This window comes from Tetrao urogallus, assembly GCF_951394365.1.
Source record: "Tetrao urogallus genome assembly, chromosome: 6".
In the NCBI taxonomy this organism is placed as follows: Eukaryota; Metazoa; Chordata; class Aves; order Galliformes; family Phasianidae; genus Tetrao; species Tetrao urogallus.
In genome coordinates, this window is record NC_136819.1 from 43050987 (window position 1) to 43195165 (window position 144179).

A 144179-nucleotide genomic window follows, 5' to 3' on the forward strand; every position below is an offset into this window, starting at 1 on the left:
AATGAGAAAAATAATCTTTCCTTTGAAATTCGAATTGTTTTTGTTATGTTTTATGTTGTGAATTAGTTATCTATTTCTAACAATTCTTACCAAGACAGTAAAGGTACACTCAGTGTTTACTGTTTAAAAGGAATAGGTGAAGTATGTAAGAGATCATTTATGCAAAATATTGGCAAAAATACAAATTACAAGTTCAGCCACATTTGAAGGCAGATATTCTATTGGTTTTTCAAAAGAAGGAATTATGTACCTGTTTACAGAGAGCAATACATTTCTTTCTAAAAAACAAAGTAATTTCTGAGCTCTTCAGTATAAGAATTATGCTTAATTCATGATTAAAGTGACAGCACCAATAGTAACATTTAATGTTCCCAATATTGTCATGTTACAATAAATCAAACTCTTAGAAGCTGTAAGAGTCTACTTTTCTTTCTGAAAAGAGTTGGAGTGCTTTAATTTGAATGAAAGGTAGCTCATGATTAAGAAGCAGCTTACTGATAGCAAATTGTATGAATTTGTGTCTCTTCTCTCGCAGAGAACTGCATGCATATTTTATAAAACATGCAATGCATTTATCTGCCAGTGCGCCGGTTACATTCTGGAACTTATTATTATGATAGAAGATAGGCTAAGTTTACAGGTAGAAATAATGATTTAATGATTGTTTGGAATATGTCTGCTATCTTGCTTCAAAGTGGTATATTTTTTCTTGTTAGTGCATGGAGCTTTCAATTATAAAGGTAAAGAAAGAATTTAAAATCAAAAGATAACATACCTGGCAGTACTCACTCTGCATGTAACTGCTTTTTTGCACCTGCACCTGCAAAGTGTTGAAAAGGAAACATTGAAGGTCCCTTCCTATGACTCCCACCGCTGAAGAATTCATAAGTAAAGACATAATGCTTTTGATAACAGTGTTTATATTTCATATAATGGTATTTAAAAGCAGGACTAGCATTATTCAAGAATAATTTGGAGCATAAAACTAGAATTTGTTTCCAAAGGAATGGATGGATGGATGTGCTTCTGTGTACACATCTTGGTGTATGCATTGAATACTAGTGAAATTATGAAATCATGTCGTTTATTTAAGATTAGTTACAAATGAAGCTTCCCTCATGCTGAATACTTTGCAAGTATTAAATAATAGTTATCATTTGCTAAAGAGGAAGTAGTCCTTCTGAAATAAACAGGTCAAGGATAAGAGAAAGAGATAAAATAGAATAAGACTTTGGCAATAAATAATTTTAAAAAAAATTGAGTGCAGTTCTGAGGAGAAGTATTTGGGGGTGTTGATTGATGAAAGAGTCAACATGAGCCAGCATTGTGCACTTGCAGCCCAGAAGGCCAGTTGTATCATGTGCTGCATCAAGAGTGTGACAGCAGGTCAAGGGAGGTGACTCTGCCCCTCCATTCTGCTCTCATGAGATCCACCTGAAGTACTGCACGCAGTTTTGGAGCCCCCCCACACAAGAAGTACATGGAGTTATAGAAACTGGTCCAGAGGAAGGCCACAAAGATTATCAGAGGGCTGGAGAAATATACCTTGGATTAATATCTCAAGTCTCAGGTTGGCCTCCGTCAATCTTTCCTGTCCCACTAGGTACTTCATTATTCATTGAAATATAGGAAAGGGAAATACAGGTTCTGAAATCCAAAGATTAAGGTGATAAATGGAAAGAATGAAACTCATTTGGTCTTTTTTGGGGAAAGAATTTACCTACCCAAGATTTTAATAAATATTTTCCATCTTCGAGCAACTTCGTGAGGCAGGGACTCTCTCTTAAGACTTTCTTAATAGTACTTACATTCCTGTATGATTTGTGAGTCTTGTTCGTAGGTGCTTTCCTCTCCCTGTGCAACAGGTTGGAATACTAGACTTCTGACTGAACACTGAATATTCTGCCAGTTGATGGCATGGTGGACAAATGAAGTGCAGCTGATGTTGCACTTTGGGTTGGGGCAATCCCAGATATGTATAAAAACTGGGAGAAGAACTCATTGAGCCCTGCAGAACAGGATTTGGGGATCTTGGTGGATTAAAAGCTTGTTGTAGCCAGTAGTGTGTGCTTCTGGCTCAGATGGTCAACAGTATCCTGGGCTGCATCAAAAGAAGTGTGGCCAGCAGGGAGAGGGAAGTAATTATTACCCTCTTCTCTGCCCTCATGAGGCCCCATTTGGAATACTATGTTCAGTCTGGGGACACCCAGTACAAGAAGGATGTAAAGTTAATTAAACAGGTCTAGAGGACATGAAAATGTCTGGAAAACCTCTCTTACGAAGAAAGGTTGAAGAAGATGGGCTTGTTTATCTTGGAAAAAAGAAGGCTGAAATGAGACCTCATTGTGGTCTTGCAGTGCTTGAGAGGAGTTTATAATCAGTAGGAAAACAGACTTTTTACCCAAGTTGATAGTGATAGGACAAGGAGGCAGAGTTTTAAACTAAAAGAGGGAGATTCAGATTAAATATTAGGAGGAAAGTTTTTACTCAGAGGGTGGTGAGGTTCTGGCACTGCCTGCCCACAGAAGCTGTGGATGTCCCATCCCTGGAGGCATCCAAGGCCATGTTGGCTGTGGCTCTGGACAGTGTGATCAGGTGGAGGTGGCAACCAACCCACAGCAGGTAGCTGAAAGTAGATGATCTTTAAGATCCCTTCCAATCTAAGCCATTCTGTGATGCTATGTAGGACAAGATCCATTTAAGGATTTAGCTACTATAAAAAGGAGAATCAGATAACCTCTGACAGAGACAGGAATTCATACCGGCCATTATTCATGAGCATTTCATCTTGAGAAGCTGAATTATAGTGGAGCACCCTACAACTCATGACCACACAAGATTATGACATTTATCCCTGTACTCCTTCCTCCTCCTTAGGAGTATAGTGATTTTAGATATTTGTGATCTTAGGTAGCTTTAGAAAGGAGGTCCCACAACCTGACTAATTTAATCTGATGTTTGCAGGGACTGTTCTCCAGTTTTGCAACACTGTATTATGTCTAAATTGCCATGTCCTCTCCTCTTTTTTACTTCAATATTTTTCAATTTTTTAACAGTCAAGATCAAAAGATTACTTAATAATATCTGTCTAAATGAAGGAAAACAGATTGAGAGCAAGAGAAAATGGAAGAAAAGCCAATGAATCACAGAATCACAGAATCACAGAATCACCCGGGTTGGAAGGGACCTCAAGGATCATGTAGTTCCAACCCCCCTGCCTAGCAGGGCCACCAAACATACACATTTAGATCAGGTTGCCCAGGACCCCGTCCAACCTGGCCTTGAACACGTCCAAGGACGGGGCATCCACAACCTCCCTGGGCAGCCCGTTCCAGGGCCTAACCACTCTCCTCGTAAAGAACTTCCCCCTAACATCCAACCTAAATCTTCCCTCCTTCAACTTGGATCCATTTCCCCTAGTCCTGCTATTGTCAGCCCTTATGAAGAGTTTACTCCCCTCCTGGGTGTAGGTTCCCTTCAGGTATTGATAGGCTGCAATGAGGTCGCCCCGCAGCCTTCTCTTCTCCAGGCTGAACAAGCCCAACTCCCTCAGCCTGTCCTCATAGGGGAGGTGCTCTAGCCCCCTGATCATCTTAGTCGCCCTCCTCTGGACCCTTTCCAAAATCTCCATGTCTTTCTTGTACTGAGGGCTCCACACCTGGACACAGTACTCCAGATGGGGCCTCACAAGAGCCGAGTAGAGAGGGACAATCACTTCCCTGTCCCTGCTGACCACCCCTCTCCTGATGGAGCCCAGGATCCCATTTGCCTTTCGAGCTGCCAGAGCGCACTGCTGGCTCATGTTGAGTCTCTCGTCCATCAGGACCCCCAGGTCCTTCTCTGCCGAGCTGCTCTCAAGGACCACTCCTCCCAGCTTGTACGGGTGCCTGGGGTTCTTCCAGCCCAAATGCAAAACCTTGCACTTTGCCGTGTTGAACCTCATTAGGTTCACCCGAGCCCAGCTTTCCAGCCTGTCGAGGTCCCTCTGAATGGCATCCCTTCCTTCCACCGTATCAACCGCACCACTCAGCTTGGTGTCGTCAGCAAACTTGCTGAGGGTGCACTCAATTCCCTCATCGATGTCATTGATAAAGATGTTAAAGAGCACCGGTCCCAAGACAGACCCTTGGGGGACACCACTTGTTACCGGCCTCCACCTGGACATAGAGCCATTGACCATCACCCTCTGTCTGCGGCCTTTCAACCAATTGCTTATCCATCGGGTCGTCCACCCATCAAATCCACTTCCCTCCAATTTGGAGATGAGGATGTGGTGGGGGACCATGTCAAAGGCCTTGCTCAGGTCCAGGAAAATGACATCGGTCGCCTTCCCTTCGTCCACCAATGCCGTCACTCCATCATAGAAGGCCACAAGATTAGTTAGGCATGACCTTCCTTTGGTGAAGCCGTGCTGGCTGTCTCGGATCACATGCTCATTCTTTATGTGATCGAGCATGTTGTCCAGGAGGATCTGTTCCATGATTTTCCCAGGCACGGAGGTGAGACTCACCGGCCTGTAGTTATGAATGTAGCAGTTGCTAGTATTTCTTAATCTCAGATCAACCCATTTCTGTCTTCAACAGATCTTTTAACAACCATGGTGTTCCACATCCATTTGTCAAGTTCCAAAATATAGTTTGATTCATTTTTGCAGCCCCACACCACTTCTGCCAGGTAGTATTATCACACTATCTTATACAAGCAGATGTCAAGTATAAAGAGGCCTAATGCTTTGTGCCTGGTCACACTGAATAATCAGGAAATGTTTTAGAATTAAGGTCAGCTCTTCATACTTTCTGTCCTCTGCATTAAGATTTATCAATGCAGATGGGAAAAAAATGTAGAAAAGGCTGTTGTGCATATCAATTTGCATATTTTCTATATGATTTTATACCATTAAATACCTGTTTGATATCTTATATTAGAAGCTCTTTGTGTTGGAATGGGAAGAAGAACTTCTAATGAGAAAATTTTCTGCCAGCCTAACCTACTCATAACTTCCAAAGCAACATTTTGGCTACATGTGAGACTAGATTTTGTCAATTATGCACATGTAAATTTTTATTTAAAAAAATCCTTCTTTCCTCTTAACTTCACCTTCCCCATGCTCACAACCTAACTATGATTTACAGAGCACCAAAATATTTTATCAAACCTGAACTGGAATACAGCAGCTTTGCCACATGAACAAACTTGTTAGCAAAGAATAAATCAACATGTCAGAGAGAAATACAGTGGAGATAACATAAATGGTAAATGTGGAAGGCCTCTCAAATGAGAGGGGCTGGTTTTTGTAGGGGGACATTGATGATCCATCATGTAAAAAAGAAAAAGTTTCCTTTGTGATGATGTTACATTGTCTTTAAATATAGTAGGGTGAGGGAAGAAGGAAGAGAGAAGCAAGGGGAAAAAAAAAGTGATTTAGTTCTAAGACACACGATATACAAAGTTGTGCTTTTTGAACTGCTTTGCCACTAGGATTTTATTCAGATAAATATTTTTCACTGATGTTTATGCAGGCAAAGGAATAGTCTGAAGAACTTTCTAACATGTTTATGAATTGCTAGTATGCTTGAAATAGGAAGGCTAGATCACAGCATTTGTTAATGAAAATTGGACTATTCACATACTAAGACAACTACTAGCAGGCAATTGAATTAAGGAAGTCAGAAGTGCAAACCAAACCTAAAACTCTTTAAGAAAATACTTTCAGCTTAAGGTAGGCATGAACTAGGTATTTTACATATCCAAATAACTACAAGCACAGCAACTGCTACTTAATGCTCAGCAATAGATTAGAGAATCCAAAATTGAGAATAGTTTCTGCCATGCTCTCAGACCTTTGAACTCCTGCAGATGGATCAGCTACTGATACAGGAGTATGATACCATCAAGTCCAGGTCATGAACTAAAGTCACAGGTATTGATGAAACTACACTCTTCCCAGGTTGTCTTCTGTTTCTTAATCCATAATTACCACGAGATTGTTACTTTGCTTTAATTTCACGGTGTATGCGGAGTACTCAAAGTAAGGCAGTGCCCCAATATTGTCAACACAATCAAAAGAGTGTTGACAATAAATGCCTTTACTGGAGGGACAGTCTACACTTCTTGTATCTAATTAAAATGTTTGAATTAGTACGTGGCCTTCATACAGGCTACATACATGATAATCTGCGATGCTTCAGATATTCCACTAAGACTCAGCTCATAATACAGAGAGGTGAAATTCCTAGTGTGAGCATCTTCTTTAAATGTGCAACCTACCTCACAGGCTCTTTACTGTGAACAGGAGCTAGGAGGAAAATTCAAGTGTTTTGCTTTTCCACAGCAAAGACAATTCCCGTAAGTTTATTCTGGGAGCATAACAGTGACTGCACTGAGCCAGACCAAAACTTCATTAAACTATTACTCTTAGGGAAAAGTGACAGACACCCAGAGAGTTCTTAGTATATAGCATATACTTAGTATATAGCATAACAAGATGATGAGAAGACTGTGATAAACCCCATGCCTTCAATATATGCCCCCAGGTCCCCAGTATATTATTTTATTATGTTCTTGGGGGAGGGGAGAAGGAAAGCAAGAGAGTACTTCCTTTTAGCAGCAGCATTCCTGTCAGAATATTATGAAACAAGGATGAAAACACCTTTTTTTGTTTTAATTGTCTGGGCTTACTTACAAAAAATCTTCTATTTCAATCGCTTGTAATAAAATTATAGAGCAGGAGTTAAGGTGCAAAAATATTATTATTACTCCGATCAAATCACTCATCAGAGAATATCACTTTCTCTATAACACTGCTGCTGTTCTTAAAAAGAATGGACAGTATTTGAATGTATTTTTCAATCACTTTTCTCCCACTGGAGGAGCTACAAATATCCATTCCTATTATAAAAGGCAATTTAAAAAATGTGTTGCTCTCTTCCCCTCTACAATTACATGCCAAAAGACAGAGGGGGTAAAGGTAGTAAGTACTAAAGCGTGGATAATAACTAGGTAAGAATTAATAAAACTGTGCTAGAAAGTGTCAACAACTAAGTAAGAAAGACGTAATTTAAAGTTAGATTGAAACAAACAAACAAAAAAAACACACAAAGGAATGTTTGTGAGAAAGGATGATTGAATGCAGCAATAAAGAGAGAATAGAGACAATAACTAGAGCTGTATAGTTGGACACATTTAAAACAAAAATTGAGTCTTTCTCAGTATGAACATAAAAGTGGGAGTGGAGGGTGTGAGAGTCCATTGCAGCAAATGTCCAATATAAATTCTGTAATAAAAGAATGGCATCTGGATTTTACAGTGCAAACATCAAACTGTAAAGGTCTGACTGGGGCAGTCCTGGATTTCAATGCCAGCCTGATGTTTCAAAAACCATCTGCATATATGATACTTATAAAACCCAGAAAACATTGCTAAAAAACAAATGGGGAATAACTCAGATAAATGTAGCCCTAGATAAGTCATCTCAGGTTTTACGCAAATGGCCCAGTGAATACTGGGGCTTGTTTCCAGAAGTTGCAGTTCATTATTGATGGACATTAGGGTCGAATGAACAAGCCGTTATTTCCAGCAATTTCTGACTAATGGTAGGTTAACTTTTGATCTGTTTGGAGCAACTTCACTAATTTGAAGCTTTTGCTGTTTGGTTGCATCTTTGCAGTTTATGTGTTTACTTATTAAAAATGTAGCACAAGAATTCTGTGCTACAGAATCTTATCTATTTATCTAACAAGAAGATAAACATGTCACACTTCATATGGAATAGATTTAACTTTTTAAAACCAGTCTCCAGGTCAAAATTTGAATTTTACTTTTGCTTTTTTCACAGCATTTGTGAGAACAAACATCATTCTAAGAAATGCCTCTTATTAGGATTAGAGTATTATGGGTTATAAATTCTCAGGTGGTAGAAACAGAGTTGCAGCATGTTTAATAAAAACATATGAAATATTTAGAGAAAATAAGGGGAAGGATTTGCCTGCCTCTTTCACACATTCAGATGGATGGACTTGGTCCTTGAAAAATGCTCTGTTCTACTTCACATGTAAGTTCAATCCATCTTCCTTCACATTGTCTTTGACTAGCTTTCTCCTTGAGCATTTCTCATTTTGTTTTTTTGTACTTAGTATGTGGTGTCATGCGGACTTCCTTTTCTCCTCTCATGCCTCTTTCTATTTTGGAAAATTCTGTACACCCTTCATAAAGAAAGGCTTAACTATCTAAGAACACTACAAAACTTCACTACTGAAGTCTTCATTATTGTCTATAATCATCTGTGCTATCACATGGTAGCCTCTGATTAGAAAGATGAGAAATCCAGAAAATTAATGGTTCACAATGACCATTCAACAGAACTAATGAGGCACTGGAACAAAACTAAGGGATGTGGTAGATTCTCTGACTTGAATATTTAAATCAAGGTCAGCCACAACACATGATGTCAGTGCAAGGGTTACAGGGTCCTGTTCCATCCAGGATATAGGGTTATCTAGAGACAGATTCTTCTGCATTTAAAAAGTTTTCCAATCATAGAATCATAGGGTTTGAAAGGACCTCAAAGATCATCTAGTTTCAACCCCCCTGCCATGGGCAGGTTGCCAACCACTAGGGCAAGCTGCACAGATCCACATCCAGCCTTGAATGTCTCCAGGGATGGGGCATCCACAGCCTCTGTGGGCAACCTGTTCCAATGTGTCACCACCCTCTGTGTGAGAAACCTCCTCCTAATATCCAACCTAAATCTCCCCTGTCTTAGTTCAAAACCGTTCCCTCTTGTCCTGTCACTATCAAGCCATGTAAACAGTCGTTAAATCCTCCTCTTAATTAGGCTTATTTGCATTTAAATGGAAGAGTGAGCAGAAGCAGGTCAATCTGGATTACTGTGGTGGTGAGCTCAGCTTTAGAAGTTCTTCCTCTTCTAAATTCTTCCCTCTGTCCCCAGTTCTTTGATCATTTCAGTGATTAGGTATACAATATAGTTACCCTAGCACTGCAGACATGTCAGAGGCACATCCTAATGGCCCAGAGGGAAAGAACAAGCAAAATAGACTTCTTAAACAGCAGTACCAGCTTCATTACCCAAACTAGTAGGTAACACAACAAAATAAGAGAGAAAGAGAGGAAGAAGTGGTAATGGCATATACTCCCAAAAGTGGGGTGGTATCATGGTGTCTCTGTCAAAGATTTGACAGACAGATTTGACAGACGCAGCAGAGGGAGGTCTCTAGCAGATATGTCACTTGGAATGTTGGATTCTTTATAGGAAGATTAGAGGATTTGGGTGACAGATGCTGAAGCACACAGGAAGGTATCTCGCCATTAAGGATATGATTAATATGCTGAGTGATTTATTCCTTATATTCTTACTTTCATTTTTGCATATGATTTTATTTATTTGATCTTTTTGTTATTATGGCTCTCAGTTTTGTGGTGGGTTCAGGTACACGAAGTTAAGCTGATCTCCAAAAATAAAAAAATGAAGCAGCAGATATGATGAAATGTGAGGAATCAGCATCACCAACCCCATAATTTCTAATTGACTGTTGTATTTCTCAATAAAAGTAGCTGAACTTGATAGTTATTTTCATACTCCCTGAGCTCTTTACTGTGAGCTTTTCCTTCTGTATTACAAAATATATATTTGTCTAGTTAAATTCAAGTAAGATATATGTCTCGTTTGTTGATCCAGTTCGTTGTTAGGGAATGCTAGTCCTAAAGTTTCTAAAGAACGAGATTCATGTTATGATTCTTCATGAGGAAAAAGCAAGCAATATACTGTCTTTTGGCCTCCTGAGGTGTTGTAACAGGATTTTTGAATTTTACATTATTGACCCATCAATAACCATTCAATGCTAGCTCCAGCAGAAACATGCTGGAGAGAGAGATGACCGTGTCTGCTGCCATAAAGTTCCAGTTTGAGGCATGTTTGATTACTGTAGCATTAAAAATGAAAAAGGAGGTGTATAAAGAATACTTCCTTACCTTTTACGTCTTCCGTCAACAAGCAGTTCAAGATCATCAGCTGCTCAAATAAGGAAAACCACATCAAAAAGGACAAGTTAAAAAAAAAAAAAAAAAACACCTCAGCTTTCACTGTTGCTGTCAGCCTACAGCTATTATAAATGAGTCATTTATAACTATGTAATTTACCGAATGTGTATAGAAGCACATTTAATGCTGCTATAAAGGCAGCTTGGATGTTTAATGAGGTTTTTATAGCACACTGTGCTAAGTTTAATGCAGGTGTGTAGGTATAGCCTCCTCAGCAATCACTAAAGATTGGTTAAAGGTGTTTTCTTTCTTTTGATTGTATGTCTGAAAAAAGTGCATTTAAACAGGGCCCTGGGTACATTTACATAATTATTTCAAATCTGTCAATGTCTATTCTTTAGACATGATCATTTTATTAATTTTATTATTATATAGAAGCTACATTAGTTATGATGGGTTTTTAGAGTAGGTGGGTTTTTTTTTTCTTTTTCTTTTTCTTTTTCTTTCTTTCTTTTTTTTTTCTTTAAAGGTATGATGCTTCCAAGATGAATGAACAAATACTGTGGTTAATGCATTGCTACGTCTTTCAGGAAAATGGTGAGGGACATCCTAGGGAGAAGTATTTACTTGCCATAAAATACATTTTCAGTTTTGTTTATTTTAAAAGCACGTTTACGTGAAAACCATATCCCTGGCTAATGAAATCCATTCTCTGCAAACCTCCCCTCCCCACCACAACCACCTTGGTATTTTAAAATCCTCTTGTATTGACTAGGGTCCAAATCCTGTCAACACATAGACACATTCTTAATCTTTCAAACAAACACATTGATTTCTGTGAAGAAATCTGCTGCAGCATAGTGCAGCACATGCATAAGTGTTTGCAAGGCTGGGGCCCAGATGATCATTTCCAGATGAGTACGTACTGTAAAGAAAGTGGTGGAAGCAGGAGCTGGAACCCAAGGTTACATCATCAAGCAGTATCTTTTCCTGAGAGAGAGTACAAAACAACTTTTGCCACTGCATCTCAGGAAGAGCTACTGCTACAATGTATCAGAGGAACCTGAGAGATACAAGAGTAGCGGTTTTACCTAATGACCCTAAAAGGATGCTGCTGATCAAGATGAAAAAGCAGCAATAAATTATGCCCATCTGGTACCAGCTGTCAGTCCTATCTTTATTGAAGAGCTCATTTTTATCTGCATCCACACACTAGATTTTAGTACTGTGGGGGAAAGTGAAGACCACTATAGTTATTGGATCAAAATCATCAGCTTTTGAAGTGTGCTTTCTTCATAATCACAATAACAGAGGAAAGTGCAAGTGTAAAACCAAATGCTGTTAAGGAGCATTAAACGGATTAAATAGATTTTACATCTATTTCCTCTTCATTCAGAAGTAACTTTTGCTGATGATCCTGATCAAAATCACATATGTTCACATTTTATTATGAGTGAGGGGAGATAGGTGGTTGTTTTCACACACATCTGAGCAAGAATTCTAGAAATGGGCTGGCAGACACTCAATGCAGTTCCACATGGTGGTGTATTTTATCTTCTTAATTGAAGGTACCTAATCCTGGTGCAAATCTTCCTGTCTGGAATGGTCATAATCATTAAGAAAGCATTTCCTGGGTTACCAAGGACAACAGAAACATGGAAAAACAAAGAAAAGAAGGACCAGGCTTACATTACTGGAAAGAGAAAATAAAATATCAAGTTTGAAAAGGAGACAGTTGTATTCCTGTGAGATGTAGTTCTTGTTTGGAATTTTATCACCAAAAGAAGTAGCCATTTTTGGCCTTGGAACAGACATACAAATAATCCTGAGAGCCAGACTTTTCTCCAGATTATGCATAAATCTGGAAAGAATAACATGAAACCTGGCAGTTTTATTGCATAATGCTCACAAAGCTTTTTCTGAGTTCTAGCCTATCATTGAATGTCAAAAGAACTCAAAAGCTCCAAGTAAAATTTTCTTAAACTACTACGTTTTAAGTGGTTCTGAGTTTGCTTGTTCTCTCTTTTTTTTTTTTTAATACAGTTCCAAGCTAGATTCAGAAGTTAGATCATAATTTCTCAACTAAACTTTTTCCAAGGGCCCCAGAATCTCGGTGAATCTTTAAATAGACACTGACCTGCAATTCAGCCTTACTGTGCAATGTTGAATCAAATGAATTTCCATTGTGTGTTTTGGGCTTGTGTTGAGGATCCTTCACATCATGCTTCCTGCATGTGCATATCTTCCTAATTCTAGATATCTTCCTAATTGCAGAATTCTAGATAAAAGACAATAAATACAAAAATTATCTTATGAAAATTAGACAGTGCTGTCTTCCTTCATGTCCTTATTACTATCAGGTAGCATGCAGCCTGCTGTCAGACTGTTGCTGACCACTGCAAATAGAATTTACAGGAGCAATGCAGAAAAAAAAAGAAAAGCAAAATATGAGAAAGAATGGATTTTTATTGGATACTGAAACTAAGTAAACATGACATGTCATTTATCAAAAGCATAAATACAAGCAATGCCAACATGTCTTGTTCCTCTAGAATAATATATTTTACCAGAGGGATATTTTAGATTTTTCACTTTGTGCCAAGGTAAGTTTAATACCTCTCTAATCTACAACATATGGGTCTTATGACATTACACATTATTTGCATTACCAATAAAACAGCTCATTAATCAAACATGCCACCATAACCACCAACAAAATACACTGAAAAAATGTGGTTTTAAAAATATTTTTAAATGGGATTATTTGCTTGAAGTGCTCCCTTTTTGGTACAATAGCCCTCTGTTAATTTTAATACTGGTCAAGCATACCAAAGATTATCATAAGTTTCTGTTTAACTGAAGACTACACTGAAAGGAAAAAAAAGCACTCTGTGGATACATTTTCTTCACAATTCTCTAGTGTGTTTTTATTTATTTTTTCATCAGTGTGCAAGTTCAGAATAGAATTGCTATGAAGTAATAAATACATATTCTCTGTGTAATTATATGCTATTTTACTCGTTAGATCAGTCTATTAGAAATGAAAACTGAATTTGTACAAATAAAAATCATTTTCTTTCATATTCTGTAACAAAATATTTGTGAAACAGGAAAATATAGGCAGTGTTCAGAACTATCAGTTGAGCTTTTGGCTTGAAACAGTTTCAGAGTCAGAAAGAAAGCAGGAAAATATTTCAGGTAGCATTTATCAGCATTTCATCATAAAACACGTCAATATAAGACTATAGAAATGCCTTTCTCTTAAAAAAGATAAGCAATTTGAACTTCGCTTTTATTATTGTGCTACAGAAAATGAATATTTAAATAAGCATTTTACATGCATCAGTCTGTCTGCCAGGTGTCAGTGCTCAGATGAGAATGGATTTTGGTGGTCTCCATTGAAAAAATGAAGCCTATCCCTTTTTCTTCCACATTTCATCTCCATTATTCAAATAGAACCTGAATCAAAAAGCACTTAAACACAGGACTGGTTTTAGCACATATATTAAGTCCTGATTAGGACAATAAAAGCGAAACCGAATGAGCATTTTCTAACCAGAAATAGTTTGCAAAGTCAAAGGTTCTGCTATCTTCATGACACTAATTCTTATCAGCCATAAAAGTGCATCTAAAGGAAAATGGCTAAAAGTACACAAGAAGAGACTGTGTGTGTTGTGTGAATGAGTCTGTGAATAGCCATTAGCTCTGTAGACTCTAGATGGGATTCTCAATTTCACAGCTCATTCTCAGTTTTACCCCCCTCTCTGTAAAACAAGCACGATACCATTACACTTTGGGTGATGTGAGACTAAAACATTACTGAAGCACTTTCAGAGCCTACAATGAAAGGCACTATAAAAATCACAAAGCATTACTGCTCTATATTAGAAAACACATCCCATTAAAACTCCCTAACACCTTCCATTACAATTATTATTTTGAAAACAAAACATTGTTCTCATTAAAGAAGGCCAAGCTATATTCAGCTGAAATAAGAACTATGAAATTTCATCCAGTACTCACAGGGACTTTCAAAACTTCAGAAAAAAATGTTCAAGAAGATATTTTGCAGATTTAAGATGAGTCAGATATAACCAAATCAAGGGTTTATTCTGCAAATGGTTTTACGTGTACTCTGGTTTAAGAGGGTTTTCAGTGAGACTACTCACATGTATAAATTTAAACAAGTACATCATGGTTTGGAGACTCAAGAATCTAGGAAAAAATTTTTTTTACCATTGCTCTGAACCCGCTAATGATAACAAACTCACACTGACTTTAAAGTAAATATCTAATTTCCAGTACTGCAATTAATTATTTTCCTGCTGAAAAATACTTCAGAACTCCCTAAATATTTTAATTTCCTAAAAATACATTAAAAGATCATACTTCTTTTAAAAACATTAGAGCAAGTACACAGAGGCAGCCAAGAAAGAATTAAAAGGACTGAATAAGCATGACATTTACACTGGGTATCTGCTTAATGTAAATTTTCATTTTCATCCAATGGTATCCAATTATTGTGAAATAGTAAAGTATACTCAAGGAGTGCTATATTTTTACCTCTAGATTTTGATGACATGCACAAGTTGTTGGAGTAATATTGCCACCAGAAACCTTTGATAAAAAATAGCCACATTTAAAACAGTTGGGTGCAACTCCCTCTCTCTCAGTTGGAAATATAATGTGGAATATCACATCAGTCACTAAATTACATAACTGAACATGCAAACCTGTACAATACACATAATGGCCCCTAGTAAATCTGAAATATTTTACTATTTTCCCTCCTTCTTAAGTATCCAGACATGGGTGTATTTCTTATCAAATGCTTTATTTAGTTGTACCGATCTGTTGTCAGTCAAGTTACTGCTAGGGTAAAGGATCATAGAATCTTGGAATCATAGTATGGCTCAGGTTGAAAGGGACCTTAAAGATTATTGAGCTCCAATCTCCCTGCTGTGGGCAGGGAAACATTCATTGACAGTCACCATGCATAGCAGGAAAGCAAAGCATGCAGACAGTGCTTGCCATCAGCAAGAGGCAGAGTTGAGCTGCCTGCTTCTTAATCTAAATAAGGCAAAAAGGATCAAGCACAGTGTGAGAGAGAATCACTCTGTGGTAGCTTGGATTTAAACACAAAGTGTGGGAAGCCAGAACTCTCAATAGAAAACATTCAAATTTTGCTAGTTCTAAGTAACAGAAAAACACAATAAAATCCCCACCATATATATATATATATATATATATATAAAAGTATTCTTCACAAGAGTTTATGGCACCTTAAAATTAATTATATTTTTCCCATCGTAAAATGCCAGTTGATCAAAACAATTCCAGAAATGTATCAATTTCCATGAACTTTGAGTAGAATGCACAGAAGGTTGCAGTGACTCAAAGGGAAGCAAAGGATGCTAAAGCTCCATTTTCTCACTATAGAAATGAATTATGCCACCTCTGTTTTAACCAAAGCAATATTTTTCTTAAATTGCCTTCTTTTCTGACTCTCCAGATCCCCAGTAGGCAGTGGAGGATGTCCATCAGGACCATGCTGCACTTGAATGGTTGCTTCATGATGAGTACGAGTCAGATATCTTCTGTGAGGAATGTGTGAAAAGCATGTCTTTACTCACCTGATCTATACAGTTTAGCCTATCAAATGTTATAAGTGGGGACCTGTTCTGTTCTTCAGGGATTTCTGTTCTCTGTTGTGCAGTTTGATGCACAGTTGCTCATGCAGATTCTAGCAAGTGACACTGGGACTTTGATAGAAGGACCTGGTGTTAACCGCCATTGCTTAACAGGTGATGAATTAGGTTGCAGCTGGTCAGACATTTGTCTACTAGTGTTTGCAACACTTATATCCATCTTATCTTTTGTTCAAAGTGTCTCAGTGAGACAAGCTTAGTTTTGAGTGTGTGCTCAAAATGAAGGGTCTGCTTAACCATTCCTTCTCTATTCATACGGATCATCCCTGGTCTCTCCCAGGGTATGTCCCCTGTGGAGAAAAAAACCAACACAACAATACATTAAGAATGAAATCTTGATCTCTTCTTCCTGACTTTCTGGCTCTCCTTTCCATCTATCACTTCAATCCTGATATTACACACTTGCTCTTTGACTTCTGTTTTAATAATCTGTCCAGATTCTCACCATGTCTTGACAGAGTGTACTTACATTTCCTTCCTGTTAAATCTCTTAAATTCAGAAACTATAGAGGAAAAAACATCTGTTGACATATCTCTAGCTCTACTTCACCACCACCTACTTCTTGCTTCACATCTCCCCAATTTTTTTTCAGGTTTAAGAAACATACCTTGTAACATACTTTTTTCTTCTTCACCATCTGTTATGTTTTCAGAGGTATATCATACAACACAGCTGAAACTACTGCAGCTAACTGCACATGTTTAGTGTTGGGAATTGCAAGCAGATAATAAAAACAAGCCAAAACAAGCTCCCCTAGTAACTGTATTGCCACCTTGTCAGCGCTGCCCCATATATGGGTGGCAATATTTTAACATATTTCATTATATATCTTTCACCACAAACTTGTATAAAATAGACCAGGAACTGTCTTCATGTAACCATCTAATTTTTACTGTGTCAATATCAACCATACCTAAACTTTTTGACTTCCTTAAATTGCAGTTTTACAAACTTTGCATCACCCTAAACACAAGTTGATAAGAAAGTACTTGTTTGTTAGGTTTTTCCCCTTTTTCTCTCTTGCTGTTAAAGAAAATGCACATCTGTTTGCTCTAAGTGTGGAGAAGTTTTAATATTCTAAGTGCATTTTCTACCACACTTTTGATGGCTAGGTAGAAGAAAGCTGAAGTGGCAGTTAAGAATCTTGTTTTTCTCTCTTCGTGGTTTTTTTTTGTTTGTTTGTTTGCTTGTTTTAAGACTAAAGAAAGTTAATGCTTTAGAAAACATCTTTAAGGTCTGAAAAAAGTCACACAACATGAATTTGCTGACACCTAGAAGAAGGAAGCCTGCATTTAAGCTGTGCAATCTAAGCGTGTCTGTATTTTGAAAGTGTTCAAAACTTACTAATTAAATCTCTTGATCTTACAGTGCTGATTAACATTTTTCCATCTTACGAAAATTATCTCTCTTCCCTCTTTATGTACAAAAATGTTACAGAGTCCTGTATTATTTCACTGCTTCCCAATTTATTCTGGCTCCATTTCAAAATTATCCTTTTATAATTTTGGGGAGAGAAAGAGAGGAAGTTTAGCAATATGTTCCGTGGATTCTTTCCAATCTCAGACATCACTGCTTTTTCTTACTGCCCCTTACCTTTATTCCGCTGCGATAAACTCTTCCAAAACCAAGCAGTTTTTACTTTCCTTCACCAAAATTCCCTTCTATTCCCAGCAACACTCTATGAAACAGTAGTCCTTTGTTTTCAGCCTTTACTGTTGCCTTCATTTCTTACATTTTATTTCTGCAAAACATTTTTCCCTTAAGGAGGATCCCACTTATAAATCTGCCCTTTTTCCTGCTCAGTTTCACATTCTGCCATCATTGTTGTCCTTTTATCCAGCAGTAATAGTTGTCTAGGAACTTGCAGCAGAAAATAGGTGGAGTCTGGAAACATTACTCAGCCTATCTGCTTTTGTTTATACATTAAATGAGGTAGTCACAGAACTTTTAAGCTCCTTATGAGTCTCAGCCCAGACTCATTCAGCACTGAGAGAGCACTTCTTCCTCAGCACTTGGCCTTTCGGAGATAAACTTTTATTCACCTTGCTAACATCCCCTCTTCCTGTACTTGCCTCACATCCAAAATCTGCTTCAATTAGGAAGCTTCATAGCTGATGGTAGAAAAGAAGTATCAATGGAAGAATTACACAAGCAAATCTGAGACAGTCCTAGCAAGCAAACTTGTAACTACTCCCAAGAAAGCCTTGGGAACATCATTTCAGTCACTGAACAACACAAGTTTGGTGAGCAGCTGGCTGCAGATTTGTTCTATGCCAAAGTAGATATATTTCTCTCCATGTTTGTTAGCTCTGCCTGTTTTTTCTGTGCCAGTTCAAGACCTATGAAAGTCATATATTTTAACAATGATGATTTTACAATCAAATATGCAATGCATGAATTCATGGTGGCCAAACCTAAATGCACTCTCAAAATGCTAACACTTAGGGAAATAGTCCAGAGGGGATTTTTGCCATAATATTTATTATGGGAATACCATAGATTCTATTAGCAAAACTGCTGCTGTGTCAGCATGTTCTGGAAAAAATAATAAAAGGAGCTATAAATAAAATGCATAAATTTAATTAAAGATGAAATCCTTAGGCAGAAACTCCTCCTTAAAAGGGACTATAAATATGTTTTTGTTGTTTTATCTTTGTGATGTATCTTGTTTTCCCGTCCAATTTGTATTTTATTAATCCTGCTGTGTAATTACAAACATAGTAATTATTCAAAAGATAAATGGGGTGGGTTTACAAAATCAGTGGATACAAAGCTATTCATCTAATAAGTAATCCAATCCTTGCTGTAATAATTCTACAAAAACATACCACAGAGGCAGTCACATTAAAAAAGTGAATCTCTGCTTCATTTTTTCTGCTCTACAATTTAATTATTTATTTATTTTTAAAGCAAGATAATTTGTTATGCTTGGCATACATAAAGAGGAATATTTAATAAACAAAAGAGAAACATTTAAAAACATTATTATTTTAATGTAATTGTTTATAGCTCTGAAATGTTCCCCGTTTCTCTGGGTTGTCTGTACAGAAACCTCACTTCATTGCCAATTTTTGTTTTAATTCAATTCTTTCCTGTAAGTTCTTATGAATGGCCCACATTTATGCTTAGGACAGAGACACATTGTTATATATGATCTAAGCTGCTATTCCTACAGATATATTTAGATGTCACTGTAGAGCATTTGGAAACAGGGCTGATAATTGTCATCCCCATTCAGGCAGCTGGACATAGAGAGCATTAGATGTCTCTGGCCAGCAGTAGAGCCAAAGATGATTGACAGTTAGGTTTCATACACAAGACAGGAAATACTTTTTTCCCTGCCAAGAGATGTCTCTTTCTAGTATTAAAGTTTGTAGAGGATGCAGAAGGCTGTGAGGAAGGTAAGTTTTGATTCATTTCAGGAATCAACTTTCCCTTAGGGCTCTTTCCATTAGGGCCATGAAGAAGATGAGGGAACTGGAGCAATTCCCCTATAAAGACAGGCTAAGGGAGCTGGGCTTGTTCAGCCTGGAGAAAAGAAGGCTGCGGGGTGACCTCATTGCAGACTTTCAATACCTAAAGGGAGCCTACAGAAGGGAGGGGAATCAACTCTTTGAAAGGGTTGATACGTGTAGGACGAGGGGAAATGGTTTTAAGTTGATGGAGGGGAGATTTAGGTTGGATGTCAGGGGGAAGTTCTTTACAGAGAGGTGGTGAGGTGTTGAAACAGGCTGCCCAGAGAGGCTGTGGATGCCCCGTCCCTGGAGGTGTTCAAGGCCAGATTGGATGGGGCCCTGGGCAGCCTGGTCTGGTATTAAATGTGGAGGTTGGTGGCCCTGCATGTGGCAGGGGGGTTGGAGCTTCATGATCCATGAGGTCCCTTCCAACCCTGGCCATTTTGTGGTTCAGTGATTCAGTGATTCAGCATTGCAAAGTACAAGAGCAGAGAATGCAGCAACATTGCTGATTAAGCCACCAAAATCTCTGCTTGTGTGGATGAACAGGTAGCATCCCTGGCTGCAGCACTCAGCTGACCCAGAGGTTCACTAAGAGGGTGAGGGATCAGAAACCAAGACAGTAACCTTAATTTTTAGTGAAAAATGAACAAAGGAAAAAGACAGAGTGTTTTATATTTTGATCCCACTAGCAATACAACAATTAAGAACAGCCTAAAAGAGATTTATGTCCTGCTTATTTGTGATACCACTTTAGTGCTGCATGATGATAATGCTGTGGGAAATCTGAACTTGAGATTATCATCTGAAAAGTAGCCTGCATTAAGTGATCTAGATTTATGTTCTGACAACCACAGAGAAGTTAATGAATTCTTGTCATCCTCTAAGAACCATCTGTAAAAGTATCACAGATTCAGGAAGGCATCAACGCGGAGGACAGGAGCTTGCAGCAGCAAGGGGGCCAGATCCTTAATTCGTTGCTAACCTGTAGGGAGATGATGCAGACAATGTCAAAGTTTTTTGAAGTCCTCTACTCTTCTATTACTCTTCCGTTGTACTGGTAGCTGGGATTCAGCATGACAACTGTGTGTCAGAGATTAGCACTTTATTGTCAAGGACGAAGATATGTTCCCACTTCCAGGTCATTGATTTAAATATGCCAGTTTGAGCTAGTAATGGTCTAGACATGGCTAAGCATAAGAGTACAATAGGTAACAATTTTGCTTGTGAGAACCACCTTGCAGTAAGGCTTGGGCGTGGATTCATGCTTAAACATCATGTACATGTGGGTGTGATGGGAAAGAAATCTATCAAAGTTTAGGAAGCTTTTCAAACCTAATGGGTGCAGACAGAAATTATGTGAAAAAAATGTTGAATCACTGACAGGCATTTGATTGCATAGAATCGTTTAAAATGTCTAAAATGGGAGATGAATTTCAGACCTGAAGTTTGGGGACATGAATCCCAATTCTACCACTGCAAGAGTAATTAGCTCCTGAAAGGCCTATCTTGTTAAGAGTTTTGTGGGTTTGTACAACAGAAATAAATGTAAAATTTAACATAAAAGAGGGCTTATAGCTTTATTAATGGGATAATAAAACAATAAAAGCAGTAATGTGTTAATATGTTAGTCTGAGGCATGTATGGAGAAGGTAATAAAATTGCTTAAGTATCCAGTGTGCTTAAAAGATATTACTGCAATCAGATTTTTGACATCATACATTTTGAGACAGAAGGTCAATTTGTTATGCTAATGCATTATGTTCATTTTAAAGTTAAATTTACCATATGACAGATAAAATAAGATGTCCTAAGCATATTATGGACTGCACAACCTTATGTTGCTAGGAAATGAGTAATAGCTCTGCGTGGCTTTAGGAGATAACATTGTGTGTTTGTAGGAGTGGGAAAGAACTGAGCACATTTTTCACAAAATAAAGCTGCTGATAACTCTAATTCTAGATCTTTCTATGTCAGGAAAATCTGAAGTGTGATAAGAAATCAGAAAGTTCAAATTATTGCCTGACGTTCTCAAACAAGTGGGAAATTACGTCTTGTTCAAGTACACACATGTTTCCTATAATAACTTCAGTAAGTATAATACTTTCCATTTGATTGTAGCAAACGCATGCAGGTATTTAATGGGTGAGCTGTTAATTTGTTTGCTTGTTTTCCACCAAGCAGCCAATTGATTCTGTTCTCATTCGATCAAGAATCATTAACATTACGTCACACTTCACCTTTAGGTCAAGAAAACTAAAATAAAGCATCATGAACAGAAGTTGCCCTGCAGTCATTTGCCACGCTAGTCATTGCACAATTTCCATTGCACAGCTGTATCTGAAGTGACTAAAGTAGTTAGTTCAGGAATTGGCAACCATTTACCAGCAGCATCATGGAGAACAGCACTAGCAAAAGCCCAGTCATTGCTCTGCAGGAAAGTTTTTCAGGTTAAATCCAGGTTACACAGCCCTAATTAGCTGAAAACAAATCACTGCAGCTCCACTGTGCTTATGCCATTAGGCACCTGTCCTGTTAGAAAATGGCCCTCTGATCCATTAGGTACACAAATAGTATTCCTTCTGTGAAGAACTTCCCATTGGGGAATGACATCTTAGTGTCATTCTGATGTACAAAAGAATCATCCTTAATGAGAAGATTTTCCAGACTGCCGATCTCTCTCATGCTTTATCTGGCATCAGCTTGACACGGCTTCTTTCAACTCCAAGGCAACAACACACCTTTCTCTCTGTCCAACTTTAAACAGAGAAAAATGTATCACCATACCCTGTGCATAGCCTGAACTGATATCACAGTATGAGAGTATCATTATGCATGTGAACAGGAGGACAACCCTGCATGTGGTACTCAGGTGCTCAGGGGCAAGTTAGCACATTCCACCCATGCAGAAAAGTGTCTGAGCATTCACAGCAGACAAAGCTGAGATGCTATTGCAGCTGTTAATATCATACACTTAGCCAAGCTACACAATCTACAGCTAGATTGCAGCTGAAACAGAGACTTGAGAACCATAATTTTGGTTTGCAGACCTAAACTCTTTCCAAGAGCTATATCAGATGCCTAGACCTATGCTTTAAAACACAGAACTTCCCCAGTTCTTTCCGATGACTTCATTCTGAGTGCACTAGGTTTTCTAGTTTGCATTTTGAGGCACCTTAAAGTTTGGAATAGCAGTGGTTACTATAGATCATGGAAGAATGTGGTTATATGAGCCCTCAAAAGGTCAGCTCTTCCCCTATCCACAGAGTGTTCACGTATACTTACTGACAAATGCCTAATTGAGGCCTCCAAGGAAGTAAGCACATCTTCAGACAATCCACCCCAGTACTTTACCATCTGTACAATGGTTTGTAGTTGTCTTTTAGTTTTTTCTTACCTAAATACCAAACTTGGATAGTTCTTGGTGAATTTTACTATTTATCTGATGTATGCTGAATTGTGTAGCTCTTTGGATCTGATTTTCTTTGATCTCTTTATCAGCTAAACCAAAGAAATACAATTTGTGCTTGTGAAAAGCTGCAAATGCTTTTACATAGACTGCTAATTGTATCTTTGGGGGAAAAAAAGAGTAATCTTTTGCATCATGTGCCTAAGTTTTTTAATTTTTTGTGATGTTTGTAGAGAAATGTGTTTTCAACCCTTCCATCTCCCATAAAATCCCAAATATACAATCTGCTCTGTAGAAGCTGAACAGCGAACAATCTCCACAGGTATATTTGCCTACTCTTTCTCACAGTCTTAAATGTTAGCAGAGAACAGACTGAAAATGGTTTTTCATATTTACAGTCTATAGCCTTGGAAAAAAAAGAAAAAAAAGCCATTGTACTGTTTTTAGTAAGCAAATAGAAATGCAAGATACCACAACTGCCTTATGTTCTTGTTTCTAGTCTAATGGGCTGCTGAAAAATCTGGATGTAAAAAAGAGGTAGTAGAAATAAGCAGTGTTGTTAAATCAGATGTTGATACACAGTAACTGAGAAAACATAGTTTTCAATTGTGCAGAACAAGCTGAAGAAATTCATTTAATGCTTATTAAAAAATATCTCCTTGAATTCACTGAATGGCAAGGAGCTTTTTAGCAGGTGCAAAATGGATGCCATTCACTATAATTAAATGTTTACCTTTCCCTTCACCCACATCACTACTATAACTCTCTGTCATGCTGAAATGGAAAGGTTTTAAACATGCAATGTTAAAGCATCGTGAGTTGCCTGGATCTAACACAGAAACAGCACGGCAAGTGAATGCAGAAACAGATATCTGCAAGAATACCAACACACTTGTGTCTGTTCTGTGACAAATTGTTTCAACACTATTGAAGTGTTCATTTTATTGCTTTTCCTCCTTCTGCTATAATACAAACACCTCTCATGAGACATTGTACATGTTTCACTTAAATATTAGGTTTTGTATCTAGAGGACAATTTGTTTCCCACCTACCTTCTTATCTTCCTGAAGTCATCTTGGTTTTTAGAATTGATCTGTTCTGCAGGAGTTATAAACTCCAGCCTCATTGGCAGTAATCAAATTCACTGGGGTATGCTGCCTATTAGCTACACAGGTAAGAAAAAATACAACATGATGCATGTGAGAAAGCAAGCTGAGTGGTTCTGACTTATGCCATTCCTAAAACAAAAATGCAGTTGAAAGACTAGAGTAATGGGAAAATATTAAAAGATTGTCATTGTACTTCTTGTGTAGCCAAAGCAAGTAATAGTATTGTGAGTAACAAGGCAGAATTTAGTTTTAGTATTTCTAAAATGCATAAAGATAAAAAATATCTCCTATTTTATTACTGCAAAATTTGAAAAAACTTACCAACATTGCTTCAGGATATGTGATAACTGTTAAATTGGATCAAATCCATTAAAAAAATAAATTGAGGTTTTGACGCGACCTTGAATTTTCAAGATTTACTGTTTTTTACATTAAATGAAAATTTCCAAAAATTTGATGAGGATGGTAAAATCATGAAAAAATCATTTCCTCAAGAACAATCCCAGTAGGGATAATTGCCATAGTCCATAAATTAAAAAGATCCTCAGTTATCATCTTCCAGATAGGTAAAGAGTATGGAAACAACCCCGACAGTCTGCAGTGCACCCCAAAAGAAACACCCAAACGTAGCATGGGGAAATGAAGCACGTTAAGTATAGCTAAAATAAAACAAGAGGAGAGACTGAAACAGTAGAGGCAGCCTGATGAACAAGCGTGTGGATTGGGTTAGCTGACAAACGCAGAAAGCAGACACTGCTCAAGAGTTTCTGTTTTGTTTTCTTTTAAATTCTATACTATTCTGTTGCTATACACAGCATATTTATTTAAAACATTATATACCTCCCTGCCTCCCTTCGAGAGGACAGTTTGGGAAAAGAGTCCTCACTACCGAACTACAGGAAGAACAGGAAAACCTGAATGAAATACATGAAAAAATGACAACCACAAGAGAATAGTAAATATGCTTATACCTAAAACACTGCCATTAATTTTAATGAGATTTTCTCCTGTGGTACATTTACAGGATTCAGTCCAATGGCTGAAGTACAGCACACAACAGTGTTAGTAATCATACTACATTTGTTCCCTAATGTTGTTGTACTATAAAGTAATTATAGGTGCATTTGATGTGGAAGTGATTGCTATGGGGCTTATTTACCTTAGCCATGGTGTGTCCAAAGCTAGCTGTCCCACTGGGCAGGTGTGGCTGTCCATGCCCATTGCCAGAGCCAACAGGAGGCATCCAGGGTTTCAGACACGTTTGATTTCTCCACCTGAATGATCTGCTTAGAGTTAGGTGAACAGACTAGAAGGACAGAAGTTTGACCTCTGGATCACTCCTGCTTCTTGTCATCTTCAGTTTTATGAGTAATATAATTTCAGAACAATTGCTCAAGGAAGAGGAATGATAGAAGAGATTCTAAATTGTTCAAAGTAAAGTTGATAAAACAGTAAAACACTAAAAGCAAAATATTAGTACTTTTTCCTACCTGTGTAACTGCCCTGACTTGTAATCTGTCAAACAAAATAACATGCAAATTAAAACCATACAGAAAGATCTATATCTCCTTGTGTGGAGGCCAGAACAGCTTCAAGACTCTGCTTTAGCAGAAAGATACTATAGTATCTCCCAGCCCCCCTTAACTGATAAAGACAGAAGTAAATCCTAGTGCCAGAAATGGTCTGAGGAGATAAGGACCTTCTGATGGGTCCAGAGACATGAACTTAAGTGCATAATAGGTAAAATTTCTGATTCTCCTAAGCAATTTCCCTTTTTTATGTATGATAAAAGGAGCATTATGTGAGAATTTAAAGGCTCTGTAAGAGCTCTTTGATTATCAAGGCAGGTGAAGAAACAGGTAGTTAGTGATTTCAATAAGAAAGGAAGTGCAAAGTTGGCAGCCCAAAGACACCCGGTCCTATTTTTCCCACTTTCTATTAGGAACAGAGTGAGTTGATGTCATTGACCACTTCCAAAATCCTGGATTCACAATGAAAACATGGAGTTATGCTGGACGTTACAGATGAAAATAATATATTCCTGTATGACTAATGAAATTTCATTGCTCGTTTTTTTTTAAATAGTACTTGACTTGATGTCTGCTCACTAGCACAAAGGATTAAATGAGAAGTTATCTTTTTCACCACAGTCTCTTTAAACATTTGAGCAGACTTAACTCACCTCTTCACTTGGTTGCACTTCCATTGCCCTTTCCCATCCACTTGTCAGCTCTCTGAAAGGTCCCCTCTAGACCAGCTGACATAAACACAATCAAACAATACAGGGAAAAAAATTAAAAACAAAAAGCTTAACAAAGGAAAAGGCCTCTCCATCGTGCAATTGTGATTTAAATTTGCATGTATCCAGATATTTCCTTTGGTAAAGCTTTTCGCAGTCCTCTGTGCAAGGCAGCAATCAGCTGTTAACAGCAGATAAATTAAAGAATGGAAAAGTATAACACACGTTCCACCTGCATATTGGCTTTAACACAAACATCAATCATTTTCCAAGGTAATTAGTATTGTGTTGGCCTGCAGGGACCAGGCAAACGAAAAGGGTAAGATTTAATGCTCTATGCAGTGTGCATAAACACATGCACGTATCCACTGCAAAGAGATTTTTCTCATCTAAGGAACTTGTTATAAAAGCTCCCTATGAATGTGAAAAATGTTGAGAGAAATTTAAAAATAAGAAAGCATATACAGATCACAGTCATACAAAGGCAACCCAGAATAAAATCACTAATGTCCACAACACTTCTCAAAGTTCACACTGAAGCAAATGAAATCTGAATCAGGCTTACAGTCCCTGCCAAGTTCTCAGGCAACAATACTTTCTTGATTAAGCAACAGGCAAAGAAGAACAAGGAGCTATTGTACAGGCAGCTGGCAGCAGACTGGTTAATAATAGCACTGGTGGATGTCTGAGACATTCTAAAAGTTATTGAATTCATTAAGCTAAATTCTGTCACAATGTGAAATCAATAGGAGTCTTGCCACTGATCACTGTTTAGGCCAGCCTGTCGTTATTTCTCATATAAAATAGGCAATAAAGTCACAGTGCCAAAAAAAATGTTGAAAATCATGTTGGATAGAACCTTAGGAAATATGCACACTGTGAAAACATTTCATTTTAGAAGCTGAGGACAGAGAGCAATCCTAACAGAAATCAGAGTGAAAAGATGTATGCTACAGTTTGTCAGACACCCTTAGCAGCAACATGCTTTTAGCTAATACTGAAATGCTGGTGGGATCTGTCTTTGCAAACCACTCTTTCTTTGTTTTCTGCCCCCTCAAATACACAGAGACAAAAGTCAGATACAAGTGCAAGATCTGCGATCCCACCATTATACTGGTGGGTCTTAATGCCCTTTCTACATTCATGCACAGAAGAAAAATAGACTTTCAGTATGGTAATCCAGCTCAAAACCTTGAAGAAGGATGTGTCCAGATATTACTTGGTAGCATGTAAGAAACTAAGGGGCTGTCAAATAAACATGTTGAGGATCGTATTAATGTCTACAGTTAGAAAGACAACAAATGGGGAAACAGGAGTAAGTATAGGAATTCAAACTGTAGTCACTGATGGTTCCGGAACCGTTACAAACATAACAGTGTCCCACCATATATATACTCTCTAAAGCACATCTCATCCCTCTGGTGCTCAGAACAGGTGTACAACTTCCACAGGTGCTAACCAGAATAAGAACAGGTCATGCCTGTTTATATCTTCCCTTGTTGCAAATTATAATCACAGCCAAACACAGGAAAGACAAAAACAGACCTTTAAATTTCCTGTGTTGTGAGTCACAGGAGGATTTCAACATACCTGCACTGAGCTGCTTTTCCCCACCTCAGCTGTGATATTTCTCAGGGAGTGGCAGAAAGCTAAGCACACTACATTCCACTGCAAGGTAGGAGAAGTTGAGGCACTAGCAAAAAATAATTTTCTACTTGCTATTCAGCAGCTAAATTCAGGGAACCTAAGGCAGTAACACTTACTATTGCTGTGGCACTGTCACCCAACCTGTGCTCTATGTTAATTCAGAAGTTGGAAAATTAACATTACCATCAAGAAATCTGCATACAATCATCATACCCAGCTCACAGAGCTGCAGAGAAAAATGCGGGCTACACTTAACACGATAAGGTCTGGAGACAAAGGACAGAGAAAATGCACAGACTGAAAATGGGAAAGACTTGCTCTTCAGCTATTGCTCTAGGATGATACAAACTGGGCATCACAAATTGAAACAAGAAGCACTATCTCACTCCTCTGAAAGCCCTCTTCAGGTCATGGAAAGAAAATAAAAGGCAAAGAACTGATGTTTCCTCCTGAGTGAGGCCTGCAGCTTTGCAACATGTTGAGCCCTGAGCTAGCTCTTGAGTGCCCATTGTGGGAAGCAGTAAGGCCCCATTTCCATCATCTAGGCTGACAGACAGGCTAACAAATCTGGGAAGAAAGCTGATTCATGGATTAAAATACATTTGATACCACAGTTGCTCAGAAACAGCTCTACATTCACACATCACCAGCACTGGAAGAAAAATTAGGAATGCAGGGGAGATGAGCTTGGGGGAGGTGCCTGAAAGACATAATTGCTTGCAGCTTGTGTGACAGCAGCTCTGGAAATAGTTCTACAAATGATTTCACTGGCTCATTGTCCAACCATTCAGCACCCAGTGTAGAGATCAGCAAATGGAATAGAGGGTGACAAGAATTCTAGGGGTGCACAATGGGAAAGGCTGAGCAAGGAGATCAGGGAAAACGGGTGAAACTGCTTTAGGAGTTTGAAGCCTGATAAATTTTGGGGAGGGTGCAACAGCACGCCAGAGGAGAGTAGAGAACTGGATGAGAAGGCAGGAAAGGAGAAGAAGGCTAAGGAAGAGCCTGGATATAGAAACAAAGCTGAGAGAATGAATTTCAATCACACACTCACACACATTGCTCCTCTTCCAGCATTTCCTCATGTGGGAGTCAACAGCTTTGTCATTTATGCAGAAGGTCTGGTAAAAAAGAAATTCTTCACAAATGAGGTCAGCTTTCCTCTCCTCCCCAGGCTCAGGCTGTTAGTGATTTATTAGTTCCCTCCGTGTTGTGGGCGACCCAGAAGAGATGACACCTATTCAAGAGTGGAGAGCAGCATATAGCCTTTTCTGTCAGCCTTGGTCAGCTTGCAAAGATACCAATGATAAATGCAGAGTTTCCAAGAGGCTTCAGTCATGGAAGCATATTTATTTGGAAAAAGTATTTCTCACTTAAAAATCTGAGACGAATGCTAAGGGGCGTGTGTGGAGAATTTTTGTTTATATTATTGCCTTTTACTTTTATGTTCCTGTTTGTGAAGGAATCTTTGGAAAACAGCAATTTATTCAGAGTCTGTCACATTGCTGACAGTCTGCTGCTGCTATCAGGAGATACATCTTAATTCTGTTGAGCTGGTTTGACAGACACTTGTAAGGTTTCTGTATTTTATGTCACAGCTTCAGGAGACATCCTTACAGAAACACAGCATTTTATTTATTCCACTTGTGGCCAACAGATTATTGTTTGTTTCTTATCTCAAACAATCAGTCTGTCCTGAGCTGCACCACTTGCATTTCTTTTTTTGTTTGCTAGATGAGCTCTGCCTTGTTAAAAACTTCATTTTCGTTCAGATTGAGCTGACTGGTGAGACTCTTTGGGACATAGCTGTCAAAATTATTTTTCAATAGAAAACAATGTTTCTGCAAAATTGAAATTTTCTGCTGGGAAAATGGAATGACATTGCCCAGAACTCAAGCTGCCTCAGGGGCAAGAGTAGTTCATGAGATATGTCACTCCAGAAAAGTATTTCTGCATCCTAGCCCAAGGATCAGCCTGCACTGTGTGATGCCCTGTGTTATCAAGGAGGCAAAGACATGAAAACAAGAAGAATGAAGGAGTGCGTAAATTATACTTGTGTGACACTTTGTGGTATTTACTGAACTTACAGATAAAACCTTCACTGAGGAGGGATTTCAGAAGTTTTTAATAGGCATTTGGGCAGGGAGGGAAGGGAATCTGTGATCTGACTTCAAATCATTTGGCTATAGTTACATAGTGAGATTTCATGCCATTAAGCCCTGATATATCCAAGATGTGCTAGCTCAAACTGTGAACTGTGGTGACATGGTCATGTGGTTTAAATCAGAGCACATCTTTTTCTTGCTTACTCATCCTTTTTGAAGCAAAAGCATTTACTAGCTAGAATTTAAACTTGCTTTATGACTAAAACTAATTCTAAAAATCCTAAAAACTTTTTTATCTTTTCTGTAGGGCAGAAATTATGATTTATGTGTCTAGTTTGTGTTTAAAAGGTATTATAATACAGATGATCTCACTCTTTAGGACCCCGTGAGAACTTGTCCTACCCTCTTCTGTGCTTTATAGTCACAGTGAGTCGAGGATAACCTAGACAAAACTCTTCATTGCAGCTTCACTTTTGTTTATCTCCCCTGATAGCATTGAAAATCACAGCAAGAAATAGAATTGTAGCCAGCTTCCAGGAGGTCAGTACTCCTCTTATGCTCTGGTCATTCATTTCCTCAGGTTTAACAGTGCTTAAGGAACCTTGGTCCACACACATAGTGGCAAACAGACAAAAGCCCATCTACAAAACCAGCCAAGCCCCGTGTGAATGGTTCACTGGGCATGTTATTTTGTCCACAGCATATAGAGATAATCAGAGGTCATCCTCTTTATTCTTCTCTTCTTACTTAGATTGTGAGCTTTTCAGAGCAAGGAGGTATTTTTTTTTCAGACTGTATAACCACAATGTATCTTCAAGTTGCTTTTCCTGTGTTACCATTCTTTTCCTCCTTTGTGCTTTCATCCCTAAGGAGATTCTGTCAAACTCAGGGACAACACATGATATCAAGGAATTCTGAACAAATGTTTCTCTTTTCTTTTCCTGGACTATCATTGTATTTAGCTCACAGGTACATTTTAAATAAATAATCAAAAGAATTTGCAGTTATGTTTCCAAAGGATTGAAGAAACTTGTAAGTGGCTTTGGGACTTCTGTTCATCCGCTTTTGGTAAAGCAAGGAAACTTAGCTGATGGTAACCTTGAGAGTGATTTCTAAGACCATGACAACAGAGTACTCTCCTGACACATTCTGAGGAATTGAAAAGAGAACAAAAACATGGCTGGAAATGCCTGGCAGAAGTGTAGATCAAAACACCTCCCTTCATGTTTGTATCCTCTTGATTCTTTTCCAGATTTTCTCTACATTTTCAAGCAGCCAGTCACAAACAGTTTCCACTTTTAGAAAGTGCATGGTACTTGCAACAGTCACAGTTTCTCCAAAGGAAGATTTTCTGAGGAGGCCTGCTGGCTGTGCAGCTGCCCCTCCTCTCTTCTCCTCTGTACCCCATGGGTCACACAGTGTATGTGCACACACAATTTTGTGTCCAGCCCAAGCTAAAAGTAACAACTAACCTGACTACCACAAGAAGCAGAATTAATAATAGGGAAAAATTACCCACAGCTAAAATTATATGGATTGTAATTGTTGCTGAATACACCTTTTCCCAAAATGTGAGTTTTAAAGTAGTCAGAAACAGTTTGGATACAATTTTAGAACACCCACTCTTCCCTAGGATGATAAACTCCAGAAGATATTATTCTTTTTTGATGTGGTTGCCTAGCATCTGGCATTTTCAACTACCGTACCTATGCACATGATTGTTTAAGTACAGGTACAACCCTGAAGATAGAGAATACTGCCTAATATTTGATAGCCTGCTATACGCTAGATTAGATGATCATAATGATCCTTTATAGCCTTAAAAATCTATTCAAATCCGTTTCATTTCGCTTAATCAAACTTTCACTTGTGTCTTTTATGATGCTATATATTAAGACAAAATACTAAAATCTGTTATGCAAAATCAATCAAAAGAATCTTACAGAATATCTTTTTAAGATAATATCTGTAGACAAGTCCAGAAATGCTCTGCTTTTTAAATTTTGTTCTTCTTATAAAATCTCTTCCTTTCCCAACTTAATTCTCAATATTCATAACCCTGTTCTCCTAATATTGCACTATGTACATCAAAGACTAAATGAAAAAATAAGCTGCCAGGTGAAATTTCCCAGACCACAGCTCCTTCCATATGTTTGCAGCTTACTGGTCTATGCATATTATTTGCTTTTACTAAATGATACTGTAAACAGAGAAGGGGCGCCTACTTGACTCTGAAGCCATACAAATCTCTCAGACTCTCTGTGGATTTGAAAAACCAGACATGGTCCCTAAAACCTCTTATCTGTGAATTCAAATGCTAGCCTGTTTCTTAAGTTGTTACAAGGGCTATATTCTATATAAGAGTAGAATAATAAGGCCAAAGAATCTGCTGGAACATGGTTTATTGAGGGTAGTGGAAATACTTCTTAACCATTTTCCACTCCCATTTTCTCTATGCACAGTCACATAATATTCTACTTTTTGTACTTCCCATTCCGTCAGCACTTTTCTGTGCTGTCTGTGATCCTGCTTTCCCCTCTGCTCTTTCTCATGATAGCTGACCCATGTTTAAGCAGGCAACCAATAAATCGTGAGGTCCTGTGAGACTTTAAATCCAAGATATTTAAGTAAATTCAAAATTGATTGATGAAAGAAAACACAAATTTATTAAAATTTGCACGGTCCTTCTGGAAATAATACTTCATCTAATCAGTTCTTTAATAACTCCAGTAGCAGCCCCAATGGCAGCCACTGTGTAACAAAAGAGCATTAATAGTATTTTACATTTATATTTTCTACTGCACCAGAAAAATTTTTAATTTCAATTCTCATTACATAAGATCGGATTGAATGTAACAAACCTAAAAGGAAAGTGATCTCATTTAACTGTAGTGCCTGCTTACACTTTATTTTTAAAGGTTGCTTTCACTTCATTTTATATATCTGGTATTCTTTATGACAAATAGTAAGGGGGTTTAATTTAAAATCCTACTCAGCAACTTGGTATGCCTCACTACCAGAAAGTGCAAACAGTGAAGGAATTATGGGCTTCATTTATCTTTCCTGTTTTATCAGCCATGTGTTATGATAAGAAACTCACTTATTCTGAGTGCTGTTGGCTCAACTTCTTCAGGAGCTGGCATATGTTACATTGCAATGATTAATCATTGCAATACTGCTGCAGTGCTACGACAAGAGGATGAATAGCAAATGAGGAAGTGTCTTTGGGAAAGGAAGGCCAAAATATGCCAGTTTAAAAATAATTAGAAGAGAGAATTATGAGACAAGAGCATAATGACAAGCAGCCTGTTACAGACATCAATAAAAAAACAATGATGGATGTAAATCTCAACATTCATATAAAGCAGGTAAAATTGTCTTCCTTTTGTAGACAATTTAAGAGAGATAAATATCACAAGATCATGTAACAAGTCAGTGGCAGATTTGGGAGTACAGTACCAAGGACCTCACTACACAAGCAGTGTTCCTGTCTATGGCAATTTGGCCTAAGACTTTAAGAGGTTGCTACCTTGATAGGAATTAAAGCATCTCATAGATTCTGCCTGCAAGCATAGTTTGAAGCAGCTTTGCATTATATTCCAGTGCAAGAGATTGCTTATGTCACTCCTTGCTCCTACTCTATAACTAATACAGAGGTCGCTGTCATTTCTTTCCTTTCTTTGCTTTATTCAGCCTGGTAGTTACCTATTTTGGGATGTTTAAATATGGTTACACATTTCAAAATGCAAACAAACAGCTAACAACTGGCAGGATATATAATCAACCAATGGAGACAGAGTTTCTGCATGATCTTTCTTATACACAACCCTACTGAGACACCCTCAATCAAAGTAGAACCATGTAAAAAAAAGAAGTAATAAGAGATGTTGATGTACCAGTGAAAATGGATAACAGGAAACAGCAGATTAAAAAGCCTACAGCCAATCCTTTGTGAGAAAGGAGTGGTAAAAACATAAGTATCAACAGATAACTGAACAGATAGATTACTGACTTCATTGAAACAGCATTTCCCCAGGTGAATGGCTTTACTTCTTGGTAAAGATTGTCACTTTGATCTCAACTATAGTCATTATTCATAATACACATAACCATTGAGAAATTGTCACTGGCATGTAGTGATAGTTCATATTTTTGAGTCAGAGGAAGGAACACGTTCTTGAACTTTAACTTTTCAGTTTGAAAACATGTCTCTCCAATTACAGTTAATTTTAAGCCCAGCTTCAAATTAATGTCATCAGCAGACTCTGAACTGGATGTAAATAGAAAATGTTGATGTAAACAAAGCAGTAGGATCTAGGCAGAGCAGACGAAGAGAAAGCCACTGGAGATGTTGGTGATAAACTAAGAAATTTGAAGGAAGATATTTACCCATTTGTCCCTATGTATCCAGAGCATGAATCTTTGAGGAGAATCTTCTGAAGGAGATACAGACAGCTTCAGTTTGCACTCCTGCTAACAGTAATGAGAGACATGCAAAGTCAGGCTATATGAAGTACAGACCAGGAAACAAGAATTTCTTTGATAAAAATACAATGCCAGAAGAGAGAACTCTTTTTCTAAATATTGTCTCACTTCCAGAAACAGGCTGATCCAGCTGGAATCATTTATCCTAAGATTTTTTAAGAGTTTGGAAGTGGTTTGAAATTTTGCACTACGGTTCATTTTGATTTCTAATGTGCCCAAGGAGTAATTTCCATCATTTCTAATTTCTTCACATTGCAAAAAACCTTCATTAGCAATGTTTCAACCAATTTTATTCCTGTAGCGATGTTTACAGCGTACCAGCGTCCTAGAGCCAAGCCTATTGCTTCCCACTATCTTATTAAAGGTGGATGGTAGTGTGGGTAATGCTTCATCAAGACAACCTGTGTAATTTAACTATTTTTTCTGTTTGTGTACACAGAGAGAGTCAGGCAGTAGAGCCATTAAATTAGATTTTAAATGCTTTGACAGGTGTTACATTTTAAATGGGATTAACCTGTCCATTCAACCTCCAAGGTCTGAACCAATTTTTAAATATAACCTACAATTATACAGGCAACAAACAGTTAGAATCCACCAGGTGAAAACTATGGTGTCACAGCCTTAAGCAGTGCACAGCTAGACAGGGAATAGAGAAGAAAAATGGCACAGATAATTATGAAATATATTAATAGACTCAGCCAGGAACAGAATTACCATGCCCCATTAAGAAGATGCACAGGTATGTGGCAGCAAGCTTTGATGCACCATGTATAATACAGGAAAACCAGTAGTCTGGTATTTCTTCCAGAGTAGAACCCCAGGGAAGGAATCATCCATTTCTCCCTTATGCTTGCGTCAGACTCCTGGGCAGTCTACTGGGAAATTTATCTTTCCTACCCATCTAATTTTTCTCTCTTGCAACAGCAGAAAGAAAATCTTTGGAGGGACCTTGTATTTAAGATTGATCAGAAAAAAAATTCTTCTTTTCTGTCAAACAGCCAAGGTTTTGAAAGAAGATCAAAAGAAGATGTGGATTTTCAATTATTTTAGATGGGATTTTTTATTTTATTTTTATTTTGGGTGATGAAAAACATTTGACAATCTATAGGTTAGGTTAGCTGGGTGGATTTGTAAGAACTGCAGATTATAGGTCAGTGTCCTCAGGCATCAAGATTCTGGCTGTCCCAGGAAACGCTGGTACCTCACTGCTCCAGTGTGATCTGACACAAGTTTCATCTAAAAAGTGTGCTTGAAAATAATTTACTCAAAATTCAATTTTTTTCTATGAAGTTTAATTTCAGACTGAGTTCACTGAATATCTTTGTCAGTCTTCTCATGGCCCAAAAATCTTTTCAGTATTAACAGGTACAAGACAAAACCCTAGGCCTTGTCCCCAGCTCACCAACATCCTTGTCTCTGTCATTATTGATTCCAGACAAGTTAGGACAAAGGCAGAGGCCATCACTTCCTTGAAAATCCCACCCACACCCTTCCTTCTTTCTTCCTGCTGCTGGTACAAGTGATAATAAGAACTGTATTTCTTCAAAGTAAGTTGAAATTCTTGTCTTAAAAAGAACAAAACAGAGGAGCATGCAAGGGAAATAAATCCAGAACTTCACTGCTGTGTCTCTGATACTACTATTTTGCATTCTCTTTGAGTTTCACATCAAGCTTTATCCTCTCTTTCCTCCTCCCACATGAAAAGCTTACTCGTTTAACATCACAAGATAGTGTCCTTGTTTATCTCCACGTTAAAAATGGCAAATAGGCACAAAATAAACCCCAACATACCATGAAACAAACATTTCTGAAATATCTAGGTAACAAAATGTGTACTCTCTCACAGCTAGCTTTGTTGGCTTTCCTCCTTACCATAAAGATATTGGATAATCTCAGCCAACAAATGCTCACACAAAACCGCACACAGTTTGCCATTACTTATTTCTGAAGAACAAGAGTTTTGAGGTCTGCAGACTTAACTGCCACTTTTACCAGGAGAGGCATTAGGCGGCGAGCAGAAAAGTAGAGAGGAGCACATGTACCTGTGCAAGGAAACAAAGAGCATAGAAGCTGCAGCTTTTGTGAGGGAGGTGTAAATCAGGTGAGCATCATCAATTTGCAGTTGCGCATGCAAACTACACTTACACACAGGAATGTGTTTCATATCTATTTTCAGCATCCTGTACCCAGCAAATAAAAAATCATGTTATAGATGAGCTGATGCAATTACTCCACAGCCTCAAAGAGATGGGAATGAAACTGTGCCTATGATCCACAGTTAGACAGTTGTATGGCTTTTACATAAAACAGGCAATACCAAGTATTAACTGTTCCATACACATCTCAAAAAAAGAAGAAATTATTTCATACTTCTTCAGGAACTTCTTGTCAGAAATTCACCTGCTGATGTTCATATTCCTGTTGGCAAGTTGCAACACGATTTGTGTTATGTGGAGTACAGCCATACAACTGCCTGAAAAAGAGAAATTTATGATTTGAAAATTCATTTAATTGCAAAACTGAATTATGTTTAATGTTCAGGCTTTTGAAGAGTTGTAGCATCAGCTATTAAAATGCTAAGCTTTGAAAACATCTACGGTTGATATAGACAGGGAAGAAAGAAATTTTACTGATGAAAGAAAAAATTCGGGTCAACTAAGCAAAAAATAAAAGAAATAGCATTATCTGCATTATTAATGCAGATGACCAGCTATCCAATGCTAGTGTTCAATTCCATTATGGGAATAAAAATTCCAGTGAATAGTCATAAGACATCCAGGGGCAAACATTTGTTTATACAAATGATTTAACAAATCCTAATACTCAAATTCATTTAAAGCAGCAGTCCTTTAGAAGAAATTCTGTAAAAAGAGAAAGATTTTAATTTGTAAAATAAATCGTTCATTATTGTTTCCCCAGATGAAATTCCCATTATGAATAACTGATTTCATTCTTTCTCACACTCTTATATTCTTTTTCCCTCCTCCCCCCCAGAAATACTTCTTTTCCTTTTCACACAGCAGAACAAATAGTCAAGGCTTTTTATTACCTAAAAGTACCAATTTGAAAATAAAACAAAGGAATGCATTTTTAAAACAATAAATTTCTAGTATGTTTACCTCTTGCATAAACAAACAGAGCTGAAGTTTGCAAGAAATATTAAAGTTAATTTAAATTGCAAATCTGACCTTATTAAAATAGCTTTTCAGAGAGCTATAAACAAATAGTGCGTGAGCTAGTAATGTACACACAACAGAACATATTCTCAACTAGCATTATAATTAAAGTAAAAAAATATTGTTTTCACAGTTCTGAAAATGTTGGAAGGAGAGGAGGAATGGAGAAAATGTTTTAAGGAACTATCAGAATTGGAGGAGAAAAGTATTCCATTTGGATCACACTTTTAAGAATTACTGAGATGTTTACTCATTCAAATTCAAAATAAATTCTGATGAACAGCTTGAAAACATTATTAAGCACTTACTAATTTAATGTGTTTTGAATACTTTTTTCCTACAGCTACTACATTGCCTCTTAATGTTTGAAGCACAACCATTAAGATTTACTGCATTTTCTGTGAGAATAAAAATGGAGCAATTAAGACTGTGCTTGTATCTGCAATGGATGTGGAGAGCTAATAAATTTCAGAATTAAAAGCCAACAGATAAGTTGGGCTGCTTTCTTGGTTTATGGAAAATCTATACCTGTAGCTCTATTTAAGCCAGTGTATTGTTAACAAGCAAATTGTTTCCTTTTACTTAGAAAAATAATACAGGCTGCAGAATACCAGGCCAATTAGATGGAGCAGAGGTGAAACTCAACAGGATATTTCTACACCTCCAGGCTTACATGAATGATTATGGCTCTTCTGAGAAGTGCACATGACCCCCAGTGAGTATAATGGAGTACCAGCTCTGTGGATGTAGGTGTTCTCTGACCACAAATATATTTTTACTCATGCTCATTTTCCTATTTGAATTAAGTTGTTGTTTGGTTGGTTTTTTGTTTGTTTGTGTTTTAACATACAAATAAACCATTTCAAGCATGGACACGAGGCAAAATATGTTTCTGGTCAGAGAGCACACTAACTGTATTGTTAAGAATTCTCTATGGACTCAGTGCATCCAAAAAGAAAACTGCCAAGAACTGTTCTATTGATAGAAAAGGAAGAAACTGAATACTGAAATATTTAAGGCTATTTAGGTGGGGCTGAAAAGAAGCAGAGATTCTCTTTCAGTATCTCTGTGAGGACTGTTAATAATTTTTAAGGCTGGGTTTGATGGTCACTTGCTTTCCCACACAAGTGAAGCATGTGGGAAAGTAGTAGTGGTGTACAGAGACAAGGTGCTGTTTCTCATGCATCACCCAGCAGTGCAGAACAGGCTGCTGCTCTGGGACATCAGAAAGCCACACTCCACAAAGTGTCAAAAATAGACAGTCCTTTGACTCAGTCCCTGTTGATGCATATTTTTCAGAAGGCACTTAGCCTTGGTGTCACAAAACCTCCTAAAACTCTTCAACAAGCAGAAACACATCTCTTCACTATCTAGAGTTGTGCCTACAAGGAACCACCCATCCTCTGGTGAATGGATCTTTAGTCCTCCTTATCTCAGCAAAAGCAGCACAGCAGTTCTTTGTAGAGCCTCCTTTTGAATCAAAATGATTCCCAGTGCAAGTGCATAGAGCTACTCAAGCCAGTTCCTAGACTTTGAGGAGGCTTCCTGTAATACAGGGAGGAGGCTCTTTCATGGGACTTCTCCCTTTCACTGCTTTTTGTAAGGATGAAAATGTCAGAATCCTCTCCATCTGCAGCAGTGCTTTCCACATCAGCTTGAACAAAGTGTAAATGCAGAAAAGGAAAAGACAAAACAGGAAAAGATAACCAAATCGCTGTAAATAAATAAATAAATTAAATTAAATTAAATTAAATTTAAAAAAATCCATCCTGGCACAAATTCTGGGTTACATCTGTGTCAGGCCTTTCCATTTGCAAAGGAATTCCCAAAATGTATTTCTGTTATGTACTGCACAAATTTAAAGAACAGTAACCAATGTTGTTTCTGTAGATAATATTTTTTTAGTGGGTACTAATTTCTGCTAACCACCATCCAAACTTCATTCATCAGCTTCGTTTACCACTGAACAAAAGGCAAATCCACTTTCCTTTGAAGCAAAGCAGCAAGATAAAGCAGGGAAACAGAAGTCCTGGAGATTGTAGGGTTGCAAAGATACTATTTCGCATACAGTGTTTCTTTACCCAAGATTCTTGTGGATTTAAGCTTAAAATCCTTATCATCCGTATGCAAAATCAGGAAAACTGGTTATATGATTATACAAATGCTGAATGCACATTTGCTTTCTTTCATTCCTGTACACAGAACTTCGTTCTGCTGCTGTAAAGACTGGATCCTGGACTCTCTGCTTGGGGATTCCTAGGTGAATTAGGAGCTGCAGAGCACATGTCTGCAGTGAACACCAACCCACAAAGCCTCTAGCAGGCTTTTTGTGCCTCTTTATCCACATTCTCTTTTTCCTCACCCATAATGGAACCATAAAATGGTCACCTAAATTCTACTGGCTACCAGACTTTGCATAATTTTGGTTATTTCTAGCATAAAAACATCAGTGATCACTGGCTGATGAGGTGCATCATCTGCATAATAAGATCAGACCAATTTACCAGCACTAACAGTGAATTCAAAAATTTGAGTACCTACCACATGACAAAGAAATGAAGACTATAAAGTCTGTCTGAGTATTCCTTCCCATATGAAAAAGTTCCTTTTGGCGTCTGAACAAATACAGCCTCATTTTTAGATCACAGATAAAGTAAAATAAATGATAATTTGGAACATACACTCTTCTTCCCGCAACATTTTGGCTGAGAAGAGAGAGCAGCTGACACACATCACCATGTCAGATGTTCTGGAATGTGGGCCATGTGGGGATAGATCCAGGGAATGGTATGGACAGGAAATATAACATAAATAGCTCCAGTCAAGAATGCTCTACCTACATTTGTATGGCTATTATGAGGAAAAGGCAGCATAAGAGTATATTTTCCATACTAAGCTGATAGAAAGATTTCTGTGGAAGACATTGTACTTCAGAGGATGGCATTATTAAGAAGAGAAGCCATCAGGCATCTCTGGTTCATTTTCCTGAATATATATATTTTTAACCACATCACATTTCCTGATGAAAGTGAAGGAGTTTCAGTAGGTCAGTAGGAGCATTAAATAAAAGGTGGAATTAATGTTAAGTTTGTAACTGTTTACAGCAGGAAAAAAAAAGTTGGAAATTATGACTGCAAGAATATTAGATGTGCCTACATGAATCAACACATTTTCTTCACTCTGTCATACCACAAAGATGTTCAAAAACCTGAACTGATATCAGTATTACCCAGACAGCTCTGATTGCAAGTCTTGCCAGCTGTAAGAAGCAGAAAGTATTTTTCTGACAGTAATATTTAGCTTCTTTCCCAACACATTACAAAGGCACTGGGGTATGAGGAGAAACACCAGCTTATTAGTGCAAACATCTGAAGTCTAGTTCAGCTTCCCCATAAAGTTGATCTCACAGTTCTTACAATTCTTTGCAAGGAATTTCACATGGGAAAAATTGATGTTAAAAATTTTGGGGCTGGTAACTTCAATTGATTGTTTCCATTTGTCACTGCAAAATTCAGTCAAACAGCAACAAAAGATTTCCTTTTCAATGATTTCATGCAGTTGAAAAATTAAACCTCTTACCAAGCAGGATGTTCAGCAGATGAAAAATAAGTCTAAAGCTTCCTTCAGTCAAAGATAACATTGATATTACAGAGCAGCTAAATCAACAGTTTTCTGACCTGTTAGAGATCATGGAAAAGGGATACCCAGTCAAGGTTAGGGTCATGAGAGTTAGGCTGTGCAATAGTTATCAGTGAAGTCATGAAGGAGGACCTTCCAAAAAATCCTGGAGCCAAGGTTAATCCCCAAGCCCATTCCCAGCCTTGCTGCCAGCTCCCTGCCCAACCTACATCAGATTTTTGCCCTACGTGCCTTAAATCAGAGAATTGTCCCACAGCACTGCTGCCTGTGGAAAATCACAGGGAATTCATGGGGGAAATCACACCATTTCACATATTTTATGAGAGAAGTAATCTGTCACAACTAGTCTGCCATGTAAAAGAAATGCAAGCCAATAGAGCATACTGAGAGAGATGGCATCTTTGGAGATTCTGGGATTTCTGTTTTTAGTTTCTGAAGCAAGTAAAACTGCAAACCTTTCTTCAGAAAAAGAACAGCTTTGTGGTATGAAATGTTGAGTGGTGTTCCCCAAATCATGGAAAAATGAAAAACAGACTAACAAAAAAGCTAGATATATTTCAGATTACATAGAAGAATGTCACTTTCCTGTCTCGATATTATTCTGGGAAATACATATCCTAAGATGTTATGCCTGGGATGCTGATTCTTTGGCTGAGTATAATTCAGTTACATTAAATCTGAGTGAATGCAGAGTCTCTGAACGTGCTGCAGTGACCTTGGAAGGACCTCTTCCAGGCAATCCTCCCAAGCAGTGCAACCAGGCTGGCTGCTTTCCTGAAAGAAGTCCATCCAGCTTAAAAATCCCCAGTAAAAAGGGGGCTTTTGCTTTTATTTTAAAAAGTAAAAAGACCTCTAGTGACATCATCTTCCTAAGACATCTGTTCAAGAGGTTCATCAGGCCTGGGGTAAACCAAAATCTGAGCTGCAGCTTAATACTCTTATTAATTGTGCCATGGGCATGGAAAATTAATTATTACTTTCCCCTTGCATCAGCCATACATATATGAGAAGATCTCTCACCCATCCATTTCTTTTCTCAGAACCCACATTTCTCTAGGCTGTTTATTATTTCTTTCGCTCTTCTCTTCAATTAGACTCACATATTTCTCTGGAAACTTTCTATTTAAACTACTAATAGATTGTAGAAGGAATAATCATATCTGCAAAATGAAGAACGGGAATAAGTATCCAAAAAACTGAATTTGCTACTCTGTTACAAGGGCTGGAATTGTTTCCACCATCAGTAGAGATAGCAGTATGTTGCAGACTTCTCTGGATTTGTTTCTAGAACTATTCTATTAAGTGATACATTTATGAATGAAGCAATGAGACATGAGTACTCCAAAGAAAAGAAACTGGAAAATGCTTAACTTCGTGCCAGGTTACAGGACAAGAAGTACCCATAGCGATTGCAGGAGATCTGTCTGCAAGAAGAAACAACCTCTAAAAACATGCTGACTGCACAGCCCAGCCTGTGGGCTCTGCCACTCCTGTCTGAACCCAAAGTGGCACAGTCCTGGCATGCAGATGTCCTTAAAGATACAGTTAGATTCTCTGTTCAACTTGTAAGAATGTAACCATCCTCTCTGTTCAAAACCCTTCCCCAGAAGGCACTGACTGATTCAGAGCACAGAGGCAAGATTAGCAAAGCCTCACACATTTTGCCCTGCATACTAACACAGCTTCTGAGATGAAAAACAGCAAGCACTTTAGCTATCAAACACAGACGTCTCTGGGCACCTCTTGTGGTATGAGATGTCTGTCCAACAAGCTTGCTTGTATTTGCAGATGCAAAGGAATTAGGGGAATGCTGTGTTTCCTTCCCAGTGTTCCCCTTCCCTCTTTAGATTTAGTAGTAATAATAATTCACTGTGAGCATGTACAAGCACATAAGTTAGCAAAGCTCTCCACATTAATCCCTGCAGAGAAGTTAATTTTTGGCTGATATTTTAAGCTGAACTGCATTCTTTATTCCTATCAAGTTACTAGTCAACTCCCAATGAGCATCTTTGTTACTATCCCAACTCCTCTGTGATACTCCCATACAGTTCTGAGACCGATACAAGAAGTGAAGAGACAAAAGATCAAACTTCCAAAAAAAAAAAAAAAAACCACCAAAATAAAACAAAACAAAACAAAGCAAAAAAACCCTTGGAAAGTGCATTGCATTTCTGCGTAACACATCTTGCATGGGGAAAAAAAAAATAACAGAAGTTTTATGTCACAGAAGCAAAATGCATATATCTATTGGCAGGAGATATGTAGGACATGCCAAAAATCACCCAAAAAAATTACATTCACAAACAGCTACATTCAACAGCTCTGATCATTATGATCAGACCAGGGAAAATATCGGGGGACAGACACTTGTAGGGGGCAATGCAATATTTAGATGTTTGCTTCATATGTCACGGAGTTTTCTGAGTTCAGTCACTTCTTATCTCACAATTAAAGGATGAAGGAAAATAGCCATCCAATTCCCAGGCCATTCAATAAGTGAATATATCAGTAGGAAAAAAATGTACCTTGACGATCAAAATGATTTTTACTTTTTAATAGATATGGAAGGTACAGTACAAAAACGTGCAGTATAGTAAGTGACACATCTACTGGGTTTTTACGGAAACATTGTCATGTTTGGGTGGAAGTTCATATAAAATTGAAGGGACCACTTATGAAATGCAGCAAGTTGTATCATTCAATTTCAAGAGCTGACTCTGAGATGCTGGAGCAGGTCCAAAGAAAGGCAATAAGGCTTGTGAAGGGCTTGGAGAATATGCCCTAAGAGAAGAGACTGAAGGAACTGGGAATGTTGAGTCTGGGGAAAAGGAGGTTGAGGGGAGACCTTATTGCCCTCTTCCAATATCTGAAAAATGCTTACAGAGAGAGCGGGGTTGGTCTCTTCTCACTGCTGAAAGGTAACAGGATGAGGGGAAATGACCACAAATTGTGCCAGGGTAAGTTTAGGTTGGATATCAGGAAAAGATTCTTTACAGAAAGGGTTGTTAAACACTAGAATAGGCTCCCCAGGGAGGTGGTTGAGTCACCATTCCTGGATGTGTTTAAAATCCATTTGGATGTGGTGCTCAGGGACACAATTTAGAGGAAGGTTGTTAGAGTTATGGTAGTATGTGTAGGTCATGGTTGGACTCGATGATCTTTAAAGTCTTTTCCAACCTGGGTGATTCTTTGATTCTATGAGCACCCTAACATAAATCTGAAATCAAAGAAAGGACCCTCACTTGTAAAAGAAAAAGAAAAAAAAAAAAAAAAGAGATACAGACTAGGTCCCCATGCACCTGAACAAGAAGAGCTGAAGCCTGCCACTAGCAAAGCAAAACATGACAATTCAAAAATGTTTTGGGGTAAGTCAAGATCTGGAAGACTGATGGGGTTTAATTTAGGTAAGTATTGAACATAAGGCAAATACATTAACTGCTTGATTAAGAAAGCAGTAGCTTGGGCCCTGAACTAAAACCAGGCTGCCACACGCTCATTTTGTGAAGTAAAAATTTACATAATAGCCTCAGGTTGGCTGGAGAGTTCAGTGAGGAGTCAGACACCAGGATAGGCTGTCCTGAAGGGCTAACTAGGAATGAACCTATAGAGTTATCTCTGCTTTGATGGTCAGCAGAAGGGCAAGTAGAACATGATATTTCTTTTCATAAGGATCAGGCCAAGAAAGGTTAGCACTAAGCAGTGTTTTAATTGAGGGAGAGCTAATAAGTGAGGAATTGATATTTCTGAGCGCAGAGACAGGCAGAGAAGCTTCCCTTGGTAGAACAAGCAGGAATTTCAGGAAGAGAGAGCTAAAGATCTCACAAGCCCAACAGGCAAATATTTGAAAGAATAATGACACAATAAACTTGGCATTTTACAGCCTCAGCTAATGAGCAAGCTTCGGCACTTACAGCTCTAACATAATTGAAAAGCAGAGCATTACTTAACCTATTTCTCATCAGTATAGGTGTTTCACCCTGAAGGCTCAGTTCAATCTCCTTCCCTCACTTATTCCACCAATGATTTGCTATGTGCATATCTCCCTTCACTAGGGTGCCAAATTCTGCCTTCTGTAAAAGCAAGACTATTAATTGCAACAACCCTCTTCAGTATTTTCTTCTGTTCTTTGTTCTTTTCTGTTCTTTTACACCAAGGACCACTGCCTTTCTCTCTCTTCTGCAGTCATTTTAAACATATGCACTATTTCTAGAATGTCTATCAAAAGTCAAAAACATTTTCCTGTATATTTTGAAATATCCCTCTTCCAAAAAAAAAAAAAAAAAAAAAAAAAAAAAAAAGGTAGGATTAGCAGATTCAAGAAGAAAAAAGAACAAGCTATCTGTCTGATTCAGTATAGCTGCTACAGCTTAATATGGTCAGATTTGGAAGTTGTTTTCAACCCACAACTCCTCCTCTAGTCAATTTGAGTTGTGAGTACTCAATCTGCCCTTCTGATCAGCCTTAGATATAGCTCAGGATTCATATTTGACCTAATTTTCCACAGTGTTCAAAGTTTTCAGCAAGATAGCATCTGCTGGCCACTTCATTCATGTAAAAGGGGGCTCAACAACACTCTTAAGGAAGTGTCTTGGAAGCCATAATCCAGAAAGATAGGTTGAGTATTCACAACTCAAATTGACTGTAGGGAGAGTTGCAGGATGAAGAACACCTCCAAATCAGATTATATCAGGATGTAACAACTATACTGCTCTAATTAAGAACTCTACATTAAGAGAACCAGAATTTACCTCTTCTGCAAGAACTGTTGAAACCCTACTTATCATTTCCTTGGCACTCCAAAACGGTCTCCAGCCAAACCAGAAAACCTAATCTATGTTGAGATGTTGACACTGACAGAGATGGAAAAGAAATTCAGAGGAAAATCTATTTTCCTCTCTCTATATAAAAATCTAATGGGCTACATTTGGCCTTAGATAAAGACATAAAAAAGAGAAGAAATCTGAATCTGCAGGTCACCCTTAGAGTCCTGACTAAATAATAGACTCAGTGTTGTCAGTGACCCCTCTCATAAGATGGTTACATGCTGTTTCGCTTAGAGCAAATTGGACCTGCATGTAACCGATCCCACTGATATCCTTACAGCTCTAAGCGCATTACAAGGGCTGAAAGGTTTTAAATGAAAGAAGAAAAATATATGTGTTTTCTGAAATTTATGTCTATAGACAAAGCAGAATGGTGGTAGTTTAAAGAATCCTGTGTAAACAGAAGTCGAGTACTGATCCTCTTTTATTTCTAATCTCTGCAGGAGGAGTAGAAGGCTCCAAAAGCAGCAGAAATTCTTGCTTGAGAGAAGCAGCAACAAGGTCGAGAGCCTTTGGATGTCCTCCTGAATACCAGGCGGGAAGCCAGGTCACTGATGCAGGAGAGTCATGGCAGAGGCTACAGGTTTGCTGCTTTGGAATGGAAGGACCTAGTCCTCTTCTGCAGAAATCTCCCTTTCCGTTGTGGAAGCTGCTGCTATGGTAACAGGATCAGAGGGCTGCACTAGTGAACCTGATCTCTCTTGCTGAAGTGGATGGGTTGCTGCTGTAGCTCAGAATGAAGCAACGCCTAGCAGGTAGTTCATATACCCCTTGTAATCACAGCTCTCAGTACAAAACAGGTCCTTCTCACAGCACCCATCACTGAAACACAGCCACACCATGGAAAGACAGTGTTGCAGAGAAAGATGTTTTCCTGCTAAGCAAGAGCTACCCTTGTCAGCATAGACAAGCAGAGCATAATGCAAATTTCTGCAAGTTTGCCATAAGTTTGGGAGCCACAACCTCTGTCTTGCACAGCCTGACACTTCCTGATTAAGTCTTACAAATAACCAGGCCTTATTTCATACCTTGTCTAGAAGGCAGTTCTTGAGGAGGCATCATGCATCCCAACATCACTCTGTACATTTGGCTTGTACAGGGGCCACGGAGAAGGGTATGATGAAGTATTGGCTTCAGTGGCCTACACTGTTTCGGGAGTTTCTTTTGGAGATTTGCTGTCCAGTTGTGGCCATGCAGCCTGCACAGCTCTTGACTGCAGACACACCCAGGGTCCATGAGCATTAGGGTTCTGGATGTATTCTGGGAAAATCCAAGCTGCTTGGATCCACCCTCAGTTGACTCCATCAGCTGTTGCAGGACAAACTGTTCTGTATTATACAGGGAAATTCTCACTATCACTGCCTAGTGAAAAATGACATTCTTGTAAACACTGCATTATTAGTTTTGGAAAGTTTTGGTGTTAATTAACAGAGTGGCCCAAAGAATCCAACCACTTTCACTGAGCAAAGCACATGCCAAAAAATGTGCTACCTCAAAGAACTTGTTGCTAGAGAGGACAAGATCAGAAGCAGGAAATCATTACATCTATCTGTCACTCTAAGGACTAAACGACAAGATCAAAGACATTCTTTCCTTTCTAAGCCTAGCACATGACAAAAAAATTCAGCTTGATTTTGAGCCTTCTATTTCACTTTAATTTGACTACTAAAAGTAATACTGATTATCCCAAGAGGAAGAAAATATTTCTTTGCTTCTTTGAGGTACTATGACAATTAACATGGATATAACTTTTTAGGAAGCTACAGAAATGGAAGGCACTGTAAAAGTTCAAAGCAATATTATTATATGGCTCAGAAAATGATACAATATGCTGACAGAAATTATGCAGTATAGTGCTTAATAAACTTACAGCCAGCATAATAAAAATTCTGTCAGTAATAAACTCCTGTCCCAGTTGACTGAGGATCTGCATTGCCAAAACCTATCTCCTCCTTGCAGATCCTACAGCATTGCACCTTCACAGACAGTAAAACAGTACCCCAATGACATTGTCAGCCTTTTTATTATCTACAGTAATGAAAAATACAAATGCTTCACTTTACAATTCTTGTGCTTAATGCTAAGTAGATGCATTAACAGAGCGATACAAATTTATGCACACTCAAGTGAATGCGTTTGCAACTAAGTGAGTAAGTAACCGTCCTGAATAAAATATCTTAGAAATAACCTCTATTCCCTCTTTACTGATTCTCTTCTTTGCCATCCCAGATGTTAAAATGCTGCGTCTTATTACAAAATCATCTGGACAATCCATTCTTCTGCTTTACCTGGCCCACAAAGCAACCAACACATGTGAAAGCCTTAAAAAGTGATACAAAATGACAACATAGAATTAGTGGATATTTGTTCACAACTAGTAAAATGATAGTTTTTCCTATTTATCGTGTAGCCATGTGTGATGTAGCTGTGTGCCCAAGTGATCACGAAAAATAAACATGGCACCACAAATGCCAATGCCCACTAACATCCATGCATCCATTTCTAAGGGCCTTTGATTTACTTGTTAGTTGTAAATGATTTGGTCATTGATTATCTGATTGAGAATAACGTCCACTCAGCTGTCAATACACTACAGAAGGAGAACAGGAGGAAGAATAATTTGTAAATAACAGGGAAAGCTGTTTACATAAACAGATCGATAGACAAAATGCATAGAGAAAGTGGGGCCTATTGATAGATGAGTCATAAAGAGAATTGGCTAGAATTCATTAAGTAAGTATTACTAGTTCACAACCTTTAACCATCACACCATGGCAGATGATGTATTTCAGATGACAGGCTTCAGTAGTCGCAGAACAATGTTTTGAAGTGTTTAAACACCTATAAAATACCAGTTTGAGTGAAGCATCAGCACCATTTTTCCCCCCTTTATGGAGGATATGCTACATTTCAGGGTTTTAATTGAATGCACATAAGACTTAGAAAGAAGTATTCCTTGTCTGAATATTAACAGTCATGAATTATCTTCTCATTAAAGGAAAAGAATTAATCAACACTGTCATGAGTCAAACTTCTGAAATCTAGCACGAGTGCACTATGCATGATCCACACCTTTCTGTTCACTTCAAAGCTGTCAAGAGTAGCTTTTTGTGCTATACTACTTATTTCTGTTTCCATTCAGTACTTTGTCTTGTGGTATTTCAATCTGAAAGTTTAATACAGACCATAAAAGCCCAGATGCAAGCTGTGTCTTCTATTCTTACACTTCATTTACCATACTATACCATAACTAACATTATTAACACAGAGAAACTGCCTCTTCTATGTGAACTGAACAGCAATCCATAAGCCAAATTCAGTCTAATTCTAACACAGAGCACAGAGCCATAACAAAAAGAGCACACACAAGCTGTGAGGATTGGGTCAAAGGGGTGGAGTGAGAACGGAGCCCTGGGACACCCTGACACCAGAGTGGAGTTATCCAGTCTCTACAGATACCTTTTATTTCAAAGGCTGTTGCAGCTGTGTGTCTTCCAGAGAGATCACAGCAGGTCAGGATGGCAAAGTACTCGTCTCATCCGTAGGTGGGACATCCAGATTAAAGGGAAAGTTGCTGTCTGCATCATCTCATTCAAGCACAGTGGGGTAGACAGTGCTGACTCTATCCTTAACTAGTCAAGATGAGTGATAAAGTATGGCTGGTCAAATAGTTTCAGAGGGGAGCAAAATCCTTTACAGGACACCAACTGTGAGGCTGGAAAAGTGCTATCACCAATGCTACAGCCACAAGTCTTTATCTGAATCCTGAATAGCCATCAGCTATTGATGCTTAAGCATCAATAATGAGATTCTTTTCTTTGCATATGTTGTATGAGAGCTCACAACATGGAACTGATTCATAGAAAAAATATTCTGTGAAATATATGTTGCCTAAGAACAGCCTGAATCTTTCTTGTAACAAATATTTTCTTAAGGATCCTAAAAAAACTGCAACAAATACAACAAAATAGATGAGCAAGTCATTTGACATAGGAAATGTCTAAGAAGGAAGTACTTTTTCAACACACTGATGTGAAGAACAGTACAGATTTATTGTACTGTGAGAAATGCAGGAATTCTTTTGATATATTTACAGTGCTGTTATCTTGTGTTAAGCCTTGTGCTTAAGCCTAAGTGCTGTTATCTTAAGCCTTCTAAGGATATTATGACCAAACACCAAAGGCCTTCCCAGAAATGTAGCATTAACCTAATAAACACATAAATAAACCAACATTTCTTTGTCATTTATTGATTTCCTAGAGGCTTGTGGAATACAAAAAACAGGTCTCTGGAATTTAAAGCAGCATTGTCTTATGCAGTTGAAAGGCAGAAATCAGAAGGACTTTCTGCAACCACAGTCTGAGATGTGAAGAGAATATAAGAAGTTGAAAGTTGAAGGAGAGGAAACAGATACAGAGCTTCTGTGAAGCCAGAGATAACATGGGTATCAATCTCTTATTCACAGAACCCCATCAGTTCTCTCTGTCACAGCGACCTATGATCAGCATTTAACATTGGTAACACACAGTGGAATCTAGAATTTAGAGTTCGGCAGTTTGAGGTGAGTTCTCATGCCACAGTGCCTTCGCTGAGATTTCTCCTTTGTCCACAGAATTGTGATATGGATACAACTAGAATAATTCAATGAAGAAGCAAGAAAAAGAGCTTTGCTCTCCCAACACACCTACTTCTTTTCTTTGTTTCCTCTCACCTAAATGGCAGCGGCAAGTGGCAACACATTTTTATCATTATTCAAGCACTCAGTCTTTATACAAGTTGCTTTGAAACGTGGTTTATGAAGATACTCAGTTTGGACAAGAAGAAACATTTGGGGGAGGATTTCGTGAAGCAGAAATAGCATAATTGTTGATAAGTGATAAAACACTGTGAACACCACAACATCTGTGGTTAAAAAGGGTTGTGGATATAAGCAACAAACGGAACCACAAAACTATAAATGCAAACACTTTATAGGTCTGTGTCTATAAAGGAAAGCAGAACATAGAGACAGCAGAATAGCTCAAATTCCAATTCAGCTATCGTATTTGCAGAGCTTGATTTATAGATTTTAATAGTGCATCTTCTCTACACTGGAACTGTCTTAAGCATCATTAAATTACTAAAATTTGTTGCAAGCTAAGAACATACGTATGCTCTTACAACAGCTCAGTTCAAATAGCATAACTCATCTGACAGCAATTGTAAATTACTGTAAGACGAGTCTGAATCAAGTGAACCCTCATGTATCACCCTACTCCCATTACCCCCAAAATAGCAAATAACTTCAACATCAGAGAAAAAAATAACAACCATCTTCATTTCCAAGACTAAATCAGGGAAATCAACAATCTGAGTATTTTCCTTCTTCTAAAGCCAGAACCGCCAATCTGTTTACTAGGCTGTGTGATGCTCTGAACCACAAAAAATTCTGATCTGCTGCAAAATTATAATATATCTTTAGGAGAGAGTCTTCCCGTGTCCACTATGAGCCATAAAATCTACAGAGGAAGCACTGAAGTCAAGCCTGTAGTTGTTTGTTTTCATTCTTTTACTTGAACCCAAAACAAAAAAACCAACAAACATGCCAGGTAAAGTGGATTCAAGAAAGGACAGCATTGAAAGATTCTTCTGAACACCTTATGTTCCTCAAGTAACAAATCCAGGAAAAGTATTAGACCTCTTATCTCACCTTTGCACATTTTTCTGAGAATATAATTGACCTAATGTTGCCTCCCAGCCTGCATCCCCCTTGAGTTAAAATCCTGATCAGTATATAATCATTAGAAGCTCAGAAACAGAGATGAGTGAAGCTACAATTTTGCTGCAAATTATAAAATCCTTTCGTTCATAACCATGAAGAAAAATATCACTGCCTTTGTCTCTTTTTGTCTTTCAATCCAACTAGATGCACAGGTGACAGGTAAGCAGTACTATGGCCAAAAGAATGCTATGGCAATGAGATAGCTTCAAAAGTTGCCCATTGGTGGGTCTTTCTCTGCAGTTTCGGAATACCGAACGTGGCACAAGGAATGCATTGCTATCCCTTTGCTACCCCACCAGCTGCTTGTTAAATATCATCTTTTATGTGTGAAAAGCTGATTCTGATTTCCAGAGAACCAGCTGCCTTGAGAGAACCTAGGAAGAAATCAAAACTATGTAGTCATTGTTCTTTCCAGTTTGAATGTTTCCCTGTAATTTGCCAAGATTATTTTTTTCCCCACACCAAGTAAAGATATTTTGCTACAGGAAGGAAATTCCACACTGCATTCTTCCAAATGAAATTAAATATTTAGTCATACCTTTTTCAACAGATGAATATCTTTTAGGTCTTGGCCACAATTTCTTGCCCTGTAACAAAAGCAAGACCCATTTTCAGAGCTAGGCTTAAACCATTTTTGCATGCATAGAGGCTGATCTATTTCTCAGTTGTTGAGCTGACATCTCCTAGCTACAGTCCAAGTTTTAGTATTCCAGTTCTCCTGGGTAAACTCTATTACATGATGCTGGCTTTCGACCATGTAAGCTATTATTTCCAAAGGGCAGGAGAAGTGTGTGGAATTTTAAAAAGCAAGGGCTATATTTCTAGCATTTCTCTTCTGAGTGATAACCATAATTTTCCTTTGGGGTAGCATTTTTATGAATGGATTTCAACACTAGAGAAAATGAAGTAGTCTCACTGGTACACCGTTTTACAGACAGGGAATGGTCAGATACAAGAAACTTGCATTCATGGCAAAAACTTTGCTCCAAAACTGGAGTCAGGACTGCGTCATTCTTCAGTAGTCCACAAACATCTCAATTTTGGGTACACAAGGATTTCTTGCCTCCCATAATGCAGCTCTTCTAAGGCGTTAACAACACTTCTGTGTTTGGCCTATGACTCTACAAGAGTATCAGTACTGCTATTAAAAGCCAATAGCAGATCAAGGTTGAACATTTTGTCCTCTAAGCCTGAAGGTGAAGCCCTACCCCCTAAACTTAATCACCTGGCTAGCCTTACTTCCCTTTCAACAAGAGAGTACTAAGGACAGACTGCATTTAATAAGCCTTAACCAGAAATCCTCAACAATCTGACCTTAGAAGGGCTGACTGGCAACAGCTCCAGCTCCCTCAAATCCCCTGTCTTCTCTTCCTCAGGGAGCTGGTTCAATTGTCTCACTTAAACCATTGTATGACAGAGGTTTGCTACTCAGCTAGTTATTCCCAGGTCCCTACCTTACTTTCTTATTTCTAGAGACTGGCATAAGCCTTCTCTTTGATGTGGTATTTTCCATATAAAGCTTCTCAGGAGAAGACTGTGCTCTGCAGAGCGTTATGTATGGCTCCCAAAGGCATTGAATTATACCTCAGCTCTGTTACTAGAACTCCTTGTTATTAACTTTACTGCTCTGTGCTATGTATTACAGTACGAAGCAGCCCAGGCGCCCACCAACACTGGAGCACTGGGACCAAACAGGTGGTTAGTCATTAAGAAGGGAAAACCAGAAACAGAAGTGCTTGCCAGTGACCAGGAAGAGTAGATTTACAACAGCAGCTCATCCAAGCTCTTCTTTCTCTCTCAGGAGATAAAGGCTAGATTTTAAGTCAGCTCCCCCACCAAACAACCCAGAAGGAATTCTTTAAAATGACTCAAAACATTCCTAACACACTTCCAAACCATATCCACGTGAAACACAGTTGTCATGAGCAGTGTCCTGGTGTTATCTTACTGGCTGAGACGGACGTATAACTCACCTGCTAAAAAATACTTGTAAATAACCACTGTTCTCTACAGACCATACCAAACTTTGGGATATCTCTTCCACTCTCCTGTACATTCTCCATTTATGCTAGCACAGTTTTTGGTAAGCAGTTTGTCTGCAAAGTACTGTGAGTCAAAAAGAAAACCTATCAAGTTTTAATGATCATATTTCAGTCCCTTAACAATTTGCAGAATGATTTCTTTCTCACTTTCACAGATGAAGCTGAAAGTATACCTAGGAAAGGCAAAATAAGAACCTGAAGTGCTTCTGAAGATCACATTTTGTCAGAACAAACAACAAAGAGCCATGATCCAGACAAGACAGAGCACCTAAGGGGCTATAAAACTAACAACTCTCAGAGGAATTTCATCAAGAAAAATAGACAACAAATACACAGACATTATTAAGATTATAAAACACTAAGTGAAATTTTTGTAGCTCCTCAAAGACAGCTTTCCCTTTCATTAGGCAGTGGGGCACAATACTCGCACAGAAAACACAATCTTCCACCTCTGCAGAATGTCATATTAAATACTGTTCATAAGAACTTAAGATAAATAAGCATCCAGTTCCCACCCTCTTGTCCATAACACAAATGATGCATTGATCTTTTTGAAAAGCAAACCTCACTGACACCCTACATAAAAGCAGGATGGAAGAAGAGCAACCCCCATTTCAGTTTCACACTATAATCTCCTCCAAAATGGAAAACATTTCTCATTTTGCCTTCTAGGGACTAAGGCAAAGTGATACTTTTCTGTATCAGAATCTTGTGCCTCAGTTTTAAGTTAAACAAAGTGCCTCTGCCACCTGGGTCTGTGTGCCTTCTTCTACCTCTGTAGGTCCCTCCTGTGACTACAGAGACACCCTGTGAGCCCACTGCCACAGATTTCCCTGAGGCAGCAAGATGCTATCAGCCAAGCAGGGCTGACACAGCCCATGCTTATGTCCAGTGTTGACTGGCCACAATCATGGTCTGTGAAGGACACCACCTCAGGAAGCCCAGAGTGAAAGCAAATTTCTGGCTTATTAACCTAGATACATAAAGCTTTAGAAAACCTGGCAAGAGGGAGTAAATTTCTATCCAGGTAATCACTGCTCATTTACTCCCATATTTCTGATTGTGCTGTTCTGAGACACTCAGTAATGGCCAAACATTTTCTGCTTTCACATTCCTGACCCCTGGATCTTGTAAGTCACCCCAAAGTCAATCATTTCCAGTTCCCATTGTGTTCCTTGTATCCTTCCTTCACACATTCACACAAGCTAACAGAGCTTCCATCTCTCCTTGTCTTCAAATCTCTTTGAACAAAGAATCACCTTCTTCAAGGACAATCTTCAAGGACAAACTGGATGACAGCTTCTCAGCTTGTGCAGACATACTTATTCGTTCCTCTCAGAGTGCTTCTATCCCTTGAAGTTCATTATTTTAAAATTAAAGCAGAATATTTGAGACCCACTTCTGAGAAAACCTTGAATTGAAATAGTCTTACAGCTGTGTGCTGTGGAAAGCTCTTATGTATCATTCCCATCCATCATCACATCTGATCTGGAGTTTAGTGCCAGATCCCATCCACACATACGTTCTCCTGTACAGCCCTAGCCAGGTACACAAGGCTGCATGAAGCAGCCCAGGGTTGCAGGTTCCTAAGGATATTTTCTGAAACCAGAGCTTAGCATTTAAAAGGGTTTTAGAATACAGGCTCAAACACAAGAAAACCACAAACTCATTGTAACACTGAAAAAAAGTCATTGCAGGTCCTTTCACAACCTGAACACACAACTCAAAGATTACTGAGACTTGCTACAACAGCTAAAGTTGTGCTTCTGCCAGCAATGGGACTTCTTTGACTCATTATAAAGACTTTGATCCAAAAAGACTATTTCAGGTGATAGATACCTTAGAAAGCATTTGTTTTGTATATGTTAATGTGCTTAGAGCAGATGCAAAATTATGTTAAAAGATGAATTACTATTCCTTGTAAGGAATGCTGTAGAGCTCTGTGCACAGGAGGCTGTCCATAGTCTTAACGTTGTTTTTCTTCTCAAACAAAGCCACCTCCATCCTTACTTTCGCGGCTCAATGTAGCTGCCCTGAACTCATCCAGACAGCTACTTTTTTTTCCTTGTAATTACACTGCCATCTAGTGCTTCTGGCACAAAATGCAACTCCTCTCTTCGCGAACTTGTCAAAAAAGATTAAAAAGTTCTAAGGCTCATGTCAAATATCAATTTTTCATTTGAAAATCTATCTTTGTGATACTGCTATAGATTTTTCACAGCATAGATCCGACTTGCTGTAATGAGGTTTTTTTTGTAGCCTGAAGTATGAGCTCACCATCCTGACTGCCTTGGCCGCAGGATGCTTTCAAATTTCATGTCAGTCACACTCAATGAACTGAAATAGCATTGCTGTTTATCTGGTTTGGGTTAGGATTAAGAGACTTTTCACAGGGAATTAGGTCTCAGGAGGAAAAGGAGCAGCTACAGTTAAGGAGCAACGTGAAGAGTGTTCATTAGCTTCAAGAATGCAGTGTTTGAAAAAAGATGACCACAGATTCAGCAAGCAGACCAGGCCTTTAGTTTTCCTTTCATGTCCTTTTACTTTTTTTTTTTTTTTTTTTTAAAGTAAGAATTACATCAGTTTCCTCCATGAAAAGAGAGGAGAGTGCCTAGAGGTTTGCATTTCCAAGAGCATATTAGGTACTCCAGCATTTTATAGATGCATTAAAACAACTCTCATCTCATGTCATGATATATACAGAAACTGTGGAAGCTCTACATCACTCCCACTGCATTCACACAGTTTTTTCCAACCTACCCTATTCATCTCCATTCTACTGGTCTTATTTTCTCCAAAAGATTTTCTTGTAGGCAGTGGCAGTTTTTGATGCTGTGCCCAGGTTTCAGCTCCCTTACTGCATCACTTCTGTTCTTCTATACTGTGAGACTGTTGGACAGAGGAAGTGCTAGACACCCATGTACTACTGATGGTACATGGCATCAGGAGAGTACCCTCAGAGGACAAACCGGACATCAGACAGCAACGTGCCCTTGCAGCCCAGGAAACCCACCATACCCTGGGCTTCCAAGGAACCGTGGCCAACAGGGCAAAGAAGATCCTGCCCCTCTGCTCTGTGCTGGTGAGACATCACCTGGAGTACTACATCCAGATGTGGAGTACATTGAGAGACATGGACCTGAATGCTTCATTCCTGGAGACAGTAGAAGTCAGACTGAATGGGGTTCTGAGAACCCTGAGCTGTAGGTATCCCTGGTTGTTGCAGAGGAGTTGGACTAGATGAGTTTTAACAGTCCCTTCCAATTTAAACAATTCTGATTCTATAATTTACCTTCTTGCTCTTAATGCAAAGCAGGTATGAGGATTTAAATTGCAAGATCCCAGTGTTTCTTGAAAATGTTATCAGCGTGTATAATTAGTTAATAAGATTTGCTTTTCTAGAAACAAAGTACTTGATTTTCCATAGGCACTTTTTTTAATTTAAATGAGAAACAGTAAGGAAGCTACCTGTACTTCTCACCAAAAAATGAACAAAGAAATTCAAACTAAATAAGGACATTTCCTTCAATTACTTGGAAATGTGAAGAGATGTGTCTTTTTTCGATAATCCTTATGGTGGTAATTACTTCATCTCAGACCAAAGGTTCCCAGACCTGGGCTGCACCACATTAACCAGGAGTACTGGGCTCTATTTTCTGTTGACAACTGTATTGCACTGAGCCATCCTCTCTTACAGTTGAGCATTTTGAGATGTGTTCATGAACAGCTAAAAATCAAAATGACTGTTTTCCTGATCTAAGTGCTTACACTCAAACACTGAACACAAACAGAAAAGACACTTTAAAAATAAAAAAAAAATTACCACTCTAACACTTCTAGACTAATTTGACCTCCAGTTTCCAGAGATATGCCTCAGCTTAACCTAGGGCATGCAAAAGTAAAGAAGAGGTTTAATGCAATAATTACAAAGTTACTTTTGTCCTCCAGGAAATGAGATTCTGAAGGACTGAGATCATAGTGGTTTGTGATTACCAAATAGTGGTGTTGAACGGTAAGAAGCAGCCTAAAGGGCACAGAAAAGACACCCAAGGCACTTAAATTAAATATCAGATAAGACTCACATAATAAGTTTGGTTGTTTTCAACTCACCATTCCAAATTCAGGACTAGAAATTTACTTTTGATGCAGTGAGAACAAGATGAGGCTGCAAAATGAATGCTCGTGAGTAGCCTAGAAAAACAGTGCTGTTTTGCAGAAATTTAAAAACCCCAAGAATGTTGTTTGTAGGAACTAACCTAAAAGTCACATGGCAGAGAATAAGGGACAGAATCAATTTTGATGCAGTGCTATGTAATCAAAGTGGTAACTCCAGTAATGCTTTCTTACTGGAGAGACATCTTTTACCAACAGAAGCAGAAAACAGCATTTCCAGAGCAATTCATGTCCATTGGCATGATAGCCAGGAAAATGTGTCTAGCATCATGGAATTTCTCCTCCCCTTTTAAAGTTGAATCCAGAAGTTTGAGGCCTGGAGAGGGGAGTAAAAAATAATTAAAAAAACTGAAGCTAGACCCAAAAGGTTACTCAAGGTAAAAAAAAAAAATTCTCATGTAAACTTCAGTATATACCTGAATTGCACTGCCTGCTTCCACACTTGTAAAAAGACTGTCAGCTTAAGCTCACAAGACTTCAGTACTCAGCAGTTTTGTACAAATGAGCCTTAAGTACAGTTTAATCCCTTTAAATAAATGCAAAGGGAAAAAAAAAAGAAAAAAAACATACACAAAAACCATCATAATAAAGAGAAGCAGAATGTATACTGAGCACTATAAATAATGTTCATATCAACAACAAAAGTCCTGATTTTATGATATTTGTTAACAAGGATTGTTTGGCATTTGAAAAATTGTTTCAATCCAGTTAACATAGGGGCAATCATCTTTACTAGGAATCACAATGATAAAAACTGGCAGCTTTCTTGCTGGAGGACATCATGATCCATTAACAAAAGCAGTCACCACAAATAAAGGGGTTTTAAATGCTTTATTTGTCCATTTGAAATGATTAGTATTTATAATCAACAACATAAATCCACCCCTCAGTGAAAGACCTGACAGCTTGTTACTGGCAAGGATATTACAGCCTGCTGAAAGGTGAAGAATTACACACAAGAGTGAACAACATTATATCACTATTAGATCCCTTATTCTCTTCATAAAACAGTTTAATCCTCTAACATTAATAAGTTAAGATTAGAAAAAATAATCAATATTTTCAGTGACAAAATACATTGTGCTTAGTACACAACATGACAGTAGTTTATTACATTAGTGCATTAAAGGGTAGTAAAAAAGACCAACTGGACAACTCCTTTGGATAAACTGCATCTTTGCTAATCTCTCTTATACGACACTGCTTGCAGCCCACACAAGCTAACATGAACTCTTTAAGAAACGTGCTACTAGGAAAAATCATCACAGCTGAAACAAGTTTATTCTGAGAACTTACTCTTCTGTATTCATATTACTTGAATATAAGGACCTTAAGTTAAATTCCTTCACATCTGAATCCCAGTGACATCCCTTCTGAAATCAAGCAAATAATGAACAGATTTGCACCCACACTGTGACTATCAAAATGCAACTCAACTGGAAAGCTGGCTTTCATTTTTTACCCAGTTAAATAAACAGTTAATATTTGAAAGTCCTCCACAAGAGTTTTAAAGTTTAGTCATTTAGATCATTCTTCAAGGTTACTGCTTGTGTGAAATCTGCACTTATGAATGATTCATAACCAATTAATAGTGGTATCAGTGGTAATTGTTGAAAGAAGTAAAACACTCATCTCTACTTAGGAAATTGAGATCTCTCCAAAACTTGACTTGGAAGATAACCTTCTTAAAAAAAGTCTAGTAATAATTTGTGTTGCATTAACTCTACCTTAGCTGAAAACATCAAAGAGCAAAGTCAATGCTCACTGAAATCAGCTTTCAAAATAAAATGGATCAGAGTAATATTTAGTATAAGTTGAAGTATATTGCAAATCTGTTTCTCAAAGATGAGATACTGCATGCTACAGAGAGCCTCATACAAATATTAGTGCCCCGTCACACCTCCAGAACTTCTTGTTCACCAGTTAAAAAAAGGATGCAGACATGGGATACATTTTGTTATGGAATAGACATCATTTTCATTCAAAAATGACCAACAGAAAAATTCAGAAGCCAACTCACGAAGACAGCATTTGCTATCTCACTACAATCTGGATGGTTTTTTTTGATAGCACAGTAACTTCAAAAAACAGTGAAGTAGCAACAAAAGAGAATTCCTCTTTTCTGAAGGATCCAGAATTCAATCTGAACTTTACTCCATGCAGCCTAGGAGTAGGGATACTGTTGGACAGTAGTGCAGCCTGATACACCAAGCAATTCCATCTGTATCCATCTGCTGTCACCTTATGATTAGACTGCAAGGCCTTAAGATACATGTATTTTTCATTTCCTTTTATGCAAGGACATGATAGTACCCATACCTTCTCTGTGCTACAAAAACAACCATCTGAGTAACATTTTTATATACTTCAATTTCTGCTCAAAGTTTTAGATCCATCACAAATGAGAGATGGATGCTCAAGCTTCTAAAAGACAGTTTTTCCACATTTAGCCTGGCATAAATTAAGTACCCAGGACCCATTTTTTATTCTTGTACAATGCAAAACAAAAATAAACCACCAAAACAAACAAACAAACAAAAACAAACAACAACAAAAAACATCATTCCATAAAGGCTATCAATCATTAATTGATTATTAATCTTTTAATCTATTTCAACCCTTTTTTTTTTTTTTAAAAAAAAAAAAAAAAGGAGGTAGTTGAAACTTAAGGCACATCCTGCATTGCCTAATCACCCATAAGAGGTTTCCCTTCTGCTCAAAAGAAATATAAGGCTAGAGATAAAAGTTGGAAGTTGTAATCAAACACACCTTTAACATTGTAATGTTGAGACTCAGACTGTAGCATAAATAGACAAAACATTGTTTTTCTTAATACAGGAAAAAATAGGTTCTTCATCCAAATGAAATCTGAAAGTAATTATAGTACAGCTGCATGGGGCCACTAGATCATTAGGCTTATTGGTATTTAATTCTTACAGTGAAAGGAATGGACACAGTCACGTTAGTGTAAAGAAAAAAAATGCAGCTTGAGAGGCCCTTATCTTCTGTTAACTTTCAAATTTGGCTTGAAAATGAAATAGGAAGTTAAGATCTGATCATTTTTGAATAAAAGGATCTATGATTTTGTTTTCATCGTTACCTTGAACTAAAAATTACCCCCAGAATTCTAAGAGTAAAAATTCCATAGCAACCAGGGGATAAAACTTACACTGGTAACTAGTAATGTAAAGCTTTATAAAATAACAGGGTGAGAATTCAGATTCTTTGCCAACAGATCAGTGTCAGTGTTAAGCTGTCCCCAAAGTTTGAGCTGACTCTTCTTCAAAGTATGATGATGACATTCTCCAAATGCAAAAGCTACCTCATCTAGCTTCAACATGGAAGTTGTCAAACTGCGCAAACTCAAATGAGCGAGTTCCAATAGCAGCCCAGCCATTACTTGGTTGAGAAATGGTGACGTTCTCCCAGAGCAGATAACCATTTAACAGTCCTGAGGCAGAAGTGCCCTGGCAGAAAAAAGGGAAAGAGTTTGTTTTGTGAAATCCAGTGATCAAGTGTATTCACTCCAAGACAATCTGTATGGCAGAAGAGGCAAGTCAAAAAGATGTCCAGTGAATTTTCAACTACACTTCACATGCTTTCCATGCAGAGGTGCTTCAAAATATTGCTCATCCAGTGCCTATCAACTCTGTGAAACAGATCTAACAGGCTTTTATATAGTGTATATAAAAGGTTTATCTTTCCCAAACTCTCAGCTTGCAAACTCAGTGCAGAATCTCAAAGGTAAACTGTTTTTCCTCTTGCATCTGTATCATATTCCTTCAAATGCTCACCTGTTTTGAGGTGTTTAACAAAACTAGAACTACCTGGAACTACAAACAGTTTTATTACATGACACACCTGGCATTAATTCTGCAGAATTAGACATAGGTCAAAATAAAAGAGTTATGTATTTTAGTCATCAAACCAAGGAGAGAAAGGGATTTAGGAACTTTTAAGTAGAATGTTACCATTAATGTTCAGAACAGTTAAAATTTATCTTGCCAATATTAAATTGAAGGGGGGGAACATTCTAGTTTACCTGTACTGAATCTATAAAAATTACAAATATATGTAAAAACAGACTGTTTTTCAAAAAGCCTCCTCTACAATTCTTTTATTACATCAAAGGCATTTTTGGTACATGCAACTCTAAAGCATCATGATTTGAAGACCAACATCATTGTTTTCTGTTTTAGATAATTTACACTCATTTTTAGTACTCTGTTCAGGCTAGCAAGTCTCAAACTTCATTTTACAGATAGCAATTACTGTCATAAGTGTGGCTATACAAACATTTGTGAATGCCTCAGATAAAAGCATTCCTTTGTCTATCAATACAAAAGCAGAAAAAGCAAAAAAACACCAAGCCAAACAGCTTCTAATGTTCATAGACAGTTTATCTGTTAGAGACTTAGCACAGAATTTTACAGAGTTCGTTACAGTACAAGATATCTTCAGAGGGGATTTAAGCTTCCCAATTATTTTAGATCTCTTGCAGTTGCAAAGGTTGTATTAGCCAAGGGGGTTAGGCACCCAGCTGAGGGATTTAAAGCCCTTTAGTTGCAACAATGTCATGTCCAGATAAATTGCACAGGTATATATAAAGTTTGGTACCACTCTTCTCACTATGATAAAAAAAATGCAGAAACACCACACGAAGATCCCACACTTTGAGTAGGCTTCTAATCAACAGTGGGCCATTTTTCCACATCAAAACAATGCCCACGCTTTCTCAGCACAGGAAAGAAAAATGGCAGTTCATTCAAATTCCCTACTTCCAAGTCCTTAAGAAGCATCATACACAGGGCCTTAACATGCAAAGATAATTGGAGTCAGACTTATAAAACAGTTAAGTAGTTCACCAAGAATCTTCAGAACAGGTAGCCAGGTCATAATCATTCTTTTCCAGTTACTTTCTATACCCTCTCCATTTTCTCAAGATCTCTTCAACAATACAGGAAATAGAATGAGTGGTATTTTAGTCTTTGCTTATATTAAAATATATATCAATGTTTTATGCAGGATCACCTCATGCAAACAGTAAAATAGCATGCTTTTGTCTAAACCATTTAGGAATGGAATTTTCATAGCAGATTTTCCAGCTTCTTGACCATGCTCTTACCTGGATGTTGAGAGTAAGTGTGTGCCAAGCATTATGTCGGACACCAGAAAGCCCTTTCATTAATATTTCTTCTCCAGCTGCAAAACATGCTCTAGGTTAGCAAAGTGTCATTTAACTTTTGCCTAGACTGCCAGACAGCATCAAGCTAGCAAAAGGAAAGCATTTCATTTTTCAGAGATGTTCAGGACCACCATCTTACTACAGAGGTGTAGTTTACTGTTCGTTAGGAGCTTTTTTCCCCACTGAAGATTCCATCTTTTGGGAGTACAGGTTAACCAAGTGTGACAGTAGCTAGCACACCACTTATTCTACTAAACTTTTTTTAGGTATTAGAAGATTTTGAATTCAGAGGTTTTGAGATGCCACAATGTAACATTGTTTAGTTCTAGTCAAAATTTAAGCAAAGCTAAAATCAGGAGAGAGACTTGGGGAAAAAAAAAAAAAAAACAACTAAGCACTAGAAGAAGAATCTTCAATTATTCAGTTGGCAGTTTCAGCTGCGAGGTAATTTACCACACAGACACCTTCTTAGAAAAATATAAAGATGATGAAAAATAGCTATGGAGGAAAAAAATACCTTATGGCCTAACAAGCATGCCCATCTGAAATAATGAAGTCATTAATCACATTCCCCTCATTTCAGCATGGAAAAAAGTTATTTTCTACTAGGCAATGCTGACATGTCTCAAGAAATAAGCAGTGCAGTTCATTCTAAACTCAAGTGTATGCATGTATATACAATAAATATATATATTTATTACACCCAGGTGAAACTTAAGTTGTTGTGGATTTAAACATGAGGTTCCCCTGGAATCAGTGTGTTAAGAGAAGGTAATAGAATTCCCAAGCTACACGTACTCTGCCTACCCATAGAGAAGAAGTAGAAAATGAGCAGGGATCTTACCAAGACTTATACATATCTAAAGAGAGTATTAGGAGGCTGGAGCCATGTTGTTTTTTCGTGGTGCCCAGGGACAGAACAAGGGAGAAATTGGCACAAACCAGAATGTAAAAAACTTCACACAAACAAGGAAAAACTTTACTTCAAGGGTTACAGAGCACTGGGACAGGCTGCCCAGAGCAGTTGTAGAGTCTCCTCTTAAGATATTCAAAACCCTCCTGGACATTTTCCTGTGCAACCTGCTCTAGGGAGCCTCTTAGCAGGAGGGTTGGACTAAATTATATCCTGAGGTCCCTTCTAACCCCTACAGCTCTGTGATTCTGGAAATATTTGAAAGGATATCCAGAAAGCTGAGAATGGGAAGTGGAGCAGCCAGTAACCTTCAGATGATCTAGCCATATACAAAATGCAACCACTGTTACAGCACAATGAATCAAATTTATAGGGATTGCAGCCGAGTAACAAAACCAGAATGTTCATCATTTCTATCAAGGCTATCAGTGCAATACATCCATCTATCAGCATCCAGTTTAGGAAAGGGCTTCTTACCTAGGTCACCAGTGACTCTGTAGGTGCCATCTGCATAAACCCAGAAGAAAACTCCTTTGGTACGACGAACATATATCCCACCATTGTCTACTCTTCCAGCAATGAACACACCCCCATCAAGTGGCTTTTCTATGTAGATGTCACAAGTGACTGTCAGATTTACCCTGTAAGAGAAACAGTGTGTTTTAACAGGCTGAAATTATTTGATTTTTTTCCTGAGGTAATACTTCATCTCAACTGTAAAGTACCACATTATACATTTAATTACAACTGTTAAGGAAAATAACGTACCATCAGGCAAAGAAATACCAGAATAATTTGATAGCACTTAGAAAATTTACTTAATACCCCTCCACTCCTCAGACTGCAGTACAAGCCTCTCACAAGTAAAAATTAACCAACCCTATTAATGCTTGCTCAAGAAATTCAGTACCTACATTCCTTATCTTAAGTTACTTGTGATGAACTGTTGCTAGTATGGATACAGTCAAAAGGTCATATATAAAGAAAGTTTCCAACTATACATAGGTTTTGTTTTTTTAAATGTGTGAAAAACTCCTGTATAAACTCAGCTTACAGATAAATCAATAATATGTATTTATGGTAGTCTTCTCCTCCATCTCTTGCATAAGAATTGAATGAGATTTTTTCTTACTGCTTAAGCATCAGTTTATTGGATACATTTTCATTAGACAAGTAGTTTAAGACCTTTCTTATCTCCCTAAACACAAGACTCCCACATTTTTCACAATATTATAATGACACTGGGAGCAAAGCGTGTTAAATATCAATAATTACAGCATGCAGCTAGGTTTCAACCTAACTTCATGCTTCATCAGAGCAAAACAAAAAATTTCAAGAGTATAGAATCATAGAATCACTAAGGTTGGAAAAGACCTAAAAGATCACCCAGTCCAACCGTTCACCTATTCCCAATAGCTCCTACTAAACCATGTCCCTCAACGCAACATCCAGTCTTTCCTTGAACACCCCCAGGGTCGGTGATTCCACCACCTCCCTGGGCAGTCCATTCCAGTGCCTAGTAGCTACATAAACTTTCACAAAATTAAAATCCAAACTAAAACCAACTAAACTCTTGAGTGAAATCAAAGAATTGCTATTGATAACTGAAATGAAAACATCTCAGAAATTCAGAGCAAATTTAGTTTAATATTTTTATATTGTGCATTAGTAGTTGAAAACATGTACCCAAGAAAAGATCAGGCAAACTGGACCTGAACTTGAAAACTTTCCTTATAAAAGTTAAGAGGTGAATAAAGCTTCAATAATCAGTTGAATATTCAAGAAACAAGCTTTATTTTGAAAAGACACTAATCCAGAAAAAAAATAGAACCAAAATGAAGTGGGAAGTTTCTGGAGATTTCAGTGCAGTAATTTAAGTGTACTATCTGTTACACAGATCATGAGATATGACTGGCTCAATGAGGGGAAACTGGTTATAGGGGAAAACACGAAGCTTTAATACAGGACTGCAAAAATACACATCTAGAAACTCAAAAACAACCTTCAGCTACAAGACAGTGGTGTGCTTATAGGCTTCAAAGCCTATGTTCTAAAAAAGCATCACTGATCTGATAACAGTGAAAAACCAGACAAAATAGTTATTTGATACGTTCTCTAAAAAGAATTAAAGTCTCTTCCAAATCGTAAAAATAATAAATCAAACTTAATGCTTAAGTTTATTAATTACTGTTACTAAGCCAATTATTCAACAGGTTCTTATCCAAATACTTTTTAAATGTAAATATTATGCTAAGATCATAGAATCACCAAGGTTGGAAAAGACCTAAAAGATCATCCAGTCCAACCGTTCACATATTCCCAGTAGCTCCCACTAAACCATGTCCCTCAACACAACATCCAGCCTTTCCTTGAGCACCCCCAGGGTCGTGACTCCACCACCTCCTTTGGCAGTCCATTCCAGTGCCTGACCACCCTTTCTGAAAAGTAATACTTCCTAATGTCCAGCCTGAATCTCCCCTGCCGTAGCTTGAAAGATATACTGCTTCATTCAAAATTATCACCACTATAGCTCCTAGAATGAATTATAACTGTACTCTAGTAAATCTTTGCTACACCTACCCAAAAATACAACTGTTCTAAGCGGTAGGTAAATTAAATATACACAGTTCTAGGAACTGCTCAGAAGATGGCAGTCTGCAACAAATATAACAGAATTAACTCCCAAACTATCACAACATGACATAGATCAAATTAGTAATGATCAAGCAACAATTCAAAATCAAGTAAAATAAATTGAATCAACTTTTTGTCTCTTTTAAAAACTGGGGAAAAAAAATATATCTGTGCACACTTCAAAATTCAGATCCTGCTTTTTTGTTAGTGCTATTTTAACTTAGTCTTCCTAGTGAGCCATCTCACATAATTATTCCCAAAAGTAGCTTGAACAAATGTGCCCCATAGGAGTCTAAGAAATCTTTCCCCAAGGCAGTGGACCACTAGGAGACTAAATGAAATCTTCATCTTTGGATGTTTTCAAGACTTGTTTAAATAAGGTCTTGTTGATCTGACCTTTTAATAGTGATGGTAATAGCACCATGCAGGGCTCAAGAACTTAAGTCCCTTTAATCATCATTTCTACATGACTACAGACTGTTTGAAGGTAAAAACATTTCTCTATATTTCTCTTGCACTGAATAAGAGAAATGAAAGAGACCAACAAAAAATAATTCAAACTATTAAGGACACCATTTCCTCAGATGTCAACAAAAAGTAGTATTTACATACCACTGAAAGTTTCCTATGATGCTGATTGTCTGGTCTGCATCAGAAACCCAAGTGATGGGTCGCTGAATCACCACCTGTCGGAGTGTGAAAACATGATCTCCTGGGTCAGAGCCATTTACGAAGTACTCAAACACACCCGTCTGATCTGCAAAATTTGGAGCTTCGCTGAAAGGTGGATTACCTGTTCAGAGAAGAAAATATGTCAGCACCAAAACATTTTTCTTTTGTGGACCTTGATGTCAGAGATTTCCTCTGAAGCTACCCTCCAGGCTTCTGACCTATTGTATCAAAGTAGTCTTTTATACTAGAAAAATACGCAAAATCAAGTTTTAGAAGTTGGAAGCAGGACCATTTTTGTAAATATACAAAGTTTCTTTTTTTTTTTTTCCTTTTAATGTAATCGTGGAATTGTTTGGGCTGGAGTTTGAGCTGGAAGTGACCTTTTAAAGGTCATCTAGTCAAGCTGCCCTGCAAAAAAAACAAGGACACTCACAGCTAGAACAGGTTGCGCAGAGCCTGGTCCAACCTGACTTTGAGGATCTCCAGGTTTCTTGGTACCCAGTCTAAATCTTCCCTCTCTTAGTTTGAAACCATTTCTCCAGATCCTGTCACCACAGATCACGATAAAGAGTCTGTCTCTTTCCTTGTAATAGACCTCCTTTAAATACTGAAAGGCTGCTATCAGGTCTCCAGAGACAATCTCTCATCGAGGCTGAAGAGCCCCAGCTCTCTCAGCCTATCCTCAGAGGGGAGGTGTTCAATTCTTTTTAGTATTTTGTAGTTCAATTGTTGTACAATATTTTGTAGTTCACTACATTCGAGATACAACTTCGCATCAAGAATTTTAAAACTGTAGCAGTCACTTAGTTAAGAGCTAGAATAAAATTAGCTGTCTTGGAACTGAGGTATACATACACAAATTATCAGAGAAAAAAAATAATGAAACATTCAAATTACTTCATGTCTTCTACATCAGATGACTCAAATACCACAACTGTTACGGCCTTTCTACAGTGAGACTATATCTGTATGAGAATTAAGCTTTTGATAAGAGATTTCTGACTTACGAATATTAAAGTCATCTTTGTAATTTGAAGGAAAGGGTTGAGGTGGTGGAGGCTCTGGGCAGCTACACTTCCGTCCTGTCTTAAGCGTAGTTAAAGTATAGACTTCATCCACATCTAGGTCTAAAGAAAAACTTCCCCTCCAGATCTGGAATTAAAAGAAAGTTCAAGTTGCAAAAATCAAATTGCGACATAAAAAAAAAAATCCAAGCTTCTGAGTTCAAGGATATCCTCTAAAGTTCGATTTAAGGCAAAAATTGCCTCAACATTTAAAACCCTCAAGTTTTTATTGCTTCCAGGTAAGTTTGTATACAGCTAGTAAAACTTTAGTCAAAGAGAGCTAATAAAGCACGCCTGAAGTATACAGTTAAAGCATAGAAGCGCAGCAGTTCCAGGAATGGGAGAAAACACACACCTGAAACTACAGAGAGTACTAGAATACTCCTTTGAGGGCAAGATTTAAGTCACAGCACATACAATGCTCTGTTTTTGAGAAATGCTGCTTCAACAGAAATCAGTTTGTGTTGAATATCCGCATTCTCACATTCTCATATTTAGGGTAGTACAAAAAAAAAAAATCTCAAAGGTTCTCTTCTAAAAAATATTTATTATAAACGCACCCAGTAAGCCACATAATTCCCAAAGTCTTGGAAAAGAATACAGGTAGAGAGGCCAGAAAGTTGGAAGGTTATCACCTTTAGGCCACATAAATACTATAGATATCATCCTGCAAATCCTTCTGTAGCAGGAACAAAATTGCTAAACCAGACTACTTTTAACACTCAGCAGAGTATAAGTTAGCGTAAGCACAACAAACAATGCTGAGGTACACTATGCAAACATTTCACTGTAATTCAAATGTATAGGTTGAAAATGTAGTAAAGTGGGCCCAAAAACTGAAAAAAGGACATCCACAGTCTTCATTATCACACTAGAACCACTTAAATCATTACTCTCAAAGCACATACCTATTGAAATGCTGCAATGTTTCAGACCTACAAAACAATTTGTACTACCAGCCTAATGAACGCTTATCTTCACGAATTCACACTGAAGACCATAAAGCTTCTTTGAAAAGTTACCTTAGATTATTTTGATGTGTGGGATTCTATTTCTTACTTTGCAAATATTTTGTAAATTGAAGTAATTTTATTTTATTTTATTTTATTTTGCAATATCAATTCAAAGAAGTTACAATAGAGTATTAAAACTAATCTACTTACCTTTACAGGATGAAGTTGCTCAAAAAGACTAGAGTTTGCAGATTCAAAACCAAGCCTAGAGTGCCACACCTGAAGAGTTTTCAGGAAATACTACAATGAAACATAGCATTAAATTAAAAAAGAAACCAACACAACAACAATTTTACTTTGGCTTTGAAAACTATCAGTGTCTAACTTTTGTTATTTTAGAATTGCTGATCTCATCAGCAGCCACCAATTAACTCAGACAGCCATTACAAACCTTACCTTTTCTTAACTATGCAAGGGCTGATTCAAAAGTAATGCTTCCTACTATATTACATTGGCCCACTGATGCTTGCTGAATGCTTATGGGTACACCAAACAGTTGATGTGAGCACAGTGAGGTGGTAGATGGTACACTTCAGCAGCAGCAACAGCAACATGAAAGACAAGTCACCCAGAGAACCATGCAGATTATTACAAACAATTGTGTTCTGTTGTCGTGCTCTTTGTTTTATATGTTGTGGTTTCCATGGAAATAAATAGGAGACTTTACTTTCAGAGCAATCTACATATATCAGTAAGCTATTATCCTAATAACACAGTAATACTACTAATATGAACAGAATATTCTAATACAAAACATGGAGATTCTCAGAATATCTTTTGCTGGGACAAAAAAACAAAACCTGTGTCATATAGTCAGCTGCATCACCTAGTTGCTTTCCCTGGAAAGCAAATGATGACAGCTAGAAAGGTCACGACCATGCCAGCCAAACTGTATCAGCACTTCAGAGCAGTAGCTGCAGAATAAATCCTAATGACAAACCAAATTGTGTCTCTGTTCCAGCAATTTTTTTTCTTCAATATACACAAATATATTGGAAGGTAGTAATAATACAAATTCAGTTTTGACATTGTGTCTTATGGTAAAAAGCAAAGAACAACATTTAAAAGTTCAGCAGGCATATAACCTCTAGCACAGGAGATGAACAATTCTAATCTCTTGACATCTTGTCATAGTTTGTGTGTACACACAACATGCAGTGCAATTCACATTACAAAAGTGACCAAATATATTTAATGCCTACTTACAAAAGACCCTCTGAGGTAGAAAGTTGCTCGCTGAGGTGAAACTCGGAAGTGAGGCAGTGGAGGTCTGATACATTTAGAGTGATTGTGTGTCTGAAGAAAGGAAAGAACGAAAGGAATATACACTACTGGAATCTATCAGATGACCGTGTTCAAGAAAAACATAGTACTAACTATAAAAAGCAACACAGGATTAATTTGTAAATATTTATTTCACTATCTTAATGATGATTACTATTGCACAAACTATAATATTTTTAACTCAGCTTTAAAAAAACACAGTTTCAATTTCTCACAGAGTGTCATCAAATAAGTTTGTGATATAATGATTATACAATGTTTAGATAGAAAAAAAAAAAAAGTACTTCTGGTGGTCTCAGTAATGAAGCTACAGAAGCATTATAGAGGATATTTGCAGACATGGCATAAATTGAAGCAGGCACTTTGTAACAAAATATTTCCTTTATTTATTCTACTTCTGTTGATGTACATTACCATAGTTTCAATTATTATTGTAAGGTTTCCTAGGCCGTCTGTCAGAGCTACAAAGCTTCCACCTCCTTCTAAGTGTCCATCCACCTGCAAGTAGGACCATCCTGGTTGTGTAAATTGTGTTGTGTGCGCTGAGATGGAACAGAAAATCATAAGAAAGTAATTAAATCTTAATAAAGATAACTATAATTTAATATATGAAAATTCCCAAAATGAAGTAACGGAATTTCAAAGCAAATTCTACCCATATGAAAGCTTATAGAATTAAACCAAAACACATTTTAAAACATCTGTTCTGTGGCAGAGAAAACAATCAAGTCAGAAAAAGTTCAGAAGAGCTTCTCCTCAAGGAATAATCAACTACATGAGGTAGGGTTTTTTTTCAGCATAAGTAACTGCCAAGTATATGACATTATAATAAGCGTATGACTAAGCAACATGGAAAAAAGAAAATCAGCTCAGGTATTCCAAACTTTTCAGATGACATTATAGCCATTTTTTTTTCTTAATGCTGGGCAACTAGCAGAAGTATAAATATTTAGACATTTGCCTCCATCTTCCTTAATGGCATAGTATATGCCATCTGCTCTGTGGCAAAGACAGTAAAGACTACAGAAGAACTACGGAGTAGCCACCCTGTTTTCAGACAACACAGAATAAAATTATTTCCATTTTCTTATGTGCAAAGAAATGATGAATTACAGAGGCCAAGAACCTCAAGTAGTACAAGACTATATATGTTCTTCATTCTATTTTCTCAAATTGAAAGGTATCAGATGTCTAATTTAGGATAAAATAAAAAAGTGAAGCAAAAAGAACTGGGAAAGTACACTAACCTCTACAGGCACTTTAGAACAAAATAGTTTAATAGTGATAGCTGTAAAAAGCAGCAGTTTATTTCTGCATATAACCTAATGGTCAAATTTGCCTCCTTTTAGATCTTTCTGCTTCCTATTGAAATAAGCAATTAAATTCTTTAAAGAATTTATAAGACATTCCATGAAGCTTCAATGTGTTTTTGTACCACTTCAATGTCGTACAAAAAATAACAGAAAAAAGACTCTCACAATACTGTTAAGGAAACTTTTTTTTTTTTTTAAACCTGTAATCCAAATAGGAGCTTCTACTTTATAGTGGCCACTCCAGGGTTCTTGTGCTGTCATCAAACCACATCGACCAAAGGGCAATTCTTCATAATAACTTGCCACTAAGTTCCATGCAATAGTTCTGGAAAAAAAAAAAAAAAAAAGTTTGTTTTGCTTATTATTAATATGGATAGCATTAGATCAAGTTAAAACAAGAATTTACTCTGTTTTTTCCTCCAACACACAGTGAAAAAACAGCTTCCTAGCTCACAGTAAAAAATATAATAAAATAAAATAAGTATTTCAACACAAAAAGAATTTTCCCAGCTAAAAGGAGAGAGCATACAAGCAACCCCTTCCAGAGCCCCCTCCAAAAAAAGCAAAATGATGGTGAATCCACAGCAGAGACAAAAAGAATCAATTTCCAGAGTTGAGAACTTCATTAAAAAAACCAAAACAAAACACAATACATCCTCTGGCTGTATCACCATTAAAAGCTGCACATTAAAGGAAATGTGCACCTGAGGATTAAAGACTCCATCCATACTGCCTAACCAGATCAGTAGGGAGAAGAAAAGTAGAAGTCCTGATGCTTCACAATTTTTTTTTTTATTAGCTTTGTGATTGGTGGTGGTGATCTTTTGATGGGCTTGCATTTGTTTGCTTTTTAAGCACCAGTGAGAAATATTAAGTCTTTTCTGCACACATAAATAAAGAATGTAATATAACCCTAACCAGCCATCTTCCAGGATTTATTTTGGGAATTGATCAGGACACCCACACGGTCAATTCTTTTTAGGTCTTCTGATTTGTTCTTCAAAGCAATCTCGTGTTAGGACCTTAAACTTAGAGTCTGTGCAGCCATAGGTATGCAAATACAGTTTATGAAAGGAGTTCTATAGGAAACAAAAGCTGGAATGAAATAACGCATTTGTACACAGATGAGCACAAAAGGCTCATGTTCTGAAGTTATTACCTAAGACTTATCTATCACATATGATATATGCATTTCAGTAAAGATTATAAATTCCTCTAAAACCCCTCAACAAGATTTTCAACTCAGCAGCTTCCTCAAGATAAAGTTCTGCATAAATTCAATATAAAACAACCATAACGGAAGGAACTCAAACTTCAAGGAAAGGAGATTTATATTTTTGCTAATAAATAAATTCATTTCATTAGGAAGAACTGATTTTCAGTATAAAAGCTGAAATGAAAGCAGTATTGAATTTACAGACTTTGATCTTTTTGATAATAATTTCTGAATATATGATCTGGTTACCACATTGCTAATCAAATAGGGCTTATATAATTGCAAAGGGCTCGTAAAAAGAAGAGAACAGGAATAAGGCAGAAATAGCCCCACAGATACTAAAGGACATGAGTGATAGGAATTAACATAGCCAATATGTTAAAACTTTAAATTTGCTCAAAACAAGATTTACAGAAGATAGTCAACTTGAATTTCCCTTTATGAGCATGCAGGTGCTTGCTGCTGTGCTTTAAGTATTTCAGATAAAAACATTTATCTTTATTAACCCAAAATGAAGTTACATAAAAGCTAAAAGCCTTGAAATGATTTTGCCTAAATACTGATGCTTTCATTTTTAGTTTTCCCACTGAAAACAAAGTATGTGTCCTATTCTGTTTTAAAACTGATTTACCTAATTTCCCAATAACTTTCTTCCGTATTTCATTTTGGCAAGAAAACATACAGAAGGTAATAAAGACATCAAAAGATTACAGTAAATTTTAGAATGGATCCTCAGAAAGATGTTGTACAGAAAACAACAGATAATAAAATCCTTACACCTATTACTTTTAACTAAAGACAAATAACTGATAGAGACCCTGAGAAATATTCAGCTAGGTTAACTTCATTGTTATTTTCCTCCTGGGTTTTCATGTTAGCTCTTCTTAAGAAGAATTACTTTGAAAAGTATCATCAGAAACTAAAAGATCTGAACTCAGTTGTATAGGCCCACATGAAACTGTAACTCAGAAATGCCTTACAGCTGCCACAAAATTTTCTCTCCAAGTGGCTAAGTACAGTACTCTTCACATCTCAGAATATCTGAATTCAGACTGACGGAGAAAAGAATTTATCTACAGTCTTAACATAGCAGATGGATGTGTTACGTGGTACTTTAGATAATCCTTACAAATGAAGTTCTAAAAGCTATCAGCAATGCACAATACTTACGAGGTCATGTTTCCATTCACATAGTTTTGGTTTAGGATCCGAGCCCAACAGCCTGCACCTACATCATCGTTGAAAGTACTATAATCTTCCGAAGCCCACAGTTTCTTCTGAGTCAGTAAGGCATTTGGCACTGTTTTTGTCCCAGGATAGTGAGCCCTACACAATATTTTAAAAAGAAAGAGCACTTATCACAAAAAGAAAATTCATTGCTGCTGTTTGTATTTCCAGGCTTAGTTGCTCTCCTCCAAAATTAAAGTTAAAAACAAACTTGCTTTAGAATAATTCTAATAGAATAAAAAACTTGTACTACAGAGAAATCTGTAATATACCACAGCTTGCTGCATTCCCATGAGTTCAAGATTACTTCTTTAAAACATATCAGCCTAAGTAAACCTAGGCTTAAATACGTCATGCAATTGCTGCAGCTTGCTAAAGTAAAGCTTTATCTTGAAATTGACCTTGTGACCTTGGTAGCATATTACAGTTACTTTTACAAGTTATCCGACAGGGTCTTAGCCAAACTTTTAAATAATTATAAATTAACAGTAAGATACAGCACAGGAGATTACAAACACTGCTGCATTTAAATCTTAGCAGCTAAACGTGAACTTGGCTCTTCTTGCACACATTTCTAATAAGCTCAGGTTTCAAGAACGCATGCTGAGTAGACCATAAGAGCTAAGAGGTGTAAACTGAAAACAACTGAAACATAATGAAAGCTAGTTTTCTGCACAAGACCTTCCTTAGTATGAGCACAGATACCTTTTCCCACATAAAGACTACTGGTCATATTCAATCACAACACTGATTCAATGTGGCAAATTATTCTGGCTGAAATAAAATCTCTTAAAACACTTGCAGAAATCCGTCATTCCTCTTGGTTTGGGCCCACTGAACACACTAAATACATGCTAAAACTTTAAATACAAGCTAAGTTTTGGGGATTTTGTTTGTTTGTTTGTTTTGTTTGTTCGTTTTGGTTTTTTTTACTAATGGGCTAAAACTTGACAAATTTAATTAATTCATGAGTCAGGAATAAATAATAAAAGATAATAGAGGTATTTCTATGGTTGATGGCTGGTTTCAATTATTTTCCCCTCTATTCAAAAACAGGCAATTTCCCAGAGTTGTAGTCATTTGTACTTAGCTTCACTAGTGGTAACATAACATACAGTAGAGACTTCAGCTATATCCTTGTCTCTGCTGTGCAGGATGGCATACATTTTCCCTTTGGCTTGGAAGCACAAGTAATACCTTAGTACTAAGCGAAGGTTTTTGTAATGGCATGAAGCTAGCAAAGACAATGCAAAGGAATAGATCTGCATTTCTACACTTCATGTCCTGCAAATCTTTTTCTTAAATGTTGTCAGTATCTCTGCCAAATAAAAACTATAAGCAGTATCTTTGCTTCATTCAAAACCCACTTGTTAATAACATTCATTTTTTGTCCCATCTGCAAGCAGGTAAAACAGTGTCACCATCAGTTATGAAATTTATCCTTTTTCTCTGCTCTTAGACACACTTCCAATTACTATTAATGAACATGATTTACACTGTACTTGCATTTTACTCAGACACAGCAGTTAAACAAGATGGTTTTTACCTTAATGCCTAAACTAGTTCTAATGAAGTAGGATGTAATTAATTAGTAAGTTATTTTCAATCCATACAAAAAACTACATCCGTTTTTAAAAAGTAAATAAATTATTTTTAAAAGACTTAAAAGCACTGTAGCATATCTACTTCAAGACCCACCCAAATGAACAGAGTCAACATTTGCTATCCATTTACAGTGCAAACTTTCACAAGGGTAAATGTTGATTTGTTGAATTCATTGTAAATTTAAAAAAAAAAAACCAACAAAAACAACAAACAAGACTAGGCTAAAACATTATTTTGGATATCTGGTGCTACTCTACAGCCTCAGCATATAACAACTAGCAAAATAAAGGAAAAAAGCTGTAGCCAGAACAATAGGTCTTACTCCTTTGATAGTGAAAACAACATTTTTATGGCACCAGAGAATAATGGATACATAAAGTAATTGATCAATTTAAGGACCACTAGCATCTTCAGGAAAACAAGACTCCTAAACACCTACTCTTACCACTGTCCAAGAAGATGAACTGTAACAGGGCACTTAATGCTTCATCCTTATAGATATGATGCTTCAATAGAAGTAGTGGGATTTTGGATTCTTTGCCCAAAAGAGCAGGAAACTAGGCATACTATAACAGAAGACTGTTTCATAGAGGGAGCAAAAAAAGTAATGCATACCATAAAAAAGATGAAAAACAATAAATCTTAATGGAGATAATGAGAGGAATAGTAGGAACACAATTACAATCAAGCCATAGGCTTAAGCTTCCTACCAGCACAAAAAAATTTACTAAGTTTTACTATCAGTGCTCACATTTTTCAAACCACTGCTATTTACTTAAAGTAGTTTAATAATATATTTTCATCATTTGATTCTCCTTTCAGTTTCCTGGAGCCAGAGAAAAGAGAAAACAGATGCTTCATTTTATTTTTATTTTAAATAAATGCACATAATGGCTATTTTTTGTTTTTCAACTTTCATATCTTAACAGTGGCTTATTACCAGGGCCTCTAATTGTTCAATAACAAGTGGTAACAATTTTTAAAAGTCTTATCAGATTAGACGTGTTTTATATAGCAGATGATGAAGCAATATACCTCATGTGGAAAAACTCACATGTCCTGTGAAGAGCAGCTGCATTAAATTGGTGTACAAGTAACATTATGAAAAACTTATTTACTTAAAGGCTTACGTGACTGCATCACGTAACCGCCTACAGTGATTTTTTTCTTAAGAAAATAAAAGCCTTTGCAGTATCTTTTATTTTGCAGTTTATTTTATCTTTTATTTTGTAGTTTATTTTCAGCAGTGTGCTGAAGAAGAGAAGGGAAGAAAAAAGATCAGTAGAGAAATAGTAGATTGTTCCACTGTTTTTCTCTTACGCACCAGTACAAGAACCCAGAAATTAGTCTAAAATGAAAAAAAAAAACAACACCACAACTATATAACACTCACACTGCTATAAAGCTTTGCAGGAAAGCAGTACCTGCAAAAACCTGAAAATCAAGTACCCAACATCTCTAGAAAATTTGCCAGCTAGCAACACTTATTTTCCTACTTTTCATGCTAACTCTGGCCTGAAAGTACTTGGGACAGTTCAAATTCCTGCTATTACAAGTATCACACCATAGAAAAACACAATGTTGCCATGTTACTCCTAGATTATTAATTTGTGCATAATAAGGTTTTGAAAAATTTATATAAAAGCCTTGGCTTCTGTGACATCTATGTTAAACTAAATGCATATTTAAATCAGGTCTTCTGCTTAAGAACACTGATACTTTTAACCAAAGTGACAAGAGTTGTCATCTGATGGTGTTCTGAACTCAAGTGAAAAATGAAATTTTCTATTATACTTACTGATGATCTATAACAATTTTGTTTTCTCTCAACAAACTGCAGGAAGAGAGGGAAAATTTTTCAACATGGAGAGTCTGAATAACTTGGTCTCTAACTTTATATAAAACATGTTATAAACAAGTACTACATCTGAAGTACTAAGAATTAGTGCAGAATTTGTAAGTCCATCTTTAAAAAATATCCCCCCTTCCCCAGCACAAAAATTACAGTGGCTGATTTTTTTTTTTTTTTTTTTGTGTAGTTTCAAGTTAGAAAGAATCTTAACAATATTTCTATGACGAAACATGCACCACTGAAGCATGTTTTCCATCAGCCCATAAGCCAGCTGATTATCTATTACATAAGTCTATTTCAGCTTCCTACTAAGACTGAATCAGAGTAGGGACTATAAAACTTAGATCTCTCACAAAGACTAAAGCAACTATGGTTTACTGGCATGAAAACAGTTAAGCTTCAGGAACTGACACTGAGTGCATGTTTGCTGTTGCCAAGAAAGGAATCTGTATCAAAACGCTGGCATCGTGACAGCTACAGATTTGTACCTGTCAGAGAGAGTTGGTTATTGCTTTCACTTATTGACCCTCTTGTGGACCTGCAAGAAATTATTAGGGTACTTCTTTTTCGGAATGAGAGGAGGGGTTGATTTTTCCAGGGCACTGACTCCTATCTATGTTTGGAAGGAAAGACTTCATTTCTACATGTCCCATGCGTTGAACAAGAAAGACTCAAGTTGAAGCAGGAACAGCCATGTCTGAGAAATGTGATTGGGTCAGACAAGTCTACATAACATCATAATTAAAATCTAGAGCTACAATAAAAGTTAATGACCAAATCTTACGTGTTTTTATGCAGAAGTCAGTAATCAAATTTAGTCTACCTTTGCAAAACATGACCACCAAGTGATGAAAACAAGAACTGGAAAAACAAGTCAGTCAGTTTAATGCTTGGGAAGCATACAACTTCAATCATAACAAAATGGGATCTGAGAATCAAGACATTATTGTAACAAAAAAATAAAAGCTTCATTTAGTTTCTGGATCACATTAATTTCTCTAACAGCAGACTGTTGGAAGTCAGTAAATATAAGGCTGCACATAAAGCTGTAAATTTAAAGCACTTTTTATATATAAATATAGGAACTGAAGCAAGCTTCAGGGTAAAAAGATTTTACTAAAACCCATTCAAATCAACAAAAGTGCGGCCACAACAAATGAGAGTCTTGCACACTATAGGAAACTCATGATTCAGTTAAAAGTCTTAAGCTGCAATCAGGCTAGCATTTGAGCTCTCGAACAGACTGGGTCTTACTAAACCACTTGATGTAGGTTAGTGAGAAAGACTACAGCATCAAATCCACAGCATCAAACCCACAACAGTACAGAGGTACAGCTTTGGCTGTGCTATTTATAAACAAGCAAAATAAAGACAAGTTGTGAATAAACCAGCAAGAAAGATAAAAGGAGAACCCCCTACCCAATGACATCGACCACTTCATGGAGCTCAGAGTCAATCAGCAAGACAAAGGAAATGGGCTCCCACAGTCTATCGCTGGCTATGATCCTCACCTGCTGCAGACCATTCTTATCCAGTGTGTACCTCAACAGCTTTAGGAGAAAAAAAAAAAAGTAAAGAACAAAGAGAAGGAATACATGAAAAAATGTTTTTCAAATTGTCAAAAGTTCATACTGGGAAAGGCACCAGCTCCTTCAGAACTCTTTGAACATACTCAAAAAAACCCAACAAAACAATCTTGATTCAATTCTTGTTCTGATAACTGGAACAAAAAACTTTTAGACCAAACAACATTTAATAAAGCAACTGTCAAGCACAAACTGCTTTCAAAAAAGGACATATAGTTCTTTTGTCATGCCAAATCCCAAATTACATAACAAAAGCAAAGTGAAAAACATTTGGTGGCTGTTTTCTTACACACACAAAGCTGCAGACAAAGCTAAGGACAGACAAAACACACACATTTTCATGCAAGACATTCTATTTGCAGATCAGCCACTTCAGTGATAGAGTGCTGAGGGTTAGGCTACAATAACCACTAACAGCAGGACAAGGACAACTGAGTATTAACAGTATAGGACTTGTGGAAGCAAAGCAAGCATTAAGGGATTTGGCTTCACCTATTTTTCCATCTAATCAACTATTTCAGTTTAACTGAAGCAATACAAATGAAATCAGCTTCTCCTAAATACAACCAACAGAAGAAATTAGAAAAACCCCAGACACATTCATACCACATTACTCAGCTGCATCTTATTTGAAGTGATAAAACTTGAACTACTGTATACTTCAAGGGAAATGTTAAGGCCTTGAATATGACTGAAACAATCTGAAGCTCAAATGCGTGAGCAAAGCCAACAACAGTTTCTTGAAATTCAGAAGGTCCCTAAAAAGCACTTGCTATACTTGTAATTCAAGTAATATCAAATGCCTATTTGCATACTGTATGTTTCTACAATATATAATCTTCTCAAACAATGGACACTACCTACAAGAAAAATGATGCAAGTTCATCTTCACAGATTACCATCTGAATAAGCTCATTCAGTCTGACAACGGCATGAAATACATTCTACTAATCTAAAGCCTTGAGAACATTGACTGAACTCAGTATTACATTTGCACTGTATTTTCCCATTACATCTTGTACTAGAATACAGCAACATTCTGCTTGCAGACTTGCACACATCAAGGCTAAAGCATTTAGCGATTAGTGTCTGTTCCCAATGACTACAGAAAGATCATTGTAGCCCTGTCTTTAAGAAAGAAGAAGCTCCTGGCTGTCAATCTAGCCTTAGTCCCTGAGAAAGTCAGTAAGAACAGTTTTTCTGGAAGCCATTTCTAAACACACGAAGGGCAGAAAGATTACTGAGAACAGTAACATGGATTTACAAGGTGCAAACGACATCTGACAAACTCAATTGCTTTCTGCGAAAAGATGACTACCTGTGTGGACAAGGTTTAATCAGTGGACATTATGCACCTTGTCTTTAGCAAGATTTCCCACCAAGCTGGACAGAAAAACTCCAAGTGGGCATCAATTGCTACTGATATCCCCACAGGTGAACATCAGGGCCAACACTATCAGATAAACTTAGAAACAAAAGAACTTAAGTTCAGCAGATGCAAAGAAAAAGTCCTGGGCTTCAAGTAAAATAATCCCCTGCAATGCTACAGGCTGTAAACATTGGAAAATTTAGCTAGGTATAATAACTTAAATAGAGGAAAAAAAAAAAAAAAAAAAAAAAGGAAAAAGGAAGGGTAAGAGAACACGAGCATGGTCAAATATGTAGAGTAAGTTTCCAAAGAGGTTGTGAAGATATTGCAAGTTAACTGAGCAAGCCAAGCCTCAGCACCAGAGATAACTGCACCTCCTTCATTTAAGGAGGTTCAACCAGATATCCTCCAAACATGGCATTCAAGCAGTTAGTCAATAAATATAGGATACATCCCAGAAATTCTACTTAAAAAAAAAAGACTATTCTATCACTAAAATCTATATTCCTAAATTGAGATAGTTCATGCTCCTTTTACATTTTGGGATCAATTATATAAAACCAAAACAAAGTTTCCAGCTTGTGTTTTGAACTATGTAATGAATAAAATCTTTTTTAAAATAAATGATGAAGGGCTACATGGTCCCAAAACTAGAAACAAACAAACAAACAAACAAATCACAACGTAAATCCTGAAGATATTATTTTCTATAATTATATATTTTTTTCCCCACCAGCTTAGCATACTATAGGGGAAGTCAATTAATCTCTCCTCAGGAAAGTTTTCCACCATAGAAAAAGAAGATGGCAGGGAACTGAACGCATTCTTCTTACTGGACTAAGGAAGCCCTCCTTGACCATAAGGCTAGTGATACCCCTAAAGCTGCAACTATATAAAGCACAAAAATCAACAGAACAACTTCTCTCTACACATAAGCCATAGCCATTATAGAATGACTCACGTCACCCCTAGTCATTCTTTCAAAGACATACAATGATTTTTTTATTATAATTTATTTTGCTTTAAACTGGAATTAGGAGAGTGGAAAAACACCGATATAGCAACAATAATTTCTGGCATTTCAACATTGTGTTAGAAAAGACTCAAGATGCATCAATTAAAAATAAAACGTGATTTGTTATTTCTAATAAGCAAAAATTGGCCTAACCGCAGATTTCTTCTCAGTCACCGAACGTATGATCACTGCCCATTATTAATGGCTTACAAGTCAATGATAACAAATTGCTGAGAACTATGGAGAAACATTTTTACTTTGTCGATTTCTAAACAAGCATCAGAAATAATATTATGTAATACATTCAGGTCTAATCACATATTGGCAAATAAGCACTTAAGAAAACACTTGCTAAAGAGCGAGGTTTTGTTAGATATGGATTTTGTTTGTGGTGCTCAACATGGAACAAGTGGTACAGTCATAAGTAATAAAACTGGGAGAAGATTACTATGAAGGTATACTACTACACAAACACAAAAAAGCAGCCATTAAAACAACACAGGAAGACAGTAGTGAAGATAGTCTTGCAAACAAAACACAGAAGTATAACAATACATTATTTTTCCCTTTTCTTCTGAAGAAATTCCTGTCTCAGTGGCAACTGCTGCAACTCATTGGCATGAAATAGTGAAAAGGACTATGTTCATTAAGATTGCTCCCTCAGTCAAAGGAATTGAAGCACACTGAATGGTAGCAACTTGGTAACCTTTGTTTTAATTAGAAAATACTAGGTCCTCTGCCTTCAAAAATCACAACCCAGCAGAACAAACACATAGGGGCAGGGGTAAACAGACAAAAATCCTACCATAGATCTGCAGTATGTATGCATCAGTTTACAAATAGTATTTTTGGTACAGGTAAAGTCACAAGGAAACAGTGCAATCAAGGAAGAAAATGAAAGGAAACAAGTGGATGCCAAAGCAATACTTAAAAATTTTGAAGGCAACTGAAATAAAGTTTTGATTTTAATCCCAAGTTTCCATATCCTAACAGACCTTTAAGATGAAGTCACAGAGAGGGCTATAGTTGGAAAGAGATTACAGAACAATGTACAGAAAACAACTGCAAATGAAATAATTCTTGAGAAATCAAACTGAATAGCTGATTTTTGTAAAAAACTAGACAGATAGCTAAGAGATAATGTTACAGTGTTCTAGAATCTTTATGAACTTGAGCTGAAGGACAGATGTGTAACTACTGTTATCTTTTTCTAGGTCAGCAAGAACTCCAATAGTTAGTCGTCCTAAGGTTAGCACTGTTTAAGAAACATGGTGTTCTCATTTTGCTGTCTGTCTATTAAGCTGAATGTCTTAACAGATAACACCACTACTCAATATACACTTCTTTCTCTTCACTCTGATCAGTGGGGGTAGGGAAGTTGAGACAAAAGCATTTTCATCTTAACAAATATAATTTGTCCACAGTTCTAAAGGATGCCAACAAAGCAAAAGCCACACGCACCAAGGTCACAATTTAAACTCTGACTCCATAAAGCTCTTAAAGAAATAATGAAATAAGAACTACACAAATTCAGCACACTGATTTTGCAAATTCTGTTAGCATCAAAATCATAACTAAAACATTTCCCAATTCACTGTAAACTTGCTGGGGTGCAAGTATTGCCTGCTCTAGGTTAAGTTAAAAAGAAAAAGAACCATGCAAAAATTACTTATGCAACACCAGTATTACAATTAATATTTCTCTGGAAGCTAATTCCAGGTGATCAATGTTTATAAGCTCAATGCACAAGAAAGTAGTTTCTTTACAGAATTCCTGCTCAACTGTCTTGCTATAACGCTGTATTATAGATCAGCTTAGAAAAAAAAATTACAAGACTATCACACACCCCTACATATAAATGAGGACAAACAGCACACCAGGGACCATAAGCATGTTCTTGATCATAAGGCTAAAAGCATAGGTAACAAATACACATATGAATGGCTCAATTGTGTTGCAGAGTTAATTTCCATTGTGAACAAGCTATAGCTTTAAATAAATACATTAACTGTTTACAGAATCAGAGATGAACAAGAACGCAAAAGCAAGAGAAACCAGTTAGCAAAAAGCAAGGTAGAAACAAAGTGTATTAGGGAGCAAACGTGCAGACAAATAATCAAATAGCCTGCTGCCATAACTGCAACAATAGGCACTCCTATCTGAAAATAGCTGAAATCGAGATAGTGTGTATCAGTTTTAAAACTAACTATGGATGTTACCAGATCAAAGCAATAACTAATCTTCTAGCTTCCAGATACAGCCAGAAAGGTCACAAGCAATGGATGTATAGTAGTGTTGCAAGGGTATAAAAGTGTCAAGTAAAGTTCAAGATCATCTGAAATTAGAACCAATTCCAGATCAAGAATTCCATCCTAAAGCTTTCCTGACTTTGAAGGTGCACGTGCAGATTAGCTAGCACTAGTGAATGACAGGAGACTTCTAAGGTAAGAAGCTTAAAACCTAGCTCCTAGCTCAATACTTGAGAGAAGTGATGGAAGAGTTATAAGATCACCTTACACATGCACAAAATTGAAAGCTGAGAGGAAAACAGGAAATAGTAGTCATTTACCACTGTAAATGATGATTTAAAAACCAAGTGATTAGGAATTATGACTACATGACTATTCAAAAATGGAGGTGAAGACTTATTTACAGAAATGAAGTGATACATAATGTGTAACACTCCTCCCTTCTCCCACACTTACCCAACTACCTGAACAGCATCATTAAGATATGGATCAACTACCATCTCCTTTGAGACGTTCCAATCTCCATCCGCAGCGATGATGCCAATGTTGCTTAGACCCAGTTTGTCTAAAGACTGCCGAAGTACCTTAGTAACAGATAACAACACTTAAAGTACAGCCTTTCATTAACCATGCAACATGAAAATTTAAGTCTGAAAACAATTTTAGGAGCAGACAGCAGAAGCATTTCTTCAGAGCTAGACAGGTAAGTGAAATCTTCTCTTCTCAAAGATGAGCTATAATGACAAATCAGATAAAGTTACTGATAAGTGTTTTTAACACTGAAGTGTTCTCTCCAATATTCAGAAGGCCACATCAAAAATGACTGGTATTATAAACGAGTCTTAGTCTAAACATTAATTTAAGAAAAATTAAAATAAGGTTCAGCAGCTTCCACCTGCAAGAGCATCTGGGAAAATACATCAGTCCACAGTCTAAAAATCCTTCTTCAAAACTTAGATACAGAGAGATGATACAATAGGCACTCTAAACAAGCATAGAAGGAAGACTTTTCAAGTCATTTGGACACCAGCAGGCATGCATCCTCAAATAATTTCTTATAACATACTTCTAGAAACACGAAGAAGAACACAGAGCTTTTCTGTCTTGGTATGTAGTCATGATAAGGACCTAAGGCAATGAGTTGGTGACAACCTTAACTTAGAATTAATGGATACTAAAGTTATTAACATTTCAGAAAGAGAAGGGGTAATGGAGTTTCGTTCAATTGCTTTAAGCCTTTGAAGCACAAAGTTTACAAAAAAAAAATCACGATGGTAGAAACATTATAGTGAAGTTCCTGTAACTTAAAACTTTTAGCACAAAAAGTTTAAATATCTCTGTCAAAAGCTGTTTTTTGAAAAGCGTCTTTTCCACTAATCAAACAATATGACACTACATATTGTATTTTAAAAACTATGACTTTGGTACAGTTCTTATTCATAATGGCAAAACCCACAGCAAGGCTAGATCTTGTATCAGAAATAGAATTGCCAGCAGGAGCAGGGAAGCGATCACCCCTCTGTACTCAGCCCTGGTGAGGCCACACCTTGAGTTCTGTGTTCAGTTTTGGGCCCCTCACAACAACAAAGACATCAAAGCCCTGGAGCAGATTCAAAGAAGGGCAGTGAAGCTGGTGAAGAGTCTGGAGCACAAGCCTTATGAGAAGCCTAGAGAGCTGGGATTGTTTAGTCCAGAGGAGAGGAGGCTCAAGGGTGACCTTATTGCTCTCTACAACCACCTGAAGGGAGGTTGTGATCAGCCTCTTCTCCCACATAACTAGCAATAGGACTAGAGGGAACGGCCTCAAGTTGTGCCACGGGAAATCCAGGTTGGACGTTAGGAAAAATTTCTCTGAAAGAGTGGTCAAGTGATGGAACAGGCTGCACAGGGAGGTGGTGGAGTTACCATGGACTGTTGGACTGGTTGATCTTAGAGGTCTCTTACAACCTTAGTGACTCTATTATAGTTTAAGATTCTGTTACAGTTAACCTTCAGTGCATTAAGTCAAAATTCTTCACCAAGCAGAAGAGGCAAACAGACTAAACATTTCAGAACTATGAAGACAACTCTATGTTATTTTGTCAGCCTAAAACACTGCAAAATGTTAAATCCCAAGTTCTAACCCCAAGATTTGTCAGATACCTTCCCTTACACTTGGCTGCAGACTTTCCATTTCTGGCCCCAAACAGTTGTAAGATACTAAGCACCTGACTGGAACAGAAGTGTTGCCAGTTCAATTATAACAACACCTTGGAAGTCTATGCATGTGCTTGGCTTCATTGGTAGAAAAAGATTGGAGAAGATGCACAGGTAGACAAAACCACATTTCTGAAAATAAAGGTGTTCTGCAGTTCACTAGCAATAAAATCTAAAGGAAATGAGACTTCTAAAGATGTTTTCGACAGTGTTTCCTAGCTGATGTCTAAAATTAAGGCTATAAGTACTACAAGTAGAAAAACTACTAGTAAATTAACAGTGATGAATCCACTTGGGGTGAGGAGCAGCAAAAGACAGGACCACAAAAATCTCTGAACTAGGATTCAGAAAGGACTGCCACATAAATTGTTATTTTAATTAGACACTTACTGAAAAAGTACATTCCTTAAGTTCATGCAAGATCCATAGCAAGGAAGAATTTGACTAATTGTAATAGTACCATGAAATAAATAATTTACTTGTTCATAAGCGATTTTGATTTAATACTATTAACTGCACTGATAGGTATGTCTGTGTTGTACGCTATATAAAGTATGCAGAAAGTCTGCTGAAATGATTCTGAGGATCATGGAGGTTCACTAGAGGAGAAAAAGTGTCAGCTTACTGCAAGGGAAAAGATCAATTGTTAGTTGTTTCTGAACAGCATATTCTAGAATCATTCTGATTCTTTTTAACTGTTCTTCAGAAGAGATAACAGATAAGACAAAACATGATCTAAGTAGTCTTTGAAAGAAGAAGGACATGATTAGATCTCTGGAGTAGCTAGAATTAGGAGAAAAGAAAACCCAATGAACATCCAGCAAAACTTACATTAGACATACGGAGAACTGCCCAATCATGGAGGTAGTTCAGTAGAACAACTAGAAATACTGCAGAACATCCATGTGAAAAGACAGGTACTGAGGACACATCATAGATACCCAAAACACACACTCCACAATAACATACGTCAAATGGTGTTGTTCCAGCCACTCCAGTGGGTGTATTTATACAAAGATACACTAATCCTAAAATTTAAGGAGTACACTGATGATATTTAAAGAATCAGAAGAATAGTATCTTATTCAATAGGAATTTAAAAGCAACTAAATCATTGCTTGTTTCATTTTTCTTCTACTTTGTAAGAAATCTAACTGGAATTTTAGTGGATGAATAAAATAAATTCTTAAAGTAAAACACTCAAACATATGTATGTCATAACAAAGTTTGCTGTACAGATGCACGCTTTGGTGAACACATCTGTTCTAAAATGACTGACTGCAAATGAAATTGTGTTAAATAAAGAAGAGATGCCACACGACACTGCAACAGGCAAGAGAATGAATGCTAAAACAGATGTTAAATAAAGCCATAAAGTAGAGGAAGGCTGACATATTTCAGTAAATATTTTGGTGATTTCAAGATCAAACTTAAAAAATTTAGCTCCAGAAGCCAAAAGCTGTTCCAATTCAGTGGTATTTAAAAAGCTAACAAACAGAATGCCACACCTTCACTTAATAGTTTGTTCTTCGCATTCATTCTCTGCACATCAGGAAGCCAAGGTAAATAGGTTAGAAAGCTTCCAAGTAGCACTGCAGAGAACTGAGCAAAAGAGAATTAATTTCTTATGTGATGTAAATAAAACTAATCAATGATTTAGTGAAATATGAGTATTTTACTTATGGTAAGATCTGCCTTCTCTTTGATGATTCCTTTTACAAAAGAACATATCATCTAGTCTATGAATAAATCTAAATTGCAGTACAGAAAACATGTTACATTGCATCTTACGTGTTACATCTTACATTGCCTTATTCCCTACAATTAGAATTATCTTTTAGGAAACTACTAATATCTTCAGATTTCTCCATTAGCCCATATCTGACTAGTGAACTACTTTTGTAGTAGCCAACAGAAGTGATAATATAGAAAAAGCACTTTAATGAAATTAGCTGTGTAATGAAGCACAGATAATGTGAAATTTGGTCTAAGTTGTGATAAGCCATGTAAACTAAACTCCTGCAGTAGAGTGACCACATAAATCAGTTTAAAATACACAGTTGATTAACATATCTGTTAAGAAGAAACACAAAACTGGATAAGGTGTTTCTCTGTTATCAGGTACAATGCCAACAGTTTTCTGCTTCCTGATATCCCTCACCCAAAGCAGTTCATATGAGCTGTAAAGAAACTTGCATACTAGGAAGGAAATGAAGTGTTTCATAGGAGAGCACTCTCACTTTCCAAAAGCAGGCAGAATTCTGTATATGTCAGCCTCATGAAAGACATTTAACTCATGCCTAACTTTTTTTCCCTGCTAATGAAATGTCATGTTTAAGTGTTGCACACAACTTTCTGTATTGTGCTAAAACTAACCACTGAATGAAATAAGTACAGAAGTTGCCAAGATAAATAACAACTGACCTTATGCAGTATACACAAATTAAAAGATCTAATAGCCACTAACTGACTAATTTTAAGCAGAAGGGATCCAATTTCTACTGAGTTCTACATTAAAAAAAAACAACAAAAACACACAGCAGTTTCCTTCATATTCACCTTAACTCTTCGTTTTAAGAACAGGCAATGTAATTGCTTCTTAGCTGCAAAGCAGCAACAAGGAAATGAATATAGCAGAACTTATGCTGAAGTGGAATCTTAAGTATAACACAACTCAAACAGAAGTGAGCTTTCAAAGAAGGACATGCAAGGAAGGAAGCAGTGATAGCTTAGTGCTACCTGATGTGAAATACTGTCACTCTCCAACTCATTTAGAACAAGGTATTAACTTTCACACAGTTAAAATATAGAGCTTTTACTTTATGGAAAAGGCAAACCAGAAAGTGTCATAAGAACCTGGACTTGTACATCAATAATTAAAGTGTATTATATCCACTGGAACATCACAATTTAAAGTAATTGTAGATCTTAGACTTAACAAAAGAAGCTATATTTCACCTGGTAAGAAGATGAATTTGTATGATTCAACTGGGGCTTCCATTCAAGTGTCCTGAATGTTTAGCACACACTGATCTACAAAGTTCAAAATAAATTTTTCAAATAAAAAAATTCTAAAGATCTGACCCTATCAGTATTTTATGCCTGCAACCACCACAAGAAAGAGTTCAGTCAGCAGTCATGGGATTAAGGCCTCTATTCTAGGGGAAGTCAGACAAGTAAATCACGTGTAAATGATAACAAAGAAACTTCAGAACTAAATTTCACTTTTGAGAAGTATACATACCTTGATATATTTGCTGTTATATGCCCTTTCATTCCATATCTATAAAGCAAAAAGCAAAAGGCCATTTAGAGAAGTCAGAATGCATTGATACATAATGCAATCCCATATACACTTATATAAGTCTTTCACAATCGTTTCTAAACTCCATGGTTTTAGTTTGCTAAGGGAAATTGCTCTGATTAGTTTTATCAGCCCTCCACAAGAGATTTTCACATAAAAATTCAAGCCATATGCTTATCTATCTAATTCTTATGCCTATTGTCTGTAATCTTGCCAAAAAGAACACTAATGCTGTGGGAGCTCTACAATGGTTAGCCTTGTTCCACATTACATATCACTAACAATGGGTCTACAGTTTGGTAGAAATCATGGAGAAAAACACTGTAACTTCAAGACATGGTCATAGAGAACATCAAGTAACAGTACAGATACCAGACATTATTTAAATACTTTAAGTAGAACTTACCTTCCACTCTGAAGGCAGAGCAAGGCAAGAACTAAAAAGTTGTGCACATACCTTCCTCCCCACTGCCTCCCTACAAGTTGTTACCCAGAGTGCAAGACTGACACTTTCTAATATAGTCAGCAACACAGAGATATGCCAGAAGAGCTATACATCATACATACCTTCTCACATTACATTAAAAAAAGTCAGACTTTCTTAGTGGGACAGGAACCATAACTTCAGAAGCTCAACCCAGGACCACTGAGTTGACTGTCAGCTTTACTGCAGTTAAACTATTCTGCATCAAAACACTTGGAAGCCCAAAATGAGTATTTCAGTAAGTGCAAGACTTATTCTAGATAAATTATCAATTTTCTTAAGCAGAAGGAAAGAAAAAAGGTTGAATCACAATCAAATAACAAATATGAAAAGTGTTTTTCTCTCTCATCTCTAAATAACATTCTTCTCAGATACTCCCTCACTACTTCCATATAATGCCTTATAACACAATATGGCAGTTACACTGTAACATATGCACCCTAACTACTTAATAATATAGGTAAAAATGGAAGAAGTTGTAGAGGACTGCCCTTCAGCAAAATAATAACCATATTTTATACCAAGAACTCACATTAGCTGAGTTTTGCAAACTCTAAGCCTTAACTAACATTTTTCATCAGCTGGTTACTTCTAAAGCCCAAGGAGAACAAGTGAGGCAGGAAATTACACACTCAAGTTTCAAAATCTTTAAATTTTCTGGTAACTTTTTTCTAGAATTGGGAAGTCAGGAGTCTAGCCACTTTACATTGTTTCCACATTAACGGCCAGTACTGAGGAAAGGCAGGAGTTATGCTAGGTAACAGTCTCATTGCAACAGAAAGTTATAACCACAATTACAGTTTTTCATCTCTCCCTTCCCAGTACTTGAAGAAACAAGAAAAAAAAAAATCTTAAAAATGAAGACAGATAAAATATTTTACTGACCCCAATATAATCAATATCCAGATCATGATACTGTTTAGCTCCTAATATCCAAGAAATAATATAGTAAACAGTGACATGTGGATAATCATAGGGCCAGTTTTCACCCTTCCCTATCCATGATGGAAATGTCCAGGGCAATCCTGGAAAGAAGAGAAGAAAAGCAAATAAATAATTACTAAAGTGGGTGGTCTGCATTATTTAGTACAGTTTAAAAGCATGCTGCACTTTATCTTTCCTAAATTGAAGGAGCAGATAGCCCTTCTGATTCACATAGTTCCAGCAAAGACAATGAAACACACTTATTTTACCATAGAATATGCTGTAATATAAACTGGAATCAAACATTTGTGGCTTTTATTTTATTTTTAAGTCAGAAACCCATCATTATTAGAGAGCTACTAACTACATATAATCTTTCTACTGTGTAAATACTAACAGGTTTAAAATGAGAAAGACTTTTGCAAAAACATTTTACAGCATTATAGACAAAGGATCAATATTGAAATGCAAAAGTCTCCTGAGTATGCCTTCCAGAGCAAACAATGATTTACTCATTGCAAAGGAAGAGAGATTAGGACTATGAAAAAGCATTTCTGAGTTTATTGGCTCTTGTGGTAAATAAGAACAAGTTATTCACCTAAATAGATTCTCACAGATTTTCAGCTAATTCAGTATAAGACACCAGATCTCATTAATTAAAAGGCATACTCTCCTCCCTTTGTTGTGGGCTTGATTTGAGGGAAGAAGGTATTAACAATCACAATTAGTCACAGATGGTAAGCTTGCTGTTTGCATAGCGCTTGTCTAAAAGAATCTGACCAATAAAACCTGCAGCAAGTCACATCTTGTGGATGGGTAGGAAAAACCTGCTTCCTGGACGAGAGGTAAGGAGACTCATAGGCAGGTGGAGTAAAATAGCAAAATTGCCATCTTTATGAAATTTCACAGGTACTTAGAGTAACCTTTGTTTCACCAGCCTTTTAGGATAAAGAAAATATACATTTGTATTTCCATTTGAAAAGCGCTTTTAAATACTGCTGACTGAAATTTTAAGCAATAACAAATCACAAAAATCAAAGGACTTCTGCTGTTGAAACTGGAATAGTACGTTAGACTACAGAGAAAGGAAGTCTGATAATACAGAGAGTGGACTATACTCACAAAGCAGAAAATGAATATAGGGGATAAATTATGTAACCAAAATTGTCAGAGTGAAAGAATAAACATCAGTGACAACCTTTCAAGCTCCTGGAAATGAAGCTGTCAAAATATTGCAACAGTTACTTTTAAGTATTTTTACAACTTTCACACTTGCGCATTTGTTACAAGTTTTCCTTTGGAAGGAATTTCTCATGCATCACCTATTCCTAATAAACATCAGGAAATAAAAATCTGATTGGCACTTGACTGTAAGAGCACTGAGGATAATCAAACTACTAAAAAAAGAATAAGTTGCAAACCACACTTTTTGCCTTGTCAATGCTGTGCTGTCCATGGAAATTTGCTACTCAGAAAAAAATAGATTGAGACTTAACTACACAATCAAGTGATGCAGTGCATTTATTTTTAATTATGAGGTTTCTCTGCCCTGGAGACCGCAGAAGTCTGGCTTGCTATTACAGAGGTACCTGATTATTACTATAATAACTCTGCAACCACTGCCACTACCACATACAAAATGGAAACAGTACACTTCATGAAAGCACTACCAATAGCATAGGGCACTTGTATTCAACACCAAGATCAATTTCATTCACTCAAAAAGGTAAGAGAGGAAGGCAAATATTGTAAGATGTCAGGTCTAACAGCTAATCTTTAAATTTGTCAGGGAATATTGAAGGCCTGGCACATGGAAGAGCCCAGCATTTAGCTCAGGACTAGTTCAGTGTTAATGTTTCATTAAAACATTTGCTCAAAACAGTGCTGCTATTTGTGCTTTTGCCTCAGAATTGAGCTCTATCACAATTAGTAAGAAATTATATACTTTCAGGAAGTACATACATGCCACCTGGCATCTCATTATAAAAATCAAATTATTTATAACCAGATTCACTTTTGAAACACTTTTTAGAGACAGAGTAGAAAAAAAAGTCATCCTCTCTTTCATCCTGTGAAGAATGTAATCAAAATCCAGGATTCTGTATTTGTATTGTTACATACACTGAGAGAGTGGTGAGGTGCTAGAGCAGGTTGCCCATACAGGTTATGAATGTCTTGTCCCTGGAGGTGTTCAAGGCCAGGTTGGATGGAGCCTTGAGCAACCTGATCTAATACTTGATCTAGTGGTTAGCAACCCCACCTGTTACAGGGGGATAAGACCCCGAGGTCCCTTCCAGCCCAAGTCATTCTGTGATACACAACCCACAATCAAAACAGGAAAACAAAGTTATCTTACAACTCAAATATACATACACACATATATACACACACACAGCAGAGCAGAAGACAGGAAACACTCTCACAGGGAAGGAAGGTGATGCACTAATGATAAGGATATATGACTGAACTTAGGGCACGAAAGATTTACAGATTCATGCTTCCTTTAAATTCGGGGGAATAAATTAAATTTTTTATTCTACCGGTTATTCAGAAATTCAGCCCTCATGATAAATCATTTATATACATCACTGCAATTAAATCTAAGCACTAATATCACCTGATGCAAGCAAAGCATTGGTCACCACCCAGAATGTTACACTTCTATAGAAAAACAAAAATTATCTGTTTATGAGAAGCATCAATGCAAGCATATCAAATACTAGAGATTTTATATCTTGTCTAGAGCAACAGCAAAAAAGTCTATTAAAATAACTAAGGGTAAGATATGTTAGTTAGAAAACATATATATAAAAATCATAATACTTGAATAATTTACCAATCAGTTTAATTTGGGGGTTCCTCTTTTTAGCTTCTTTCATCAGCCACCATTCATAACCTCGGAAGTAGTTCTCATCATTTTCATAGTGCATATGGGAGGGTTCAGTGCCATCTAGGGAGGAAATAAACATTTCACAATTATCTTCTGTGTCATAAGCTGTTGCACATTATAAAGTTTTCTGCATTGCTCACTGCCACAATACGCAGTCAAGCACATAGCTCCAGTACGGTTCACACATTCTTTGCTCTACACTTCAAAGCAAAATGAGTAGTGGAAGGGAACATGTAAAACTGGCCACCCTTCATTCTTAGCATGTTAACTTAACATAAATGTTTGGTTTTTTGGAGGATGGACATTTTTGTGTTTTTGGTTTTTTTTTTTTTTTTTTTTTTTTTTGCAACAGAACATGATCAGCTATCAGGCATTTCCTGTTCCCAGATATGATAATGCTAAAATATGCATTTATGATTACCTTGGTCTCAACAACCACCAGGAAATTTAGAGCAATAGGATCATAAGGAGAAAGAAAAAAAAAAAAAAAAGATAAACAGTGATCAAGCCCCAGTGAAATGTAGCATCTCAATAAACTAAAAATGAAAACTGTTTCTGATCTTTGCATTTTCATGTTTTTAAGCTCCACACAAGTTTCACGGGGTTTGTATTACAGAAACAGTATTTGAGAAACGCTCTGCAGAGAACTCATTTCTCTAAATGCAAACTACTTACCATATTATAGATTTCTATATTGAAGGGCAGGGGGAAGAGAACACCATCTCTAAGACACGAGTATAAATTACTTTTACAAGTCTGCAGACACCGTTTCTGATATTTCTGTGTAACTTCAGTAGAACTACATAACATGCATCTCCATGTCTCAACTGAAGAGAAACAGGTGCAGGACACATTACTTACAGCATCATTGCAAATAAGAAGCTAAACCCTGCATAATCTATACCTGTTGATTGTCCATCACCACCAATCTCTACTTTGAGAATGTGTAAAGAAGCACCAAAATTTGGCTGGAAAAAAAAACAAAAACAACAAAGAGAAATCAGACTAATGACAAGATAATCTTTATGAGGAACATTAAAGTATTTTTAATGTTATTGTAAGCCAAGCTTAGTGCTTTCTTTCAAAATAATCAAACTATTAAACCTACTACCTTCATAAATTTCTTTGATATAAAGACCTTCTATATGTGTCAGAAATAACTCTTTCTGTAATTAGCAGGTTACCAGAGAAGAAAAGTTGCCATACTGAGAAACAAATAGCCTCTTGGTCCACTATCTCATTTCCCTTGCATTTGACTGGCAGACAAGACACAGAATTTAAATACACAATTCATCCAACTCCTACTATGTTCTTGCAATTGGTGGTTTTAGAGTTGCTCAAGCCAGAATTTACAACTAATCATTATTTTAATAAGCACAAATGCAGCTGGCCTTTTCCATGAAATTATCCTAGTATAAGTTTTATGATTTAGTAATGAACTTATTAAAAGAAAATATGAGTGAAGCCCACACCTACATGGACAATAGTTTGCTCAGCCTACAAGATTATTTAACTTTTTTAAAGAAGAAGCAAGTATTCCTCAGTTTACATCTCTCCTTGTGCCACATACCCTTTTCCATCTTTATCACAAATTGACCAACATTAAATACAAGAAGAAAATAGAGGCAAAGCCTCCTTCCACATATGTTATAGCAGTTTTTGTTTGGTGAAAGAAAACACTAAAAAATTTTCAAATACCATGCTCTCACAACTGGACTTCCTTTCGTCATATTTCTGCTGACTCCTTCAGAAAACTCATACTTGCAACACACAATTTAGGTCTTCCAAAAAACATGGATTTGCTCCCCAGTTATACGTTATTCTTTGCTATACCCTTTACCCAATTTCAAGCTACACAGTAAATTATTTTCCTCCAGCCATTTGGATTGCAGTACTTGAAAGTGACATGACATTCTCCTTCAGCAGAGTAATTTACAGTGCCAAAAGCAAAACAAGTTATTACTGTCCAGTGCAATAGCCTTAAGTTGAGTAACTCCACAGGTTATACTTGCTACTTAAAGCAGCTTACAAAACAGTAACATTAATATTCCTTCTGCAGTAACTACGCTTTTTCTACTAATCTGGAATAGATATTCTACTGAAGTGACGCCACCAGATTCACAAAATTGATGAACTATCTGTAGTCTAATCAGAACTGTCCAATCCACTTCCTACAATCATAAAACAGCAAAGCCCTCATTAACCCAAAATGTAGGATGAAAATACATTGAAAACAGGAATAAGAGCAATCCTAATAATTTGAACAAATAAGCTGCCAAAAAAAAAAAAAACCAACAACCCCACCACCAACAAAAAAAAAAACAACACGCTGTCAAGAACAGCAACTAAAAATGTAAAGTTCTGATAAAAACCCCTTTAGTACAGCCAGCAGCTATCAGGTATACATTAGCAGCTGTCATACTCTGAAGGAAGGAAACACTTTCCTTCAGTTTTAGAGTCTGCACACTTGACAACATTTGTTGGTTTTATTCTCTCAGAAAAAGGAGCTTCCCAGAATTTCATAGAGGGATCAAAACTCTTAGAATCATAGAATCGCTCAGGTTGGAGAAGACCTTAAAGATCATTGAGTCCAACCACAACCTAACCAAACTATCCTAACAACCCTCCGCTAGATCATGTCCCTGAGCATGCCCTCTTGTGAAGAGCTAGAAAGTTTATTCTTTATGTGAAAGGAATAAAAAAAGGTTAAAATATTTATCCCACAAGAACGCATAAAAGCTTATATAATAATAAAAATAAAATCAGTAAGACTAAAAAAAAAAAATGTGTTTAATACATGTAAGTGTTGTATTCATAGTTACTAATCATAAAAAAAAAAAAAAAAAAAAGTGAGCTCTTCATGGAATATACTTGCATGAGTAGCTTACTACACAATGAATTGGTGGGCAAACCAGGGTTGCCCTAATAGGTTTAAACTCTCTTTGGGCTCAACCATTCCACTCTTTTTGCTACAAAACCATCTATAACTCATAGGTAATAACTATTCATCTTCAGTACTCAGTATCAAGCTGAAAAAACAGTTTTGAACAGATTTACAAGATAGAGCTTGCCTAACCTTAAGAAGGCCTGAATACACTACAGGCATCCTAACAGGTGACAGTAAGAAGCTCTGCATGAAATCAGATGTTGGAGCAGCAGTAACACAGCACTTACCTTGAACAGATAATCTAAGATCTGGGAGCGATACGGTTCTTGGTAGTTCACAAGGAGTCTAGATGTGGCCTAAAACAGAAAACAAAATTACAAACACCTTAACAGTCAAACACCCAAGTGCATCTTCATTTTTTGGTCTAGGCAGTTCCACACAACTAATAATCCTACAAAATTAAATACAACATAAAGAACTTGCTAAACACAAAGTTCTTCCTAACCCTCCACTTGCACAGTTCTGCTTTTGCAGATTGGAGGAGCCCTGCTCACCCGTGACACCAGCAAAGGGAGCCCAGAGGGCAGGGATACAGGGAGATCCTGCAGAGCCGCAAGCACAGCACCTGCACCAGCTCTCCTGCACTCTCCCTGCCTCGGCTCACCCACGCCGCCCTCAGAGCCTCCCCAGCCCCACATCCCCCACGGTAGTCCCTCAGCCCGCCGATACCCCCGGGTATCCCCTAGGTTTCCCCATCCCCAGTTGCCGCAGCCCCGAGGAAACGTTGTCAGCCCAGTCCCGAGGAGCCCCGAGGAGCCCCGCGCACACCCTCCCCGCTCACCCCACCGCCGCTGATCGCCCCGATCCCGTCGAACTCCCTGCCCAGCCCGCCGGCATCATCCAGCACGTAGGCAGCGCCGACGCCGGGGGGCCCCAAGCCCCAGCCGGAGCCGAGCAGGAGCCAAGCACAGAGCAGAGCCGCAGGACAGAAAGAACGCCCGACAACCTCCATCCCGACAGTCCTGCACCACTCTGCTCCCAGCCCCACCCTGCCCCTTCACAACCCGCATCTGTCCCCGCCCCCGTCCGCCGCGTGACCGCGCAACCTGGCAATCACCTGAGGAGGGCGGGGCACGAGCGTTCCTCGCCGCCATTTTACTATAGGGAATGGCGTCTCAGCCCTTACTGCGCAGCAGCGGAATGAAGCTGGTGACTGCCATTTTGAGAGAGGGCACGAGAAGCCTCGGCCCCTGGGCAGGCGTACTGCCGTGCTGGAGGAAGGTGCTGAACAGTGAGTGAAGCCATTGAGGAACCATGATAGGTGTGGGAATGCTGCCGCGTGTTTCAGGAGACGCGTAGTGAGGCAGCGTGTTTGCATCACAGGTGGACGGAGCTTCTCTGTGAAAACAGCACTCTGCAGCATGAGCACTGTTCACAATACTTATGCCAAAGTGACTTTCATCAACTGCAAAATTGCTTCTTCTTACAGGATCCACATCCTCCAACAGTTTTCCTGGAAGGGGAGTGGCGTACATCTCCCATTTCTAGGCCCTCACCAGTAGCTGTGACCAAACCCCTTGTGCTGTAGGCATGATCGGTACAGCATGGTGAGAGAAAGACCTTTGATCTTTTGTACGAGGAGCAGCGGTGTGGCTGGGAGCAGCTCTGGGGCGCAGGGCACCCAGGGAGAGGTTGTACTCTGAGGACTGCTGGCTGGCCTCAGTGCTTTCATAGAACGCCTTGAGTAGTAAGGGGCCTTGAAGGTCAATGTGCTCCAGCTGCTTGCCATGGGACACTGGTGATCAGTCTGATTATAAAGATCCTTAAAGTGGAGCTTTCTGACTGTTGACGTTGGTGTTCTGCAGAGCTCGTGTTCCGCATGTTTCAGGAGGAATGAGGCACTGGGAAGTGCAGTGGCTGACATCATGCAGGCAGTGTTAATGCTGTAGAAAAGCCCTGGTTTTTCATGTTTCCATTCACAAAGAATGCTGTTATTTGAGGGACTGCCCATCTTGTCTGTGTCATTGAGGAATTTCATGCCTCAGTGATGACATTTCCTGATCGTTTCCTGTTTATTTCTTTTTTAATAACAATACCAAACACTCATGAAACATTTGCACTTTACAACAATATCAAGTATTAACTAATGAACCTGCTCACACCCAAATGAGCTATATAGTGTCATTATTACATGTAGAAGCACAGAGTTACTTCCTCAGGCTACAGTGAGTCATGGCAGAGGCAGAATTTGCTGATGGTTCTAATTCACCTTTGTTCCAGCAGACTGCAGCTTTGCGTACATAGAGTGTGCAAATAAAGAAAGTAATAAAGAAAGAGTTTGATTTTTTTTTTTGCATATAAATTTACTTCCAGAAACATATGGAATGATCATATATTCTCTTGCTTCCTTTGATTTTTCAGTCCCCCATCAACTGTTCAATAAAGGCCTTCAGAAATACATCAACCACATTTCTCTATTTGTAATAACAATAAAAATTGCTTTCTCTTCAGTGACCTATAGGAACCCTCAACTACCCACCAGACATTATTCTTAGTAGATGCCATGTTAGGAAAAGACAGGTGAAAAGTGATGAAACAGGTCTTTGTCTAATGACTTCTGTCTCTGTGAAAATAAAGCTTTGGCGGAATTTCTGAATTAGAATTTTAACTAACCCATCTTCTTCCAGCTAAGGTGCTGAAGAGCCTCCATTTCACCAAGCTGGAGGGCGCTATGAGACCAGTTCAGGATCGCATAAAATGGAATTGAATTATTTGATAATCAGTAGGAAAAAATGTAACTAAAAAAAGTCATGCTCTGTCTGGGAAAAAAAAGGAGCTAGCCAAATCTCTGCATCCAGTAATTTAATATGCAGCTACTTGGTACTGTTTTCAGAGAAGTACAAATTTTAGAGCTTTTAAATTTGTCTGATTCATTTCTCCTTACCATCTGAATAATCAAATAGATTGGGTTTTTTTGTTACTGAATAGATGTGCAATTAAAAATTCTACCCAGTTTCTTAGAAGCCAACACAAATCATTATAAACAGAATTTACAAATAATAATAATAAAAAAAAATCAGAGTACATGATAAATTATTCTAAGCACAAAGGGAATGAACAAACTATGCCTATGTAACATTTCTTTCACCTAATTATCTATTAAAAGAATCACTTCCATAAAAGCAATGTACAGTTAATTTTGTACTAAAAAAAAACAAATATGCAAATTGAAGAGCATGAAATTTTTGTTATCCTATGTTAACTAGCACTGTTCACCAGCTTGCTTCCATCAGTAAGCAAACAGAAGAGAAACAACAACACAGTAATAAAGGTTCAGAAAATAATTAGATTTTTTTGAAGGAACTTCTGAAATCTTTATGATATTTTTTATGAATTCCTCATATGTACATTTTTCTTTGATTCTGTAATAAATCTGTAGGGAACAGCAAGTGCCAAATCTTTTGGTCAGAAAAATCTTCTATATTTTGAACACATACAAATTAAAAAACAAAACAAAACAAAAACAAAAAAAAAAAAAACAGTGTTTTATTTCTGTGTATGATTTCTCTGCATAATGCATTTTGTCCTAAATAAGGGGTTTGTAATATACTCCACTCATGCAGTCTGGCAATATTTTCATTAAAACTTTTCTAAATTTACAAAAAAAAAAAAAGATCTACCAAACTGGCTACCATCATTTTTCATATTTCCATATGAGTACATTGTCTAAAAAAAGAAAAAAAAGGAAAAGAAAAAAATCAAAAGGCTTGTGAGCTGTTGCTTCATTAGCGCACCCAAGAGCAGCTTCCTGTTACTTTATCTGTTGAAGCAGTTTCTCTTCTCAGAACCAGACCCTGATTACCCTACTGATGGTAGAGGAGTAAAACTGCTCTGTGGGAACATTTGATTCTCTAGGTAAGTGCACACACTTCAGGAAGTCAGTGAATAGACTATGTTGTGGTACAGGTTTTATTGCAGCTCTCCTTTAATGTGATGCTGATATCATGCAATAAGAAGAGACACAAAAAGATGCTGGAAAAACTGCTCTGGGGGAAGTAATATTCCATCCCCCAACACGAGTGAAATATTTCACTTAAAAGTTAAAAAAGTACAAGGACAAATAACTTCAAAAGAATGTGTTAGAAAAGACATGACATCTTGATTAATTGTTGTAATAGTACTGCCATGATCAAAATACCTATTGCTCAGAGAAAGAGGGAGGAAAGGATGGAAGGATTTGGGCATGAGTTTTGAGGATACTGAGCTTTCCTGTACTCACTGTAAAATTGCCTCACAAGGCATTCCAGTCGCTCTTCTATTATTATTCTTTAGTATTTTATTGCATTAACAAGGTACTCAGCATTATTTATGAGAATATACACCATTCTTAATACTTGACAAAAAATCAAGCTGTTCTAAAAGTAGCTTCCTAGATGCTAGAGTACCAGTCATCATGAACGTGAAAATATTTTCTACAGCATCTTTCTATACACACAGAAGAAAACTTGATGCACAGAAACTTATAGCAAAATGATGTTCATTTGTGTGGTCCATGTTCTTAAGTATATATATATATACATATTTATATTTGGTTACATCAATGAAATCTCTATGCTTTATAAAAAAAAAAATGCCTGAAGTGTATCTCAAAGTTAAAAAGGCTGAATTCTTTCATATCCAATTGAGTTTCTACTGAATCGCAGCGAGCTGTGAGCAAAATTTACTTCGTTGAACTTGTTTAGAGAAAAAAGGAAATAAAAAAATAATCTGTCCTTCCATTTTATGGCTGATGACACAGTGACATTAGCACAGCAACTACTCTACTGATTTAGCCGATATGATAGTGTTTTCTTCATTTGAGTCTGATCTAAAAAGCCAAGTACATGCAAAAATGTATCATCGTATAATGTGATATACTGCTTACTCAACTTCCCCATTTTTAAAATTGAATTTTAAATGAAGGACATGTAGTGAAAATGTATCAATTGTGGATGTTTCCAAAATTAAATTGGTGGTTTTAGTGACCAAACTTTCCTGTTTTTAACACAAAATCCTCACAGTCTGCTCCATCTTTCATAATTTTCTACACAGTGGCAGATTTATTGGGATTTTTTTTTAAATACTCTTCCAGCCTTTCCATAGAACTTTTACAGACAAAAGTATGGAACATCCATTTGTATTTGTGCTTCTGAAAGGATAAGTGTACATTTGTTACATTCAAAATGTTATAAATTATCAGATTGTGAAATCTTTGAATCTAAATTAGATTCTGTGGAAATAAATCAATACCAATACATTATGGAATATTCCTGAAGTTAATTTATAAGCTTGTTTCCATACATTACTTGAAATATAACATATAGTAGATCATTTCTCTAAATTTTACATCTGACTGCAAGTTACCTTTTTTTTCTCCAGAGTTCTCTTAATAGCAGATTTTCTGTAGCAAAATGGCAAAGATTTTGGGACAATGATAGTCATTCAATCCTTGGTCTAAAAGAGAGCGTTGACTATTGAGAAATATACTAAGGACAAAACTAGCAGGTGTACTCAGAAGATGAGAAAAGTTTTCAAGCTTCAGACCATATTTTCAGGTAAGGCAAATCATTTTACATTACACAGTCATAATTAGAGAAGTGCTAAGCAAGGAAGTATGATATGAAAAGGCTCCCCTAACATAAGATCTCAGATAGCTATAAAGAAATGTGTTGCAATCAGTTGCAAAACAGATCTTTCTGCTTTTATGTTTTTGCTCAAGAAACTACAGTGTATGTTGTAATATTCTTCACTTGCTGGCTCTGTGACACACTTCATTATAGGTCATCAATACATACCATAATGACACACTTTTTAGCATGTCCTCATATGAGTAGCATTGATAGTGTGTCATTAAAGTTGAGACATGAATTACCTGGGAAGTTCAGACAGCCCCCTGGGTCCATAGAAACTGTTGAAGATACTGTTTGAAAAGAAAGCCATGAGGTACTGTGAACTGTGAACATGAAGGACAGAAAAACTGACAAGGTGGGAAATTTCATGTGATCTCAGCTTGCTTTTTTTTTTTTTTTTTTTTTCCTCCTGTTTAATATTATCTTCAGTGTCTCAGCCATTATCCAGTTACTGCTTACATTGTTCATTCCTTAAGGCAGGTGGCAGGAGAGCAAAACAAGATCTTGCCTTGAAGAACACAGAGTTTGTTCAGACAGGTGCAACATACTGACAAGTATGTTTACCTTATGATCAGTGAGATGAGTAGATGAAAACTGTTAAAAACAGTGAGTAAATAGTTGAAGCTGGGTTTATTGATCTGTAAATCAGTATGAATGAGCTGATAAAGCCACCTGTGGAGACAAGTCAGGAGCTTGTAAGGATGTTGAGTCTGTAATACAAGTCAATTAACAATGGAGAAAGACTTTTTGGGGGAAGGAAAAGGAATTCCTATTTCTCAATCACATGACAAATGTAAACACTGCCTCATGCACTTACTGCTGAATTACATACATGCTTCTCAAGGGATATGTTTCCCTGCAAGGTTTGTCACAGATAAAAAAAAAAAAAGAAAAAAAAGACAATAAAAAGTGATTAGAAGAAGAGAGGTATTTAATCTGTTATTTATCTAATCAGTCTGCAATCATTTGCTTTGCTTTTGTGAAAAGTGGGCCAGAAAAACCCTGAGATCCAATTTCTAGGCTTGAATTTTAATTTGTGATGCTTATCTCTGTTGGTAAGCTTAAGATGCCCTATTTACCATGCGGTTTTAATAAAACAAACCACACCGAGTAGCAGATATATTATGTGTGTCTTGCATACACACACTGAATTTTCTTAAATAGTCATCTTGTAAGTAAAGTTTCTCTCTTGAACAGATTGACAAGTCCTCAAGAATTTTCATTGCGTTTCAAGCACGTGAGTGATTTTACGACTAACTGTGAAAAGTGAGCCAACTTGATCAAATAAAGCACTGGCTGTTAAAATGAAGTTTGTTCTTTCTGGCCAGTTCTCTCATTGCTCCATTAAAAATACATATATATATATGTATATATCAGTGAGAATTTCTCGATAGAAAAGAGACATCCACGTAATAACCTCTCAACATTCACTAAGCCTACATGGATTTCTTTGACAAACCCGCAAACCTCCACATGCATCCATCAGACTCATAAAGGGCAGCATGAGTTTACCCATCATTTAGGAAAATTCCTATACCACAAACTGTCTTCAGTTTGAACTGGTCCATATGTGAGAACACTGGCAAGCAGTTCTATCTTACAACCTACTCTTTCTACAGCTTCTTCATCTCCTCCGCTGATATTCTAGGCTCACAATAGAGATGAGTTGCTAGAGGTGATTTCTGAAGCAGTTGTTATATTTATCAGCAGAGCCAGACCACACCTGGTGTTTCCAAATGACAGAGGCATGATATAATTAGTGATTGCCAACTGTCTCATATGTATGGTAGTACCCCCTTTCTTACTGAAAGGTCAACTCATGTAAGTGCTACCAAAACCTATGCACCCAACTTTTTCAGTTGCAGTACTCTTGTTGGGGCTGCCATTTAACTGGTATTTTCATGCCAAAACTACTGACACCCATGGTTCTGTTAGTGCTTAGGATGAACTTAACTACTGGTTTTACAAACTCATGCAAGGCAAGTACAGTTTCTTAGAGGAAAGAAGTGTAAATGAGAAACTGTACTCAGACAGTGTCTCATTGGAGTCTTGGGCATAACAGATTTTCCTATGCATTCAAGAATCCAATAGCTTGACATATTTCACATAAATATTCCTGGACATGCAGTAACCTTTGCTGGAATAGCATGACAAGTTACTGAGGGACTGCATACGAGTGAAGAGATAGGGAAGTGTAAGGATGCATCAAGAATGATTCATAATATGGGTACAGCTTGGCCACTTGTTCTCTTCCGAGCAGATCCCAACAGCTGTAGGTATCTGAATCCCCATCATTCTATCCTTGCCTCACCATTGTTTTAAAGAGGAGTAGGGCATTAGGGATACAAAATCTGCCAGAACCTTATTCTTTTTTTTTTTTTTTTTTTTTTTTTTCCTGTGGTGTACTCTCCAAAACTTTCTCACAGGAAAGACCTGTGACTGCAGGACTCTATCTTTCTGGATGTGTTTCAGACACTCAATCTACTTCCGCTGCATAAAATTGTGTCTGACTGACTTTGACCTTCTTAGACATTGGGATTCTTCCCCTGCATGTGTCCAGCTAGAGATTTTTAAGTCTTTTGATCTCCTACAAAAAGAAAAAAACAAGAAAATTCCATAAAGAAGCCCAAAAACATTGTAGTAGCTGATTATTTTTTTTTCCCCTCCAACAGAAAGATGGAATCATACCAACCACATCCTGAAAAACTAACAGATGAGCACCAATCAGACTACAGGCTTGTTTTTTTATTGTATCTGGGCTGGAATTAGCCCAAAACTACATATGGTGGACAATGAACAACACTGTTAAGTGCCATGATGATCACTCCCTGGATAAGTATTTGTTTCCATTTGTGTACAGCACTGTGATGGTGATCAGTATTCCCATCAACTGCATATCCCTCTACGTGTCTTGCATTCAGGTGAGGAAAAAGAATGAGTTGGCAGTCTACCTATTTAGTCTGTCCCTGGCTGACCTTTTGTACTCTGTGATTCTGCCTTTGTGGATTGATTATGCCTGGAATGGAGACAACTGGACACTCTCTGCCAGGCTTTGCCAGTTTTCTGCCTTCCTTACATACATGAATTTTTACACCAGCACTGCATTTCTTGCTTGCATCTCTCTCGATAGGTACCTGGCATTAGTTCACCCCCTGAAGTTCCAGCACTTACGTACAAGAAGAATTTCACTGATTGTCAGCATAATTGTTTGGCTTCTGGAAGGTACCTTTAATTCAGTTATACTGATGAATAAAGAAGTATTTAATGATCCTTGCAATTCTACTAATCATATATTATGTTATGATAAATACCCCCTGGAATGGTGGCAGGCACAGCTGAACTTATTCCGGATATGCTCAGGGTACCTGCTCCCTTTGATAATCATTTTGTTTTGCTACCATAAAATCTACCAAGCAGTGAGGTGTAATCAAGCCACAGTAAACGAAGAGAAGAAAAAAATCAAGAAACTTATACTGAATATCACAGTTACTTTCATTATTTGTTTCACTCCTTATCATGTTGTATTGCTTATTCGGAGCATCAAAGAACCTCAGACCTCTAACCTACAGCTTTTACAGTCAATTTATAAAATCTACAGAATCACACAAGCCTTTACAAGTTTGAATTGCATTGCTGATCCCATTCTTTATTGCTTTGTGAGTGAAACTGCACGAACAGACATTCTGAATTTGCTCAGGTGTTGCTTATACCTACAAAAGCCTGAAGGAAACCAACCAGAAGAACATGCTCTGTGTAGTTCTGCTACAAAGAGCAATGCACTGGTCACCTACAGATCTTCCTGTGAAACTGAAACTCTGTAAGACATCTGTGAGAGCACAGTCAAAGAAAAAGTGGATAACATAAAGGGAAAAAAAATAAAAATAAATCTTCCCTTGCTTGTATCTAAGTAAACAACTCCAAAGTACTCTAATCTAGGTGAAACCAGTAGCTGGAACTAATAAGAATATATTGCAGGTCAGTTAAATCAGTGGAGCATCATAACATTTCTTAAAATCAGGTGTGTTATGTAAATCAGTTAACAAACAGCCAAGGAAAATGAACATGATATGCTGACAGAATTACAGAGGGTCCCCTGAAGAACGTCCTCCTGTCTCAGCTTGCTAGCTAGCCCATATACTCAGTACACTTGTACTTAGCTGCAAGAAGGCTGAAGTCCTTTCAATCTAGTTTTTCAGTTTTAACAGAAATCTTAAAGTTCATCTGAGAAAGATTCTTCTGTATGGTTTTTTTCTTAAATCAGTACTGTGATAGAAATGAATGAAAAATGCACACACACAAAGAATATTCAAATGATTGATAAAGAGCAGAAAAACTGATAGTGTTATGATGATTCAGTAATGACTCAAATTCTCCTTCAGCATAACCTCCCCAATTAACCACCTCTTAAAATTGTTTACCTTATGTAGACAGTTACTTACCTGCTCTTATGTGTTTTTAGCTTTTGGGAAATGTATGTCATCATATGGCATGCAGTTTCATTACGAATACTGAATTTCAGACAACTGAAGATTCATTACCTAGAATACATATAAGGAACCAAATTCAAGCCACAGATGGATAACTAAGGTGAAATTTTACCTCATGTTCAGGGAGGAAAGGAAAGAATTGGAAGGTGAGGTTTCATGTCTCTATGACAGAAAAGACCTCTCTTTGGTCTAGCTTACTGTGACTGAAATCTGGAGTGCAATTTTGTTTGTAGAGTCAAAGGAGCAAAAAGATTTATATTCATTTACTTACTCTCAGTCAGAAAATTGAATAAAAATAATAAATCACTAAGCTAACAAACAATACTAACAAGCCAATAAAGAATAAGGCAATAAAACAACACAAATATTGAAAAGGTTGAAGTTCAGCACAGATCAAAATTAGAGCCGTTAACGCAGGGATTTGTTCGCGTGGTTCACAGACAGCAATGGCTGCACGTTCCCATGAAAAGATGGTCAAAATTTGTCTCCTTTCACAAACTTTTCACTTTTGGCCAGATTCCAGGAAGAATGTTCAGTTGTGGTTGTTTCCCAGTTTCATAAAGGATTAAAAAAAAAAAATATTTCCACCAAAAATGTCCCTCTAGCAAGTCTGTAATGGAAAGAATTTTGACCAGCATTTTTCAGCACACATCCAGGACTGGCATTATACTTGAACGACCAGCATACTGTACTCACAGTCAGCATGGAAATTCTTAAACAAGATCCCTCTGCACAGAAAATATCTCCATTACAAAAAACCACTTTCATTCCACTGTTCCTGATTACATGTATTTATATTTTTTACTCATTTCACACTCTGAGATGGGAACTTGAGAGGCTGAGGACACTGGGCACACTTAGCCTGGAGAAGACTTTGGGGGTCCTAATGGCAGTCTTGCTGTACCTGCAAAGAGTGTTGAGAAGATGGAGCCAAGCTTTTCACAGCAGTACGTAGCAGGACAAGAAATTGTACATAACTCAAAGCAAGAAGGATCAAAGTTGATAAAAGTAAATTTTTTTGAACTATGAGGACTGTCAAGCAGTGGGGCATGTGGCAGCAAGAAGTCCTGCATGCTCCATCCTTGCAGATTTTCTAGCTCAAACTGGACAAAGCCCTGAGCAACCTCATCTGGCCTCATAGCAGACCTTGTTCGGAGCAGGAAATTGAACCAGAGACTTCCTTAGGTCCCTTCCAAACAGAATTATCACGTGATGCTATGAACTTCTATAAACATTTGTGTCATTACTCAGGCTACTACCTTCCTCTTTAAATAGTTATATTCCTTTCCCTTCTTTGTTTCCTTCAATCTTTATACTGGATTTTATTTTGATGTGCTTTTTTCTCTAATTCCATTTTATATATTATGAAAGAAAAGGAATGCAAACAGTGCAAATTGCTTCATCACAGATGTGTCCCTATACTAACCTAAGAACATAATGTGTTATGTGATAGGATGAATTTTCACTGCAGCTCTGGAATAAAAGCAGAACTAAGACTCCCTGTAGCTTCATGGGGAAAAAAAACAATCTCAGTAATTTATTTCTACACCTTCTACATGCAAAAAAAGTTGGAAATGTAAATCTGTTGGGGTTTAAAATTATCCTAAATAAGGGATAATGACAACTAAAGCTAAACAACAAAGTTTATTCAAGTTTAATGTGTCAGAGCTGGCTGCTCTGCAAGGGACAGGGAACCAGGAACCAGAAAGCTGAATGTGGAGCTGTGCAGTTCCACAGCACCCAAGCAAGGTGTGCAGATCAGAACTGGTGATGGTAACCAGCATCAGCCAGCAGCCCTAGACAAATCCATAGTGACAAGGCATTCTGAGGTTGAGATGAAAAGCCAAGGCAGCAAACTGAAGTCAAGTTCAGTGAGGTACAAGGCCAGACACTGTGTTTCTGAGATATAGCTCAGCATGGTAAGTGCTTGAGCTGACAAGTAACTCCTGTTCCAAGGAGGGGGAATTGCCATCAAGAATCCTCCAGCTTCTTCTCACATAACTTCTACCAGCAGCCTGGCCCAGGTTGCATGGCAGCGCCATGCCAGCACTGGCCTCCTCACAGGCAGCCAAATCCAAGAAGGCAGGGGAAGAGACCGTAGTGTGTGTATATTCAAGGTCCTGATCCTGCTCAAAGAGCTTCACTTCCACAAAATTTGGCCCTGTAATTTTATACCTTAAAGTTCTCCACCATTGTTTATCAAAACCTTAGCTTGGATCAACTTTCAATATTACTTACGTTTTTTAATCGCATCAGTTCTTGTAGTCCCTCCATACCTTACTGAAGATCATTTTGAGATAAAGGAAATCAATGACAACAGCCGGCCCGTAGGCTGGGCTTCATGAAGAAACTCAGATAAATTAGGGGTCCACTTCAGGAAAATAAAACATAAGTACCTAATCTCTTTGGCTGTTATGAAATGCTAGCTTTATCTGTTTACTGTTTGTTAAAATGAGGAAGCTGAGATGTGGAGACTGCAATGCCCTGTACTTCAATCACTTCTGTATTTACTTCAATACTTTTACACAGCTAAAGATTTGCACTCTTTTTCATTCTCACTCCAAATTTGTTTGTCCCAGCTGGATCAAATTTACTGTATGAAAATAAACATCTATATTTTTTCAGAATCACACAATAGGAGAATACAACAGTGAAAAATAAATGTGTTCATGAAGGCTTCAATCCATGTACTATTATTACTGAATATTTTGTATAAAACTCCTAGTAGCTCTGCAGTAAAACAATCAGACACAAGTTCACAGAAACTCCTTCAAAAGCAAGGACATTTCTTACACCAAAGAGTTTATAAATTCCAAAGATCTATTTAATGGCAAGAAGAAATAAATGAATTCAAATTCCATTTTTTTCCCTAACAGACAAGTCCTAAAATCACTAATGTATGACTTTGAGGAGACACTAGTAACTGTCTCTCTTTTCAAGATATTCAATAAGAATATGGATAATTAAAGGATTATGATGGTAACTTATTTAATAACTAGTGTATGAAATGTCAGTGCTAAACAATACTGTTTTCAGCACAATAACAGCAGAGATGAATTTATATATCAATAATATACTTCAAGCAGAATCTACCTTCCAGTAGTCCAAAGATATAATGCAACTTCTTAAGTTAGGAGTTTTTCAGAGAATTGTAGTGACTTTGCTGGTGCAGTTTCAGTCTTCATTTGAGCTGTGTTTCCTAGAATCCTAGCCACAAGCTGTCTGATGACATTCACAATGCAGATCATTGTTTTTTTTTCTGATCCAACAACACATCTTAACATCAGTCCTGACTCGCACAGCTGTGGACTAACAGGGACTAACAGACACTCTCACTTAACTTTTTTCTGAGTCTCTAACACATCTGACTTCAGAGCAACTGAGAAAGAGAAGCTTGAATTTCAGCTATATTCCAGTTCCTGTTTCCACTCACAGAGAATGACATTTAAAAATGATTCTAACTACTCCAATGACAAGTTTCTGAGACTGTTACTCTTTTATGCCAGTAAGGAAAGGAGTACAGTGCCATAGTTTAGCTACATGCCACTATTCACATTGCTTACCAACATCAGTGTTGTCACTAGTCTAGTTCTCCAGTTTCTAACATAGCAACCTACCATCTCCTTCATTTGCTCCCAGTCTCCACTCAGAATAGAGAGGATAAAGGAGTGTAAGTGTTACAGAGCTTGGTACCAGCACTTAAGAAAGGGAACTGAAGTGTGGTTCTGTACATATCAGGAGACTGGAGTGACTGCTGCACCCACTGAAGATGTCCAGGGTTTTCCTTCCATGAGACATCAGTCACCTGTAGTTCCAGAGCCCTGTGAAATGGCAGCCTAATCCTGCCCAGTTTCACCCGCTGCCCTGTACCACATCTGAAAAGCGATGGCCTAGTACTGATAGAGGGTGGGGAATAGTGATACCAATAAAGAGTTCTTGTGCATCTTCTAAATGTTTCTACGTTTTTCTACAGCTGCACTACAATGTCTGTTTTGCTGATATAATGCTAGCCTAAAGGAAAAATAGGTCACCCCACTTTTTTGATTTTTTTTTAATTGAGTATTTTGTTGACAGAAAATACAGCTATCCAGCCTCTTTAAGTGGAGTGTGAGAGACCTCAAGAAAAAAAAAAAATCTCTTACAAGCTGTTACTTTAAATTTAGTATTTTTAGAAATATTATTGCTATAGCAACAACAACTTGGTTAAAGGTTCAATATCAGGGACAACAGATTTTTTTTCTTTTCTTGTTCTTCTTCCCTAGTGAACACAAAATCTGTTGCTAGATGAAAAACTTAAGGCGGTGACAGATTTTGTTGAACTGCAGTCAGATACTGAACTGGTGTCTGGTAACATATAATTACACATATAAACATAACATTTAGTTTTACGTCTGTCACAAAAGTCAGTGAACCTTAAAGTTTTTACTGTGGATCTTTAGATACCTAGATGTGGTACACTGTCCTTTAGATGAGATACTGAGGATCATTCATCATAAGCAATCACTTATTGTCTTTTTCCAAGAGCTCCTGGTAATATCCTCAAATGTGCTATATTCAATTTCAGCTGAAGCTTTGACTTGTGAAACCATGACCTTACCTTTTGTTTCTCACAATTTAAAAGTTTCCTCCCCTTTAACAACAGATATGTGAAGTAACGACTATTTTTCTTGTCCCACATGAAGAATGACACCTAGAAATATTTCAAACTTCTAGCATTTTACCACAGTTATTTGTGCCTTGATTTCAGCCCTAATCCAGAGATATATTAAGCTATTAGAAGAATCATCCCTTCAGTTTTCTTCATCTGCCACTGCAGACGTCAAGGCTAGTACTAAATCCAGAAAGTCGCAGTCTACAGGAGAGGTGCAATCAACATGTCCCAAAGCCATGGAGACACAACCCTTTTTCAATTTTCCTTTTTTTCCCTTGACACCTCACTGTACCTGCTACACTATGCTTCACAGAGCTCTCACATACAATATCTCTAGGGCCTCAGGAAGCAGGTTGGCTTACAGCCACTCATCTTTTGAGATAGCTTTCACCTTAGTAGACCCAATAACTCTTTAAGGAGAAGGACAGTAAAAAAACAACCAAACAAACAAAAAAACAGCACAACAGCAAAAAAAAAAAAAAAAAAAAAAACACTTAAGACTTGGAGGGCAAGAGAAAATCCAATTATTCCAAGTATCAATTTATAAGATTAATTTTGAAGAGAGAATAAACATGGCTTCACCTGTATGCCTTACTCATCCTAAGGGACTGCAATGCACTAAATAACAGTCAGCAAACTAAGGTTTCTACTCCCTCTTAGTTCGACCTTTTGTGTATTCTGAGTACTGATACATTGACAGTAATCCCACGAAGGCAGAAATGACCCAAACTTCCTGGCATGCAGTGTGCGTGTACACATGCCCATCTGAACACTCAGTAACCAACAGATTCTGCACATTGTACAGAAGTATAACCAAAGTAACTGTTTCAGACCACAATGTTGTACAGGAAAACAATATTGCTTTTACACTCACATTTTTTACAGCATTAGTGCCAGACATGTGAAATACAGCAATTTCCTACTCACCTATTTTAACAAGAATAGTGCCAGTCTTCCTTACCTGTCTGCATGGCTATCAGTGCACAATGCACTGTCACAGTCCAGTCTACATATCTCTACAGGAACATAAAACTAGTAAAATACTGCAGCGTATATATTCTCAAGGAATTCCTGGTGAGTCAGTGTTTAGAGCTGCACTGAAATTTACAGCTGTTGTTAATTCCCCTGTAACGTTCTGTTTGAGTAACACATTTCTTCAGTAAGTCTAACATTCACACTTGGAAGACTTATTACTGAGGAAAGCAGGAAATAAATTTAGGCAGTAGCATTTAGCAGTTTAAAATTAACTCCTTTGGAAAATGAAAAATTCAGCTCTGAAGTTTTTTTTTTTTTCATTATTATTTTTATCCCTTCTACATCATTAGTAGATTCAAAAATTGACTTCAGATGGGCCTGGCATATGCAGCTTTGAAAACAAAGGAACAGTTATCACCATAACTCAAACTACCAAGGAAAGTAAAAGGCAATAGTTTCCGTTATTTTCAGTCATGAGTTCACCAGAAGTTTTTCATGTGGTTATTTGAAAGTTACAACTCTATGTTACAACTATGAATACCTGGAGGTTCTCATAGTTTCCCTTTCCTCGTGTTTTATCACTGCAGAAAGAGAGTCTTGAAATTACAACTCTTATATACCTAAATGAAGCAGTGGAGGAAACGAATTCTAAGTAAACTACATTTTAAATGTCATTATTTTTAATAAAATCTTGACACTTTGATCAAAATAAGATTTTTTTTTTGAAGCTTGTTCTTTTTATTTCTGTACAATAACAGGAAGTAAGCCACAAAAAGGCATCAGAATAGAAATAAGAGGAAAGTGATAGAGTGCAGAAGTGAGGATTCAAAAACCCTATGAAGTGGATTTAACTGAAAGCATTTACAAAATTTGCTAACTTGGTCGGTATAGGTTTATCATTGTTGTACATTCATTTTAACTGATTACAAAGACATTAAAGATGAAACCACTTCCAGATACTTCTGTGGATTTCAGCCAATTACACAGTTTACCTGTTTCTAGCATTTCTTTCAAGGAAACGAGGACCAAGAGCCCAGAGACTCTTCAAAGCACAACCCACATAGGAAACATAAGATACCCAGTTCAGACACTGAGTGTAGCCTTTTCCTCAAGACCCCTGTAACTATACTGCAAAGACATTCAAGTAATCAAGTTTTAGTTGCGTATGGAGGTGATAGTTATCCCTATGCTTGGTACACACTTTCTATAAAATGCCTATTTTCCTGTTCAGCAAATTAATTTCTACTTAATTTGCTCCTGCACAGAACAAATGACGTAGCATCTTCAGTCAAAGCAACATAGCAAAATACTTCACAAATATAGTTGACTCAATTGTAATTGCAGTAGAAAGCCTGAAATGAGAGATCTGGGAGACTATCCTCACTAGGTGGCGGTTTTGGTCTGCTCAGTCAGGACTTACAGAAGAGAAGAAAAAAATCCTCCTTTTAAGATGTGTTTCTTACATAGAAATAAAAGGCAGCATGCAAACAGAGCTGGCCCCTAAGTTCCCAGGAAGACAGGGTGAGCTGTTGTAGTCCTTTCAGATTCAGCCTTGAGATGCTGCAAGCTACCAGGCTTTGAATGACCAGACCTGAGAACTAGAACTTAAAAAACAAAAAACAAAAAAAAAAAAAAAAAAAAAAAAAAACCACCAAAACAAAAAGAAAACCTAAAGACCTTACCTGCACATTATGAGCTTCCCACAAGCCTAGATTTACAGACAGCTTGCTTATATATATATATATATATATATATTTTTTTTTTTTTTTTTGTAAAAAAGACTTTTATCTCCTTCCCTGCTATTTATTGCAAAATACATAGACAGACACCAAGCATTTGTATTGCTAAACAAAGCAAGCACTTCCAGTCTGCAGCCCAATGGGCCCCTCACATTCCTGTGTTCAACCCATCAGACTTTTTCTTCATACGTCTTGCACGTGCTGTGCTCCTGGGGTTGGCAACAATTCCAAGGCCTCACTTGTGCTCAGTCAGAGCTGCTGAAAGGCTTCTCTATGTCTGCCAAACTCCTCATCTGATATATCATGCAACAGAGCATATAACGCATTCCACTGGACATTCATATTTCCCCCGTACCCCAGCTCCTCTCCTCAGCCATTTATAGCAGATAAGCTCCCAGGGCAGCAGCTCACTTATTGTCAACCTCAAAGTACATTAAAGCATATTGCATTATTGAAGGACCCCTGAAACAAATTCATTCTTCACCCACGTTAAAATTACATGTTTTTTCACAGATGCTTACTTCACTGAAGTACAATTAATTATTTTCCTCTAATTACTAGAGGATCAGACCTTTCAAGTGCTGTACTAGAATCACATTCTTCCACAATATTCCTCCATTCTCTGCAAGAGCTAACTTCACATCCAGGACAGTACCTGCTCCCCAAGGAACTCACATTATGATAAAGCTTTTCAGGTGCTCCAAACTCACCACACCTGCTTACAAGGACAATTAAGCCTCTTCCTTCTATTGGTTGGAATACCAGTTCTGTTATCCATTATGGTTTTGTTCAGTTCTTATACTTTCTTTTCCCTATAACTCTAGTTGATATTCCTTTATACTTTGACTTATTGATGGTTTTCTTCTTTCTATATATAAGGAACAAACAGAACAATTACACAAGCCTCTTTCAATACTTCAGTGACAATTATGAGTCTTCTCAACTCCAAAAGACAAAATTTCATTAATTACCTAGCTTTTAAACAATTTTGGTATTTGTTTCAAAGTGATTTATGTGTTTCAGGAAGCAGCATGGAATGATTTAAGTTCTCAGAATTTATTAGCTTTGTTCCTTTGTACTCAATTTTTTCTAGACGATTCATATGAATAAGATGTCATTTCAATAATGTGATGCACTGGGATGATTGCAAATGTCTGCAACTACAATGAGAAATTAAGCTAATAAACCCTGGCCACTAAATTGTAAATAATGACTTGCAGTATCCCATCAGCTCTTATTTTGCTGCTCCTATCATATACAGTTAAATTCTAAATTTAACAAGAAAAGAAATTGAATGTTAAGTTTTGCAGGTCTGTCCCATATTATACATTAGGTTGCTGTTATTCCTTTCTCTTCTGTCCCCATGTTGCTAGTCCTTGATGTCTGTTTCCTTCTTTTCTTTTGTCATTTCCCCGAGCCATATTGCTATATTTCTATATCTCCATGTTTCTTTGCCTTGCTCCCTTATATTTCCAGAGGAACATTTATAAAATTGTCTCTATTTATCTCCTTACATTTTTATTATTAAACAACCCTGAACAACTGATACTAGGAAATACACTATTATAGGTTAAAGTTTGTTGGTGTTTTGGTTGTTTTGGTTTTTGTTTAGGGTTGTTGCTTTTTTTTCATTTGTTTTTGTGGGGCTTTTATTTATTCTTTATTTATTCATGTGTGTGTGTGTGTTTGGAGGTTTTTTTTGGAGGGGAGTGAGCAACCCAAACAAAAAAGTTCACTAGTCATTAATGTTTTGTCTGAGTTAAGAAATGACACATTTACCAAAATTACACTTACAAGCAAGGCTGAAGAGAATTTTGTCGGAATTGGAATAATCTCCTAAACTCATCACCACAAAATCCTACATGCAATGAGAAAATAAACATGATGTAATCAAAATCTGGTTCCTCTTTAATGCAAGAGCAGACAACTTTCTGCTTTATATTTCCCCTTTTCACATTTCCTGTTATTTGGTTATTTTGGTTCTTGCTAGCTGTATGGGTGAATACCTTCTTAATACAAAGCTGAAGTAACATTAAAAATGTAGTTTTAACATTTAAAATTATTTGTAAAAAGTTTACATCTTAACCTTAGTATACAACTACCACAATCTAAATTCATGTTGAATTTCAAGATATTACTAAAACCAGATGTCCTTAGAAAAGGTACAAGATGTTAGGTACAAGATGATGATACTAACTTGATTTGCAGTAGCTTCTGAGAAGCCTGTGAGAGGAGATATCCAGAGCACAATGCAGCATGATCTCTGAGTCACACCAACCAACAGGAACAGCTCTGAAGACTCAGAGACATAATTCTACAGATGGCTTCAGATCTTTAGGTTAAATTACATTTCCCTTTTAAAATCTTTAAATTTTGCATAGATAAATGAGTACTTGTTGGTTGATACGATGAATAAAGCATAATCCAATGAAAAGCATTAGCTTTAACCATTTTTATTCTAGTCTAAGTAATTCACAAACTTCAAGAGGAAAACTTCAATGTAAAAGGTTCTTCCATAGAATTATGCCAACTTGTGTGGAATGAAATGAGATTATAACCTGATTCTGGAAGAGTGTATTTTATACATATGAAGGCTACAATGTATACAGATATTTGACCTTCAATACTTCTCAGTTATTTGATTAAATAGCTATTTAATCTGATAGTATTTATTTACAAATATCTCCTTTAGAGGGCATATTATTTCTAAATAACTATATATCAGAGTAAGACTCTGGTTCTTGGATAAAAATATTCTTGAGAAAGGGGGCTGAGCACATTTTATTGATTTACATGTTCATTTATCTTAACCAGAGCAATCATGAGTTCCTAAGGAGTTGCTCTGGTCATCCATTTTATAGTAGACGAGATTCAGCGGTCAGACCTCAATGTCCTGCCATCCAGAAAAGCTACCAAGAGCTACTTTTGGTCAGAGTTGAGGCTGTGCTTCACTGTTTCCTCCTAGGTGAAACTCAGGGATGCTACAGATTATGCTACCTGCATAAGACATGCCCTCAAGGAAGTCAGCTCCATTACAGATCAATAGAAATTGGTCTTTGAATTGACTACATTCTGCAGTCAGGAACAGATCTTATTATGTCTTTGGAGTATGCTAAGGCTCAAGAAGTAAGCTCCAGAGCTCTGCAAACTGGTATGAACCCTCGTAGGTCAATGGAGCTGGACATCTGCGATGGAACTAACTTTTGCTAATAAAGCCTGTTGCTGCTATGAGAAACTCTGGCTTTTTCTATCATTTCAGACCACACTTTTATTTCAGGAAAGATTCAGGCTTGCAAATGCTAGGTGTCACTTAGCACTCTGCTTGGTGCACACTCAGTGGAAAATTGTCATGTGCACACTCACCGGATAATTGTCATATGCACACTCAAGGAGCCAGCAGGACAGACCATTACCCTTTAAACATCACACTGCTCTCCCACACAGTGCTTTAGCTCTTTGGTAGCTCAGTGGTAGTTCATTTTGCTCTCATTTGAGAGGGATAATGAGAAGAGTCTTGCTGAGCCCTTACACGATGTTAATAATTATATGGGGATAAGCACAGTATGAATAACTGCAGGGTGCTATGTTGGGCAGAAATAACATCTATTTAAAATGAGATACTTTTCCCTCTATGCTATGAAAAGCAGAAAAAAAAAATGCCAGAAAATGAGATGGATTTGTGATACTTCAAAAACTACTTCTTTTCAATTTCTCTGTCCCGCACCATGTCCTGAGTTTAACATAATGTTACTGGGCTAAAAATCCCCCACTACTCCACTATTCCACTAATTCACAAGGTATTTTTAGTAAATTCATCATTGCTGTGACAGTAAAGATAAATGTATTTAAAAGTGCATTACTGAATGAAACTTTTTTTCTAAAAAGTGAATGAATCAGGCTGTGGAGAGATACTGTCATTAATTATGAATGAGCTAAATGCAGCTAAAAAAGCACTGATTCATTGAAAACCTAATTCAGAAGTTAAAATTGCTTTTCTAACATGTAAGTATGAAATCTACATGCAGACTCTTAAAAAAAAAAGTAAATAAAGCAAAGAATCACCTTAGCCAAAAAAATGTATATCTGATTTCTCTTCCTCAATGATAGGAAACCATGACAGGATAAACTCTGTATTGCATGGTCACCCCTACATAATGAGAATTATGTCCTCTTACACAATAATTAGCAGCACAGTCTATTTTCTAATCGATGAAAGAAATTTTAAAGGACATTCTTTCCTATTTTTTAGTTCTGTGATCAGTCACCACATATACATATTTAACTTCCTAAAAGCCTAAATATGAATAGAGTACAGACACAATGCAGCAAGGAGTCCAATTATATATATGTTACGTATGTCATGCTAATATCAAGTATTACTGAAAATTGATGCCAAGGAGACAATACAGGGCTCTAAAAATAACGTTTTTGTCCTGAGATAATTCCATATCTTTCCTGCTATCAGCCATTTGTGGAAATGTACGACATTTTATATAAGGTGCTAAACCACGAAGATGCTTCCAAAGGGAGTAATGAAGAAAGCCATCTCAGCACAGAACTCCATTATCTCTAACCTGGCTTTCATTTTTCTATCAGTGGCACTTGAGAATTCACATAAAAAGCTGTGACTATAAGAAATTATATATAGCGACCTTTAACTATAGCATGTACCAATTCAGTAAATTAATTCAGCTAAATGTGAATGTAAAATTGTGATTCCCTTGGGTATGGCAGCTTTGCTTGCTTTGCAGGGATTCATCTGTCTGTAATAAGAATGTATAAAGCTGTGCATTATTATACTGTCTTATAAAAAAAAAAAAAAAGAACTAAAAAACACACACAACTCACTGGTATTCTAAAAAGAATGTAACTCCCCAAGTCCCCAGTGATCGCTATATCTTGTGAAAAAATAGCAGGGTGCCCAATCAAGCAAACTGAGGCCATAAATTACTGGGTGAGTAAAAATCAGTATTTTATTAGAAGCACAAGGTTTACTGTGACAAACAGTAATATATAGATAGATATACTCCTTTCTGTTTATAGGTAAATCATTAGATTTCCTAAAATAGACATGGCTCTTAGCTGATTTTTTCAGCCTGAAGCTATGAGGATTGTACTGTAGGCAAAAAGGGAAGAAGGTACAGAATGGGGAATGTACTTATACAAATCCTCCTCAAGGGAAAGGAGAGGGAGGAAGCTACAAAACGCAAGTCTACAACCCATGTGCCATTCCATGGCATTTGCCCTCTGCTTTCAGATCTTCTCTTGAACCTTATACTACTGTAAGCAGTATGCAAAGTACTAAACACAGTCTATTTTACAAAGCTGATTTTTGTTGTAAGATGATTCTGGGTGGGTCTGAGAATCTGAGACTACAACTGAATTCTGTTTGCCCAGATCCTGCAAGGTACTCAGAATTCTTTATTAGCTGTAGCTTATCCAGAAGCTTTAAGGAGCAGAATCCAAGACAACATGATATAACAGGAACCGAGGTTCATGGGCTCCCAGCAACAGACCTGAGACCTCACAGAGGTGACTCTTACTGCCTGCATGGAGGAAACTATGGCATGTGAGCTCTTTTGTGAATGTTTGGGAGAGCTGTTAACATGCACAAGCCCCATGTCAAACAACATATCTTAAATCATGGCATACCCTTGTTCCACAGCACTACCTTACATCGGATGTCCTCTGGCTGCAAATACATTTTTTGCATATTTCAAATACATTTCTCTCTTTTCTCAAGTCATCTATGCAGGTTGATGTAATTGTGAAGATATAGCCTCACAGAGCTCAAGAAGACCATTGAGATAATTAGTCACATATTTGTATTATTTGCCAACCCCCAGAAATACAGTTGATGAATCCTGAGAATACCCAAATACCCACCTGTAAATCACAGGAGAGCAAGAAAATGTAGTTCTAAGTGGAAAGCCTCAGTTAAGTGAATTTAATGGAAATTTATACCCTTACACAGAACTGGATTTTGCATGAAATCCTCTGCAGAAGGTACATCAACAATACTCCCCTCCCAAACTCAGATTCATATATTATTGTAACTTCTGAACTGAATTAGAATAATGCTAGAGAATTGATTAAAGTTGTTGGTAGTCACTTATTTCACTCATCATCTTGCTTCAGCTTGTAAAGGTGTTTATTTTCATGGAGCAGATTTCCTAAAATCAGTATACTGAAGGCATAATACAGCTCCTGTTGAACTTACAAGGAAAGATTCCTACAAACTCTGGAGAGGTCCAGACTAGATCCTATTTCACAGAATGAATAGTATGTGTGACATTAGTAATGATGAGTTCAAATTTTAAATAGAAAATAATCAGTGTGATTTTCTTTTCTAAAAGAGCATAATTGTCAAAAGTTTCATTTAGTTAGGTTTCTTGTTGGAGTATCTCAAATATTGCTATGCTGTATAGAAGACACTATATTGCAAACCTAACTGTAATCTTTAGCATTACCAAGAGCTGCACTCTTCACACCAATTCTGGGATTTGTGTACTTATCATCATTACAGAAAATACAGTGCCCTGCATTCCACTGCTAATGTGCTTATCACCTCACTTACTTCAGAATGACTTTTTTTCTGGCACTGGGAAGCCCTGTCAGTCAATCCAAAATAAATCTAGACACGGTCAATGTTTTATACTTGAGCAGTTTATGCAGTTTGTCACTCTGGCAAACTGTTCTGGAGCTAAAATATTCCCTGGCTATCCCTGTGCAGCTACTTAGCCACTACTAAGGCCAGGATACGTGGTGCAGTGAGCAATTCTGCCTGCTCAGCTGAATTATTTTGGTAATCATTGGTGATTGCGGAGATGCCAATTGGCAGGCTAGAATTTCTGGCAAGAAATTAGGCCTGGTGATCTGCCGCTCTCTACTTCCATATGTGCAACATTCACTTCACCCAGATTCATCTGCTTGTATCCATCTTCTTCCATCTGCCACCATGATGTATACTATGCATAGGACATTGCATCAGAATTATGAGTCATCCTTCCTGGTCTATCGATATCCTATTGTAACAGATGGGGGTATCATATATTCCATACTAATCATTCTGGATATAGCTGCCCTTTCTTATATTAATGAGTCAATAAGAAAAGATCCACCTGGCTGACATTACTAAATTACTGACCTTTCAGGCAAAAGGGACTACAGTTGAAGTCTCTGTCAGTAACACAAAAGAAGGCATACTTGTGAAATAGTGCATTTCCTCTGGCTTTGTCTGAAAATCAATGCATGAAGTACTATACAAATCCTTGTTAGTATCACTAACTATGGCAAATTCCTAGAGAGAGCAAGTCTGAAGAGCAAGAAAGAGGATAAAGAAACGGGATGTTCAACAGCTAAAATATTTTGGCAATGCCCCAGTGAACAGAGAGCTTTTAATTTATTAGTAGTGAAGCACAGATGAGCCCATAATAAAAGCACCTTTCTGCTGCTTATTTGGTATAAGAAAATCTTCATGACAAGTTTTAAAAGAACACTTTGTGCCGTGCAGTCTGAACACAGAACTTCACAAAAAGTATTGAGAAGCTAAAAAACTGTACTGTGTGTAATAAGGATTCTGAAACTCAGTGTATTTGGTTACCCTAAAAAAAAGCTGAGAACTGATTTGATCACTTTCTTGGGCACTTAGGCATTGAAAAGTTGTGTAACAACAAGCAGCCAGAAAAGCATCACAAGACAAATTGCAGTTTGACAGTCACACCCAAAAGAGGCCAGGTTTGTTTTTGACAAAGGTATTTAAAAATTGCTAATTTGCCTAGACAGCAGCACCATCACTTGAAGTCTCTAAAAGGATGCAACACCGCTTCAAAAATATTTTTCCCAGAGAACACTGTGTGAACAGGTCTGCAGAGCAGATAAGCAGTGTGGTTTGTGTGGGCCTTTGAGTCCATGAATCCTTGCTGCTTGCCCTAAATACAAGCAGAGAATTTCCAGAGTGGTGGTGAGAATTAGAGCTGCCCCCAGTTCACCACAGCTGGCACAGGAGTATGCTACATGCTCTGTGCCACATGAAGGGGAGAACAGCTTGTGCCTTGGAGGGGTTTCATTCCTGCTGCTCCCCCAACATTGCTACTATGACCTCTACTGAGAAATTCAGTAACTCAACACCATGGCCAGAAGAAAAAAAAAACAAAGAATGTGACTCTGGGTGCATGCAGTGAGTGATCTGTAGCTAAGATTGTATGTAACAGGAGATAACAGGAGAAGCAGGCTTTTTTAAAGCTACATGGTGCTTTTTGTTATACATTATATCCAAGGCTGAGGCATCTCAAGATCAAAACACAAGGTCTCCAGGCCTCACACTCCTTCTCTGAGCCTCCATTTGTCTGGCAGTGCTGAAAGGTGCTGCTTCCCCTTGGGCTATCAAGGTTTCTCTTAGGCTGTTCATTTCCACAGGAATTGAGGAGTAGGGTATGTGCTGATATCCAAATATATGGCTTGAATAAAGCAAATGGGTTTTGTTCTACTGAGGAAGAATGTTTCCTCAGTAACTTTGTTGATCTCTTCATTGAAGATGTGATTTTCTAATCAACACCTCGAAATGTTCAAAATAATCAATTACTCTGGGTTTACGTGGTGCTTTATATAATAATTTATTGCTGAAAGTGGCAAAGGCAGGTTGCATTTCACAAGAGCACTTGATTTTGCAGGCACCTACCATATAACTGTAGAAGCGGTAGGGCATTGCCAGATCTTCTGCACTGCTGCCATATATGTATGCAGATTCCGTAAGAATTTTTAGGTCAAATCTTAGGCATCCTCAGATGCAAATATAAAACAGCTTGGCCTGATGTTGGCTTGGAAAAGAAGTAAACTGTGAACTAAAAAGAAAAAAAAGAAAAAAGAAAAGAATAAAAAGTTCTTGGAAAAGAACTAAACTGTGCTTGTGCACTAAGGCTTTGGTAGAACAAATAACCAATTAATTTATCAGTCATCATAAGTATCCAAATTCATTTCAATACATATTTTAACAGATTTTCTTTAAAAACTTTGTTTTCTGCAGCATCATATTTGCTTTCAATGCCACAGTAGCTAATTAAGATTGATATGAAAATCCAGAAATGAGGTAAGTTCAGCAGAATTAACCACCACAATTCAAATTTTTGTAATGCAGTCTTCTAGTAGTGAACATCCATTAGAATCTGTAATTCCAGGATACAAAAAAAGTGCATGCTGTGCATTTAATAAAGAGCTCTAATAATTGCTGTAAGGAGTGTATCATCATTAATAATAATTAAATCCAGGACTCACTACAGGAATCACTTCTGCAGCAGTTCATACTACTCAAACCTGTTAAAAACTCCCTTTATGGTGCTGAGGGGGAGGCAGGGGTCTGTATCTCCCCATTGCAGGCAATTAGCAGCATTTGCTGATTAAGCAAACCCAAAACAGCTTTTTGCTGGCCCATCCAAGAAAGACTCTGGGGTTTAGCCTTCCCCACCAGGTCCCACTGGAGGACCTTCTTTGCTTTGAACTTGCTCTTGGTGGCACCCAGGCATAAAGTATTGTAAAGATACTTCGTCACCCTACAGCAAAGGGGTACAGTCTAGCAAGACAAAATTTTTCCTGGTACTGAAAGCACTTTCCCCTCATAATTCATCATATAGGACAGGGAGAGAACAAGCTGCTTACTACGACTGATATACTAAAGCTGGAAAAAATTCCTTTGCCATCGTTTCCATTTCATGCTGTTGCCAATCTTCAAATGTATTACTCGTGTGCAGGTGGTAGGACATAATTGATCTTCATTGGGTTTCTAGGTAATAACTTTCCAAGTTTCCCTGGAGACAGCACTATCATGATGGATTCATTGAGTGAACAGCCATGAGACATGTCACATGTTTCAATTAAAGAAAATTACCCCCTCAACCTGCAGTTCTTCAGTACTCTTGAAAAATACAGTGCAGTATCTTTCGATAGAAATAATTTAGTTTCATACACATATACCCACATATACATTTAACATTTGATGCAAGACCATCATTAGTTTAACTATGCTGGACATTAAAGAAATATAAGAGCCAATTTCAAGCTTGGTGTAATGTGACGTAAATCCAGACCCTGTTTATTCATATGTTGAGTTTGTCTTGAGTAAATCAAGTTTTATACTAGGTATTTGTAGGATTAATTATACTGCTAATGGAAAAGTGTGTCAGTGGTTGTTATATCTTGCTTTATTTAGGTTTATAGTAGAAGCTAAATATAGATGATATTAACATTAAAGGAGTCCAAGCAGACAGTTGCTTTACTGTTGTGATTCAGAGGTCAGAAAATTATTATCAGAGTGACAAGCATGTAATTCAAAAGGAGCTGAGGATAAAGCCACCCTGGCAGCATGGGTGAAACTCATCTGTACTTTGAAGACAGCTCTCACAGCAGCACATATTACAAAAAACTGTTGAGAATTTAAAAAAAAAAAAAAAAGGGAACTTAAGTCTAAGAAGAAATGGTGTTACTATCTCCAGACATCCACATTGGCAGACATGAGACACGTTCAACTTTTTTTGCTGTATAGACTCCAGCCTGAGTGGATCAAAATGCTATGTGGAAAAATGTTAAGCAATTACTTCCATGAAGTAGACTCGTGCCCTATAGACAAAGACTTCAGGACTGGAAAGACTGAGAAACAGAATAATCTAGGAACCTCATTTCTTACCCATATCCATGGAAATATGATCTGAGTCAGAGAGTGGACCTGCCCTGATACTCTGAGACAGAGAAAGACACTGTGACATCCCTTCACTCTCAGTGCTGCTGTCCACCTGCCCATCTGCACAGCTGTCTTCTAATTCCTTTGAATAGACGGTGAAATGGTGACATGGTTATGGATCTGTTGCAAAGTCTGTTCAAAATCTGTAAACAAGGCCAAAGGTGACTATTCTGAAAAGGGAATAATTGCTAGATGGAATTGGAAAACAGATTGTTATAATTAATTAACTTGGATGGCACTTCAGACTCTAAAAACATGACACAATGGCTCTTCATTAAGAAACATGGGTGTGTCTGTGTCTTCCAGTTCTTTATCTATTCCACCATTATTGAATATGAATAACATGCGCTCAAACCACATGCCATCCAAACAAATGTCATTCTGAATGAAGAAATGTCTATCTGTTTAGCTGAACTACTGCTGAACCTACAGGCTGATGCAATTCTTGTCACTTAAGAAGCCTATCAGCATTGTAAAATGACATGAAAATGAGGAAGAATTGTTCTGAATGAGAAACAGTCAAAAAAATAAGTGCCACATATCAAAACATATATATAGGATGCTCTTCTATTTCTAGTGGGGCTTCTCAGCCAGATCATTACGCAATTCACTTCACTTACCTGTGCCTCTCTCCTTACTCCCTTGTGCTTTGGTTTAGGCAGGTATTTCTGACCTGTAACTTCCTCAAAAACATAAACCTAGCAGCAGATTTGATAATGGTTAGATAGTAATGCCTACAAGGGTGAACAGGACTGATTTCATCATTGGTCTAAATGAATCTTTACATTTTTATTTCAACAGAAGAAAATAAGAGCAGCTGACAACTGCGTCAGCTATCGTGCTTTGCATGGAACAAAAATCTAAAGATCTCAGAATTTTCCACAGAATTAATTCATCATTTCATTTTGAAGAAATAGTAAATTAATATTGTTATGGGGTGAATCACACACTTCAATAATCACATGCTTTTTAATTTCTAATTCCCAGCTGTGCACACAACCCAATAGTTTGCTTTTAATCCGGTGCTTCTACACGCACACCCTGTCATATACGCAAATATTCACTTTTTTTTTTTTTTAAATAGATATCTGTCTATTGTATGTAGATAAGGATAGCATTTAGGGTCTACCGTAAAACTACAATTTAATCACATGAAGGATTTTGAACTTTCAAGTATGTAGACAGAAAATAATTAATAATCCTAAAATCTCCTGATTAGTTGTAATTAAATATGGAAATTCAGAGCTACAGTCATGCTACCATACTCCCTAGCCAATGAAAACAGCTATGAAACATCCTTGCAAACCCTTTTAAACCTTTTCTACCTATCCTCTGTAACAATAGGTGTTGATTAAGAATTATAAATAATGCAGTACAAGGGAAAGTGCAAAGAGCTGAGGCAGCCTGTTCTCAGTGTCTTTGCACTAATGGCTTGGAAGGTACTGTTAGTAAGCTCTTACCCCTGTGCTGAAGAATCACATTATTTCAGCTTTCATACAGACAGCATTCAAGTAAATTACTAGAGGTGCCCTTTACCACTTGGTGCATTGCCAATTACCAAGTGCCATTACTTTCACATACAATGAAATGTTTTGGTACCACAAGGTTAAAGAGAATATCTATTTGGAATGAATGAAAGGGCAGAAAATGTCACGTACAGAAACAGAAAGACAGATTGAATAGTTGCAGCAGAAGTCAGAGGTCCAAAACGCAGATGAGCTGGTTTCTGCAGTAAGAATGCTGGCTGTGAATTAAAAGGGATATTCACCCAAGACTAAGGAAAATCTGCACAGCCAAGGATTTTGAAGCATATGCTAAATGTTTTACGAAGGCACCTGTAAAGCAGACAATAGGTTAAGTTTTTCTTTTATGTGATGTTGTGCTTAAAACACATTAGAAAAAAAATCTTTAGTAGAATCTCCTGCACTGTGTCAGGTCAGCCTTTCCACATCTACATAATACCCTTTACACGTATGGATCTTCTTTTCTTCGTAAAATGGGAAGGTACGTTAGATTTACAGACTCCCATTCAAATGCTGCAGTCTGTATAAAGTAACTACCTTTATAGAGAAGTCTGCCTGTTACTTTATAAAAAGGGCATTTTGCAATCTAAATCATAATCATATCAGATTAGAAGTACTTAGAAAGACCAAAGTCAAGTTTCCGTGAAAAAAATGTACCATGCTCACGTATAAATGTAGTTCTGGAGCATACAGCAATTGAATCTACTACAAAATGGCCACCACCTTCAAGAGAATAAAATTATTACAGATGGAAAATGCAGGTGGTTAATGCCTGCATGTTGCCTATCAAAATTAAGAAACTTCACTGACATCAGAAGAGTCTTTCCGAATTTGTTCTCTGTGAATTCTGCACAACTGTGAATAACCACTGGCAAAATAAAAGTAGTAAGCTTTTCTGTCTTATTTCTCTCTACCCACAAATACTGGCTCTGTAGACCAGCTATAGATTTTGTTTTTTGTTTTTGTTTCTGTACTTGTACTACTGTACTTCATACTATTGTTGACTAGTCCCCAGCACTCTCATCAATTTCTCCTTTCATTTCCTTCCAGCTAGTAATATATGCTCTCCCTTTTGGCTAATATTGTCCAATTTCAATTGATTCACTTGGAAGTCCAGCTTTTGCAGTGAATTAATAAACTGCTTTTTTTTTTTTTTTTTTTTTTTTTTTTTTTTTTTTTTTTACTCTGCGCACCTTATTTTAACACAAACATCCCCTGCATCATGGCATATCAAAAAATGCCTTAATTGTAGATTTTGACCTTTTTCTTTTTGTTTCTTCCATTCTGGATTCCTGAAATCCCCTTTAAAACTTAACTTTCAAAAGCAGCTTTCTGTGACAAGTTAGTTCCAAATATGAGGTGACCTAAGTGAGCAAAATGGAAAAATATTAGAATGTGAAAGATATGGGATAGGTCTTGGTTTCCAACACAATAACTAAGTCTACGTTATTTGGCATCATCTGAGCTGACTGGCAGCTCAGCTCTCGCAGTGGCCAATCTGCCAGGCTATGGAGAAACTGAAACAAAAGTACTGCCTTGTATAAAACCATCAATCATACAGTTAGAAAGGAATTAATATAGGTACAGACTTTTCAAAAGCCCACTCATTTGTGCTCCTAAATCCTGTATAAGCTTTTGACAATCTCCCCCAAAGACATTTCACATTTACAGAAGCAAAACATATATGTATGTTTAAAGTGTCAATAATTTTTCTTAAGTGTACAGGAGTAGCTACTATTTTGGAAGCGGAACTGTGGAAAATCAAAATCTGAAATAAAATTATTATCATCCTGGCCTTTAAAGAAGAAAGCCGGTGGAACACAACCTGTGCATGTCAGAATTTCTCACTCCCCATGCACTGCAACCAAAGTTATGCAGATAGTTAAGCTTTGTCCCTCTCAGACAAAAATTAGCCACTAATTGTTGAGATCCTAAAGGTGGGCTTTACATGATTAGGACGAAACTGCAGAATGAAGCAGAAAGCAAAGGGTGCCAATGCAGAGCTATCGAGGCTTCAGATCACAGTGTCATTTCCAGTCACTTCTCCTTCCATAGGAACATCAGTCAGAAATGCTCTCCTGAAATCCATGAAGCAGCAGGAGTGTAAAGGCTAAAGAGAGGGCAAAGAGAATCAGACCTGCCCATCAAAGAGCAGTTCTGGAGAGACAGCAAGCCTAAACTGCAGCAGGTAAGCTGATAAAGTACAAAACCTTCCACAACTGCAGAGGGAACAAAGGAAACTACAGAGAAAGCACATTTATCTCTCTGTGAAATCACCAATTTTTTAAACTTTCTTTTGTATGAAAAAATCTTCTTTTGAAGATTGATTTTTTTTTTAATTGAAAAGATAGCATTTTCTGTTTCTCTTTTACCAAAACCAGTTATTTGCTCAAATTGGATGTGAGCTGGTTTCAAAGTATCCTCTGTAAAAAGATTCAAAAGGATGAGGAAAGCACCTCTAAGTGAACCAGAGCTTCGAACCAAAAATCAAAAAATAGAAAACATGACAATTTCCTTACATATACAGCAATAATCAAGGGGAAAAGAGAGTTTGATTACAGGAAGACATCTGATTTTGGTTTTACTCAAAGTTAATTTTTTCAAAGAATAAGAACTTGTCCTGTTCGCTACATCAAAACAGACACATCTTATATTTCACCTCATCTGAAGATATTCAAAACCTGAAATCCATTGGAACTAATGAGAATTCAGGAAGAAAGGAATACAGTATAAATCCCTGAGTCTCTTCTTTCTATACTCCCTGTTGATATTGATAGTCATTATATAAATAATAATTCTCATTAATCTTTCTATAGTTTTTAAACAATTTCAGGGGAATATCACCACCTATACTTTTCATAGGAGACAGATTATTGTCCATGCTGAAATTCCTCTTTGGGTAGCCAAGAAAATGAATGCACCTAGCTATCATCTGGTAAGCTCTAAGTGTGTTAGTTAATGTCCCTGACAGGACAAGAACTTAACAGTTGTGGTACAGAGAACTGGGACCATTAGGCCTGAATTTCATTCTATTCCATGTAAACTTGTAGCGTTCCTAATGACAGATCACTTTAGCTCCTTGTGCACTCATTTATTTATGGATTAGCTACGGGATCAAAATGGGAGTAAAATACCTCACAGGGGCACATTCCAACTTAATTCATCATCCAATACCATTGGAAACATGCAGAAGAACGCTTATGCATAAAATGTACAAATAGTCATTATTTGCATAACCATTTGCAAGAAATGGTTTTCCACAGCCTCTTTTATTATGTTTGAATTTCAACTGCTTTGCTAATGGTCCTAAACAGATGCAGTTTCAGCCTGGTTCCTATCTGTGCCAGGAGATACACTTAAATACTGGACATTTTTCCATGGCCCCTTGGAGCAGTTCTTTTCTTTATGCATCGTGTTACTGCCATGGAGCTCAATGTTTAATGTTTTTATTGCAAGCATTCTGCCAACTACTGATTGACAGCAACAAGGCTTTAAAGGGATCTTTAACAAAATGCCAGCTGGAGCATCTGCTTAGAAACCCAGGGAAAACAAAAATCATTTTCTGCTTTGACTTTCTTTTTAACAAGCAAGTCAGGTGGCTTGACAGTGTTTTATTAAAGAAAAATAATAATAAAGGAGATAAAGGCAGCACAACATTTGATGCATGAATTAGAACCATATCAAGCAACTCTTCCCTCTGAGGCAGGTGTCAGCTTAGCCCAGGGCTTTCCCTTTGCAGTGACACTGCAACTCCAGCCAGCCTCATTCAAAACTCTTCTCTTTCTGCAGCTCCAGAAGGTGTGAAGAACTCAGGATAAAGGCTTTTTTTCGACTTCTGTGTTCTAGCCTTCCTATCTCCCAGGATAAGAACAGCCTCAGGGCAGCTTTATCTCACTACAAAGGTGAGCCCACCCTTCCTACCATACTACTTTCACAACCTTTCTGCTAAGATGGCTAATAAAAGGTCTAATACTATTGTCAGTTAGCAAAATGGCATAATTTGTTGGAGAGGTAGGGAAAGGTGGGGGACAGGAGGTTTTGGTATATATTTTGCCAATGGAAGTCAGTTATTGCACTATGCCTCAAAATATTCTGTTAAGGAACTGGTGACAACAAACAATGAAGATATTATGGTATACATAATACTTTATCAGATATTTTTATCTGTCCTAACTTGTTTTTGATCCTGTTCAGCTTAGATAAGGTTCTGTAGGTTTTTGGCTCTTCTCTCATTCTGCCCATGAAGTCCTGTCATACCCATAATAATTCAATCACGTTTTTTCTAAATGGCACACCAAGAAATAATTGGCTCTGATTTCTGGACCATTCTGGCTCAAGCTGCATTTGATTCAGTGAACCGGAAGTCAGAGGCTTGTTTTCTAGGCATTGTAGTCTTTTGACTCATCCCTGCTTTATCACAGAAATGAATTATTCATTATCACTACAATTGTTCTGATCCATAATCAAGGAAAAGCAATCTCGGCAGATGGTATGGGACTGTTCAGGTACAGATAAACACCATGCAAAAAAAAAGAAACTCCCTGTGCTGTACCTTTAATATTTTGAAATAATTATTCAAAACTGTATAATAGTTAAATAAATAAGAACATGAAATTCACACAAGCATTAATTCTGCCAGAAAGAGTGCATTACAAATATTGGAGACATTCTGAAATTACTGAGAAATATTGCATCATTCTGGACTAGTATTCTTCAGAATAAAAACAAACAAACAAAAAACAGAAGAACTATTTCTTAAAACCACAAAAACTTGTCAAGAAAAAACACTGTTAACAAAACCTGTCTGGTCCTAATAAAAAGCCTTGTTAAGTGTTTAGAATAGTACTCTAAGCATATGTTGCCAATTCTTAGGGGTCTCATTTGCCTTTCTCAAGAATGGACAGAAGACATCCACTCATGTTTAATTACATTCTGCTTAAATCCAGGTCTGAAGCAGAAAACCATCAACACAAAATAATGAAGGACCAGAATTTATCAAAAGAAAGATCTTGAGTAGAAATTCCACCCTACATTCTTAATTTACCTTCAAAGGAGCATTTGCTAATTAATATTCCCTGGGTTTAGTTTGTGGTTGATCCTTTGGTATAAAAATATTGATTTTAAGGAGTGTCCTGACATCCAGATGGAATCCAATAGAGGCACAGTATTCATCCTTCGTAGAGCAGAAAACAAGTGCTTATTTGAGTCAATTCTGATTTTTTTGCTATTGCTTTTTCTGCTTTCTGCATATCCTCATCTTTACGGTTAAAGCCAGACAGCCTGAAGGTTGTATCCATATGTTACTGGAAAGATTGTTTTACCCTGGATTAGGAAAAAAAAGGTCTGTAATTTCACTTGTGACCCCGCCATCAAAACACATTAGTGTCAGCTGAGCAGAATAGGCCATTGTAGAGCTTGCCTCTCTCTCCACTGCTCCTCTGTGCCCTGTAACTTGAGCAGGTGGCACACAGCTGCACTGCAGACTCTGTCCTACACCAATAGGCAGGGACATCAGCAAAGAGGCTTAGCACATTCAATGTTCTGGGTTTTTCCCTGTCATTATGCTACAATTTCTACCATTAATTTTCTTGAAACAGAGAGGACATTGGATACCCCATTAACATACCCCAGTGGAAACTTTCAGACTCATATTTCAGATCTGAATTGTATAATAAATTTGAACCATCAGAGGATAATACAGCCTCAATCATAGACAAATGCAAATAAAATTATGTCTGTGTGACCATTGCTTTTTTACATAATGATACCACTCTTGCTTGATTGGGAGGTGAATAATATGCCTGAAATATTTGCGATGAAAACGAGGGGGAAACAATAAAGGATGAAAGAGGAACATCAAAGATCTGAAGAATGTATGAGCAACTTTTACCTAGTGCAACAGAAAGTTGTATGGACTATGTGAGACAGGTGAGGGGATGTCAATGCACCTTTTAGGAAACCAAATATCCTCATTATTCAGAACTATTAGATACAAGATGGAAGAATGATCTTTTCAATAGTGTAAGTAGTTTTCCTGCTTCAGGTGTAAGGCCAGGAGAAGAAAGCAAGCGTCCATATTTACCTGGATCTATACTACCTGTACTACGGATAGCTAGTAGTAGAACCAGAATTAGGTATTGGATCTACTGAATTCTGTGACTCTCCCCAAAAAAGTCATCTCAGTTTTCCAGCTATTTCAGATTTAAACAATTTGCAGATAAGCTCTAATTTTTGCATCTCAAAACGCAAAGGCATACGTTTGAGGTTGAAAAAAACATACAACTAGCAAAATAATTTGAGCAACATTGATTTAACAATCAACTTAGGCCAAACAATAACATTACCTGTTGAGTTTCACCCATGACTTCATTCCATGAAGATGGAATTTCAACTAAAAGCTACTTTCATGGTAAATGCTTCACCAATCTCTTCTTTCAGAAAACCGATGGACTGCTAAAGAGGTGTCTAAAGGGATCCAGGAAAGTGGAGAACTTTATGAGTTAACTGCATTCAAGTGTTTTTGATATAGTTACTACTGTTTCTTACCCCAGTGCACTACAGCAACTTCTCAAATTTCTTCTATTTATTTTTATGCAATTTGCAAATAATAATTCTTTTTTTTTTTAGTAATAATGTCATGAAAGTAGTTACTAGTTTGGTAATCTACATGAGAATCTGCAAATCTGATTAAGTTAAGCTTTTTTACAAAGTCATTTGATATTTTTTCAAATTTTACATAAACCCATATCATTTGTCTAGTACAAGAAGAGAACTTTAAACACTTTTCTTCTTTCATTCTAAAGCAATATCTTTAAAAGATTCATAGGTGGTCATTAAAGCAATATCTTTAAAAGATTCACAGGTGGTGTCACGTACCATTAAAGCCTGGTCTTGTGCCTAGTAAAGTTAATACATATCTTACCAATCATTTCAATGAAATCTATGAGTATTAAAATATAATGACTGTTACTAGTTAAAATTTTGCCAGTTCATTTAAAATCACAAGGCATGATTATATACTCCCAAAAATACAATTAAATGCAAAATAAACGTTATCTTCTGATCAGTGACAGCAAAAAGCTCCCTGCAAGCTGGCAGGCATTGCATGCACATCAGATATCTCCCTCCATTTACTGCATTTGTTACCCTTAAAAAGAGATAGAGATGGAGAGTGAAGGTATGATGATTTTCAGGCTTCCTAAAAACCTTCTTCCAATCCTGACACAATTGAGTTCTGTGCTCCAGACCTTCTGAACATCTCCTGTGAAAGTTCATTGGATATTTTGCTATTGACATGAAATACGGTCTGGATGCTGTTGTTCATTAGCCTTCAGTGTAGCCCTGAGGCACTGAAGTCACTGGTTCAAGATGGAGAGCTATTTCCAAATGGTTTGAAAGAAATGCTTGCAAATGTAGGCTCTATTACAGCAAGAGTAATTTACACAAAACTAATTTATTATCATATAAAAAAATATCTTACAACCCATTGGACACTTCTAATCTTAACAGGATTTTCCCATCAGTTTAAATAGCAGCAAATTGAATATTTTATTAAGTTTTCTTATGTTGGTATTGGAGGTTTAATGTTTTGGGGTTTTTTTATGTGTGCTATTTTTAGGCAAATAAAATTGAATTTTAGAATATGGGGCCCAGACAATTGAGTCACCTGACAATTTCAGGAGAAAAAATGCTAAACTAATTCTATGCAGCATACTATCTGACTGACTTCTCATGTGTTTGCAAGTTCCAGCACAATGTATAGTGCAGCAATCAGATCTAAGGATTACTGTTTTTTAAAAAAGATTGTTTTATGAAGCCATAATGTCTGTTTACTACCAAGAGCCTGCTTATGAGTGGTGCTCATTTTCACCTTCCTCAAACCTAACTTGATGGCACCCTCCATTATCAAAAGACAAACATATTCAGAATTAAAATGAAGAAAGAGGCAGGAAAAAGTGAGTCGTGAAAGGAATTTTCATAGGAAAAATAATTACTTGCATTATATCTACCAAGAATATATTCCTGTTCTTCCTTACAATACTCAATTCCCTGTCATCTGAGCTTTAAATTAAAAACATTCCAGCTTTGCCTGATGCATTTTACCATAAACAAACACTCAGTCACCATGACAACCATTTTACTTATTGTTATGCTTTTAAATTTTAGTGATGAGCAGGGAAAGCTTCCATTTGCATTCTTCAATTCTGATCTTTCTGCTACTTGATTTTGCAGGCAGTGAATCACATCTCTGAGACTGTTGTCTTTTCAGTCCAACTCTGCCACAATCATCCCAGTTCTACCAGCAATTAAATGCCATCTTTTATTTTCAGTGTGCAAAAGTAATGCAAAAGTATTAAAAACTAGGTGACATAGAGTAGGTACATTTAGCTACCAGATACCACTTCTGTTATTCCACATTCACTGCCCCAAGACCCAGCATCAAACAGTACTGTAGTGCTGTGGCTGTGATTCAATGGCAGCTTGCATTTTGAACATCATCAAGATGGGTCACTCTTTGATTGAGATCCAAAAGCCACCTACATGCTGCAGGAGAGAGTGAGTCAGATGTTAGCAGCTTCCTCTCTAAAGCCCTGTTTTTTATCAAAGATTGATTCACCTAATATCTCTTACATTTCCTCACATAGACATGCTATGTGGCGGCTCATCCTAACCCTAAACCATTGAAAAGTGGCTAGAGCATGTCAGTGCAAGATTTTGAGAGACTATATTTCACAGCATCATGGGACATTACAGATGTGCCAGATACGTCCAATTAGATTTCAGTCATCATGGACTCCAAAAGTGAGGGTGATGGCAATTAATATTTATCCATCCGAAAGAATTTGAGGCCCTGATTTCAAGGCCCTTTGGCACTATCTAGGAGGTTCTAGGCCCAGTCTGTGTGTTTCTCCTCACATATCATGCATGTTACTGTGTATACTGTAATGAGTTCCTTGGGATCACTGAGGGAGAATATTTTCTCTCTCTACAGTACCTTTGGAAAAAGTTTCTCTTTTGGAGAGAGAACTACGTTTAAGCATCTGCAGCAAATAATGCTATTCTGTTTTGATTAGCTCATTTACCTACATTTCTATCAAGTAGAGACTTTTTGAAGACTTGTTTGAATAGGCTAAATTATTGACTTCTAGTAGCATTTGGTTAGCCAAATTCTCCAGTGAAACACTTCATATGCTTCTGCATTTGCTTGTTACTTTGTGGCAAGGTGCAGGATAAATCTCGCATTTCATATGGAATGTATCCATTAGGAGGACAGACCATGACTTCCACAACTAAACTCTCAGACTCCATGGCTTATTTACAATTACAATTTTCACAAAATTACTTACAATTATTTACATACAATTTGCACCTTGAAATTTCCCCAGTAAGGAAGCTCTGTCACAGAGATGATTTGGGATGTGCTGTGATCAAGGAAGAAACAGGACCCAAGGGTAGATTTATAGAGGTTTCACTAAAGGGAAAGAAAAGAGGTTTAATAAAAAGGCCCATCATCGAAAGAAAAGCTTTTACAGGATCACCTAGCCACTGGTTGTGCTTTGTTTTCTGTGGTGAAAATACACATGAGCAGTTTAGTGTGCCTGTCACAGACTACATTTAACATACCCTTGAAATACACAGCAGGATTTATTCATGAAGACATCACCTTTGTAATGGATTTTTCTTTCAGGTCTCTCATTACCTGGATCCAGTACATCTTCTCTAAACACAAACACTGTGTGGAATTTTTATCTAGAACTGAAGGTGAAACTCCTCTTTGCTGCACCAAACTTCCCTTACCTCAAAAACTGCCTCAAAAGCAAACACAGCTTTCAGTTCACTGCCTTTTGAGTTCAGGCAAGTACATTTAATGATTTCAAGATACTGGACTCTCAGTTTTGGTATTGCTCCTCACAGAACACCTGCTTATATCTAGGTATGAAGTGTCAGCCAGTAAAGGATTTTTCTGCATTCTTAAAGGGACAAACTGCTTTTTTTGTAGATTAAAGATAGATTCACAATTATTCCTTTCCCAGCACCCACCAGGTTCTCAGTGATCACCTTCAAGCTGGCAGATGTAGGCATGTACAGGCTATACTCATAGGGGACTTTTATTAAAAAATGTATTATGTTAATCTTCCCTTTAATCAAGATTTTGTTATCTCAGATGTCATGCATAGTTGTCATCATTCTAGACACCAGACTGATTACTAATGATTGTGGATGTGAGTGGGCAGAATGGGACAAAACAGGCTAGAATAAAACAGAATGAACTTTGCAAACCAGACCTATTTGGCAACTGTACATTTGTGCTTTTAATATTTGTTAGGAACACAGTTCAGCCTTCCACTAAATGTTGGCAGTTTGGTATGCAGAATGTCATAACATCTTTAGTCACGACTCAGCTGCTTTAGTCATGCATCAAGTTTAGATTCATGACTTCTGTTGTTCATTTTGTTCTCCTTCAACAGTAATGTAAAGAAGGGATACAGCCCCAGTGGTATCCTTCTTCTCTTACTGCCTTTACAGTTCCCTTTGTCAGGAAAGCTCCTCTCTTTTTTAAATTAAAATGAAAGGTTTACATACCCAGAAATTGTTGTTATTCATCAGGTGTTCAGTGCCCCTGAAAGAAAATACTTTATGAAATCCAGATTTGTTTTAACCCAGGGTATCAGGGAACTCAATACAATTTTTTTCATGTATCAATTATCTTCTATATGTTTTTGCATCTTAGGATATCATCAGCATGATTCCAGTGCTGTCTATGAGTACAAGCAAGAAAACCTGGCAATGGAAGCCAGACAAACATTCCACAAGGGCAAATATGCCACCACTGCATGATTTTAAATAGCAGACACAAACTGTAAATTTTCATTTAAAAAATCATTAATGATAATGATTTGAGGCATCACACAGCCTTCAGACCTACATAAAGCAGGAAAACATTCACCAAGTAATGTAAGAACAATATTTAATGAGAGGACCTCAAGTTGTGCCCAGGGAGGTTCAGGTTGGACATTAGGAAAAATGTCTTCTCTGAGAGAGTGGTCAGATGCTGGAATGGGCTGCCCAGGTAGGTGGTGGAGTCACCATTTCCTGGAGATATTCAAGAAATGTTTAGATTTGGTACTGAGGGACATAAGTTAGTGAGGAAATATTAGTGGTAAATGGAAGGTTTGATTGGATGATCTTTGAGATCTTTTCTAACCTTGGTGATTCTATGATTTTAAGAGGTACCTTGATTTATGAATAAAATATCAATGCGAAGTAAGGTCTGCAGGCATGATACAAAATCAGCTGTTTTCAGAAAAGATACTTTTCAAACTCAAACCATTCAGCAAGCATCAAAAAAGTTTCTCTCATACACTCATGCTCTTTCCCTCTCTCTCTCATTTTCAGATTAAATCCAGCAGTGTGGTGTGTTTATAACAGCAGTGTAGTTTTGGGGAGGAATTTGGCTGCCCCTCTCACCATCTGTTTCAGCTTTTTTTTTTTTTTTTAAATAGAAACCTAAAATAGAGGCAATTGTGACAGATACATGAAATGGTCTCTTCATAACAGGTACCAGCTCCCAGCACTGAGTATGGCCTACCTCAACCAGAAGCTTTCTGTCAGCGTCACATTATGTTGAGTAGAGCAGAGAATCCTTTCAGTGGATGCTTATAGTGCCACTCCAAAACCAAAGCTTCCTGGAGAAAAGACTGAACTGAAAAAGACTGAAAAATGAGGTGATGGATAAAACAAATTGCTCTTTGAGAAGATCTGCAATACATTCTAAGAACAGAGATGGGGAAGCAGTTGAGGAATTGTTAATCATGGACCCTCTTGGTTCATATAGGCCCTGAGGTAACCCCACATACACCATCCCTGGGAGCTGTACTCGGCTCCAGCAGCAGCTGCAGTGCAGCTTGGAGGTGAGCTCTGAGTAGATATGGTTGCAAGCCCTTTTTATCAGGTCAGACAGACAGCAAGCAGCTTTATTCAAGGCAGTTAAATGAGGCATGACCAAGTCCCAAGAAGTGCATGATGAGAAATGTGAGGTTGAATGAAACACTCAGCATTAATTTGAGCAATGGATACAACACTTGTAGTTGAAGCACAGGCACTGTATGCCAAGGCAGTGTGGTTACAACTTACAGCACTTGATGCTGAGTTCACCGAGTACTGAACTCAAGTTATTTTTATTCTACATCAGTTTCATTCTACACTGGCATTACAGGTTTTTGGAGCTGCCATTCCATGAATCACCTAAATTGAATGTTATAATACCACATCTTTTAATTTAGTACAGTTTGTTTGTGCTGAAGAAAACAAAATGGTTGTGTGGAGGAAGCTACCAATATAGCATGGGATTTTTCTTACATTCATGCCAATTTAAACAGACGTATCAGCCCTGTCCTATCTATTAACATTTTAGGTGAAGTAAGATGTCATTTGATGATACACAGAGAATGCATAATTGTAAAGCTGGCCAGTAAAAGAATTTAATCATTGCAGAACATGCTGAAAATAAACTGCTAATAAATACATTTGGAAATGTATTAACTCATTTATATGATCCTGAGGGAACTATGATTTGAAATGATGAGACACCTTTGACGTTTTTTATTGTTTGTTTGTTTTGATTTACCTAGCATACTTCTCCAATCAAATGGCATTAAGGAGGATTTCAGCATATAAGCTCCCAGCCAATTAAATGATGCTTAAATCATGAACTTAATCACACATTTATTAAAGTTCTGTCTGTGGTGCCCCAGTACTGCAAGCTGGGAAGACAAAATCATGTGGCTCCTGCTGGAAAACTTTGAATGTGACCACTGGGAGTAGAAAGAGGCACGGGAATTGATTCTGTAGTTAAATCTACCCATTTGTTAAAAGCACAGAAACAAAGATAATTTGCAAATAACTCTGTGGAGATGGCTATTCCACTTGCAGAATTTTCTGTAAGAAAGTCAGCATTTATCATCAGGCATTTCACTACACCTATAGGAATTGCTGTCTGACACAGTAAGGACAGATGAATGCATGATATAGGTAAGCATATTTTTATGTTCTGGATAGCTGGAAAAAGTTGCTGCAGTATCTAATTCCTCAAGACATTAAGAACATATGCTTACATTTAAAATTTGCAATCATGCAAAAAAAAATCTCTGTTCAGCAATGTATTGATCAAAAAGTACTTCTGAAAGACTTTCTTTTACATATTTGCGTTCCCACTTCCAGCACCACATGTATTTTCCAACAATAAATTAGTCTTCATCTTATTAAAAAAGCAAATACACTTTGTCAATACAAAATAGCCTTGGTCAGCTGGTGTTTCTAAATATTGCTGACATTTTAGAACACAGTTCCACTCACGAGGATAAATTAAAAATATCTTACAAGCACACTACAGACCTAAGTAGCAAGTTACAAATTAGAGGAAGGTATTTAGAAAGTATTGTAAACAATAATAAGGAATGTATTAGATTTCAAAAGTTATCTCGACATGTAATCTGTGGTGTATAGGTACGATTTAGTGGAGGGTTGCTAGGGTAGTATGGTTAGGTCACGGTTGGACTTGATGATCGTTAAGGTCTTTTCCAACCTGAGTGATTCTATGATTCTATGAACATGAGTAAAATCTTTTTCTTCTCTGACAGAGATAGATATCTCAGAATGTTGCCCCCTTTTCTTCATTTCTTTCCAATTGTTACAGAGTTAAATCCTTCAAACAAAGGCAGCAGGACTCATACAGCAACATTACTCACAAGAATACTGTTCACTCACATTGTGTGTATTTATTTTTTAATGTGTGGATGGGGAACCTCTGAGGTTTCAGCATCACTGCAGAAAGATGGGACATATATATATATATCTAAATTTGTTAACCATATATCCAAATTCTCTGCAGGTTTGCCCCTGCAGGAATACTTGCATGCATTCAAAATGAAAGCAAACCTTTCAAATTAAGATTTCCCAGTGCTTGTGTCATGGTATCACTGTCACGGAAACCAGGCTGAACTGTGACAGCTTGCCAAGCAGAACAGCAATGGTTTAAGCATCAATACCACAGACTTTTGAAATAGTGTTTTGACAAGGTTTGACCAGGGATGTCTCCACAAGACATGAAAGGTGACATCTAGAAGAAGTGTCAGATGCCTTAATTGAAAAGCAAAACACAGAGAAGACTCAGTGTAAAAAATAGCACAAAGAAAAATGGTGGTTCAAATAAGTTCAGCACCAGAGGATATTTGCAATCACTTCTGTGCTACAAAATACATGGCTCAGGTTTGTCCTGACTTGAAATCTCACTTCGCTTGTTTTCCTGCCATTGCTGCAAATTTTATTGCTAATGCTGCAGATTGTGTTGATCTGAAGAAAACAGATAGCATATTGGAATAAGTGGTCATAGCAAAAGAATGCTGCCACATGGAAGCAGACATTATAAAAAGGGTTTAAAGATGCATTTTCTTTTTTCCCTTCCTGTACAAAAGCAGAAGAAGAATTAGCACTGCTTGTTTTTAGAAATGGCCATAGTTTGCAAATATGAGGTCTTGGTTCACAGATTGGGAAAATTTAGGAACAATCTATGCGTCACTGTAGTGTTTATTATCAAACTATTTCATCCATTTGACACCTGACACTCTATTAAAGGACTGCAGAAAATTGGGTTTGTAAGGGGCTAACAATGGTCAGACTGTTGCTGCTGAAAGATAGATGGAGAATGCAGTTCAAGAATCTGTCAAGGAGCTAGCTATCACCATAGAACACTGCTTGTTTCTGATCTGACAGCTTTTACCAAACAAAATTCTTTCCAGAAACAAATTAAATAAAAAAGGAGTCTTCAAGTACATACTTGTTAGTTTTGCCTAACTCTAGGACTGTTTTTACCAACAAAAAAGAATAACAACAAAAAAACCTGTTGGTTTAGGATTACAGCTGAAGCAGTCTTTTAAAATGTCTTCACTATGCACGAAGATCAGTGATTAATACAGTGGAGAAACTTTATTTTTCATCTGCTGCTTCTGGCTTGGAGAAAAGAAAAATCAGGCAAGAAACATCATAACTTTCCCTTACATCAATGTTCCATTAAAGTTGCTGCTGCCTGCCAGCCAATATTCAGGACTACCACACCAACATTTATCTTTATGCTTTCTACATTTCTGACAGAGTTTCAGTCCACTTTTTGTTCATATTTTTAGTTTTAGTCAGATGCTCCTTCTTCACTACAGCTCTGAGTTGAAAACTGCTGACCACACATGTGAGCAACATCAGATGAGAGCATGTTAAATAAACACGCATCTAATCACATGCAAATAAATTGTAAGATGTGTACATTTTAAGACATATAAGGGCACAAATAAGCAGTCAACCCAGTAAGTACTGCATTTTGGAGAGCGGAAACTACATCATACTATATTTCCAGTGTACAGTGAGCAAGAATTTTCATTTTCTGTTTCCAATGCAGATGAAGAAGTCAGCTCTGAAAGGATTTACCATTGAATTTTTTGACAGAAAACTTGTGATTTGGAAAAAGGCAGCACATGTTCTCACCATATATTTATCCAGTAAAAAGTCAGTATCTAAAGAGGTTAAAAAAATAGCACTTAATTTTGAATGTTATCGACTTATGGCAAATATTTTAAAAACAGTGAATTCTCACTCTCTCCTGTACATTGGAAATATAAGATTTTCCACTCTCCAAAGTGTAGTATTTACTGGTTTGCTGCATATTTGTTGATATTGACTTAATGCATCTGAAGTAGTTTGCCAGATCAAAAACTATCAGGGCTCATTAAATAGACTCTGATCTTCCAGACTTGTTTGAAAAATCTTGGTTGCTACATTTATGCTCAGTTCATGACCACGATAACAGAGAGCCAGCATGTAATGGTGGGTGGAGAAAGAAGAAAAGAAACTTCTTCCTTTACCCAGTGAAACAGTTGCATTGGACAGCCTAACCTTCCCTGTAACTGCATGCCATATTTCTTAGGAAAGGAAACAACAGACCCTGCTCTCAGAAATAAAAGCAACTTGAGACCTAAGCAAGTAAATTCTATAAGGTATTTGATTATATTTTATGATAGCTTTTGGCTGTCTCCTTCTCTGATTCCTGTTTAGACAAATAAATAAATAAATAAATAAATAAATAAATAAATAAATATCTGTTGTTTCCCTCAGACCCTTCTAAATCAACCTTGTGTGAGCACACCAGTGGTCCAGAGCTGAGCTGGGATTAAACTTTCTTCTCCATTCTGCACTGACATTCCTTTTTTCACTGCAGGGGTGAAAAACATAATTTTTTCTGAGTTGTTGACTATTTAACACCATTACATAAAAACTGGTAAGGAAAGGACCTTCTGTAAGGAGCATTATGATATCACCTTCAGTTCTTTGTTGGGGAAAAAAAAAAAAAAAAAAAAAAAAAAAAAAGTACAAACAACATAAAAGAACAAACTTTTCCAAAAAGTGAGAAAGAATCAGCATCCTACCTGTAGAAATATTCATTTCAAAAGCAAGCAAAATAAACTTCCTAGGAAGAAAAAAAAGAGAAAAAAAAATATATATTTACCCATTGAAACAACACAAATTTAAGAGTCAGTTTTCAAGAACTGTCATGCAACATTCACCACTTAAGATAGAAACTCTTTTACCCCATCTCCTCAAATATGAATTTAATACAATACTTTTGATACAGCTAAAAAGCCATGCATGGGGTAGAGTTTTAGCAAGGCCATAGCAGGAGTGCCTGTACAGTGCAGTTCCTGTTGGCTGAGTTAAACAAGTGTAACCTGTATGTTTATGTATAACTCTTACATCACACCAAAGCTAGCTGTGCTTTGTTTGCAAATTTATGAAAATATTTAATAACACATAATAACCAATTTGTGGCTTTGCAGGTACACCACAAACACGTGCTCATAGCAGGACCTTTCAAATGAATCTTTAGAATGCAGTTCAGCTGGACTCTACCTAAGGGCAGCATATTCTGACAGTCACTCATGTTGATTTATGTTTTCCAAAGTCATTTTAAGTTAAATTTTATATGACTGTTGTTTAACTACTATGGCCCACTTCCTGGGAATTTATTACCCACTTAGATGAACTGACAAATTAGTATCTCCACAAAATAATTAATTTCCCCAACATTCCCTGTTTCTTCACCATTATCAAAAGAAGAATACATGTTTCATCACCATAATCACCATTAAGGAAAGCCTTGGGAAGTGTTTTTGGGTGTATTTTTTAACCATGATCTTTCAAGCACTTTTTTTCATCAGAATTTGGTAAAAATCATTAATTGTCATGGTCAGCTATGCTGTCATTTGATGAAACTAGGAGGAAGCAATACCAGTGACTGATTTTGGACATTTTTACACACATATTAATTTGCAAAAATATAATAAGTTTTCTCCACTGTAATTGTAACATAGATACAAACTATTCTGCCATGTATCTATTCCTGTTAGGTAGCCCAATCCCTATTTGGGTCTGAAAAATATATTGAAAAAAAGAATGAGCAGGTGTAGGCTACTTCCATCAAGGAAATATTTTTCTGCCCACTTCTCCAGGGACTCCTCAGATCTGGTTTGTAAGACATATTTTGAGAGCATGGGACTAGGAATCACATCCATACTGAAGCCCTCTTTGGCAATCATGTGCTACACACAAGTCTGCTTGAGGAAAATCAAGGGCAAGTCTACTACATTTTTCACCACACAGCACCAGCCATTTCCCAATACCCCGAAGAAAATTAAGACCCACGGTAAAGA

The 144179-nt window shown here is 37.2% G+C and overlaps 2 protein-coding genes across 2 annotated transcripts; one reads left to right on the plus strand and one right to left on the minus strand.

Annotated features, from left to right (window-relative positions):
* Window positions 1-61091: 61091 nt before the first annotated feature.
* Window positions 61092-97662, minus strand: GALC (galactosylceramidase; the record flags this gene model as incomplete). The annotated part of the gene is made up of 17 exons (XM_079537897.1): window positions 61092-61235; window positions 62894-62970; window positions 64344-64507; window positions 67113-67293; window positions 68180-68324; window positions 69400-69489; window positions 70456-70545; window positions 70948-71075; window positions 72047-72171; window positions 74233-74388; window positions 79166-79296; window positions 89406-89444; window positions 90835-90974; window positions 93710-93823; window positions 94668-94731; window positions 96938-97006; window positions 97492-97662. 17 exons carry the CDS (start codon window positions 97660-97662, stop codon window positions 61092-61094), a joined length of 2028 nt encoding a protein of 675 aa, XP_079394023.1.
* A 7449-nt stretch (window positions 97663-105111) lies between these two features.
* GPR65 (G protein-coupled receptor 65) lies at window positions 105112-106140 on the plus strand (the record flags this gene model as incomplete). Its single annotated transcript, XM_079537471.1, has 1 exon — window positions 105112-106140. One exon carries the CDS (start codon window positions 105112-105114, stop codon window positions 106138-106140), a length of 1029 nt encoding a protein of 342 aa, XP_079393597.1.
* Window positions 106141-144179: the final 38039 nt, after the last annotated feature.